Source organism: Equus przewalskii, chromosome 3, assembly GCF_037783145.1.
Source record: "Equus przewalskii isolate Varuska chromosome 3, EquPr2, whole genome shotgun sequence".
Taxonomy (NCBI): Eukaryota; Metazoa; Chordata; class Mammalia; order Perissodactyla; family Equidae; genus Equus; species Equus przewalskii.
This window is the reverse complement of record NC_091833.1, coordinates 10,011,120-10,129,517: the sequence shown is the minus strand read 5'-3', so window position 1 is coordinate 10,129,517 and position 118,398 is coordinate 10,011,120. Positions and strand designations below refer to the sequence as shown.

Genomic DNA, 118,398 nt, shown 5'->3' with positions numbered 1-118,398 from the left:
TCAGGGCCAACTCTAAATCCAAGATGATTTCCTCTCAAGATCCTTAACTAATTACATCTGCAAAGATCCTTCTTTCTTTCTTTCTTTTGCTGGGGAAGATTTGCCCTGAGCTAACATCTATTCCAGTCTTCCTGTATGTTGTATATGGGTCACAGCCACAGCATGGCTGCCAATGAGTGGTGTACGTCCGTGCCTGGGAACCCAACCCAGGCCGCCAAAGGGGAGCATGATGAACTTAACCACTATGCCATGGGCCAGCCCCAAGATCCTTATTTCAAGCAAGGTCAAATTCTGAGATTCTAGGTGGACATGAATTTTGGGGCACACTGTTCAACACACTACACTGTTAAACACCTTTCAGTGCACAGGGCATCCCCCACAACAAAGAATTATATCAAAATATCATAGTGCTAAGGTTGAGAATGCTCGAGAGAGGCATTTCTTCTCTGGGAAGCAAGGAGAATGTGCCTCTGCTAATCTAGACAGCTACAAACAGAAAGGGTCTCAGAGCAGCTTAGAGTCCAGAGGTCACCCACTCCCTCCACTACTCTGGGACCACTTCTCCTGACAGCCTCCAGTATGTCCATGTGGATGCTGCCCCCTGCCTGGCATTTTTGTAGTGCTGTGTATTTTGACTTAAGGATGATACGGTCAGATCCACCCAAAGTATTAACCTTCTTCAATAAGTAAGAAGTGGCTGGCCTCTCCTTCCCCAAAAGGGAAGATGCTCAAAAATCAGATAAAAGAACTCAGGCTCATGGGAAAGTGACTATTCGCACGTTATGGGAAAGGTACCAGCCCTGTGAGGTAGGCCATCATCTGATGGCTGCCGGAGCATTTTCCTCCATTGCTTCAATAAATATTTGTTGAGCACCTGCTGTGTGCTTGGCCCTGGGGATGCAGCAGTGAGCAGCAAGGCCAGCGTACCTGCCCACATGGAGCTTCCAGACTGATGCAAACAATTATAATCCAATGTGTAAGTGCTATAACAGATTCCCAGGTGTAAGGTGCCCAGATTTTGAGGGATCATGGAAGGCTTCCTGGAGCAAATGAGGTTTAAGCTGAGATTAGAAGACTGAGTAGGATTCAAATCCAGGTGAGTCAGACTCATTAGTCCAGGCTCAACCACAACCTTAGCCCCCAAGCAAAGCCTAAGGGAAGAGTGATATTGGGGGAGGAGAGAGCTTGTGCAAAGGCCAAGGGGAGAGCCAGTACATTTGGGGAATTGAAGGAAGGTCAGTCTATGCTTCACCCCTTTAGAAGAGAAAAGCAGGGAAGGCTGTTACTAACATCCACCTTCTGGTTTTCCTCCCTATCCTCTAGGGGCTCCCTTTGACCTCCCTTTCTCACGTGAGTTGTTTGGATGTCTTCTCTTGGCATCCATGTTCAACTCAAGTCCCATCTTCTCAGATTCAGGGGTCTCCATCTAGATCTGATCCCCAGGTCAGGGCAAAAGCCTTTGATCTCATCCCAAAGCAGAGGGGGACATCAGACATGGCCAGATGTCTTTGGTGTCTCATAAAACGTCTAGAAATTGCTTTGTGCTAGCCAAGGTGAGGCAGAGGCTGAAAGCCCTGGGAAAGCGTCAGAGCTGAGGCCTATTCACTGACGAGCCCCCACTTTGAAAATCTGAATCAGAAGCACGTAGCTGGGGGCCTAGGAGCCGTGGTCAGCATTACTCATGTCTCCTGCTCTCTGGATCATAGAGGGGTAAAGGGGCAAAGAGCCTGGGCTCTGAAGCCAGCGACCTGGGTTCAAATCCTGCCCCAGCCACTTACGAATTGTGTGACTTGGAGCAAGTCACCTCATTCCTCATAACTGTAGCGCTGCCCCCTAGAGGTGTGTGTCTGCATGTCTGCAGCTGAGGGGGAGCTCAGCACAGGGCTTGGCACCCAAAAAGGACCCAGATGTTGGGGCCTGTTTCTTTCTCATCTTTAGCCATGAACCCAGGCCCAGCCTCCTCCTTCATCCAGTTTCTAGGGAAGCTCTCTGGCCTGAGATGGAGAAAGCAGGAAGTGGGAAAAGAAAACGGTTCCTCTATGAGGATAGTCACTTATTTTTTAAAGTAAACTTTATTAAAGAATAACATGGAAAAAATGAGTAAAAATCATAAATGTACAACTTAACACAATTTCAAAAGCTGAACACACTTGTGTAACCAGCACACAGTCAAAGAAACGGAATATTTCCAGCACCCCAGAAGCCCCCCACACACTCCTTCACTGTCAGCATCACCTCCAAGGGGAACCACTACCCTGGCTTCTGACGCAGACGTTGGTGTCACCTGTTTTTCTATTTATACAAATGAAATCATGCAGCACATACTGCTTCGTGTCTGGCTTCTTTCACTCACCATCATGTTGACGAGTCATCCACATTGATGTGGGTAATTATAGATCACTCATTACCATGGCTGTACAGTGTTCTATTGTGTTTATCCATCCCTCTGTTGATGAGCTTTGGGGACGTTTCCAGTAAGAGGCTAGTGTAATGAGCACTGCTATGAACATTCTAGTAATGTCTTCTGGTGAACATATGTAGACATTTCTGTTAAGTATAAAGTTAGAGGTGCAATTGTTAGGTCATTGTATGCTCCACTTTAGTAAATACTGCCAAACAGTTTTCCAGAGGGATTATACCAGGTGTTTACTTCTTAAGACAATCAGTGACATGGGGCACTGTGCCCTCCTTCCCCAACAGTCAGTTATTTCTTCACACACATTTATGAAGTCCTGGTCTGTGCCGGGCACTGGATGAGATATTGGAATGCCGAGGTGGAAAGGCCATGGGTTAGTCCCGGCCTTGGTGCCCTCAGATCCATTCCTTCCCCTTCCTTGTGTGTGTGAAGGGGGAGGGGTGGGTTGGGGTTGTGATAAGCTCTTCCTGCTGTGTCTCCCAGGCTCCTGGGTCAACTGGAGGGCACTGGCTGGAGGCCCGGGGGCAGGAGAAAGGAAGAAGCTTTGGTGAGGGGGGGGGGTCCCCTCTGTCTCTGCCTTGGGCAGCGCCTCTGGTTGTGGCTGCATCACTTCCATGGCTCCAGCTCCCACAAGACACACCTGTTGTGGTTCCAGCTTCTGCAGGTGACCCTGGCCCCTGGGCTCCAGTGACATCACCTGCTCCCTTGCCCCTCCACCTGAGGGGTGGCAGTGGCTTCCTACTCTTGGTGGCTGTTTGGCTTCCCCACTCTTCCACCACATGTGTTCCCAATTCCCTGTAATCATGCACTCCTTTGATGCTTAGAATGGTTTCTCTTTTCCAGGTTGGACCCTGACTGATTCTGGCAGAGACCTCCAGGGCCAGAGGGGAGATCTCCAGCCAAAAGGACAAGTCTCATTCACCAAGACTTTTGCACCGGTAGCGTCAGATGAGATGTGTTGGGGGCAGGAGCAGTTGGACATGCTCTAGGTTACCTGGGGTGTCACCAGGAGGACTGCTGCCAAATTGGGATAGTCACTCCCCCCAGCCCAAGGATCAGCATTGGGAGGCCCACTTCAGTGTCCCGCCAGCTGAGGCCGCTCCCTCCAAGGCATCCCTCTGTCTGGTTCTACGGACCAGAGATCTGCAGGCTGGCCCTCAGCATGAACTGCCTGTGGTAGCTGTTTACCTTTGTGGGGAGTAGACCCTGGAGTGGAGAGTGGCATTTTGGATCTCATGGTGTTCTCGGTGCCTTATGCACAGTAGGTAATAATAACAATTCACACGTGAGCATTCACCATGTGTGGGCACAGTTCTCAGCACCTGACGTGTCTTAACACAGTAAGCATTGTTATTATGATCCCATTTTTCAGATGAGGAAACTGAGGCATAGGGATCTGAAATGACTGGGACCCAACTGACGTTTGTTGGTGATGATAGCTTCAATAATTAGTGTAGCAGAGTGCTTAAAAACACTGGCTTTGGAATTCAAAAGACAATGATTTGAATTTGGTTTCTGCCCCTTGCTGGTGTGTGACCTTCCTCAGTTCCCTTCTCTGCAAAGTGAAGATAATGATGCCCACCTGGCCAGGTTCCTGAGAGGATTAAATAATGGGTGAGCATCAAGGTAGTAGAGCTTGCAAGGTTTAAATGTATTTATATATATACATTCACATATACGCACATATATAATATATAATGCAAAATTGTACTTTACTGCACGTATGCTACACTTGTTTTTCAATCATGAACTTATTTATTTATGATTAGCAATGGCCTGAAAACAAGCTATAACCTTCAGATTTAACAAACTAATTAACTTCTTTTATCTGATAAAATAACGTTTATGATGAACGAGCCTATGTTATCCCAGACACTAGTCTCAGATCATAAATTACTCCTTTGGGGATCACATTAATAATCCAAGCCTATGAGGTATATTTTTAATACTGCACTGTTTTTAACTTTTTATTTTGAAATAATCTCAGTTGCAAAATATAATAAAGAATTGCAATACACCCTTTAAGCAGATTTTCTACATTCCTCGAATGTTAACTACGTATGCTTTCTCATCCTCTCTGTCTCTCTCTCTCTATATATATACAACAAAATAGATATTCATCGATATTTCCCTTATCCAAATATTTCTTTTTTCTGAAACATTTGAGAGTACTAGTTGCAGACCTGAGGTACGCCTTTATCTCTGAATATTTCAGTGTGTATTTCCTAAAAGCAAGAACATTTTCTAATAAGATTATAAAAATCAAGACATTAACATTGATTTGACAATTATCTAATACAGAGATCTCATTTAATTTTTGTCAGTTGTCCCCCTAATGTCTTTTATAGTAAAATAAATACATGCATTTTTCTGGTCCAGAATTGCCTTTCGTGATCATGTGTCTTTAGTTTCCTTTGATCTAAAACAGTTCCTTAGTCTTTCTTTGTCTTTCGTGACCTTGACATTTGTGAAGAGTAAAGGCCGGTTATTTTGATCAGTGCTTCTCAGTGTGGGTTTGTCTGATGTTTCCTCATGATTAGATTCGGTTTCTGCATCCTGGGTAGGAATATCACAGAAGTGATATGTCATTCTCAGAGCAACATGTCAGGAAGTATTTGATATCATATGATTTTAACTTTGATCACTTGGTTAAGTGGTGCCTGCCAGATTTCTCTGTCATAAAGTTTCTGTTTTTCTTTGTCTTTCATAAGTATCTTAGGGAGAGATACTTTGTATAAATACACTGTTTCTCATCATACTTTCACCCACCAGTTTTAGCATTCATTGGCGATTCCTGCCTGAATAAACTGTTACTATGACAGCTGCCAAATGGTGATTTTTCTAATTCCATCATTCCTTTTACATTTATCAGTTGGGATGTTACTTTATTTATTTAGATCAGTATGGACTCATGCATTCTTTATCCTTTACTATCACTATTTAATTCAATGCTCAAATTATCCCATATTTGGCCAGCGGGAGCCTCTTCGAGCTGGCTCCTTCATCCTTTTGACGTGTCCCCACAATTTTTCATGTGGTGGCTTACTTTCTGGCCAATTAGATGTTCATCTATATTTCCCTTATCCAAATCAGGAATCAGCCATTTCTCCAAATAGCCCTGGTTCCTTTTAGTAGAGAATTTATACCTCAACTTTTAAAAAGGAGAAAGGAGAAGAAGAAGGAAAGGGAGGAGGAAAAGAAGGAAGAGAAGTGCTGAAGGAGGGGGGAGTTACAAATATTGTAGTATGTGTTTTAAGTGTTACATTTAACAAATCAATGGCTTTACAACAAAAATATGATGCAATTATAATTGTGTTCCCCATAAGATAGTTACACCAAGAGTTTACATTTGAGATTCTTCCTGAATGTGGGCCCAAATCACCCCTCTGCCTCCCCAGCACATTCCATAATAGCCCTGAACTAGTAGTGCTGAAATGGGGAGTGGAGGAAATTCCACAGTGTGATGGTGAATCTCAGAGAGCTCAGCTCTGGCTTCTCTGAACCCTGACCTTGACCTCTACCCCCCAGAGCTGCTTTGCCAATATCTGTTTTATACGTTGGGATTTCACTCAGTTTTATTTGGGAAAGTTTTAGGGCAGTGGGGTGGGGAAGGTGGTTAAGAAGAACCAGACTGTCTGTTTTCAAATGCTGGCTCTGGCAAGTGACTTAACATCTCTGTGCCTCAGTTTCCTCATCTGTAAAATGGGGGTGTATCGCCAGTTGAGGATTTTGGAGGGTGACACTGTTTGATATATGTCAAGCACAGGGAGCAGCAGCTGGCATGTGAGAGTAGTACACATGATGTTGGTAGTTGTCCTGATGTCATGGAGGCTGCTGCCTTTAGAGACATCTTCCCATTCTTGGATTCATCACTTAAACTGAGCCCTCAGGACTCCTCCTGCCCTCAAGGATTAGTACCCACAAACTATGTCTCATGGCCCAAGACTGGAAGATCTCTTCTCTGGCTTGTCTTCACCCCTTGGCACCTGCAGGCACCCGTGCATCAGGCACCAGCATCAGTCACGACCCTTTCCAGTGTGAGTGACAGAATCCCAACTCCTACCAGTTTACACACAACAAAGATCCATTGGCTCCAAGGGTGCTTCCTCAAACTTCAGGTATGGCTGGATCCAGAGACACAATTATGCCACTAGGATACCAAATCCCTCCACCTTTTCTGGACTCAGTTTTCCTCTGTGTTGGCTTTGCTCTGAGGTAGGCACTTCTTATGTGGCAGCAATATGATCAATGGCTCCAGGCTCACATCCTACTGGCTGACCAATTTCAGCAAGGAAAGAGAGCGGGTCTCCCAGTAGCTCCAGCAAAGGTTCTATGTCTGATGCCTATTGGTCTGCGTGGGTCACATGCCATCTCTGAACCAATCCCAGGCTGTGCTACATCTCTCCTATTTGCCCCTTCATAGCCACTCTCCATCATTTCCACCCCACTCTGTGCCTTGGGAGGCTGACCCGTGTCAACTATAAAAGCAGGCTCCTCTGCCTTCTGGGTTTAGGTTGGGCTCAGCAAATGGGAGGCACAGGCAGCAGACTGGAGGGCAGGAAGATGGTACAGTCAGAGTGTGTATTTTCCAGCTCCTTCCCTTTCAGGTTGCCATGGGCTGGCTGTGTGTCTCCACTGAAGGTCCCAGCTCCTGCCAGGATGCCTTCTCCATGCAGCACCATTTCTCCTGAGCAGTAATCACTCCCTCTCTCGCCCCTTCAGGCCAGGGAGTGATGGCTCCCTGCCAGCGCAGGCCCCAGGGTACTGCACCAGCTCTGTTGGTTTCCCGAGATCCTGCCTTAACCTTTGTAAAGAGATGCTTTATTACGCTCTCCTCGGTGACCCAGTTGAGTATGCCACCTATGTCCTGCTGATGCGCATGCTCACCTCTGGAGCACAGGTGAGGTCTGTCCTAATCAACCACAACAGAAGGAACAGACAGTGTGACAAAGATGGGAATGCCAAAATGCTTTGTCAACCTCAAAGCATCAGACCATGTTGGGAGTGTCAGACACTAAGTCAGGGTCCTCTTAGCCTTGGTTTCATCTTCCTTCCTCTGAGTTCCACTGAATGACAGGGTGAGGAAGGGAACTAGATTTGGAGCCCAAACCAGCCACCCCCTTCCCTCTTGTATTTCCTACTAGCTGTGTGACCTGAACAAGTTACTCAGCTTCTCTGAGCCTCCCTTAAATGAAGATACATCACCTGCCTCCCCCAAAGGGTTGCTAGCAGAATTAAATAAAATGATGGCTGTGGGGAGGGATCGCTGACATCTGGAGTTCTACACTCACTGCACTGTGGGGCCTCAGGACTTCGGGGGCACCCTCAGGTGCCCCCTTCCTTCTCTCTTGTGGTTCTATTTGTTTCCATTTTGGCCACAGGAGATCCCAGTCCTCTGTCAGCCAGTGTCCGCATAACCTTGGAGGTAACCTCCGTCCCCCTGTCACCAGCATGCTGTGAGATCGAGTGAGAACATCTGTTTATGGTCTCTCTGTGCCACCCCGCCCGCAGGAGACTGTAAGCTCCTCGAGGGCAGGGATGCCATCTGTTCCGTCCGCTGTTGCATCCCTGTGTCTGGGGGGGACCAGCACAGACCAAGTGCTCAGTAAGTACGTGTTCAGTGAACAGAGCCAAAGAGGAATGAAGAAAGACCAACTGTTGTAGCTATTGTTTTACTCCTACTTGTTAAAAAACAAAATGAAAAATGTAAAAGCAAGGTTACAAAAATTGATGATAACATCACCTACATTATAGGATGGTTGTGAGACTGACACGAGATTGTGTATATAAAGCACCCAGCACAGAACCCAGCCACGAGCAAGTGCCCCACTAACATTGTGTGGATTCATGAGCAAGTACCCACTCAGAGACCAGAGCTTGGCTGAGGGTCCCTCTGCTCCTGCCAGCCTGGCACCAGCTGCTAAGCTAACGTTGGATCCCAAGGAGGGAGACCATTGTCTTGGGGACAAAGGTGTCACAAAAAAGCAAAGAGAGCCTGTAGGCCGGGCTGAGAGGACACTGCACTCAGCTACCGACTTGCCCCTCAGATAAACGGTCTGATCTTTCCAGGCCTCAGTCTTCTCATCTGGAAAATGGGGATATTTGCACCAGTTCCATCCACCTCACAGGTGGTCTTGAGAATCAGATAAAAAAATGGCTATAACTTAAAGCTCTTGGAAAATGAAGGGTTGCTAATGAAGCCCAAGGGATGATGAAAACCTTTCACTATCCCCAACCCCCCCACACCCAAGGGTCCGCAGATCCCCACTCCCACCCCTGGGCTGGCTCCAAGAGAGCTTTGTGCGAAGGCCCAGATTGAAATGGTCCCTTGTTTCTATTGCTTTGGAAAGGAGTCCTCCTCTAGGATTGCTGGAACAGGGCACTCTGCTGGCTCCAGCCCCAGGGGCACCTCACGGGAACCAGAGGAGGCAGCTATCTCCACCCATCCTGCAAAGTGAGTCACCCTGTCAATGTGCCCTTCTGATGTCACAGCCGGTTCTACCAGATCCCCTGGAGCTGGGCCCCGCCCTTGCCACACTGCAACCCGCACCCTCCTCCGTGTCAAAAGCAGGAGACACATGCCAGCCAGAACTACCTAGGCCCCAGAACCTTATTATATTTGAAAGTGTTTCAGCCTATCAGTCTTTGTAAAACAATGATTACTGAATGATATGGAGTAAAAAGAGCAAGTTTTCCCTTTCTCCCTGCCCTCCATCTCAATCTAGACCCCAAAGGAAACCATTATTAACAGCTTGGTGTGGAACATTACAGATTCTGTATAATGCATATTCCATTTTCTTTATTAGGACTTTATTTTTTTAGAGCAGTTTAGGTTCACAACGAAATTGAGGGGAAGGTCCAGAGATTTCCCACATACTTCCAGCTCCTGCAAATGTATAGCCTCCCTTATTATCAACATCTCCCACCAGAGTGGTTCACTCATTACAACCGATGAACCTACACTGACACATCGTATTCACCCAGAGTCCATAGTCTACTCTATGGTTCATTCTTGGTGTTGTATGTTCTATGGGTTTGGACAAAATGTATAATGACATGCATCCATCCTTATGGTATCAAAAAGAGCGTTTTCACTGCCCTAAAACTCCTCCGTGCTCTGCCTATTGGTCTCTCTCTCTGCTCCCACCCCCGGCCACCACTGATCGTCTCACTGACTTCATAGTTTTTCCTTTTCCAGAATGTCATATAGTTGGAATCATACAGTATATAAACTTTTCAGATTGGCTCTTTTTCCCTTAGCAATATTCATTTAAGGTTCTTCCATATCTTTTCATGGCTTCATGGCTCGTTTCTTTTTAGCGCTGAATAATATTCCATTGTCTGGAGGTATCATAATCGATTCACCTGCTGAAGGACATCTTGATTGCTTCCAAGTTTGGGCAATTATGAATAAAGTTGCTATAGACATCCATGTGCAGGTTTTGGTGTGGACGTAAGTTTCCTTTGGATAAATACCAAGGAGTGTGATTTTTGGAGTGTATGGTAAGAGTATGCTTTGTTTTGTAAGAAACTGCCAAACTGCCTTCCAAAGTGGCTGTACCATTTTGCATTCCCCCCAGCAATGAATGAGAGTTTCCTACTGCTCTACATCCTCACCAGCATTTGGTGGTGTCAGTGTTCCGGATTTGGGCCATTCTAATAGGTGTGTAGTGGTATCCCATTGTTGTTTTAATTTGAGCTTCCTTGATGACATGATGTGGAGCATCTTTTCATATGCTTATTTGCCATCTGTCTGCCTTCTTTGGTGAGGTGTCCGCTAAGGTCTTTGTCCCATTTTTTAACTAGGTTGTTTTCTCACTGTTTTATGAGTTTTAAGAGTTCTTTTCATATTTTGGATAACAGTGGTTTATCAGACGTGTCCTTTGCAAATATTTTCTCCCAGTCTATGGCTTTTCTTCTCATTCTTTTGATGTATATTCAATTGTTTAAATTTAATTTAATTTTACAAGTAATGAAAAATTTTACCTTCTTTGGGGAAAAAATGAAACAGAACAAAATCCCCCCATCTGAGTCTGCTCTCACCACAGCCTGTGGGTTATGTCTGTTATTTCTCTTCTTTTCTTTTTTTAAGGTACGCTTTTTGGTAAGGAAGATTGGCCCTGAGCTAACATCTGTCCCAATCTTCCTCTATTTTTGTATGTGGGATGCTGCCACAGCATGGCTTGATGAGTGGCGCATAGGTCCACACCCAGGATCTGAACTGGCGAACCCCAGGCTGCCGAAGTGGAGTGAGTAAACTTAACTACTATGTCACCAGGCCAGCCCAATGTTATTTCTTCTGAGTGCATTTGTCCTCACCTTTCTCCATGTGTTTTTGTTTATACATATTTCTATTTCCATGGGAAACATCTAGCTCTATTTTGTGTGCACATGTTTTACATAAATTCTGGTATAGCATACCTATTATTCCCAGTCACAGCCATGCTGAGTCTTGAAGATCCATGCATGTTAAGACGTACACAGCTACCTCGCTCTAAGCATAGCATTGTCTTCCATTAAGTGAATACCTCACAATTTATTTAGCCTTTTCCTGTTGATGGATCCTTGGGTTGCTCCCATTTTTTTTTCTTTTGTTCTCTTATAAAATTTATTTTCAATAATTTTGACCAAATTCATGCATGTTCCTGGTATTAAAAAATCAAGGTTTATAGCAAAAATCAGCAAGTCATCACACACACGCCTGAGACCTGCTTCTCTGAGAAATGATTTACTACTCTTTCAGCTGTTTCTTCTGGCATTTACTTCCAGATTTCTGAATAAGATGCTTATATGCTATTTCTTGATTTATCAACCTGAGACTCGATCTACTGCCTTCCCATTGTGTTAGATGTGGGTTTGATGTTTTATACCCACCACACCTGCCCACTTTGCTCCATTCTTCCCATACAGTTACGGGACAATTTGGTGAAATCAGTATTCTGTGTTTATGTTATTGTGACTGTAGAAGTATTTTTTTCCTGCCATGCAATGGTTCTCAACTTTAACTGCACCCAGGAAGCTTTAAATAATCCAGAAGCCCAGCCTGCTCCCCAAATCAATTATGTCCAGCTATCTTCAACTTTTTCCTTCTCAACCTTCCATTGAATGTCTTATTTCTGCTCTCACATTTTTAATTTACAAGACTCCTTCTTGTTTTCTGATTGCTTCCTGTAGCAGACACTGTTGGCATTAGCCCTCGGCACTCACCCCTGCCAGCTGCCCGAGGCTGTTTGCTGCAAGGCTCTGTGCTGTGCTGCCCAAGGGCTGTTTTCTTCCAAGTGGCATCCTCAGCCTGAGTGCAGAACCAGCTGGAAGTGATGAAGGTCATTTCCCTTGGAAGCACCTGGTGGGTCCCCGCGCACTGGTCAGGATTCCTCGAAGGTGTGTTCTGTTCTGTCTCCAGGGGTTCTCCAGAAAGATCAAGCTCCAGGTCCCCACAGTAGTAACTGGCTAAAATAACACATCTTTCATTATCTTCCTTCCCTTCCCTGTCTCTCTTCCCTCTTCCTCAACCAGTATTTTCTGGGATTACCTGCCCCAAATCACTTGCACTGGAATCATTGTCTCAGAGTCTACTTGTGGCGACACCCAAACCAAGATGCTCCTTTTTTTTTTTTTTAATAGAATCTTATTCTTGTTTCGTGAATGCAACACCTTGTTATCTGAGGATATTAATTACAGTGAGATCTAACATTTGTTTAAAAAGTTTCACTCTTGCTGGTCCATGGAGACTTACCTTGGCCCATAATACCTACAATTTAATTTTCTGGGGTTTCTCCAGAGACAACTCTCCAGTCTCCCACTGTGATGAGGCTATGTGCCTGGCTGGCAGCATCCTTAGAGCCAAGCAGTAGGGGGGACCAGGGTTCTTCCTAGTCAGCATACAGACTTTCCCATTCCATCCCTAGTTTTAGCATAATGTCTCTCCCTGCCTTCTGCTGTGCCTGGTCTCCCTAGGTCTGGAGATTCCCTGGTTCCATTTTTTCCACAGAATAAACTTCTGCTGAGATCAGGAGGGGGTAGTGGCCTGGATGCAGCAGTTCTGAAAAGGTCTCCTAGGTGGTTATTCCAGGTACAATTGCTAAGTAAAAAATCACCCAAAACTAATCCAAACAAGAACATTCATTTTATTATGTCTCATAGTTTCTGTGGCTGAAGAATTTGGGAAAGGTTCAGCTGGATGCTTCTGGCTTGGGATCTCTCATGACGTTGGAACCAGAAGGTGATTCGAAGCTGGGCTAGCAGGGGGCCAGGCATTATCCATCTCTCCCTCTCTCTCTCCTTAGTCTCAGGTCCACTCCATGGGGTTTTTCCATATGGGCAACTTTGAGCTTCCTCATAACAATGTGGTCTCAGGACAGTCACACTGCTTACACGAAGGCTTAGATTCCAGCACAAGAGTTCCAGCCTCGGAAATACGGCATCACTTCCACTGCATTCAGTTGTGCAAGCCTGCCCTAATTCGAGGGAGGGGACATAGTCTCTATCAACAGGAGGAGTGTCCCCATCACATTGTGGAATACTGCTGTGGCCATGTGTGGAAAATGCAGTCTGCTGCAGAGGTCCCACTGCTTCTCATACAGGGGTCCTAGCTGTGCTTTTGTTGGAGATCCCGCTCCGACTCTGACACATCATTCTGTCTCAATTCCTGGCATTTTGGGGTTTTAGTTCATGAATCGTCCTGCTTCCTGTGAGGCCCTCCTTGCACAGATGTGCAAGCTGGGCAGTACACAATGGAACCACATCTTAAGGGAGACATTCACCTTGTAAACATTGTCACTTTGTCTATCTACTTTGATCATTTTTCAGCAGACGGCAGTAAGGCGGGGGGTGCGGTGAGAAACAGCACTTTGTGTCAATTTCCCACCAGATGGAAGTCAAGTATCTAGCCCCACTTCCTCTTCATAGGAAGAGGCTGGAAGGGCTAGCAGGTAGCTGGCTGCTTGGTGGCACCTCCTTCTGCAGGCATGTTCAGCTCCACTAACTCACCTGCTCTCCATCTCTCAAAATTTTAATACCTCTTATTTACTATTGTCCTCTCTCCTATTACTTTTGGTTCTTTTGTGAGTTTATACCTTTTCGGTTCATTTATTCTGATGTTGGTAGGGCTTTGGGAGGAGGCAGAGGAAAATACACACTCTCAATCTATTATTTTAACTGAAAGCTCCTTGCTTCCAATTTTTTCCCAAATGTAAATCACCGCAATAATGCCTCACTGTGCACAGATGCAAGTGTTAATACCTCTTTGTATAGTTTACTTTTGCAAAAATGGATCATGCTATACATATTGTTGGGCAATTTGCTTTTTTCACTTAATATATTCTGAGCATCTTTCAAAATCAGTTTATACAGATCTTCCTTCTTTATGATAGCTGCTGGATCTTCCATGGTAGGGAAAGGAATTCTATTCCAGAGGAGAAAAAACGAGGGAAAAAGCACCTTTTCATCATTCCTTGTCTGGAGGGGGAGGGATGGCTCCCAGGGGGTCAGGGTGCGGTTGGAGTGTACGTAGTTTTAACTATATCCTTGACTCTATGTACATAATCATGATTGTAGTGTGAACACTTCAGATTCTGCTTTTTTCCCCTTGGCTTTATTGCTAAAAACCAGGATTTCTCAATTTTGGCACTATTGACATTTTGTACCAGAGAATTCTTTGTTTGGGGGCTGTTCAGTGCATTGTAGGATGTTTCACAGCACTCCTGGCCTCTATTCACTAGAGGCCAGCAGTATTTCTCCCCCATTCCCCGGTTCCCCCACACTCCCAAGTCCTGACAAATAAAAACGTCTCCAGACTTTGCTTGATGTCCCCTGGGGCAAAATCACCCCCAGTTGAACACTGATCTGAAGTCCTCTTAGCAACGTGTAACCTAGTTAGCTATTTTTGCTTCCTGTGTTTCTGTTAAAACCAGCTATTTATGATTTTCTAGGAGAGGACACATATTCCCAACATGCCCTTCCCCAGCGTGACCAAACAGGGGGTTCCTTTCTCTCAACTTACTCCCAGATTTCTGGTTTTTTCCATCAAGTTTATTTGCTGGCTTTCTTTTAAACAATTTCAAAAAGCTTTCAAATGTAAGACATATTTATTGTTCAAAATTGGATAATATAGAAAAATACGCAGAAGAAAATGAAAAATTTCCCTTTCGGCCCCCTCCAGATAATCACTGATGACATAGCTTTGGTGATTACACGTGTAGCCTTCCAGTCTTTTTCCTTTGTCTTCTTCTGTGTGGAACGTGTGTTTATACATATACACGTGTGTGTGTATAAAATTTTAAGCAAACTCCCTCTTTTTCATAGGTAACATTGTAACGTCTCTTCTTGCCTTAAGCATCAGAGTCTTTTCCAATGACTCCTTATTTGTGTATCCAGAGGACTCCTCCTTACCGCTCAAGTTCTGACTGTCTATACTGATTATGGCAATTACTTGTCGGTGCCATTTTTGAAATACAGCAAGTGACCTCTGTTCTCTGTCAAAGTATAACTTTAAGAATTTCTAAAGCAATCCTGAGAAAAAAGAACAAAACGGGAGGCATCACAATCCCTGACTTCAAAACATACTACAAAGCTACAGTAATCAAAACAGCATGGTACTGGTACAAAAACAGGTGCACAGATCAATGGAACAGAATTGAAAGCCCAGAAATAAAACCACACATCTATGGACAGCTTATCTTTGACAAAGGAGCTGAGGGCATACAATGGAGAAAAGAAAGTCTTTTCAACAAATGGTGCTGGGAAAACTGGAAAGCCACATGTAAAAGAATGAAAATTGACCATTCTTTTCCACCATTCACCAAAATAAACTCAAAATGGATTAAAGACCTAAAGGTGAGACCTGAAACCATAAGGCTTCTGGAAGAAAACGTAGGCAGTACTCTCTTTGACATCAGTATTAAAAGGATCTTTTTGGACACCATGCCTTCTCAGAGAAGGGAAACAATAGAAAGAATAAACAAATGGGACTTCATCAGATTAAAGAGCTTCTTCAAGGCAAATGAAAACAGGATTGAAACAAAAAAACAACCCACTAACTGGGAAAAAATATTTGCAAGTCATATATCTGACAAAGGCTTAATATCCATAATATATAAAGAACTTTCACAACTCAACAACAAAACATCAAACAACCCAATCAAAAAATGGGCTGGAGACATGAACAGACATTTCTCCAAAGAAGATATACGGATGGCCAATAGGCACATGAAAAGATGCTCATCATCGCTGATCATCAGGGAAATGCAAATCAAAACTACACTAAGATATCAGCTTACACCCGTTAGAATGACAAAAACATCTAAAACTAATAGCAACAAATGTTGGAGAGGTTGCGGAGAAAAAGGAACCCTCATCCACTGCTGGTGGGAATGCAAACTGGTGCAGCCACTATGGAAAACAGTATAGAGATTCCTCAAAAAACTAAAAATAGAACTACCATACGATCCAGCCATCCCACTACTGGGTATTTATCCAAAGAGCTTGAAGTCAGCAATCCCAAAAGTCCTATGCACTCCAATGTTTATTGCAGCACTGTTTACAATAGCCAAGACGTGGAAGCAACCTAAGTGTCCAGCAACAGACGAATGGAGAAAGAAGATGTGGTACATATATACAATGGAATACTACTCAGCTGCAAAACAGAACAAAATCATTCCATTTGCAATAACATGGATGGACCTTGAGAGAATTATGTTAAGTGAAATAAGCCAGCAAGAGAAAGATAATCTGTGTATGACTCCACTCATATGAGGAATTTAAAATTATGGACTAAGAACAGTTTAGTGGATACCAGGGGAAAGGTGGGGTGGGGGGTGGGCACAAAGGGTGAAGTGGTGCACCTACAACATGACTGACAAACATTAATGTACAATTGAAATTTCACAAGATTGTAACCTATCAATAACTCAATTAAAAAAAAGTATAACTTTAAGAACATTAAAATACGACTCGCATAGAAATGGGCATGCACCCAAGATGTATTTAATTTGTTAATGAGGGGACCAGGGTGGTGAAAGATGGTAGCAAAGGAGAAGGAGAAAAGGGATTTTATAACCTGTCTGGAAAGTCATACTAAAATCTGATTGCTAGGTTAGAGACAAAACTGCTTAACATCCTACAGGGAAATAAAACTGTAACCTTTGGGGTTATCTTTTCTACCAGACAAAAATCATTTGCATCTCTACCAAACAAAATTCTATAATTTAGCACACAACTTTATGGAAGCTGGGCCCCAATCAAGAAGAAAGTTCGAGTCAAACAAAGGTAGCTCCCCTAGATAATGAAATAATCTGGGGGTGGTCTGTTAGTGTTGTGCAGATAGAACACACAGTCCTCCTTTTGCCTTATTTCCAAGGTTGGGATAATTTGTCTTTCTATTTCCACTCTTTTCCCTGGTTCCCCAAGCAAATTCCGCACAGTAGTTCTCTAATGGAAAGTGACCATGGTTTCTGTGGTCTCCTTGGCATCTCTCATCTTCTTCCCCTTTACACACATTCTAGGAAGGTAGGACCAGTCCCTGGGGACCTGGGTATTTTCAGTTAGGCACTGTACCTGGCCAGGTTTCCACTTCCATATGATCCTGCTCCTTCCTGCCTGCCTTCTTTCCTTCCTTCCTTCCTTCCATCCTCCTGCCTTCCTTCCATCCTTACTTCCTTCCTTCCATCCTTCCTTCCTGCCTGCCTTTCTCTCTTTCTTTTCTTCTTTTATTTCTTGCTTTCCTTGTTTTAAATATTTAACTGCTTTATTGAGATACAACTCATATACCATAGACTCATTTAAAGTGTACAATTCCATGGTTTTTGGCATATTCACAGAGTTATGCAATCAGTTTTAGAACATTTTTGTCACCCTCGAAAGAAACCCTATACACATTAGCAGTTACTCCCCACTTCCTTTCAGCCCCTGGCAACCAGTAATCTACTTTCTGTCTCTATGTATTGTCTATTCTGGACATTTTCTATAAATGGAATCATTTGACATGTGGGTCTTTTGTATCTGATTTCTTTCACTTAGCATAACATTTTCAAGGTCCATCCACATCGTAGCACTTATCAGTAATTCATTGCTTTTTATTGCTAAATAATATCTCATTGGATATCTGTACTACATTTTTATTAGTTGATGAACATATGAGTTGTTTACACTTTTTGGCTATTATTTAAAATGCTGCTACAAACATTAGTTCAAGTTTTTGTGTGGACATACATCTTCATTTCATCTTCATTTCTCTTGGGTGTATACCTAGGAGTGGAATTTCTGAGTCATATGGTAACTTTATATCTAACCTTTTTAGGAGCTGCCAAGCTGTTTTCCAAAGTGGGTGCACCATTTTACATTCCCACCAGCAGTGTAGGAGGGCTCCAATTTCTCCACATCCTTGTCAATACTTGCTATTATTTGTCTGTTTGATTATAGCCATCCTAGTGGGTGTGAAGTGATATCTCATTGTACTTTCGTCACCTTGCTTCTTAAACTAATCTTGCACAGAAACCAATTTTGCACACCATCAAAGCACTGAGCACACTGGCCTCAAGATTATAAGTCTCTTTTAGGGGGTTGAGTCTGATGGATGAGTGAAGACTGCCCTGCTGAACCATCCCACAGATGGGGGCTCCCCAAGGGGCAGGGCAGCTACACCAAGCCCTGCCTACCTTGGGAAAGCATCCAGAATATGTGATCTCCTGGCCAAAAGTGGATCGTGCTTTTGTGGTAAATAGAGGTGGTAAATGCCCAAGGTTGCTGTGTAACGCAGGGAAGAAGAATGCAGCCTGGCCCTGAGATGGACCCCTTCAAGGAGGTCCCAGGCCTCTGTAAATTGTCATTTGAGTGCTAGCCAGAACAAAATGACCTCCTTTACCACCCTGCCACACTGTCAGAGATTCCATCACATTCCCAGCTAAGTAAATAAGTTGCTGCCTTTTAAAAAATGTGACTACTTCTGGGAGGAGTAGGCATCCTGAAAGAAGTCAATATCTTATTGTGAATTAGCTTATCAGATACCAGCTCACACCCTGAAGAGACAGGACTCAGAGGAAGTGGGAGTTTTGACTCATTGGGAAGGGTTGGGGAGGGAGAATAGGGAGCTCTGATTGAAAAGGGGTAGCTCTGCCCAAGGGGTGACATTCCAGGATGCCAGGATGGGGCCAGAACTGGATAGATGGGGAGAGGAGCCTGTTGGGCAAGTTTTCACCTCCACCCATCAACTGATAAATGATGATCACGATGAGTTTATATATGCCATATGACCTGCTAAGTGCTTTACATATAATTTTTCCACTTTATTTATTCCTTTATTTAATGAACACATGTCGTATTATGTGCCGCCACCTATCTCTCACACTCCACATGCCGCATCTAACTCATCACGAATTCTGTTGGCTCCCTCTGAAAGATGGTTCCTGAATCTCTCCATTTCCCACCACCTTCCCAGCCACGCTCCTCACTCACTGTTTTACTGCAGGTCTCCCCACTGATCTCCCTGCTTCCATATTTGCAATCAGAGCAATCCTTTATAAAACAATGTCTCTTCTGCATTTGAAATGCTGCAGTGTCTTCCTATCTAAGTCCCTATAAAAACCAAAGTCCTTAAAATGGTCTACAAGTTGCCACCTGAACCATCCCCTCTTACGTGGCTGACCATCTGCCTGCTGGTTCAGCCACAGGACTCTTGCTGTTCCTCAGACACACCAGCGTGCTCCTGCTCAGGGCCATTGCAATGACTGCGTGTTCTGCCTAGAACACTCCTCTCCCAGAATCTGCGTGGCTTATGCCCTCACTTCCTTCAACTCCCGCCTTAAATGTCACCTCCTCAGAGAGACCTTTCTTAACACTCTCTCCACCACTTAGAAGAGCTCTGCATGCACCAGATTGCTCCCTGGCAGAAAAGAGGGTTACAAATATAGAAAGGGAGAAGACCAGAATGAATTCTATGGTGTTAGGCTGGAATTAGAGACATGGAGTGAACTCGTGGTTTTCAATATACACAGATATATATAGAAATAAATACAGATGGAAATGGTTGTGTGTGTACATACACATACTCTCTAGCTCGGTCCACTGGAGAAGGCCTGGGGAGCAGCAATAGTCCAATACCAGTGAGCAAACCTTGTGCCCAGATCTTGGCTTCTAAATAGTATTCTTCATGAAAAGGAATCAAGACCCCCTTGAAGAAATGGTTGATTCCAGGCCTGGGGCAGAGAAAGAACAAGATGAGTGTGGAACATTTTTTGTGCCAAAAAATAAAAAAGTCCTCAAAGGATGATGGGACATGTCAAAAAGATACAGAAGCCAGCTTGAGGGGCTCTCACTATCCAAATAAGGGACAGTTTGAACATCAACATAACTCTAATGACAGTAATTGATTATAACCCATTGAATAAAATAGGGAATCCATGAGTGCATACAAATATGAATAAATAAATAGAAAGTTTGATGAGGACCAAAATAATTATACAGTTTTCAAAATACGTCCTTATAAAATACGTATTACTTAAAAAGATAAAAAGAGTAACTTTATAGTGGAGAAATCCACTATAAAGGAGGTATAAAGGAGGTATCCAGATGCTACCTTGATAGTCAAGTGATAGAAGTTAATACCTCAAGTAATGCGACAATTGGAAATTGTATGTCACTTGATAGGATGGAATGAGAAGAACACAGCATTATTTCGGTGATATTTCTGCCGAAGATACATAATCTGAATCAAATCATGAAAGGATATCAGATAACCCCAAATGGAGGAACAGGTTACAAAAGAACTGGCCTATAATCTTGGAAAAGAAACTGAGGAACTGTTCCGAACTGAGAGAGACTGAAGAGACATGACAACTGTAACTATGTGTGGCGACGGACGCTAACCAGACTTAATGTGGTGATCATTTCACAATATATACATATATCAAATTATTGTGTTGTACACCTGAAACTCATATAATGTTATGTGTCAATTATATCTCAATTTAAAAAAAAGGAAACATGACAACTAAATGCCATGTCTGGTTCTAGAGGGGATCCTTTGGCTTTAAGGGACATTACTGGGGCAAATGGCAGAATTAGAATAGGGTCTAAGGCTTACATACAATTTTTGTGGCAGAATGACACAATTCTTGTGCTAATTAGGGCCAGTCTCTGCTTGATTCCACCATGGTTCCAGCAATGCCACTGTGGAGACCTGAGGTTGGCCACCCCAAGATATGTCTCTTTGGCATCAGATTATTTGAGGCTGATTACTTTTGATAAACTGGGACAGGGAAGGAGGCTCTGAGGAATGGAACTTGCTCTTCCTTAGGACACATTTACATTTGTAAAGTAAATCTCTATCTGTAAAAGCTGCCTCCCTCTCTGTACCAGGAAGAAGAAAGGAGATGACCTTCTCTCTAAAAACTCTTAATCAATACCAAAGGCAAGGACTTAAATCTGCATTTTATTGTGCTTCTCTGGTAACCTCCTGTAACTGACTTCCCTCCCCCTCCCAACATTGGCATTTCTTAAGGATTAAGCATCTTTCCTTAGGCTAGGAACTGACTGCCGAGCTCACCGGTGACCGCCCAGCTCCAGACAATCGACTTGCCTCCTGCTACGTCCACCGAGATAGCCGACCACTACCTGCTGTGTCCATCAAGCACTGTGCTGACGGGGCAATCTTGTGACTATTGTGGGAGGGACATTTCAATCACATGTGAAACACCCCGTTTGGGGGTATATAACCACTATGTGCACCCCACTTCTTCGGTGCCCTTTCTTCCTTCGGGAAGAAAGGCCCCGGGCCATGGTTCCTCAATAAAGCTTTGTTTAATTTTCTCTTGCTATTCTGTCTCCTGTGAATTTAATCCGTTCTCCGGCCAGACGAACCCCCATTTGGGGAGAGGAAATGTCCGCCTCCCCTACACCACTGATGTCCAGTGTGCTTGCAACCTGGACTACCTTCTCCTAACCATCTCTCTCACTGTCATCTATGTCTCCTCCTCCACTTTCCCAATGAAGAGACAGGTCCTCACCTTAGGGGTGTGGAATTTTGATCTTCCTGGGCTTGAATTGTGCTTTCTGGGGCTGACAGGTCATCCACGGGAACTTCTGTTGTACTCTGTGCTCTTGTGGGCAGCAGAGCTGGTGGGTCCTCACGTTCGTAGGCCATCACTAGCATCCGAGCTTTCCATGTCATCTTCCAGCCATATGGGAAGACTTCTGCAAGCATCCAGAAATGATGCACTTCCTAAAACAAAAAGTAGAGCTTGCTTGTGAAAAATCTTTTAGTTTAGTTGGGTTTTTTGCTATTGTTTGTTGTGTTTCTTTTATCCTCAGGGTATAGCCATGAGTATCTATTGGGGAGAATAAAAACCTATCAAATCTCAGGCTCAGGGTCTTCTAAAGAGATGCCCCAAGGTGAGGAATGCCCTAAGTGGTGGCTGGGATACAGGAGGAAAAGCCCCACACCAGGAGAAGGATGGAGGTTTCAGGAGGTTCATGGAGGAGTCCTCCATACTCTTTCACTTCCAACAATCACAGCCACTGATCTTTCTGGAGAACAAACTTCCCTGCTTCAAAATAACACCAACTGTGCAGTGACAAGCAAATATCTGGGATGTCTAGTGGTGACGAATTTGAGGGTACCACTAATACTATCGTGTTTTCTTTGTTTTAGGTTTTTTTTTTTTTTTTTTACTACATCTATAATGGAAAGAAATGCTAAATTTTATTTAGAGGTTAGTGAATAAAGATGTAATATGTTTCATCCAAGTTTATGAACCCCCTGAGTACCAGCCGCTGACCCAGATTAAGGATCCCTGGGTTAGCATGTGGTGAGACAGCCCAGAAATCACTGCAGTAAAGGACCTGCAGAAGGTCCCAGCAGGAGATGATGCAGGCTTAAATCAGGGCAAAAGATATGGGCATCACAACAGGAGGATGGAAGTGAGCTGCCAGCTGGAGAGGAAGCCAGCTGGACTTGGTGATGGATGGGACGTGGGAGTGGATGGTGATTCTGGACAATTTGGAAGTGCAGTTTGGCAGGAAGAGGATGAACATTTGCGAAGTACAATGGCCTCGCCAGGGGGTGGGGGTGCCTGCTGTTGTCGAGTTCAGCCCACTCCCCTCTAAATGCCCACCACACCCTTGGGGAAGCACTGCCTACCGTCCAAAATACCCCCTCTACCTTTTTGTCACCTATAACACCAGGATTAAGAATTCATTCCGCAAGACTTCTTGGTCCTGACCCTCCTTGAAATGCAAATCCCTTCTAGATAGCCATTATTTACATTTTAGTCTGAATGAGTTTTTCCATCCTTCCCTGAGCCTATTAGGAGAGTTTGAGTTCACTGAGCTTCTGGGAAGCGGTGGGTGTTGGGGGACGGGAGCTAAAAATGTGCCCCGTTTCCCAGTCAGACAAGGCTGAATAAAAGGGGACACCACTGGAGAACCAGCAGAAAATTTCTGTCACTTCTAGCCTGGGACAGGCTGTGCCACATCCCCTTCTGCCCTCTCTGGGGTACTCTGTGGGTGAGGGCAGAGTGGGTCACACTTTAAGGATAATTAGGAAAAAGTAATCAAGTGATGTCCCTAAGCAAGTTGTTTGTAAGTGTACCCAGGTGGAGTGCAGCTAGGGGGCCCTAATTAACACATTGCATTCACCTGTCCGGAGCCTCAAAGGCACCCAGAGGGAGAGTCCTGCATCCCTGTGGGCTACTTGGATTACAGAGCGAATTTAAGACCCCATTCCCCACCCTCCACCCCTTCCCACGTGGAGAAAAACCCCCATTAACCTATGAGTTGTAGAGTTGTCAACAGCCCGTAGCAATTGGTTATTTTTTTCTGATTATAAAAGTAAAACCAAATGATGCTAAGACCCAAAGGCACTGAATGTATTTCCTTCCGGTTGTTTTTCTATGCATTTGTTACACTCCTGAGAACTTATCTACTAAAATATAGACATACACTTTGGTATCTTGCTTTGAAACAAGGCAAAGCATAATGAAGAACATACGTTTTGATTTCTGCAGAACCATGATTTGTCAACGTTGGGATTTTCTGCACTTTTCCATGTGAAAGCTTAAAACCTGGTATTCTGATGTTTAAATTTTTCTATCCCAGACATATTTCTATGGAAGTTTAGACTAAGAACAATCCTAGAGATGTTGTGAATTCGGAAAATGTTTCCTATTTAAGAAATGAGGAAATGAGACTCAACATTTTCTTTCTTTAATTAAAGCAGACACAACTTGGGTGAGAAGCATGTAGGCATTTTATAAATATATTTCTTTGTAAGATGGGCTCGTTGAAATTGTCCTCTTTTTAAATTAGAGATTCTGCAACTCTTATCTTTGCTTTTAGGAGAAAGTCACAACAGAATTCTTAATGTGGCTTCTTTGTTCATAGAATAATATGAACGTCTTTTATTTTATTCATAATATATTGAGTTTGTAAGGGATAGTACCTTGCTACATATTATTAAGCATCGTCTTGGAATATATCAAATGTATGTGATTCTGTGTGATTCTTTCAGGCTGGAAAATGTAAAAATTCTTCAACTGTCTTACAACAGATATGCTAGTAAATTTTATTATGAAATATGAAAAAAAAAAAAGAACATAGGTTGTACTATATATTCTTATTGCACAGAAAAAGGCCTGGAAGGGTATACAGCAAAATGTGGGAATGTGGAAGGAGAAGAAGGGCACCTTTCCATTTTTCACCTCTCTGACTTCTGAATTTCTTGAAAAATGTCAAGTAACTATATACTACTGTGTGAATTTCCTCTTACTACTGTAACAAATTACCACAAACTTAGTGGCTTAAAACAACAAAAACGTATCTTATAGTTCAAGAGGTCAGAAGTTTGCAGTGGGTCTCATTGGGCTAAAATCAAAGTGTTGACAGGGCTGCATTCCTTCTGGAGGCATGAGGTGAGAACCCTTTTCCTTGCTTTTTCCAGCTCCTAGAGGCTGCCCACATTCTTTGGCTTGTGGCCCCATTCCACCTTTGCAGCCAGCAGTCCCATCATTCTGACCTCTGCTTCCATCAGCACACCTACTTCTCTGAGTTTCCTGCCTCCCTCTTTCACTTACAGGGACTCTTATGATTATAATAAGTCTACCTGGATAATCCAAGATGACCTCCCCATCTTAAAATCCTTAATACATCTGCAAAGTCCCTTGTTCCATGTAAGGTAGCATATTCACAGGATCCAGAGATCAGGAAGTAGGTATCTTTGAGGGCCAGGAGGAGCATTATTCTGCTTTCCACAATTACTTGTGTCACTTTAAAAAAACACATTGAAGAGACAAATTTGGCCCATCTGCAGCAACGTGGATGGACCTTGAGGGTATTATGTTAAGCAAAATAAGCCAGTCAGAGAAAGACGAACTCTATATGACTCCACTCATAGGTGGAAGTTAACATATTGACAAGGAGATCTGATCGGTGGTTACCAGGGAAAAGGGGGGGGTGGGGGGAGGGCACAAAGGGGTAAGTGGTGTACCCACAACATGACTAACAATAATGTACAACTGAAATCTCACAAGGTTGTAATCTATCATAACATTAATAAAAAAAAAAAACACATTGAAGAATCCTTATATAATAAAATTTTTCTCATCACTAAAAATTCCTGATAATCATAATTTTTAATGATGCCTAAAATTTCCCTGTATGGATATACCACAATTTATCTAACTGGTCCCTCAATTGGGGATATTTAGGTTGTTTTACATTTTCATGATTAAAGATGATGATTTTCATAATGAGTATCTTTGGCCCTCTTGGGGAATATATTGAATCAGAAAAGGATTAGGGAAATGAATTTGGTGGTCAGAAAGACCTGAGTTCAAATCTAGATTCTTCCTCAATTATCCATGTCATTGGAGTCTTAGTTAACTAAACTGCAAAAACGGGATCTTTACAACAGCTCCAATCTCATAGGATTTTTTTAAAACAGTTTTCTTGAGACATAATTCACATAGCATACAAGTTAACCATTTAAAGTGCAAATTCAATGGTTTTTAGCCTCAGGGTTTTTGAGGGTTCAATGATATTGACCACACAAATTGTCATTACTATTAACAATTCTTTGATTGTAATTTACAGTATTTTCTTAAGCTAGGTTCTTAGAACCAGCAATATAGGATAAAAACCTGTAAAACTCACAAATGTTTTGGAAATAAGCCTTGTGAAGATAGAAGGTGTCCCTCTGAAGGTTTTAAATTGTTGTTTTGGGGGTTTTGTGTGTGTGCACATGTTTGGATAGAATTTGGTATGAAATTCTTGGGCTATTTGACTCAAGATGCCCTCTTTCATTCTCCCTTGTGTAACCCTGAATTATACTCACCCCCAGACCAACACACACAGAGTAATTAGAAGTTGATTCTAGTTCACTGAACCTCCCTGCCCTGTCACCCACCCCTGCAGAGCCACCAGCCCGTCCCACTCGATATCCAATGAGACTTACTCCTTCAGCAAGGGTTGCATTGGTACTACCTCCAATTGCCCATCTTGATTCACACCAAGCATGCTGCATGGCAGGCTGGCAGGAAGGAGAGGCGGTGGGTCTCTCCAGTTCCATGGGGTACCCAACCTACCTCCTAACAAACCATAAAAACATACCCAATTTAGCCGTGGGAGGACTGACTGCAGGTTTCAGGGCTGAGTTATTGAAGTGTCAGCCAAATCCAGGAGCACGTTGCACCAGAGTGATGTGTGGGTGAATCCTCAGGCATCCTGGCAGGTTGTGGAAGCAGGTTACAGGAGATGGGTGTGGGTTAGGTAGTGAGGGATGGGAGGAAGGTGCAAGGACGGGGGGTGGGGTCAGAGGTGGACCAGGGTGGAGGCGAGGAATGGGGCCCGAGGCAGGGTTGGTCCTAGCAGGTAGACCAGTGGTTTGGAACCATTTTTGGGTCATGGCCTCCTTTGAGAATCTGATGGATGCTGAGGAAAGAATGCACACACACACTGATCGACAAATTTTTCAGTGTCAAGGGTTCCTGAAACCCAGGAAGCTCATCCAAGGCTCAGGATTAAGAACTTCTGGTCCAGAGCCAGACCTGATGGCCTAGCAGTTAAAGTTCCGTGCTGTTACTGCTTCAGCGGCCCAGGTTTACTTCCTGGTCCGGGAACTACACCACTTGTCAGTAGCCATGCTGTGGCAGTGGCTCATATAGAAAAACTAGAAGGACTTACAACTAGGATATACAACCATGCACTGGGCCTCTGGGGAGGAAACAAAAAGGGGGAAGATTGGCAACAGATGTTAGCTCAGGGCAAATCTTTCCCTGCAAAAAAAAAGAACTCTGGTCTAGACTAGTTTACAGAGACTTGTCAGAAAGAAATCCTAAGGCTGCATTAAGAGCTTGAGAATGTTTGTGCCTTCTCGCTTAAAATAGATTTAGGGAGGATTGTGGGTTGGGGAATTAAATTGCAAAGTCTGTTTATCCCATAAACACTTTACTTATTTTCTTCCAGTTTTTATTTTGAAACAATGTTCAAATCTACCAAACAGTTGCCAGCTCGCGTAGTCTTCAGCCACATTCTCCAATTGTTGACATTTCTCCCTAATTGTTCCCCTTTCCCCATGGATGCCTGTGTTCTCAGGAACCCATGTTTTTCTGGAGGACCATTTGAGAGTAAGCTGCAGATATTATACTTCATCTCTAAACACCTAGCAGGTAACTCTTAAGATCAAGAGATTCCCCTGCATAACCAGTTTAATCCTCACACTCACAAAATTTAACGTTAATACAATACTACCATGTAACGTTGTACATCCTATATTCAAGTTTCCCCAGTAGTCCCAATAGCATCCTTTTAGCTGTATTCTTGCTCCTTCCCTGCCTCCTTCCACCCCTCCTTCCTACCTTTTTCATCCAGAATCGAAGCCAGAATTAGGCACTTCCTCATTTAGTCATCTCTCTCAGGCTCCTTTAAGCAAGAACACTACTCCAGACTTTTGTTTTGTTTTCTCGTGACACGGACATTTTTGAAGAGAGCAGGCTAGCTGTTTTGCAGAATGTTCCCCAGTTTGGAATTGTCGGATTGTATTTTCCATGATTAGATTCCAGTTAAGCATTTTTGGCAGATGCCGTGTCCCTTCTTGGTGCCTCATGTCAGAGGGTCTGCTGGCCCCTTATTGGTGATGTTAAGTTTGATTCACGGTTAAAGCAGTGACCTCCAGGCCCCCCCTTTGTGATTTAATAAGTGATCTGTGGGGTAACATTTATTCATTGAAAGCGTCCAACTGAGGCAAATGCTGCGTGAGCCAGTGGTGAGCACCCAACTCTGTCCTTGCTCTCATGCTGTATTTACAGTGCAGGAGGCAGACAATAACCTAGGAAACAAATAAATAATTACAAAACATGCAGTTTTCTTAAGGATGGCAATAGGGTGCGGAGATAGAGAAGTATCAACTCTAATGTTTAAAGTGAACTTAAAGGTAAGACTTGAACAGGAAAAAGGAGTCAGGCATGGGAAAGTGGGGGTGGAGGGAGTGGAGGTGGTCTTGGCTAACCTTGGAGGATGGAAGGAACCAAAAGATGGGTGTGTCACGGTCTCAGGAAGGGAAAAGTGATAGGAGAAAGGCCCTGGATCTGGTAACAACAATATTGAGCACTTAGGATCTGTTAGACACTGTTCTGAGGGTTTCACAGGGTTTACTTTGTCTAATTTTCCCCATAGCCCTGTGAAGTAGGTGCATTACTATTTTTTTCTTGAATTGTTTTATTGAGGCCATAATGGTTTACAACACTGTGCAATTTCAGGTGTACATTCTTACATATCAGTTTCTACCCATCCCAAACATATGTTCCCTTTTACCCCTTTCCTCCACCCCCCAACCCCCTTCCCTCTGGTAACCACTAATTTGTTCTCTTTATCCATGTGTTTGTTTATCTTCCACATTTGAGTGAAGTCATACAGTGTTTGTCTGTCTCTGTCTGGCTTATTTCACTTAACATAATACCCTCAAGGTTCATTCATGTTATTGCAAATGGGATGATTTTGTCCTTTTTTATGGCTGAGTAGTATTCCATTGTGTGTGTGTGTGTGTGTGTGTGTGTGTGTGTATGCCACATCTTCTTTATCCATTCATCCGTTGATGGGCACGTGGGTTGCTTCCATGTCTCGGCTATTGTGAGTGTCCCATTACTATTTTTATGCTGTAAAATCTGCAGCACACAGAGGTTGAGTTATTGGTCCAAGGTCACGCAGCTTGTAAGTAGCAGAGCTGGGAGTCAAACCTGGGTGGATCTGACTCCACAGTCTGTGCTCTTAACTAAATCAAGAAGGAGGAAGCAGGGTCTCATCTAGAAAACAGAACGTGTGAAAGGATTGGAGTCAGAGCAACCTGGGCTGTGTGAGGAAGTTCTGTTGAGAAAGGGATGGGAAAGCAAGACAAAAGAAAGGCCCAGAAGATCAAAGAGAGAAGAGTGTCAGGGCTAGAAGGCAACATATAAAATAGTTTGGTTGGCCACCCCACCCTCAGTTCATGCCCAACCCCAGCCTGTCCCTTCAGGCAGGACTCTCATAACCCTCCTGCTCTCCGTCCTCCGAAACAAAACCAGGGTGTTTACGTGGTCTCAAAGTATCTCCCCACAAATTGCTTACTAATTACAAAGGGAAAAACAGGAACTTTACAGTAAGCAACCTGGCCGACTGGGGGCGGGGCGGGGGGAGGGGAGGGGGAAGGGTTTGTGAAGAGGGCTCTGGATGCAGAGGGCGGGGAAGTCTTGGGGTTGAGGAGTCTCTGGGTGAGAGGACAGGGTCCACTGGAGGAGAGGGGGTGTCTCTGGGAGGGATGGAGAAATCTTGAGGTGCGGAGATTCGGCGTGATAAGAGCGAGTCATCGGAGAGGCGCTTGATGGGAATAGCTTGGGTGACAGGAGGGTCAGAATAGGGTCAGAATGGGAGGTCGGGTGCGTGAATTCCGGATGACTACAGGGTAGCGGGCTTGGGGCAGGGGTCTGCAGGACAGTCCTGAAAGGATACACGTGGGATAAAGCTGTAGAGCAGCAGTCTGTGGGGGCAAGGGGGTAGGCCCTTTGGGGAGCGCGGTCGGCCGGACTGAGGATGGGGAGACTTGCTGGGGGCGCGGGGGGCGGGCGGCCGTGGGCGGGGCCGTGGGCGGGGCCGGCGCCACCCGGTCGGTCCCCCCGCGCTGCAGGGGGCGCTGTGAGCCTGGGCGGCCCCGGGCGGGCGGCGGCCGCTCCTGGTGAGCGCGGCCCCTTTTCCGGGTTTCCTCCTCCTCCTCCTCCTCCTCCTCCTTCTTCGCCGCCGCTGCCGCCGCTGCCCCTTTCCCGGCCGGCGGCTGCCGCTGCTGGTGCCGCCGTCGCCGCCGCCGCCTCGGGCCGCGAGCCGAGCGGAGGCCGCCGCGGAGCGCGAGCGCCGCCCGCCCCGCCGCCCCGCCGGCCGCTCCAGGGCCGGGCCGGCTCGGCCGGCGCCCCCCGCGCCCCCAGCCCGCCCGCCCCCGCGGGCCCGGCCTGGCGCGGCCGCCCGCCGCCGCGCTCCTCCTCCTCCTCCGGCGGCCCGCGGCCCGCCGCCTCCTCCGCCCGCCGCCCCGCGCCCCCAGCCGCGCCACCGCCGCCGCCCTCTGCGCCCCGCGGCGCCCCCCGGTCCCGCCCGCCATGCCCGGCCCGGCCGCGGGCAGCAGGGCCCGGGTCTACGCCGAGGTGAACAGCCTGAGGAGCCGCGAGTACTGGGACTATGAGGCTCACGTCCCGAGCTGGGGGTAAAGCCGCCGCCGCCCCCCGCCCGGCCCCTCGCCCGCCCCCCGCGCAGGCCGCGCTCGCCCCCCGGCCGTGGGTCTCGCCGCCCGCCCCTCCCGGGGACCTGTGCTCCCTTGGGTCTGGGGTGCGAGAGAGGGCCCCCCACCCCCCGCACATGTCCTCATCCCCCCCTTCTCGTCCCTTTCTCCCCGCCTTGCACCCCGTCTCCCCCTTACCCGCAGGAATGCTTTCTTACCGGGGAGAAGGGTAGGGTCCGGGGATCAGAGCCTGGTGGAAGTGAGGGAGCAGCCCTTCCTCCTCACACTTTTGCGTTTCTATTGGGGTGGGAAGTCAGCAGCTGTCCTGTTGAGCTATTAAAATTCTCGGCCTTTTTAGTTTTTTTGAAATGAGGCTGGGTGGGAGGAAATTTTCTAAAGCCGTCCAGATTCTCAGAGCTGGCGCTGTCTGCCTTGAGGGTGTGAAGGATCGTGCTGTGGAGCCCTGGGCAGAGGGGCACCCTCTGAGCCTCCAGGATGGATGCTTTGCTCATCTCTCTAGCTTGGCTCCGAGTGGTGCCTTCCTACCTCATCTCCCCAAGTTAGGAGGGACCAATTAAGTTAGGAGCTGTGTGCAGAGTGAAGGGAGCCAAGTTTATGTTGTGGCTTTCATTTAGGGAATGAGTTGTGTGACGTGTAGACACTTCCAAGTGCCTGATTAATGGAAGCGGCTGGATGGGGTTGTATAGTGGGCACAGGCTTGGTTAATCCCAAGTCCTGGCATTGATGTGTCGTTCTTGCCTTTGACAGTAATCAAGATGATTACCAACTGGTTCGAAAACTTGGTCGGGGGAAGTATAGTGAAGTATTTGAGGCCATTAACATCACCAACAATGAGAGAGTGGTTGTAAAAATTCTCAAGGTGAGTGTTTTATGAGGTGCATTAAAATTTTTTTTCCACAGGTCGGAAGGATATAAACTACCCCAGCTGCACTCTAGAATGAGCAGTACAGGCTCTAATTTTACCTGTCTGATGTCCTCCTCTATTTCTTCCCTTGCTCCATTTTCCTGTGAACTTTCAAGAAAACATGCAGACCTGTTTCAAATCTAGACGTGATAGTTCAGGACCATCCTTGTTTTGAAATGTAATTATGGACTCCCCAAAGAGAAAATTCCAAAGGGGCTCCATTTGTTCCAAAGTACGTAGGTATTCAGAAGAAAGGAAAGCCTTTTCATGAAGATCCCATCAGTCCAGGAGCCCCTTGAGCACTCCGTTTGTTATTCTTGTTGCTCTAAGTTATTCCAGAAAGAAAGTTGGAAAAAATTGGAGCAGCTTCAAGGTTGAGTTTGAAGCCTGAGTGGAGGGAAACACCTCGGTCGATAATCACTTGTTTCTTGTTTGGCGGTCCAAGTTTCGGGTGGGTGGATGTCATCAGCCAGTAGGGCCAGGAAGGTTCATTGTTGCTTATCAGCTAGTAAAAGTGAAATTGGCAGCCGTGGAAGACTACACTTACAATCACGGAAATGGTAATTGGAGCAAAGCAGTCTTAGTGTCTGGTTTAGCAGCCTAAGTTTGATAAGATACACCTTTTGTCATCTCTTGGGTCTTAATGAGCATGAAGAGTTGGCTAAATTCTCCTTCAGATAACTGTGTAGCTTTAATATTGTTTTATAGGGTGTTCTAAAAAGTGATTCTTAGAATCGTTTAATGTGTCCGCATCATTTAGTGAAATATTGAGAAAACCAAAGAGTAATTGATATAAGCAATTTTACATAGACAAGATTTCCGATGTGGCCATTTTGCAGAGGCTCTGATAAGAATGTGGGATTGAAAAGATGTTTTTGTGTCTTAAGGGTAGGATTAGGACAGCTGTGTCCCTGTTTAATATCAGGTGGCATACACTGTCTGAAAATCACGTCTCAGAAAAGTGATCAGCTCTGTTACTCAGTACCATCCTCGCTTAGTGGTGAAGAAGCGGAGTTGAAGTAGAAACTGGCAGTTATTTGTGCTGTTAGAAACACTGGGGGTGAGGAGTGAGGAATTGATACTGGAGATGTGGAATCTGACTACACTCTTCCCTAAATTTGAACTGCACTTAGAAAGTCACATGTTTTTGTTTCTTTACAAGCATAAATATTTAAAGAAATGCTCCCTTCAGAGAAGTCACCTGGGGAAGCCATATAATTTTTTCCCTTATATATAAGCATAAATGTTTTTAACATAAGCTGCTTAAAATCTTTCTGGGCAATAAGCAAGGCATAAATTGAAATTAGGAATAGCCATATTCCACTCCTGTGCATTCAGAAGAATGAGCTGCTGACTCTAAAGCAATTCCAGAAAAATGTCTCAACTTTTGTGCCATGGCAGCATTTTTAGAATAAGTGCAAATTCCCATGGTGTCTTTTTTGAAAGGAACGGCATTCAGGTGTACATATAAGAAGCAACAGGGGCCAGCCCAGTGGCGCAGCGGTTAAGTGCGTGTGTTCTGCTTCTCGGCGGCCCGGGGTTTGCCAGTTTGGATCCTGGGTGTGGACATGGCACCGCTTGGCAAAAGCCATGCTGTGGTAGGCATCCCACATATAAAGTAGAGGAAGATGGGCACGGATGTTAGCTCAGGGCCAGTCTTCCTCAGCAAAAAGAGGAGGATTGGCAGCAGTTAGCTCAGGGCTAATCTTCCTCAAAAAAAACCCCAAAAAACAAAAACAAACAAACAAAAAGAAGTAACAATATGCTCGTTTAGGAAAGCTTGGCATTGCTCTAGTTATCCTGCTAGAGAACTTCATAGGGTCAGTTGCTGGCTGGTTTTTCCTCCGCTCTAAAGATTCGCACCATATGTTTAGGGAACCCAACGTGGAAGCTGAAGATTATTTTTACCAAGGAGAAACCTAGGCATGAAGAAACTTGCCTAACGTCACTATGTTGAAATGACCCTTAGCCAGAACTCCTGTGTCCTATTTCTTCCTAGCTGTGACTGCTCATTTTAGCGTTGGATCTTAACGCTGAGCGCAGAATAAGTTCCAGTGTTCTGGAATAAGGTTTGGGAGGCCCCTTGATGCTCTAGTTAACGAAGTGTTGTTTCTTGTTTCTTTTCGATACAAGTTCTTTTCAGGGTGCAGCCTGAATCACCTTGTTTCCGTTAGTGAAAACCATACTCACTTCTTTCTATTTTTCAAAGCCCTGTGGCATTTCTATGCAGATTTTGTTCCTATCCGAAGGATGGGGTAAGAAACTACTAATGGTATTGTTGTGGTTTTCTCATTGGTCTGACAGGCTGAAGTAAAGTAGGTTAAAAGTATTGTTTTTTTAAAAAAGAACAGGGTCTTTATCCAAAGTTGCCCTCCCCTATTCAGATAAGTTGAAGTTATGGCTAATATCTACTATTGTGGTGTTTGCTAGCTGCTCATAATTTGGAGGAATCTAGAAAAACCTTCCTCTTCATATAGGCCTACTCTGTGTCCGCTGCAGGCAGGAACTTACATGTTATGTGCACATAGTGACCGAGATTGAGGGCACATTCTGCAAGGAAGGGGCTGTCTTCCTTTTCAGTCCATGACATTTCCAGTTAATCCTTTCCAGTATATGGATGGTTGGATGATGAATGACCACAGAGGAATTTTATATCGTTTAATTTGCATCAGTAGATTTTTAATATTTTTTTATTAAAACATACTGGGGCTATTAAGATGTTTTAGGAATTTAGAAATTGGTGAGGAAAATTTTATTGTCTCTCCTGAGGTGAAATTCTGAGGCCACTTAAAACTTTCCAGTCAATAGGGAAGTTATATCTTTTTTGACAGAAATTGTTTTGAGGAGAAAAAGAAGGAGTGGTGAGTGGTAGGGATTAATATAGCAGGGCGGAAAGCCACTTTAGTGCCTGAAGGTTCATCTTTTGATTCTGAAAAATCAGTTTTTCAGTTCCTTTGTAGTACATCTTAGGGAGGTATACACAGAAATAAAAGTATTTGGCCATTTTAGACAACTTTTAGCTTTTGTGAGCACACCTGTGTATGGATTTCAGCACTTCTTGGGGTGTTTGGGATCCTTCAGATTACACTGCTATTTCCTAAATAGAAGTTAGGAGCAATACTGTTTTTTAAAAAAACAAATGTACAGTGTTTTGAACTCATGCTACGGTGACTTGAAAATTCTGATATAAAGCTTCCTGTTGATAGTCTTATTTTATACAGAACTTAGCTATCCATTTTTTCCCCCAAAATTAAGTTTCAAGCCTAAAACAAAGACTGATGGTAATACAGATTTATTTTTTTAAGAATGTTTAGCATGTTTGTTTGTAGATATTTTTTAAATTTTCTGCTGTCAGGACATAGTGTTAAAAGAAGGATGCGATGACTGTTGATTACAGATCCTTGTTAGTTACTTCATAGTGAGCTGGTGACTGTCTAGGTTATATCAAAATGATGTTTTCTTCTGCTACTGATATGGTGCTTTCTCCTTTATTTCCACTTTTTCAAGTGGTAAGTTTTTTACCCTCCATTTAATTTGTTAAGCTACTATACCAAGACATCATCTTCCTGAAGCAAGACATTAGTATTAATTTATGTAAATTTTTTGTGATTTCTAGTTTCCACAAATGTATCATCGTATAAAAATAGTTAAAACAATATTATTAAAAAGTATTACTAACATTAAAAATAATATAAATTTTAAAAATTGTGAACTGGTCAGTGCTGTTTCTAATATTGTGTTTGTGGGCTCAGAGATTGAGAGTGTGGTTAACCTGTGTAAAGCAGAATCGCAGAATATGGGAGCATGGAAACCATTGGAACCCAAAACCTTTTTTTTGTTTTCTGGTGAGGAAGACTGGCCCTGAGCTAACATCTGTTGCCAATCTTCCTCTTTTTGCTTGAGGAAGATTCTTGCTGAGCTAACATCTGTGCCAGTCTTACTCTGTTTTGTATGCAGAAGGCCACCACAGCATGGCTTGATGAGCAGTGTGTAGGTCTGCACCCAGGATCCAAACCCATGAACCCCGGGCTGCCAAAGCAGAGCATGTGAACTTAACCACTTTGCCACTGGGCTGGCCCCCCAAAACCCTTTATTATAGATAAACCAAGACCCAGAGAGAGCATGCAGTTTGCTCAGGGTCACATGGTTAGGGAGTGGAAGCATTAGGTTCTGTCCCTGTCATGGAGTCTTGGTAGATGTGAAAAGCACAGTCAGGACGTTTGCTGGATGTCTGACTTCACGTGCTGAACTGTACTGGAAAGATGGATGAATACTCCCTGGAAGTCAAGTGAAGTTAATTTGTTTCTAATGATTTTTGGAGTTGTTCTTCTGAAAGGAAATACTTGACTTTGGTGGGTTGCTAGTTGAAGTGTGGAACAGATGAGTGCCCAGAGAGCTACAGGGACCCAGACAGGGGTCTCCGGCTTGTATCCACAGCAACATGTTTAATGCATAAGCAAAATGTTACTTTCCTTTCTTGGTTTGAAGCCGCAATAACCAGTGTTTTTATACTTTTTTATCCCCTGGTTCCTCCAGATCTCATCACGATCACTTGCCAGATTTTGGGGTCAACAGTTTTACCCCTTTGATACATTAGAGTGTATTGGAGAGTGAGCCATGTGTGAAAAGACTATCTTGCTAGAGAGTACCCATTTTCATGGGTAGAGCATGGATCCAGATGGTTTTTAGAGCCTGGTTTTAGGATCTGCCACCTCACCATCAGGGGTATAGTGTAAGCAGTACTGTAAATGGAGAGCAGGAGACTTGGGTTCTAGAACTAGCTTCTTCATTTATACCCGCTTGACTCTCTTGTCTTATCTGTAAAATGGGTATACCTTTCTTGTTTAACTCACAGGGTTGTTGGGAGAATCAGATGAGATGTGGATAGATGCTTAGGTAGATAGATGAGAAGTGCTGTAGCAATCTACAAAGTGGTTTTCTTTCCCGATTGTGGCCCTGGACGTAGACTGCCTGGATTCAGATATTAATTCCCACACCTGGAAGCTCTGTGACCTGAGCAGCTGTTTAAACTGTCTGCCTCGGTGCCCTCGTGTAAAGTTGCATTAATAGTACTCATCTCAGTGTACAATTAAATGTGGATTAAATGTGCCTAAAACGGTGCCTGGCACACTTAGCAATAAAATTTGGCTATAATAACTGTATTTGAAATTGGGCCAAGTGAATGCTTCTAGAGGGCAGAACCAATAATAGAAAGGACTGTACCATTCTCTTGATAAGATTCAAAAGGCCTGCTGTATGCCTCACTTTTTTAAAGAAAAACATTTTAAATTATGAGAATAAACAGTTACCTCAAGGAGTTCATAACGTAATTGGAAAAATGAGACTTGAAAGATTAGGAGAAAAGTTACTGTGAAGAGAAAACATTGTTCAGGTAACTGTTTATATTTAGGTCAGTTGCAATAGATTTTAGAGATGCTACCAAGGTAGTAAAATAAATGCCATTGTCCAGGCTGAACTTTTTTCCTTATTCAACCTTCATTCCTGGCACCTGTTATTCACTGTCATTGTTTATTGCAGGTGATGAAGTTAATACCTTAGTGGAGCAATCGTTGCTTTGGTAGTGGAATAAAAGTAATCCCATGGGCCGGCCCCGTGGCCAAGTGGTTAAGTTCGCATGCTCCACTTCGGAGGCCCAGGGTTTCGCTGGTTCGAATCCTGGACGTGGACATGGCACCGCTCATCAAGCCATGCTGATCCCACGTGCCACAACTAGAAGGACCCACAACTAAAAATGCACAACTATGTACTGGGGGGCTTTGGGGAGAAAAAGGGGAAAAAAAAAAAAGTAATCCCGGATTTGAAAATCCTAAGCTGTATTCCTGCCTGTCCTGGATTGATCAGTTCCTTGCGCTTGGAAAGAAATTTCAACGGGACTTTGCCTGTTAATATTTGCTGGGATTTATCGAGGTCATAGTTCTTGTGCCCATGGTAGATGTTAGTTTGCAAATTCAATTGCAATTTACCCCACTGGTTGAAATCATTCTCAGATCTGGCTCTTTAAAAATCAGCTCTAAGCAAATAAATAGGACAGATTACTGACTTTTATCAACTATTGCGTTTCCAAGCCGTTCGTCACTAAATTTGTCTTTTGTTTTAAAATTTTCTAATGTTGGTGAATAGGGAGGAGAAAAAGTACCTTACTCTTGGATTACATTTAACATGTTCTTCTGAATAGCTGGGACTCTTTACCATGTGAGCAGAAACCTGGAAAGATTCTTCCTTCCTCCCTCCCTTCCTCAGAAAATTTTAAATGAGGTTTTTCCCTTAAAAGATTCTCTCCAGGTGTGTGCCAAAATTCGTTTATTATTGAAACTTGATTTAATACTTTAATTTCTTCTTTTAGCTTTTTGTCATTTTACCTACTATATTTTGAGTAAAAAAAAAACAGCTCTTTTTTTGGTTTGGAAAACGTCTAAACTGATTCAGTTAAATCTTTTTAAACAGATATTCTCTGAATTGGAATAAATAAACCTTAGGTGGGACAGACTTCTTAGCATGCAGGATGAAGTGATGAAATCGTCATGGAAATGTATGTGTTTTCTCCACTTTGTGTAACTGGTGGTGAATGAGTGCAGACACTGGGCTAAAGGGTCAGAGCATCCTTATTTCTGTAAAAAATTGTGATCAGTGAGTTTCTTTAAGTTGCCAAGGGTCCTCCCTTACAAATCCTAGTTCTGTTTATAGAATTAAAGTGATCACTTTCACTCTCTGGGAGCTCATTGGTCTTTTAGCTTTTCTAGTATCTCCCAGGTTCAAAGGGATAAGCTTGAGGCTACAGGGAGTTACTTATAGCCTGGTTCCTGTAGGGAATAGGTGCCCATGCTTTGGATGGGGGGGTGTGCTGGGCTGTCAGTCACTTTCCTTTTTTACAGTCTCTTGGTTTTTTGTCAGTATGTGAGGACTCTGGCTGCTGCGTGGCTCCATTGTTCCCCTTCAGAATTGCCCTCCTGTCCCCAATTTCTAGGCTGGGAAGTTGTTGGACAGGTGACCATTGGGCAGCAAAATATGCTTCACTTGCTATGTGTTACCTTTAGATAGAATGAAAGATATCTTAATCTTAACTGGGTTATCCGGGAACGGTGTGCCTGCCTGACCTGTTGCTGAATAACAGGAGAACAGAGCAAGTCTTTGGGGCTCTGTCATAGAAGCGGCTGATTTAATAATGGGTTACCCTCTACTAATGCACTGTCACAGGGTGGGGAGGAGGGTTCTTGGTGTATACAGGCTTCTGGCTGGGGTAGTTTTTTTCCCTGTTACCACTCCCACAGATTTGTCACTTCTTTCCAGTAGTGGATAACAACTCTTGAATTTTCTTAGATTGGCTATACTGGTAGCATTGGCTGAATTTGTAGATAGGATAGCCAGCTTTTATTTTTCTTTTTACTTTTTAACATAATTTCAGACTTGTAGAAAAGTTACAAGAATTCCCTTATGTATCTTTCACCCACATTTCTCAAATGTTAACATTTGCTTTATCCTTTTCTCTTTTATGTATATATACACACACACACGCACACAGAGTTGTCCCTCAGTATCTGAGAGGGTGGGGGTCGGGGGGGATTGGTTCCAGCACCTCCTGCAGATACCAAAATCCTCAGATGCTCAAGTCCTTTACTTGGCCCTCCAGTGGGTTCCACATTTGCGGATTCAGCCAATTGCGGATTGTAAACGTAGTACTATGTAATCCACTGTTATTGGATCCTCAGATGCAGAACCCGCAGATACAGAGGGCCGGCTGTGTGCGTGTGTAGAGTCACGCATCATATAACAGCATTTCTTTCAACGATGGACGCATACATGACATTGGTCCCATAATATTAGTACCGTATAGCCTAGGAGTGTACTAGGCCATATCATCTAGGTTTGTGTAAGTACATTGTGATTTCACACAACAAAATCACCTAACAATGCATTTCTCAGAACATAGTCACTGTCGTTAAGTGACATGTGACTATATGTACATCTATATAATTATATTTATTTTACGTTTCTGAAGTGTTTGAGAGTAAATTGCAGTCATCCCTACTGTAGTGTGTATTTCCCCAAAAAAAGGACTACATAACCTCACAGTGCCGTGATCAAAAATCTGAAATTAACATTGATACACTGCTATTAGGGAATTACAGCCCCCATTCTCATTTGCCGGTTGCCCTTATAATGTTCTTTGTAGCAAAAGAAAATCCCAGGTCATGGGTTACATTCAGTCTTCATACCCTTTTAATCTGGAACAGTTGTTCAGTCTGTGTGTTTCGTGATAGTGACATTTTTGAAGATTACAGGCTACTTGTTTTGTAGTCTGTCCTGCTGAACCAGCTGTTTGGTTTTTTTTTTAAAGATTTTATTTTATTTTTTTCCTTTTTCTCCCCAAAGCCCCTCGGTACATAGTTGTATATTTTTAGTTGTGGCATGTGGCATGCTGCCTCAGCGTGGTTGATGAGCAGTGCCATGTCCTCGCCCAGGATTCGAACCGACGAAACACTGGGCCGTCTGCAGCGGAGTGTGCGAACTTAACCACTCGGCCACGGGGCCAGCCCCGTGAACCAGCTGTTTTTTGATCAAGTTGTACTTCATGTTTGAGTGCATCATCTTCCCAAGGCATTGAGCTCCCTAATTATGAAAAGGGGAATAAGGAGTAAGATTCCTAAGTGGAGATGGGGAAGAGACACAGTAGGCAGATCTGCTCTACTAGGCACCCTGACACAGTGGAGTGGCGTGATTGTGGCAGCTGGCTTGGAGGAGCGCAGCTGGAGTCCAGTCTCTCGACTGTGCACCCTGTTACAGGTGATGCAGGAGCTCTGTGTTTCGTAATCTTCTCCCTCTCTGTTTTGTTGTATGTTCAAAGCTGTAGCTTAGTGACCAACAAAGGACGAAGGTTTCTCTGGCTTATGGCTGTGTTATATCTCCCTCCTTCCACCACCACATACACTCCGGCTTTTTGAGTCTTGTTTCATGGCAAATCCACTGGACTCTGCCTGTACTATTATAAAGTGTCTCAGTGATGGAATACTTCTTTTCCTTAGTTACGTTTCTCCCATAGCCACACTTGGGAAATGAAAGCACAGTGCCCGAGAGAGGCCTGCAGAGTCAAGCTGTCTAGATTTGAATCCTGCCCCAGCTCTTTACTATTAGCTGTGTGACCTGGGCAAATAGCTCAACTTGGCTGAGTCCACTACGTAAGAATTTTGTAAGGATGAAATATGATTTGCTACTAACTAGAAACTTGAAAATAATAAAGCTAACATTTATTGAGTGCTTACTATGTGCCAGTCACTGTTCTAAGTACTTAATGAAACAGAACCGATTGGGCAATGCCTGATTTTCCAGAATGACTTTTGTTCTTCAAAGGCTTTCACCCATTTAAGACAAGAAATAGCATGTGTAATGCTAATGTTTCTGATGAATGTCTAATTTTCCTCACCAGCAGGTTGAAAGGCTAGCAGGTGGCAGAGGTTTCAGTCCCTGCTGCATTGGAGATCAGTTTTCTCCTTTGCTGACCCATCATCTCTTGCTCTAGGAATGGGATCTATTGGGGACTTTTACTGGCTCTGTGCTGATTTCAGATTCTAAATCTTAAGGAAATGGGAGTGGTGACAGGAAATGGGAGCCAGCAGCTGGGAAACAAGTTTGTAACTTGATGTCGGTGAACTGGTCTTCACTTCTGGAAGACAAAATTACATGAACTCGTGGGAAGAGCAGGTGTCGCACCATTTTGTTTCAGTTTTTCCATTTTTGAGTGTGTGATGTACAGCTGTTCAGAGCTATAACATTTTCCATTTGGCAGTTATCTAGTAAGCATTTTATTTTTAAAGTATGACTTGGGTGTTCAGAATTTTTAAGTGCCTTAAATGTAACTACTTAAAGATCTGACACATAAGCTATATGAGCCTGTAAATTATTTATCTTAATCTTAAAAGTTCTTATTCAAAGGCCCATTTTATCTCAACTTTTTTCTCTTGTAATTTAGACATGCTCTTTAACATAACGCTGTGCGAAAGATAGTGCAGTATCTATTTGATTAGCTAACATTGTTTTAAAGTTTTATTTATTAACTTCAAAAGGAGTCTCACTTCTGATTACTCTTGTGTATTTAAGCCAGTGAAGAAAAAGAAGATAAAACGAGAGGTTAAGATTCTGGAGAACCTTCGTGGTGGAACGAATATCATTAAGCTGATTGACACTGTGAAGGACCCTGTGGTAGGTGCCTCATGGGGGGCGGTGGGGAGAGTGTGTGTGTGAGAGAGAGCGAGAGACATACACACAGAATCTAATAATAGTGAGAAACATTATATAGAGGGAATGACTGATTGTCTTCACTACCGAATGGTTTTGAAAACCTGAAAAAATTATGGTGGCCCAATGATAAAATAGCCACTGCTACTTTTCTGGAACCTAAAAGTGTATGTAGAAAAATCCCTGTCTCAGGTTTATCACCTCCTTATTTTGATTCAGCCCACAAACGTTTGCTGAATATCTCCGTTAAGCCCCTTCTTTTCTCCCAGTTTTGAAAGCTCATTACTGCCAGTTAAGCATTCTTTTACCTCAGTTAACTAAGACTGACATTTGAAAATCTGGATTTACAGAAGGAAATATTGACTGTCTCTATGTGGACACCTGACATTGAGCACTGGCAGGTCACAGCCCCACAGACCCCGTGGGGAGGCAGTCTTGCTGTTTCTTGTACTAGTCTTTACTCAGCATCCATCATTAGGGCTCACATTGTAGGTGCAGATACAACTGAAATATTTTTTGTTAAAAATACTTGATTTTTAGCCATTTTAGATGTACTGTTTAATTCTGTTTTCTCTCCCTGGGGAGTAGCTTAACCTCAAGTGTTTATTATTAGCTAAGGTTTTTTTGTACCACTTCCCATCCCATTTCTGTTCTTCGCCTTTCTACTTCAAATATTTCACTGTTCTCTCATGAAAGCTTTTTGTTTAAGAAGTAGATCTTTGCTTCTGTCTGCTAAAGACATCCTCATAATAATGTAGTGGCTACATTATTATGTGTTGAATGCTTGCTGTGTGCCAGGCACTGTTGTGAGTGTTTAACTGTATTACATCATTTAATCCTCCCAACAGTCCAGTGCGGTAGGTACTGTTATTATCCACATTGTCCAGATAAGAAAACTGAAGTCTACGGAGGTTAAATAAGTCGCCCAAGATCACACAGTATTGTTGAACTGAAGAATAAGGAAAGTTTTTCCTTTTGGACCCTGGAAAGACTGAGAAGGAGGATTCTGTGCTAGATTCTATCTAATTGGCATTAAAAATATATCCCAGCCTGATGAGCTCAGATTGATTTTACAGTGACTAACGCTGGACTACGTAACCTTTGAAAGTGGCTTATAGTGTGAGCTAGTAGTAGTATAGTATTATACGAGGAGCATCATTTTGCCTTTTTTTTTTTTAACAACTTAGCGATACCCATCTTACTGTTTTTGTAGTTGTTACTTAAAACATATGTGTGTTTTACATGATTTGTAACACAGGTAAATCGAAGTGGACATAAACCAACAGAAATCCCTCATCCCGTGACTTATAGGGGAACAGGCCTGCTCCCAGCATGTAGAGAGATCTGGTCTTGATAAAACTCTCAGTCTTGGGCGAGTGAGAAGTCCTTTGACCAGGACTGCTGCTCGTTTTGGTAGAGACCTGCATGCATGCATTGTGGCCTGTTTCCTAGGTAGCTTTCACCTGCTTCCTTGAGCAAAACTTCCCAGCCATAAAAATTTCCAAAATGAAAAAAATAAATAAAAATAAATCTTTTTGCTTCTGCAACCCTTTAAGCTCCTGTTTTTCTCCCAATTTTGGAAATGTATTACTGCCAATTAGTGTTATTTTACCTTACTTAAGTAAACCTGACATATGAAAATCTGTATTTACACAAGGAAATATTGAACATTTTGTACTCATTGCATTAAAGATTATAGTCTTTAAAGATACTTGATTACATATTTTTGGGGAACATGTCTACTTTGTGAAGCAAGATACTCTCTAATGGTTTCTAGCCAAGGCAATAATTTCACATTACAGCTTACTGATAATCATAGGTTATTTTCCTTTTGGATCCTGAAGGACCTATGATAGATACCCAAGACCTGTGATGTTCTGTAAAATGCATCTGGCTCATTAAACCAAGATGAAAACATGCCACTCTTTTAGTAGTTGGCAACTGGAACACTGCAGAGTATAAATCTTCACAGAATGTGCCAGGCCCACTGACAGGTTGGTTAGAGAATACATCTCTTTTTGTAAGGGAAGAAAACACTTTATTATGAAAAATGTCAACCATTACAAAAGTAAAGTGAATAGTATAATGAACCTCCCTGTACACATCACCCACCTTTAGCAGTTAATCAGCTTGTGGCCAGCTTTGTTTCATCTATACCCTACCCACTTCCCTGAAAATTCCAGACATAAAATTTTAAGAGGATACTTTCTTAATAGGCTCTCCCTGATGAGTGAATCTCTTTTTCATCTAAGTGAGATTTGGGGGTGGGCCAGTATGACAGAAGTCAGTTACATTTATTGTTTGAATACTTATAAAGCATTAATATTCTCTCTTGCAGTCGAAGACACCAGCTTTGGTATTTGAATATATCAATAATACAGATTTTAAGGTGCGTATATACTTTTTCTTTATGGCATGGGGTCAGAGGGGTATGAGGAGGTGGTGATAAGTACTGTTGATACTCTGGAACACAAGGGGCCAGGAGGGGCCATTGGCGAGAGTAGGACATAAATTGGATTCCTGGTAGCATGTGTACAGGGCGCAGAAAGTGGTCAGGGTTCTTGCTTTTGGTGAAATTACTCATTACCCTTTGCCTTGCTTACTCTGGGAATACTTGCTGGGCTGGGTCTAAGGTAATGCCTCATGGGTCTAAGGTAATGCCTCATCTATAACACTCCTCCATTAGACCACATAATTTTAGATAGATGTTAACTTTGATTTTTGTAGAAATCTTACTTTGCTGACAGAAAGTGATAAAACAGATACAGGGCTCCTGTGAGAAGAAGCAGTACATTGGACTCAAGCTGTCAGATAGTGTGTGTGTTTATGCACCCTGTATACAAAGCAAATGACATGGAAAAGCTAGTTAAGAATCACTGTACTTTAGAAAAGCCCTGTCCTGGGTTATTTACACTTCTTGTATTTATAATGCACATTAATTTAGTCTTTGAAGCGTTCTTCTAAAAGCAAGGTTTTGAGCTAGTTTTTCATGAGTTTGTTTTTATTGTTCGAATACTGCAACCTTAACTGCTGGTAGGGTTTCGGGGCCAGGCATATTGGACATGGTAGAGTGTTATATGAAAACCAATATAAAAACAAAACCGTGGTGTTGATTTTTAGGGGCATTTATAGAACTGTTAGGTGATTATAAGTCTGTCAGTGACTAAAAGGTTTGTGATTTTGTTGTGAGGGAAGATAGGGGCAAAAACAAATAAGCATTTGAAAGATGCTGGCATCAGGAGTGATGCTTTTGGGTGAAAAGAAAAGAAGCTTGTCTTCACGTTTAATTTTTCTTAATCACTCTAAAACGACTCTAAAATAAGGTTAGTGAAAAACAGACAAAAGAGAATATTATGACTTACAAAACAGTAAGCAAGTTTTATATACAGTTTAGCTTTTCCCATATGTAACAAGTTTCCTTGTTAGTGTGAAATCAGTAGTGAACTCTAAAAATTGGGGTGGGTTTTTCATTAGCAAGCATGGCAGTGCTCAGCCGGTGGCGTGCTGTGCTGATAGACAGAGCTGATCGCACTTTGGCTGTGAATCCCCCAGGTTTATCAGGTGTATATGGGTGGGAATGTGTACGGTTCTTAGAGAAATAGGCTTTAACGAAACCAAACATTTTCCCAATGCAAAAGTTTAAAAGCCAGTTTTAATGGGACTTCATAGTGAAATCCCTACGCTTTCAGTGCCTCAGCTTGCTTAATGTGTTTTTACTGATTGTCTAGCCACACCTGTGGAATTTCACCCCAGCATTTTGTGTTTTTAAATTGATGGCCGCTCTGTTGATTTAACAACATGCAGGAGATCAGTTTTTAATTCCCAAGAGAGATCTTACTTCTTATTCTTAGAAGGGCATGTTTTGATGGCATACATTCTCTAGGAGCTTCCTTTAAAGGGATCATGGGAAATTAATGTTTTTTTGAGGCTTGCATATCTGAAAACATCTTTATTTTATCCTCCTGATTGATGTGTTTGTTAGGTATAGAATTCTAGGTTGTAATAATACTAATTTCCTCAGAATTTTGAAGAGATTGTTCCGCTGTTACCAGCATAGCCACTCTGGTTTCATCTTAGGTCATCTGGTTTTGTTTTTGTTTTTTCCTCTGAAAGCTTTTAGGATTTCTCTTCATTCTCAGTCTCTGAAATTTCGCAGTGATGTGCCTTCCTATGGGTCGTGTTCATCTTTTGTTCTGGATACTCACTGGGCTTTTTCAGGCTAGATGCTCATGTCCTTCCATTTCGGAAGAATATTTTTAACATTCTCTGATTTTCTTCCCTTTCTTCTTCGTTTTCACTTTCTAGAACTCATTCCAATGTTGGACTTCATGTCTTAGAGCTCTATTTTCTTCTCTGAACTTTTTAAAATAGTATCCTGTTCTTTCATGTTTTATGTAATATCTTCTATTTTCTCACTGAGAATATGGTTTTTTCCCCATTATGATTTCTTCTTCATGCCTTTTCTCTGTTTTTCTTCCAAAGTCCTTTTTTTGTGTGTTTTGTCTCTGTTACAGTTGTCTGAAATGTCATGGTTTTTGAATGCTCGTATTTTAGAGTAATGAAATACTCATTACTGATTGTCAGCTCCTGTCTCGAGGATACCAGCCTGACTGCGGGCATCTTAGTAGCTTCAAATTCAGGACAGCTATGGCTAGTGTCACGTAGACTTTCACTTAATTCCCCTGTTCTCAATGTGGTGGTTTTAACTCATTTTCCTGTCTTCAGCTCAGTCTCTTTATCCTTTCAGTGATACCTGGGGTTACCAATTCCTGAGCCTTTCTGTAATTCTTCAGTTGGAAGTCGTTTGCTTCTGGACCCCCTCTACTGTTGGCAGAATCTTCAGCTTTTTTGCTCTGCTAAGTCAGCTGGACATCTGTTTTCTAGCTTCAAAATGTTGTCTTCCATTCTCTTAGTTCTTGTGAGCTAATCTCTCCTCCTTTTACTCTATCTTAGAGGCGCTTCGGGAAGAAGCAGGGGTAGGATGTGTTTGATCTGCTGTATTGAAGTGGAGATCCCCTTTGAATGTTCAGGCCATGCCATTTCAGCCAACTTAAAAGATCGTTAAACGTCAGGTAGCAGGTGTATTTTGTGGACGAGCCGATCATGACAGGAAAATCTTTTTTTTTTTTCCAGATAGTATGACGGACCACAAATAGCGTAATCAGTTGGTTTAATGTCCTAGTGTTCTTCAGGTTTTTTATTTTGTACTGTGTCTGTCTTATTAGAGAAATTTGTCTTTGTTTTCATTTTACTATTAAGAGTATTACTAACTAGTTTTAAGGTGTCACCCAGAGAAGGTTTGTCCCTGGTTTAATATCGGGGTGAATCAACAATGATACAGCCTGCAGCCCGTTCTTTTCGGTATTTTTTTATTGATGCAATTGATAATAAATTTTGATCTATACTTTCCTTTTATTGTGGAATCCTTCTAATTTTGGTGCCAAGGTTATACTCCCTCTAGAATAAGTTGGGTAGCTTTTCCTTTCTGCTCTCTGAAAGCTCGGGCACAGTAGGGTCGTCTCGGTGGGCGTCTGGGGCAGGGGAGACTTGGGCTCCACTTGGCTTTTTAAAACACGCTGTGGGTGGAAGGTTCACCCGATTTTCTAGAGTCTCTTGGCATGACAGCTCTTTCTAAGGTTGGCCACTTGCAATTTTATTTGCATAAAGTTGTTAATAGAATTCTCTTAGTACTTAAAAACTTTCATCCGTCGGTAATTTTCTTTTCCTTTACATTTGTGGCATTATTTGTGCCTTTACTTCCTTTTCTCTTTGTTTAAAAAATCAGAGTTAAGACATCTCATTAATAATTTCAAAGAACTAGCATTTGGTTTTATTGCTCAGATGTTGTTTTTGTTAGTTTTTCTGTTTCATTCTGTTTCTGCTTCTATCTTATTTTCTTTCTTCCTTCCTTAATTTGTTTCCTTGAGTTTTCACGGTTGTTCCCCCTAGCTTCTTGAGTTGAAGTCAACTCGTTTGATCTGTTTCTGTCTTTCTTGATTGGCAGTAAGTTGCTTTAAGTCTGCACAACCCCAAATAGCATTTTACTACATTCCATGGTTGTGGAACTCACTTCTATGTGGTTTTCAAATTAGAAGTACAGATTCCTAACTTGTGGATTTGGGTTTTTTCCCACAGACTTTTTACTATGAAAAATTTTAAACCTACTGGCAGTTGGAAAGAGCGGCACAATCCGTACCCTTAGGTTGGTCACCTGGGTTTGTCAGGTGTTAATATTGCCACGTTTGCAGTTATTTCCCTCCCTCCTCCACCCTCCCCTTTTAATCTTTGTCTTTTTGCTGAAATTGTCTTAAAGTAAGCTGCAGGCATCATGATACTTCACTCCTAAATGTGCTAGCACTGAAACTAGGTAAGACGTTTTCCCATGTAACCACAGTGCTGTTAGTACACTTAAGAAATTTAGTATTTGTATAGTAATGCCATCTAATTGACCATACAGAGTCTGTGTTCAAAAGTTTCCCAGTAATTAAAAAATTATACTTTTTTTGTTGATTCCCAATTTGATTGCACTGTGTCCAGGGAACATGATTTGTATAATGTTGATTATCTGAAATTTGTTGATGGTTGCTTTATGACTCTAGTACCTGGTCATTTTTTATATCAAGCTTGGTAATTTGGTTCAGATCTTCTATGACCTTACTCATTTTTTTCCCTTGATATTTCATTTTATGGTAGAGATACTGGTTTGGTCAATTTCTCCTTGAAATTATCAGTTATGCTTCATATATGTCAAAGCAATAATAAAAGATACGCGGTGATACTGAGAACAAAAGGCAAAACTTCCAAAGAAATGAATAGGAAAATCTAGTCTTTAGAAGTTGGAACAAAGCAGTAGTTACAGAAAACCTCCAAACTCAAAAATTGTCTCAAGGAAGCTAAGGGACCATTTTGAGGTAGAAAAAGTTTCTGTTGAGACACGCTTCTCAGTGTTCTATGGCTTTGGAAGTGTCTAGATAAAAATGAATATGCATTTTAAGTAAAAATATATCATTTAGGCTTTTTTTTTTTTTTTGAGGAAGATTAGCCCTGAGCTAACATCTCCTGCCAATCCTCCTTTTGCTGAGGAAGACTGGCCCTGAGCTAACATCTGTGCCCATCTTCCTCGGTTTTATGTGGGATGCCTGCCACAGCATAGCTTGACAAGCGGTGCATAGGTCCATGCCCGGGATCCCAACCAGTGAACCCTGGGCTGCCGAAGCAGAATGTGCAAACTTATCCGCTGCACCACCAGGCTGGCCCCTGGGCATTTTAAGATTGATAAGACGTCTCAAATGGGCTCCATATTGAGAAGGTGGTAGTCCCGTATTGACCTGTGGAGAGTTTCTAAACCACTCACATAGAAATGGGCCTTGACCAGCGGGTATCTTGAGGGCTTGTTAATGCCATTAGGGTTTGATGTGGAGGGGATGAGTTCACAGACTAAATCAATAATGTTTCCTTAATTGGGGAAACAAGGTTTACTTTTTTTTTTTTTGAGGAAGATTAGCCCTGAGCTAACTACTGCAAATCTTCCTCCTTTTGCTGAGGAAGACTGGCCCTGAGCTAACACCCGTGCTCATCTTCCTGTATTTTATACGTGGGACACTACCACAGCATGGCTTGCGAAGCGGTGCTCTGTCCGCACCTGGGATCTGAACTGGCAAACCCTGGGCCGCCAAAGCGGAACATGCGAACTTAACCGCTGTGCCACCAGGCTGGCCCCCAAAGTTTACTTTTATCATAGGTCATTGACATTATTTTGCCATTTCTTTATAAGACGTTTTCAGGTGATTAGTAGTAACTTTAATTTATTTGCTTAATTAATGATTTGTTTTGCTTCCTTAAATTTCTATAAACGTTGACTTTGATTTTATTCTGGATCTTAGGGTTGTGTGTTAATGCCAAAAGTTGTGACTACTACATTGAACACCATTTACTTTCACTTTAAATCCCCCTGGCCCCCACTTTTTCTTCTCCCTACATGGGGACCACTGGGATTTCTGGACGTAGACTGCACTGTGTGTGTTGAGGAGCATGCAAGCTGTCTGTGCAGGGTGGGAGTATGCTGTGTTGGGGACTGCCACATCTGGCTGGGAACCTTCTTGAAGTGTGCAGTCCTCCGAAGTGACAGTCGTTGGGGATGAGGCCTTGTCTGTAGCTGATCGTGATGCAGTTGAACTGCAGCTGGAGTCTGAAGACCTGTCTGTGAACAGCAGGAGCGAGGTCCACTTTTGGCCGTTGCTTTCAGACCAAGGAGGCCCTGAGTCTCCTGACCAAATTGCATTTTTCCCGTTCTCTTGCTCAGCTTTCTGCGGTTTTTAAAAGTCCCAGGAAATTTCCGCCTCGGGCTCTTTGAGTAGTCTTGGAGTAGAACTGATTTCCAGGGAAGTGGCAGCATGTTGAGGCTTTCTAACCAAACCTGGATTGAGGAATAGTTTCTTCCTCAGCACCTCTGTAGGCGGCACGGGCGTGTTTTGTTTTTGATAAGTCACTTACTTTATTAAAGTGTAAGCAGAGCTAACTTCCAGCCAACATTTTGCACTTGGTTGGTTGATGATGTCCTCCACATGGCTGGCCAAGAAGAATGGAGTAAAAGCGTGGCTCTCATGAAGTTTCCCTTTCTGATTTGTCGTGGACTCTTAGCACTTCTGTTTCTCAGAAGACACTTTTGCTTTTGTTCCATTGACTGGTGAACAACGTCGAAGGCGAATGTTTATTGCCTGCCTTCTGTGTGCGGGCAGAGAACCGCCTTTTGTGGGGTGGGGCATGGGAAGCAGAGGCTGTTCTGTCTGAGGACTCAGCACGCGGACCGAGTTGTACGGTGGACCTGTGACATTTGAGGGAGGAAAAATTCAGACATCTTGAATGGCCAGATTGGTGACTGCCACCAGCCACAGCACCCATTTGTCCCCATCATGTGTATGCCACGATACGCAGGGACGCTGGCATGGCACTCTTAGGGTATGGGCAAAGTGAAGCAGCCTCTTGTTCACAACAGAGTGAGAAATTATCTTGGGAACTTCAGGTCTCTACGAGTACCTGAATGAGAAATGTTAATTCTGGGGACACTGCTGCTGTCAGTGTCTTATGAACACCCCAGAGGACAGTAAACGGCATGGGGGTTCAGAGAAAGAAGACCACTCTCAGCTCTGTGGAGCCCAGATGGGGCGGGTTTGACTTTATGGGCTAAGGATGAGGGGCGGAATATTCCAGATTTTGGGAGAGGGAAGAATGGAGGTGGCAAATAGAGGTTTGTTTGGTCAGAGTGCGGTGCTCCTGGGGGCTACAGCGGACCCTGGTGAATCCTGAATTTTAGGCCCAGGTGGTAAAATGTTATGGGTGTAGTTTGGTCTCCTCCTACCCAGAGCGCCTGAGAACTGAGAGTGAACGTCAGCCTGTCGTGCGGGAGTTTATAACGTGTTGGGCCTAAACGTTATATTCAGCCAGGGTCTTCTGTGTTACATAAAACTGAGGTTGGTTGGAGTAGCTAGGAATACTGTTGGCAGTCCAAGGACATTTATTTTTGTGTCTTACACCGTTTACACGGGTGCTTGGTAAAGATAGCACATGACATGAGAGGGAGGCCTTCCATAGATAGAAGTTCAAATAGTACAATAGCCCTTATTTGTTTTCTGGAAATAGAAAATTTCAGCCCTTTGAGGGTTAGAAAATGCTCTTGTCACTTTCATGACCTCTCTGTTGACTTTGAGCTTCAGCCTGGCACACCATGGGAGAGATCTCTTTAACTCTCAAAGGAGGAGCTGATTTGACACCCAGAGAGATGATGGCATCTTTGGCCTGTGTGCGTACATACAGGTTGTCAGTGTGCTGGCTGAGAAGCCTGCCTTGCTGTGCAGAGCCCAGGGGAGAACAAAAAACTTGGATGTTTGGCTGTTATACAGTTGAATTTCTCCTGAGCGGAAGTGGTGGTGTGGGTGCATCTGAGTGGGGTCAGTCCCAGCCAGGGTCAGCCTCCCGTGGTGGAGCAGCTCCAAGGCACCCCAGGTGTACTGGACTGTGTGGTCTCATTCCCTGAAGTATACTAGCTAGCTGCTGCCTGCAGTTGGTGCAATCAGATATTCCTACTAAGCTGGAGGGAGAATTGCTCTTACTTAAAAGGGGAAATTTGGGAAAGAAGCTGTCTTGGTGTTCTTAGAAAATGTTAAATTTGATTCTTGGCAAATTTGTTGTTTTCCTTAAAAAAATTTTTTTGAGCAGGTAGTGTATTTACACAAATCTAAAACATAAAATGGTATGCAGTGAAAGTCTCCTTTATTCCCCTTGCCCCAGCTGTCCATCTCCCATACACATATGCATGAAGCCACTTCTTATGCGTCTCTTTTCTGTCATTCTTGCAGATGTAAACAAATGTGCATGCGTAGTTTTACTTCCTTGCCCCTTTTACACAGACACATCGTATACGCCGTTCCGTGCTCCTTGGAGAGATTCTGTACATTGCTTGAGTCTTTCAATAAAGGGAGAGGCAGAATATGTTGAATAAAGGTGTGCTCATTAACTCTACGGAGAGTGCTGCTGTGACTGATGAGGCTAGAGATTTACTTAGAATTGATTATCAAAAATAATAGTATAGTTTCTGACAAGGGTCGTGATGATTTTTAATGAAGCCAGATGCGTAAATGCTACTCTGCCTCTTAGAAATTGAAGTTTTTTAAAAACTCCCAGTGGCTAGGTCTTTGGATCATCAATAATGAAAACTTTTGTATATGTGTCACTTTGGCCTGGAACCATTTTCAGTACCTATATCTTTTTCTTTTTCAACTTCTCACTCCACCACTCCTTTTTTCTTCCCTGTAAAACATGTTGCTTCTTTAGTTCCCATCAGTTGTTGCCTGTGAAGTGTTCTTTTTTCCTAGCCTGGAGTTGGTGGGAGGGGAGTGGAGGGTGTCGATTTTTTAAGTCTCTGGCCAGCTCCAAATGCTGTAGCATTCATTTTCCTCGTGTTTCTTTCACAAACAGACTGATTGTCCTGCCACTAGTTTACCGCACGGGCTGGTGAGTTGCAGGTTCTGCTCTCTACTCAGAACTCGGTGCTCCAGAGTATTCTGTGGGGTTTGTTTGAAGTGAAGTAAGACAGTGAGGACAGCTGGACAGCTTTGACTTCATTCTGCAATAATGTGATTGTGGCTGTTGAAACTGTGGAGCATTAAACAGGTTTTTAAAAGATCCAGGTTGGCTTAGATGTTTTCTGCCCTGGAATTTCTTATGTTTCTCCTGAGGGCTGAAGTGGCAGACCCTCATCTTGAGTCTTTGACCCCGTTTGTTCCAGATCAGGTGGTAAGAAGTTGTGGGACTCCTTACTGACTTAAGCACTAAGTGTACAGACAATAATGACCAACATTTGGGCTGACAAGATGCAATGAGAGTAAATTAACTTTCTGTTTTCTGAAATCTGTTTCAGCAACTTTACCAGATCCTGACAGACTTTGATATCCGGTTTTATATGTATGAACTACTTAAAGTAAGTGGCATTCGTAAACAGTGAACTTTTTCAGGCTTATTCATTAAAGGAGAAGTTTTTGAGAAGACAAAGAGAATTCAAGCAGAATATTTCTTGATACCCAGAGAATTTAGTGAGATTTTTTTTTTCTTTTAACTTATATTGAGGCCTCTGTCATAGGATCTTTACATAGAAACTTTCCAGTGGATCTGAGAATGATGGCCAAGTCAAGGGTCCCAAGGACATTAAACCAGAGATTAGAACCTTCCTCTTCATAGCTCTGGTTGGCCCTTGGATTTTCTTTTTTCTGTTTAATTAATACTTACTGTTAGTTTTCACTGCATAACAAGTCATCCCAAACTTAGTGACTATTTAAAAGTGATTTATTTCTCATAATTCTGTGGGTTAGCTGGGGTGGTCTTTTGGATGGCCTCATTCACATAATCTGGGATGGCAGCTGGAATGGCTGAGGTCTTGTCCTCCAGGAGGTTAGTCTGGGCTGCCTCCCATGGTGGTCCTGGGGTTCCTAGCAGCAAGAGAAGGCAAACCTCAGTGTGTAAGCACTTTTCAAGCCCCCACTTGTGTCGTGTTTGCTAATGCCCTATTGGCCAGAGCAAGTCATGTGGGCAAGCCTAGAGTCAAAGGATGGAGAAGCGGACTTCCCCTCTTGGTGGGCAGACTGTTGAAGCCACCTTGTGGAGGGATATGCACACAGGGATGGCAGGCATTTGCAGCCATCTTGTTCTTGCCATCTCTCACGATCCACTTCTCATGAGACGCCCTGTCCTCTAGCCTACCCCACTGGCCCTGGTTAGTTAACCTTGACACACAGGGAGGGGTGCTGGGCGGACCCTCTGGGAGACCTACCAGTCCCAGGACTGAAATCTTCAGGCATTACTGATGGATGGAAGAATGATCTGTTTTAGTTTGTCTGGGTAAACACTTAGGTACGGAATTCTAAAAAGGTTTGTAGAATGGCATAGACCAATGGTTCTTAAGTTTTTTAGGGTCATGAATCACTAAGAATCTAATGAAAGCTATGAACTCCCCTCAAAATGGATGTATAAATATACAGTATTACATAAGTTTTGGGGAGGGTGTGGACCTCAATTTAAGTACCTCTGAAAGAATATAGAGGTGACTCAGCTGTTGACATTACTGAAGAAAATTGCCAAAATGGAGTTTTGATGGCATAAAAAGTTGCTTGGGCAAAATACCAAGTTAGATTAAGGCTGAGCTTTAGGGAACGGGAATTTGAAGAACTAGCCTTATGAGATGAATGTGTTTTCTTACAAGAACTTGCATAAACTACTTGTCGTTAGAGCCAAAGTGGTGGATTTAAGGGTTCGCTCTAATGGCTCTTGGGTCTTTCTTTTGTCGATAAGATCAGAAAGATGGAGAAGGTAGAGCTTGGTTTATCCCATACTCTTCCGTGTCCACTCCAAACTAGAATTGGAGGCCTCATGGGGGAGAGCTTTGCAGAGGCGTGTCCTGTGAACTGTCAGGCTAGCCAGTCCCTGGAGGGGCTTCCCAGAGAATCCCGAGCAGTCACCCCAGGAGAGCTGCCATCCAGATCCCACAATTGGTTATTCTTTAAAACGAGGTATTAAGAGTTTGTGGTTAGCTGGCACACCAAAGGTAGGATGTATAACCTAGCACAGTTATCCTTAGATGAGGTAGGCATCCCGATGGTGCGGGTCTCCACGGCTGCGCATGCACATGGCACTCAGTGTTTGATGTCCTCTCTGCTTTCTGGAGGTGGCAGGTAGGTGGTAAGGGCATACTTTGTGCTAATGAGGCATAGAACCGTAGATGAAACTCGAAAAACGTCTTTCATGCTTAATGGTCAGAAACCACCCAATTTTAAAACTGAAATAATTCCCCAAAGAATTTAAGAGCATGTCAGTGTCTCCACAGGGAGTCTGACTAGTGAACTTGGCAAAATAACTAATTCCTTTCCTGTATTTGTTCAGCCTTTGCTTCCATCAGGTATTTTTCACATCCCAGGTATTGGGGTTCTAATTAGTTTATTCCTTTGGGCAAAGACTAGGCAAAATAATAGAATCAGCACTTCCTAACTGTTCTCTTTGTTGGGGGAACGGGGCTAGGGAAGAGGAATATTTAACTCAATTAAAACTGTAGAAGAAACTGAGGCTGAGGGCTGCAGAGCGATTGCTCAGGGCCTCACTGAGGCTATGCGCAGAGTCTTGTCTGATTTGGATTCGGGGAGGTCTGTTCTCAGGAGTCCTGGTTTCAGAAGGCACTGCCACAAAACCACTGTGGAGTCTGGCTACAGCTCTTGGTGTAAAACAAAGAGAAAAATTAAATGGAAGTAGAACTTACATAAATGAAGTGAATAAATCTTAAGTGTACAGTCTTGGATTTTACATAAGTGAAACCTTCACCCAGATACACACAGAACTGTGCTGTCCCATATAGTAGCTGCTGCCTGCAGGTAGCTATTTAAATTAAGTAAAATTAAAAATGCAGTTTCTTAGTCACATTTCAAATACTCAGTGGCCTCATGTGGCTAGTGGCTACCATATTGAGCAGTGCAGATGTAGAACTTTCTGTTGTTGCATAAAGTTCTGGACAGGGTTGGTAGAGAATATTATGAATACCCGAGAAGGCTCTCTTGTGCCCGCTTCTCTTCAGTATTCGCTCCTCTGAAGATTATATTTTCACCTCCATCACCAGAGTTGAGTGTTGGGTATTCTTGACCTTCATATAAAAAGCATCATGCACTGTATACTCTTGCGTCTGAGGAAAGCAAAATTTGCTTATTCCTGAAATGTTGATCTTGGGCTCATTCTCTGGCTTATGTATTCCCTCCCATGTAAAGATGCCTGGTACCGTGCCCTTGCTAGTCTAGTCCACTGCTTCTTAACTAGGTCAGCTTTGTCCCCCAGGGGACATTTGTCAGTGTCTGGAACCATTTTTGGTTGTCACAATTGGAGAGGTACTACTGGTAGAGGCCAGGGATTCTGCTAAACATCCTGTAATGCACAGGACGGCTCCCTACAACAAAGGGTTATCTGGTCCAAAATGCCCACAGTGCTGAGATTGAGAAACCCTAATCTTGTCCCATGGAAAACTCCACCAAGAGCGCTCAGGGCCAAGCACATAGTAGGTGGGTGAGATTCTGGGTTGCTGTCATTATTGTAACTCAAGGAGTATATCATGAGATTCATGTAGGCTTCAAGTGCTTTTTAAGACAAACCAAAGGTCCTAACATTGAAATTTATGAAAATAGTTACTGTGTTAGAAAAGGGAGATTTAGGAGCAAATTTTTATGTTATTTGTTTTTAAAAAAACCCAAATAACTCATAAAACATGAGTGAAAGATTTGAATCAACATTTGTCTAAAGATGATGCAGGCATACCTCATTTTATTGCACTTCGCAGATACTGTGTTTTTTACAAGACCTTCCACCAGCAAAAAGATTACAACTCACTGAAGGCTCAGATGATGGTTGGCATTTTTGGGCAATAAAATGTTTTTAAATTAAGGTATATACATTGGTTTTTTTAGACATATTGCTGTTGCACACTTAATAGACTACAGTAAGTGTAAACGTAACTTTCACATGAACTGGGAAACCAAAAAATTCATATGACTCACTTTATTGCTATATTAACTTTATTGCAGTGGTCTAGAGCCGAATCTGTGGTGTCTCCAAGGTATGCCTCTATAGGCTGGCCAGTAAGCACAGAAAAAGATGCTCACCTTTATCGCTCGTTAGGAAAGTGCAAATCAAAACCACGGTGAGGGACCACTTCAGACCCACTGGAAGGGCTATGATCAAAAAGAGGAACAATCGCAAGTGTTGGCACGGATGTAGAGAAACCGGAACTCTCATACATTGCTGCTGGGAATGTAAAATGGTGCAGCCACTTTGGAAAACAAGCAGATTCTTAAAAAGTTTAATGTAAACTTACATACAACCTAGCGTTTCCACCTTTAGGAATCTACCTGAGAAAAGTGAAAGTATATGTCCTCTCAAAGACTTGTACGTGAATGTTCTTAGCATTATTCGTAATAGCCAAAGAGTGGAAACAACCCAAATGTCTGTCACCTGGATTCATACAGTGGAATACCATTCAGCAAGAAAAAAGCAACGTGGATGAATCTCAGAATCATTATGCTGAGTGAAAGAAGCTAGACAGAGTACTATGTATTATTTCACTTTATAAATGTCCAGAAAAGGCAAATCCATGGCAACAGATAGATCAGTGGTTGGAGGGAGAGAGAAAGGAAAGGGAAAGTAGGAGGAAGATGGGAATGAGAATTGACTGCAGGCAAGCTGAAGGGAAATTCTTGGGATAATGGAAAATTTCTAAAACTGGATTGTGCTAATAGTTGCATAACTCCATAAATTTACTAAAAAATCATTGACTTGTACACTTAAAAATCTTATTTGCATATCAACTATCTTATAGGAAGCAGTTTCCTCCCTAGAGTAATAATATAATTATAATTAAAGACCAGATGGTTCAGGGATTGTTTTTAAGGAAAATACTAATGTTAAAATGCATATTATTCGTGAAAACCTGCATGGAACACTTACCTAAAAGACACTCTGCGTTGAAAGATGTATGTGGATGTCATTCATTGTGTCCACATGGACTTCTGCATGTCCTTTGAACCACTAGGAGAGGTGACTCCAGGGAGGTTCCCAGATCTGGCTTTAAACACATCAAATTAGCCCAACAAATTAATGTGTGATTTCTAAATCCAGGTGGTTGGTAAATTACTACCAGCTACAATTAGGAGAGGAGCTCCTGAAGAAGGGTGTCATTCCCCCTTTTTAAGAAACCTTCATGGTAGCCCTTCATGTACCTTCCTACCAGCTGCCAACGTAGTATGCACAGACAGCAGGGGTGTCTTCTGAAGCATGTTTTTTCTCTTTTGTTACAGACAGTAAGCTGCCCCTTGGGAGACTGTTCAAGTCAAGCTGTCACAACCAAATAAGAATATGCTTGCATTGGGGGGTGGTAGAGGGTTTGCTTACTTTTCTCTGTGCTTTCTTATCTAATAGGCTCTGGATTACTGCCACAGCAAGGGAATCATGCACAGGGATGTGAAACCTCACAATGTCATGATAGATCACCAACAGAAAAAGGTACCATTACAGCCAGGCAGCAACAGGCCTTTCACTGGAAGGCTTAGGGCAGACCAAAATGCTGGCCAGGACCTAGGTGGTTTCTGGAGACCCAGGCTGTTTGCTTTGGCAGACTTGTGATAACTGTTACTTCTCCAGTCTCCAGTGTTGGTTTCTACTTTGCATAAGCAAAGTACTCAAGGAAGGTAGACAGCTGACCCTAACTGTAACCACTTGTTTATTTTGGTCCTGGTTCTCTGGAGGGCCTCACGAAAGAAACTACAGCTGATAGTTTCTACTTCTTTTTTTAACAACCCTCAGACCAATCTGCCTGGCCTTAAAAGTACAGTTGGGTCCCTCCTCCTTTCGGTATCCAATTCTGGTTGTCCCTGATTGGTGAGTAAATGAATCACTAGTATTAGGTTAATGAAAAGCTAGAATAGTGCTTCTGTCCAGGAGTGGGGCATATGTCCCCAAGCCTTTCAGTTATGACTAGAGCTTATAATGAAAGCTGTTAATGATGGGGGAATGTGTCACACATCTAAGTGGTATGGAGGCAGAAAGAAAGCTTGAGCTCTATTGATGTAGAGAGGATGATGAGCCGGGATCATTTAAATTTAAAAAGAGAAAAAGCGAATCAGATTCTGAGTGCTCTGCTCTAGAGATAACCTTTTATGCAGTTGCTGAAAGTGTAGTTTTTTAGCCAGTGCACCTGCTAACATTTTTTTATGTGGCCAAATAATTGTTATCTGATGTGACGTGGCCTTGTTCTAAGGCACAGGCCTCTAAAAACAGTCCTCTCACCTCCTTCGTTTGTGTCCTATTTGCAGCTGCGGCTGATCGACTGGGGCCTGGCGGAGTTCTATCACCCTGCGCAGGAGTACAACGTCCGTGTCGCCTCCAGGTACTTCAAGGGACCAGAGCTCCTCGTGGACTATCAGGTAAAATGGTCAGCACAGCGCCTCTGGGTTCTTTTTACATCTCCTTAGGGCTTTTCCTGGTTTACTGTTTGTGTAGTTAATTTGGATACATTCAAAACCTAGTCTTTATTCCACTCCAAAATGGAGTGGAATTTTTTCCAATTTTTCTCAGCTACTTTTTATTTTGCTTGAATTCTAAAATATCTTATCTCCTCAGATGTATGATTATAGCTTGGACATGTGGAGTTTGGGCTGTATGTTAGCGAGCATGATCTTTCGAAAGGAACCCTTCTTCCATGGACAGGACAACTACGACCAGGTGAGCAGACCCCATCTGACTCATATCCATTTGGGGGCAGATGCGAAGAAAACAACATCCCTTGATAGGGATTCTGTCCTTGAGCCCCTAAATGGCACTCAACATCTGCACTTGAGCTTTTCTTCAGGGTAAAGAATTTCACAAAATTTTGTCTGTGGTTACCAGGTCCCCAGAAAGATACAGACACATAATGCTATCTTGTGCCCAGCTTCTAAAGTGGGTCTGTGAAGAAGTCAGGCACCTCCTTGTCTATTAAACTGGATTCTAGTCATTAGGTTGTGATGCCCCATAATCATCAGTTTCTAGAAGATTATTGTCGTAAGTTCTGTTACCATTTTAAAGGCAGTTTTGAAATGTGCATTCACGTGAACTTGGGTGTCCTTGCCTCTGCTGCCTCTCTGCCCCGGGCCTGGGTCTGTGTCTGGTCCCTGGAGATGTGGTGAGGTGCAGGTGCTCTGAGTCCTTGTACAGCATTCTCACGGGCTGGCAGTGAGCCCCGTGCTCAGTGATTTGGTCAGTTTGTTTTGTGTTTCAGCTTGTTCGCATTGCCAAGGTCCTGGGGACAGATGAGCTATATGGGTACCTGAAGAAGTATCACATAGACCTGGATCCACACTTCAACGATATCCTGGGACAGTAAGTAAGAGAGAGGGAAAGAAAGAGGATTTCACTTACCCACTTCAGGAGGGGGAAGCTGAGCCGAAAGTGCTTTCTCAAGCTCTTTCCCCTTTCTGAGCATGTCAAAGTTGAAAGATCCTTTTTTGCTCTGTTTTTTTTTTTTAACTTATTTTGAGATATTTGGGCATTGCTTACATGTGTCGTCTAATCATTTTTACTTCTCTAAGAGATAACTTGCTTATCAATAGAAAATGGAAGACAAAATCACAGTGTTACAGAAAAAAGCTTTTTGGTACAACATATGCTTATTTTAGTGGAAAATCTTAGAAGATGTGATTCTTTTAATTAGAGATTTATAATTTCTTTATGTTCTGTGTAATGGACTTTGTATAAGGTAGCAAATTTTAAACCATGTTTTCAGATAAACAGTGCAGTAGCGTTGAAATGCATAGGTTGTGTTGACAATTTTCAAACTATTTTATGAGGCTTCATGTTTCTGAGGCTAGCTCTCTAAATATATTTGCTGAACAATAAAAATTACTCAGCTACCTCTGTGCTTCGCCCAGAATTGACTAAAAGCCTGGGCATAAAACATAATCTAGAAGGGTTCCACAAATTCTAAATCAGATGTAGAAGTTTTAATTAAGTTCATGTATCAGGACACTGTTTTGTTTGAGGATGCTGTGATTGTAACTGTGGGGGTGGAGTAGGTACCCAGAAGAGTGAGATTTAACGAGCTTGTTGTCAGTGCAGTATTCTAAGATTTTGTTGCCTTCAGCCCTAGTACGTAAGGAAGGATTCTTGTTGAATTCAATCTCAGAATACTAATGCTTCCCTTTTCTCCTCAGACATTCACGGAAACGCTGGGAAAACTTTATCCATAGTGAGAACAGACACCTTGTCAGCCCTGAGGCCCTAGATCTTCTGGACAAACTTCTGCGATACGACCATCAACAGAGACTGACCGCCAAAGAGGCCATGGAGCACCCATACTTCTGTGAGTCTCGGGGTAATCTATTAAAGGGAAAGCTCTTCTACCCTTTATGCTTGGCACCAGTCAAGAGAATTCTAGGTATTTGCATTGAATTGTCCCTGGACTTTGGCCTCATTAGTTCTAGACTGTTGAGACAGCTTTGCAGATCTGTTTCTTGATCCCCAAAGGTGTTTCCTTGTCCTCCACTGCAGCTCCCTTGAGTCTGGTCCCTTTGACCATTCCCTGTGGCCCTGAGTTTATAGATCACTGGTATCTAAAATTTTTTTTCAAATATATACATTTGTGTAGGAACTAATCAAAGATTTTATTTCCCCTTCAAAAAACAAGTAATTAGGTGAAAGTGATAAGGTAACCATAGTAAATTTTTAAAGAAGAAAATAAGTTAAACGGAATTTGGGGAAAGGAGAGCAGGTATAGAAAGACCTCACTAAACTCCTGTCTGAATTACAGACTCCTTAGGTCTCACTTGGAACTCTGGGTGCATATTCAGTTGCTGCTTATTGTTCTGCGTGCATATAGTTCTCCCCACTGATAAAGTACGTCTCAGACTTTCTTCTTACTGGCGGCAGTGTGAGATGTTTTAGTCCAGTCCCAGAGGAGACTGAGAATAAGGGAGGTTAAGTGACCTGTCTCAGTTCACTCTCTGAATCAAGATGAACACTTGCACCCTGTCTCTTGCTTGACCAATATGCTATCTTTCCTTCTCCTTTTTTCCCCTCTGGAGGTGAACTAAATCTCCCCCGAAGAATGGGTTGCTGTGTGGTGTGGCACCTGCTGGCCCATGAGCGTCAGTAGACAGCAGAGTGAAAAGATCTCACCCTCAGCCTTCCGACCTCACACTAGTGCAGCTCAAGTGTCCCCTTTCCAGTTTCCTGCACAGAAAGCTATTTTCACCCTTTGTGTTAGATTGAATTGAGAACACTCGTGTTTATAACATGTAATTCATGATCTGTCTACTTTTCTGAATGTACATCATACTTCAAAAAAATTTTTTTTAAACTGCTGTTGCTTAAAATTGCTAGGTCTTCTAACGGCTCTTTTTAGTCACCCTTTCCTCTGAAGTGCTTATTATTGCACAAGCTTTGAAGAAATTGGGGCTTGGATGTGATGTTAGTATTCAAGGAAAATAACACATAAGAAAATTAGGAGAAATTCTGAACAGTGGGAAATGAGTGTTTCTGTGCCTCTCTTTTCCATGAATCTCAGTAATTGAACTTGTATTCTGAGGAACTATAAGAGTTGACAGTAAGAGTAATTCCCCCTGGTCATTTTTCAGTGTCTGGTTTTTCTATAACCTTAATTCTGTAATTTCTGTTGCCCTCCTGGCCCTGACTTTCCTGGCGGTCTCTCTCTATCTCACTGTGGAAGAGTTGCGTTTGTTGTGATGCTCATGAGCTCACTCTAACCTTTGCTGATTTGCCTAACCATAAAATCTCCCACATGGCCAGCCCCGATTCCACTGACTTTCCTCCTTTTTCTTGCAGACCCCGTGGTGAAGGAGCAGTCCCAGCCTTGTACAGATAATGCTGTACTTTCCAGTGGTCTCACAGCAGCCCGATGAAGACTGGAAAGCGACGGGTAATGCGGCATTGATGCTTGCCAATAAAACCAACCAACCAAACAGAAATCTTGAAGGAAAACTACAATGTGATAAAAAGAAATTCTAGTCATTCCTTCCAAACGCAAAGAACAGTAAAGACCTAAAAGTCTGTCAAAAAGAAACTCCCCAGTATTAGTCTACAGGGAGCTGCCGTTCTGGCAGCGTGACGATGCACACAGTTCAGGATCTGAGGGGACTCTCCCTTTGGAATGCATGGGGGATGAAAGGCTCGGAGTTGTTGTACATTTCCCTTATTTAACAGGAGACCACTGTTGAATTAACTCGTTCAGTCAACAAGCTCTGAATTTCTGGCTTCCCATCTATTCCTCTGTGGTCTGGGTTTCCTTTGGTGAGATTCAGGCTCAAGTTTTAGCAAAATGTCAGCAGTCTGTACTGACACACCAGCCTCATTTATGAAAAGGAGATATTAAAACGGTGACAGTATTTTTTTTTTTAAGCTCTTATACAAATTCATGTTTTATGTATTTTTTTATGACATGAGCTCTCTAGGAAATGTACCTCAACCCTGCGGTTTTCTTCTGAGTGTGTTCATTTTGGAGCAAACTGTAGTCGCCCTCACAGAGCCCCCTTCGATGTCAGGAGGCCTCACTTTAAACCTGGTGATGCCGTGGACAGGCCCATCAGTCTCATCAAAGTTCTGTGCTAAGTGCATAACTTGAGCTCACTCTAACCTTCGCTGATTTGCCTAAGCATAAAATCTTACTGCTATTTTTTTCATGTAGCTTTTTTTTTTTTGCCGCCTTGTAAGGAAAACCTCACCTTTCTCAGCACATCCCTGTGTGTGCACCTCTTTTAATGCACCTCTCTGAAACAAAGACTTTTTGTTCACAACCATAACTAAAGCTGGAAAGTCAGTCTTCAGGCAAGTCGGGGAGGGAGAAAAATGTCCTATCAGAATTTATTTAGGAAAGACTTACTGTGTGAAAAAAACGTACTTCCCAACCCCTCCCTTTTTGCCTCTTTTTTTATCCCCATGAGAAACAATTTCCTGCTGTAATTAGGGTAATCTGCTTTTTTAAGCTCTGATAGGTAATACATGAATGTGGTGGCAAAGCTGAGTCCCACATGCAGGCACTGGAGTCGTGTGGGCAGGGCCGCCCCATGACCCAAGCAACTGAGGAGAGCAGCATCCAAGGGGCTCGGGGAAGGCAGTGGAGCTCCTGGGCAAGTATCAAAGCTTGGGCTCCATTGTGCTAGCCTTCACATTAACAAAGGGAGCTAGATTTTGTTTAAAAAAAAAAAATAGGGCTGATTTCGTTTTGGGGGACTTGTCACCAGTATGATTTGCAAGCGGTCCCCTCACCCCAGCTGCAAGCCTTGACAGCTGTGGGGACGTCACACACCTAGGCTAGAGCTAGAGGTGTCTGCCATCCCATCACACTTTAGGATTTCTTTATTAACTATTTAATAATGCCATACATTTTTATAAGGTTAGATTGTTTGTTTGAAAACATCTGTTTACATTCCATATTCCAATAAAATCGTATTGGTATTGGTAGCAGGTCCTATCTCTAAATGTAGATTCTATTTTTGTCGTTTGGTTGGTGGAAACTTAAAATGCAAATAAAACTCTTATTGTAGAGTTGAGCTTACAGATTAAAAATTAAGATCCCAAGGCCAAGAAATGCACTGAGTTACTGCCTGCGTTGCACATTCTGTATATTAATGTATACGTGTTCTACCTGAAAATCAAAGACAAGACATGAGCTCTTGGCTGAACCTATGTTGACATGTCAGGCAGCAAAATTCAGTGTTTGGGATTATTAAAAGCCTTCTCATGTGCCCTTCTAGGCAACACCGAACTGTTAGATATTGTCAGGGAGATGTGCCACTGTGTGTCCTTCCTGTCCCCTACCTCTCATCCCCTCCTTTGTCACCCAGCATTTTAAATTTTAAGTTGCCTGTCTGGACCAGGCAGGGGAAGCCTCTTGGAGCGTCTTGGTGAAGCGGTAACCGTTTCTTTCCCTTGGGTCCCCCAGAGGCAATAAAAGCAGTTGGAGGAGAAGAGTCAGGTGCCTTACTTCTGCCTCTCTCTCCTTTGGTCACGATGTAGTAGTGCAAACACAGCCGACCTATCTGTCCTGCGTTCTGCAGCTGCCGCTTTGACACAAGAGTCATTGTCTTTCTGCATACAGTGTACTGTTACGCCACCTATGCTTCTGACCTCTCCTCATGCCTTAGACATACAGCATGACTGAGTTTAAAATGCTCGCTCCTGTCTGAGTCTGGTCTTGACACCCTGCCTCCTGGCTGCTTGACTGTAGGTGGTTCTTTCCCAAACTGAAGTGAGTCTAGTCCAGACCTTTTCTCGTTTACCTAGCTCCAGGACCATTTTGTGTCCAGATGGGCCCAGCTCCCCTGAGACCTTAGAGTATTTACCCTGGTTAGGAGATGGTCTTGGAGAGTTCCAGAAGAGAGATGAGAGAGTATGTGTGAGAGAGAGAGTATGTATGTGTGTACGTATGTATGTATCTAAGAGTGGGAGTCTAGTCTTAGATGAAGCTGTGGTAGATTTTTTCCCCCTTAATATCCTTTTCAGGTAGCATATTATTTCTTTAATTCATCTCAGTAATTTTCATTAGACATTTCGTTTGCTTCAGTACCTTATAACTGGTTAAAAGTGCCTATGGTAAGGACTTGTTATTTCCTAAAGAAAAGCAAAAAACGTGGGGAACAGGGTAGTGTTACACTATCATCTCAGGTACTGCCTGTGTTCAAGAACCTAGACCTGGTGTGGTGAGGACAAAAGGTTCCTGTGCCAAACACAGATCAGTGTGTCATAGTTCATTGGCCGCACGTGAGCATAGCTACCCAGGCTTGCTTAGCCGAGGACCCGCATGGTAAGAGCAGAACCGAGGGAGTGTGGGGAGTTCCGTCTGGTTTGCTGGCAGTTCGCTCTCCCTGGATCATATCACTGGCCTGCTCCTGTCCTCTCCTCTCCCTGTGGAGGGGTCTGGGTGGGAGAAGCCGCAGTGTATAATGCAGACCAGGCATTCCTGGGTCTTCTTACCGGTCAGAGGAGGGCCGATGCCAGTTATGTGAACCGCTTCAACGTGAGCCACTCCACTGGGCTCCTAACATTTTCTAGCATGTTGGTACTCACAAGGCTCAAAGCAAATGTATTTCTTTGCAGAGAAGGAAGTGCTCTCAGACTGATTAGAGGAGATAGAAGAGCTTGTAATCCTTGGGAGCTGGGAGAGGGGCTATTAAAGGGAGAAAGGGAACCAATAAGAAAAACAGGCAAAAGGTAGATCTTGAGGAGGGACCATGACCTCTTGAGGGGAGAAAACTAGGGGACATGAAAACTTGGAATGTGCCCTGAGATGGGCACTGCCCCTGGATTGGTTCCAGTGGGACCGAAAGGTGGTGCTCTCAAGGCAGATGCTGAGGCCCAGAGAGAGCTGACGGGACGGCTGTGGGTCTCAGGCTGCACCTACTCAGGGAAATGACTTAGGTTCTCCCAGGTGCTGCGTTGATGAGGATGGAAGCAGAATTATTTTGGGATGCAAGCGACAGTTGGAAAAATTTTTATATTGAAACGGAGCTGAGAGAGCCCAGTTAACAGTTTCCTTTAATGCCAGTTCAGGTTCAGTGATTCATTTAGTAACCCTTGTTTCTGCATGAGCACCCACGGGAAAAAGCACACTTCCCTCCTGCAAATAAATAGGAGTGGATAATAACTGATCAGAGTCAAGGTCATTGAAATATAACCCCTTTCAAAAGCAAAAGCAAGGTCCACGTGAGCACACAAGAAGCCAAAGTTTGTCAGTGAGCTTAACAAATCTAAGACAGTAATGTCCTGCCTTTAAAAACTAACCCCAGGGTGGGAACAGGAGGGCGGGGAGGTGGCGGGGAAACAGCTGGCTAAGAAGACTGGTAAGAACGTACGTTTTTTGAGCTATATGGATGTGTTAATGAAAACGACCCGAACAAGGTGGTACAGAGGCTGGGGAAAACGATGTGATGGGATATACAGGTGATGCATACCTTTGTGTAGAGTCTCAACAATGTGCTACAAATGTGATGGTTAATCCTGAACTGCATGTATTGGGGATTGTTTAAAAAGAGAAAACTCTCATTGAATCAATAAATTAACAGTTTTTCACTCGCTGGCTTTTCTTGCTGTAAATGGTGACTAAGAGGTTGGGACAGAAATCTTGACACCCAGTGGAAAGCTTGGACAAATCTTCAAGAACCATGGAGCCGACTTTCCTTCTGTTTGCAGAAAAGCAACACTGCCTGGGTTGTGATTTACAAATGACTGCTTCAGACACGATGGGCCACCTCTTTGTATCACTGGGTGACTGATGTGTGGTTTATGTGCTGCTGTCCATGGAAGAAAGAAAAACACCGTGTTAAATCCTGTTTTCTTAAATAAAAATGTTGCTAATCACCAGCCCTGCCAAGTGGGAGACCAGCCACTGCTGTGAGGGCCTTAACCTTGTATTTCCTGTCTCTCGGGGGAGCGGAGGGATGAGCTTCGAACTGTGGGATGTGTGTGTGGTGGATGCAGTCAGTCACCTTGGTGTGACGACTCCTGTAGCAGGAGAGGGGACTAGAGTGGTGTCGTGGGGATTGTTCTGTTTCTTGGTAGTTGATTCTGAATTCCACCATTGCGACACCTGCCTCTCGGATTGACCTGTTGTCTTGCACAACTTTAACCTTTGTGGCAGAGTGTTCTGCATTTTTGAAAATCTCTGCAGCCCCATTTTTTGCAACATAGGCGGGCACCTGCTATCGTTTGGCAGATGGCAGTGTCTTTATTTATTGAGCTCTTTTCTCACTGACTGGTCTCTCTGTGGAGTTGGATGCTTAGAAATCAGTTTCCGAAGTGCTTCAAGGCAAATAGAGCTCTTTCTTTCTTAATTTAAGCACCACGCAGCCTTTCTCAAATGCTAAGCAGTAGACCCCTGCTCCTTTACCCAAAGAGAGTGTTCATGAAATGGTGTTTCTGTGTGAGAGCTTCCCAGGTCCGTAGTCCTTTCTCAGTGCTGTGTTTCTGTTCTGAGACACTGCTGGCATCTCACCACCCACTCACTGTGCTGGACATGGAAGGAGAAACGAGGTTTGCAGGCCGTGCCAGACAGCTGCTTCCAGGGGAGAGTTAAAAATGTTTGAGCTCCCTTTTTGCTCTTTATTAGTGGACTCGGCCCTTTCCCTGTGTAAAGACAGTCATCTGATTCTTAGTCCCAAGATGTTCTCAGTAAATAGGGTTGGGTCTGATGGGGATCTACACTTGACCTGCTGAACTTGTAGCTTGGCTTGCATGGAATGGTCAGGAGGCCTCACTAAATCAGCGTTCTGGACCTGAGAGAAGGGGAGGAGACTTGGTCACAGTGTCCAGAACTTTCCTCTTGCTCTCACAGAAGGCCGTGCCAAACACTGCCTCTGTTAATGGTGATCAGAAGAGGAAGGAAGAGGGTACCGTTTGAAACCTGAAACCATAGAGGCAGTTCTTAGCTAGGTTTTCCGCAAAGTGGCATGGGAAAGTCAAGCTTGCATACTGTCCCCAGCCCTCTTCAAGAGGAGGAGGCCACTTGCGAGTGGAGGCCTGTCCTTCCTCCCGGTCAGATTAATTAACGCCATCTTTCCCCTCCTCCCATCTCTTTCCCCAGGTCTGCTGCGGTTCCTCCCACTTTTCCATAAGCAGAACAAGAACCAAATCAAACGTCTTAACGTGTGTAGAGAGATCACGTTCCGTGAGCAGACACAAAATGGTGGCAGGTTTGGCGAGCACGAACTAGACCAACCGAAGGGCAGCCCACCACCGTTTATCAAACCTCACTTCCGAATGTAAAAGGTTCACACGCCTTTGGCTTCCTGTTGACTTCCTCCTGACCCAGAAAGCATGGGAAATGTGAAGGGTATGCAAAATGGTTGTTGGTTACTGTTGCTCCCCCGCGCCCCTTGATTCGTCCTGCGGCCGCCTGTTTTTCCAGCAGACCACGTTAACTGGCCGGCCACAGACTCCACAGTACGGGAATGGGGGCATATATGGCATGAAGGGCAGTTACATATTATAATTTTAAAAGTATATATTATTGAATAAAAGGTTTTAAAAGAAATGTATGGAGAGTTTTCAGTATGGAAGGGGCCATTAACTGAGACCCGTGGCCACAGAGGACTGAGTGGAATAGAAGAGCATATGTGCCAGGTTGTAGCCAGAGGAAAGCGGGGGAGTCCCAGAGGTGAGGAGGGCTGGTCTGAAGGATGCTCTTTACAGAGATGAGGAGTTGAGAGAGCGAACTAGTCCTGGGGATGGGGTAAACCGCAGAGAGTTTGCGTAGACTCCGTGGGCCAGGAAAGCCCAGCTTTGTCTTGAACACATTCATCTTCCCTTGACCCCTCCTTCCGAAGCAGGTGAGTCACCCAGTGATTTAGGTGGTAAGGAAATGTCACCTCTGATGAACTCAGGAAGATGACTTAGCCCCTTCTTTGCTTTCCCTTTGCTCGTGTCTTCATATTTCATCCCCACCCCCCATCCTCTGCTCGCTCCCCATGGCCCCTTCTGAAAAAGCCTCTTACCTTGGAGGATGGCTGAGTCTGCTGTCCTCGGGCAGGGAAGGGGTCGGGGGTCTCACGTCCAGATCTATAGGCTGCTTCTGCTCGCGCTCTGAAGCTCCCGGGAACTGGAAGGAAAAGTGGCCCACTCAAATGTGAAAGAGGGTGGAGTGGAAGTACTGATCACATTTATTAAGTGGAAACAACTAAACCCGTTTTACAAATTAAGCCTCCCCTGGCCACCTCAGTCCTTCCCTCCCAGAACAGGTGTACCACGTGGAGGTGAAAGCAGCAACAACCTAGTGGCTGCCCAGCCTTGTGTCTGGCTGTGGCCTGTGTCGTCCCACTGCCCGTAGAGAGCAGAAGGACAGGCTGACCCCACCGCTCAGGCGGCTGGGTGAGGTGCCCACTAGTTCTCTACAAAAGAACTTGATCTGCACAACATTCCTTCTCCTTCTCTGCTGCTTGTCCTGAACAGGTGACTATGGGAATCCAGGTGTGGATGCTCACAGTTTTTGAAGCAATTATGGGGGTAAGCAAAGAGGCCCCTCAGGGTCACCACAACGTCACAGTGTACCTTGGACCAGCTTCTGTCGGATCCAAACAGTTCCTCGGGTGTGGGCGCTCAAGGCTGTGCACGCCCTGGACACCAGTGAGTGAGGGCCCACAGGCCCACCACCAGCTGACTTTGTTAGGCCAACCGGACACCAAATGGATGGACTTGGTACTTTCTCACTCCATCACTGGCCTAGTATTCTCAAGTGGTCTCTCTCATGAGGCCCTTTTTGACACAAGGCTCTGCAAATTTCTGTTGGTCTCTCAGCTCTCTGGGACAGCATCTCAATACCGTGTTATAATGAGCACATCCCTGAAGCTCCTGTGGACCTGGTGCTTTGTACGTGCGTGTTTATCTACGCGGTGCGTTATCTCCATGTCGACCAGCTGGCCTTCAAGGGCATTCCCAGACAGGAAGAGTCTCTGGAGCAGACACATGGTCGGCTGGCTTGTGAGTTCTTTAGATGCCATGCAGAATTTGAATGCTAGCTTTGTCCTCCAATTTCCCTTCTCAACCAAAATAATCTTGGTTTTTATGGATGATTATTGTTGGGTGAGAGAGTGTTTGGTTGTGGAAAGAAAGGGAAGGAGGAGTTGTTGCTTAGCTTGTTTTGGTCTTGAGAGAAGGGGACAAGGAACCTGCTAACCCAAGCGCAGTCTAAAGCTCATCCCCAGGGTGCTTGGAAATTCGGAACATCAGTTCACATCTTTCAGTTGTCCTGCTTATGTTTGGGTTGTTTAAAGTAACATTGAATTTTCCTGATTACCAAAGTAATAATATGCTCACGGTAAAAAAATTCATATGTTACGTAACAGTAAGTAATGAAAGCCTACCCCCCCCCAACCACATACACACATGTACAAAAACTCTTTCCTCCCTTGGAGGTAACCACAGTTAAATTTGGCTATATTTTCCAATTTTTTTCTGTACCTTTACTAACATTTTTAAATTACAACTATTATTTTTACAGAAATGTAATCAGACTATAGATTCTTTTGCAACTTCTGTTTTCACTTAGTTGTGAAGTTCTTACTGTGTTAACATGTGTAGATCTACCTCATTGCTTTTCATGGCTGCGTAGTATTCCATTCTGTGGTGTACTGTAGTTGAAGCAATCCCTTATTGATAGACTCTTAGCAGTACTATTACCAGTATTGCTGTAATGAACAAATTTGCACACACATTTTTACACTTTGTATGTTTGTGAGATAAAAATCTTTAAAAAGAACTGTGCCATATGACTTTTTCAGAAAGGGCATTGTTACAATTCAGAGAAAGTAATCTTCCCTTCACTCACTGGTGTAGGTTGGAACCGCGAGGCCTTTAGTCACGGAATTCTTGTGGGACTCTGTCAGGCACTTGGGGCATGTGCTCAGGGTCTGTGAGCTTTCTAGGAGCCTGCAAAAATGTCTGAGACCTGAAAAAAAAGGTTGTGGCTCTAAAAGAAGAATGTTGTAAAATAAAAATTAATAAATGTAGTTAAATGTCTTTCCAGTCCTGTGAACTAATTGTTAAATTCAATATTTACTTTTAAAAATATTTCTCTCATGATAATTAGTGAAGAGTCACAGACAATCACAAAATAATAAAATAATTTCAAAAGCAAATTCTAAAGACCTTTTCAAAAAAGTTACAGGAAAACAGTTGTCTTAAATATGAAAAGTGGCTGCCCTTTAAGCTGTTTGAAATGCTGTGGGAAGCCTTCATAAGTAAGCATGGCAAACGTTTTAAAATATCCCCGACCAGAGGAGGCCGAGTGGTGGAATGGATGAGCAACACTTGGTGGAATATTCTAGAAGCTGTTAAAATGTGCAGCTCAAAGGTGTTGTGCTAAGTGGAGAAGCCAGACTCAAAAAAACTGATACTGAACGATTCCATTTATGTGACGTTCTGGGAAAGGCAAAAGTGTAGAGCTGGAGAAGAGAGCCGCGGTTGTCAGGCGTTCAGGGGAGGGGGAGGGTTAGTACAAAGGGATAGCGTGGGGGAATTTGGGGGGTGATGGAACTGTTCTGGACCCTAAACGTGGCAATGGTTATATGACTTGGTGCTTTTGTCAATACCGTATACCAAAAAAAGTACATTTTACTGTGTGTAAATTTAAAAGTAAATTTTTTATTTTTAAAGATTTTATTATTTCCTTTTTCTCCCCAAAGCCCCCCGGTACATAGTTGTATATTCTTCGTTGTGGGTTCTTCCAGTTGTGGCACGTGGGACGCTGCCTCAGCGTGGTCTGACGAGCAGTGCCATGTCCGCGCCCAGGATTCGAACCAACAAAACACTGGGCTGCCTGCAGCGGAGCGCGCGAACTTAACCACTCGGCCACGGGGCCAGCCCCTAAAAGTAAATTTTTAAATATAACAACGTGGGGGAGCCCAGCAGAGTCCCATTTGAGCTTCGTTCTCAGTTTAAAGGAGCCTGTCTGGCCGCCACCGACTCTTTGACTGGCGTAGTCAGGGCTGACGGTCTTTGGATACAACATGAGCTGGGACTCTGTGGTCCTCCATCGGCCACTGAACGTCCAGTCAGTGGGGGCACGCCTCCTTCGCTCCCACCTAAGGGGAGGTTCTCCAGGCACGACCCCTCACCTTATTGCTCCACCTCCCCATCCCCATCAGCAAGGAGGAGTGGAGAATAAACTCTGCCTTACAGTGTGTGGCGAGGCCCTCGTGTCTCCCGGAGGCCAGGGGCTCTAAGTTTCTGGGCTTGGACTGACGTCAACAGACACTGTCCACCAGGTTTTAGCCTCTGACCAGGGCCTTGTGCACTGAGAAGGATGCTTATAGTTACCGGTGTGTTAAATAATATCTTAGTTATTAAAGTTGTACATTTAAAAATCTAAATGTGTCTTTAAGATCAATTTACAAATGTTCTAACTACAAATTAGTTGGTCTTGTATATAAATATGAACGCTCTTTCTTCATCTTTGATCAATGCTCAATTAATTCAAAACTTAAGGGTTAAAGCATAAATCTAGTTTCCTTAGACATTTCAAAGCCAACCACATATTTAATGTTTGATTTGCACAAACACTTCTAATAGCTAACATGAAAGACCTAAAATGTGATGAAATCTTCCTAAGCTTTCAAACACTAACATATCGAAGTCTAAACTCATAGATTTAATAAATCAAAATCTTTCAAACATTCATTGTTTACAGACAATTAACTTTTCTCGGACATTTTTAAATTAAAATCACAGATCTAATTTCAACTTCCTTTAAGCATTTCAAATTAAGTTCAAAGTATCAGATCCTCTAATACATTGTTATCTTAAATATTTCAAATATCTTAAATAAAATGTCGCTAATCAGAAACTTATTCTCAGTTTGACACAGATTACTGCTATCATGGGTCCGATCTACTTGCCATAATCTGTGTGTTTTGACACTTACCCTCCCAAGGTGACGTATTCTGACCGATTCGCTCACGGTCAGAGGTTCTGGGCTGGACACAAGACTGGTTGCTTCTGTAGATGGTTCTACCCAACTGCAGGTTAACCGTCCCCTTGTAGTAATGGAATTCTCAAGACCGCCACGTGCCTCGCACCTCACACGGTTCCTTTACATCTTCTACAGCTTTTCGTAGCCTGATTGGCATCAGTTGAGCTTCTGCACCCACTACCCAAATTGTAATCACTTTACTGCCTCATTCGATTCTGCTCTCTTTCCATTTATTTCACTGACCTTCTAAAACGGACTCATCTACCCCATCCTAGTTATACAATCCTTGAAGGAAGCAACTCATTAGCAAGATCTTACTTGTGTTTTGTCCTTACCTTCATGTTGAAGGGAAAACAGTCTTGAAGAAATACAGTGTTTAATGCATATTTTTGCGAGAGAGATCTGTAGTTTTAGGTTAATTTAGTCTATATTACCTTAGAGATGAAGGTCAATGTCAGAGGTGACCATTTGGCTCTATTCCCTTCATTCACTCATCCATCCATTCATTCATTGTGTGCCCGCCATGATGGTGGTACTGTGCTAGGTGCGGGGATACAGGCATAGAAGACACAGTCTGCACCTGGAAGGAGCATGACCAGATCAAGTCTACAACAGGAGCAAACCCACGATTTTATGTTCTCCAATCTTTGATCAAATTATCTGTGCTGTAGCCAAGGCCATGACCACGATAAACTTTGAACCCCAACATAAGGAAGAACTGAACACAGTTCATGCAGACACTCACTGAGAACGAGGAGTTAAGAGAAGCAAGCACTTTCATCTCCTCCATCAGCCTGCTCACTGACTGCTGTTCATGGCACTTAAGCCCCCAGTCGCTCCAGGTGTTTCCATTTCCGTTGGGGAGACTGCATGGTTAGTGAGAGAAATGTGCGCCAGAAAATGGGCTAGGTGAGCCCTGATTCTGAGCAGGAGAGGATCTCTATTGGCTGGATGGGTCTGGAGTTGCAGAGGCCAGGAGAGACCGAGCCTGTGCTGGGCAACCCCAAGTCTGTGACTAATTCGTTGATTCAGTACATACTAGCTGCGTACCCATTTTAGGGAGGCCCTTGGTTTGGGCACTGGGAATACATCTATAATCAAGACAGATCAAAGTCTTTGTCCCAGAAGCTCAAAATCAAGTAGAGGGAGACAGACAGTAAACAAATAAATATATAGACTGTAAGTGGTGATACGTGCTATGAAAAAAATAAAGCAGGGTTGGGGGATGAGTAGTTGGGATGTGGGGGAGCTATTTCAGATTGGTTGTCAAAGAAGTCCTTTCTGATAAGGTGGATAGTGGGTTGAATAGTGACACCCCCAAATTCCTGTCCACACAGAACCTTGGGATGTGAATTTATTTGTCAAGAGGGTCATTGTGAATGTAATTAGTTGAAGATCTCAAAATGAGATTATACTGGATTCAGTGTGGGCCCTAAATCCAAGGCCTGGTGTCCTCATAAGAAGAGGAGAGAACACAAACACAGAGAGAAGAAGACCATGTGAAGATGGAGGCAGAGACTGGAGAGATGCTGCCACAAGCTGAGGAATGCCTGGGGTCACCAGAAGCTGGGAGAGGCAAGGAAGGATTCTTCCGCAGAGACTTAGATGGAGCATGACCCTGTCAACATTTTGATTCTAGCCTCCTGCACTGAGAAAACATTTCTATTGTTTGAAGCCACCCAGATTGTGGTGATTTTTACAGCAGCCCTAGGAAGCTAAGATGGGTACCATCTGAGCAGAACTCCAAATGAAGAAGGGAAGGAGGTAGGCCCAGCCTGGGCAGAGGAAAAGGCAAGTGAGGCGAGAGAGATTGGTGCCAGGTCGCACTGGCCGAGGGCGTGTGTGAGGAGAAGGATGTAGGTGAGAAGATCAGAGAGGTTTCCAGGAACGAGATGGAGGAGGCCAGAATAAGGATGTGGGTTTTTTTCTTAGCAAAATGGGCAGTCACGAGAGCAAAGGGCCACTGGCTAATAAGAAGATCCCTCTGACCACCATGTGGAGAATAGACTGTAGGATGGCAAAGATAGAAATAAGAAAGCAAAGAGGAGACTGCCGCAGCCACGGCTTGGGCCAGGGCGGTAGCAATGGAGGTGCTGGCATGATTGGATTGGGGAAGTATTTTGAAGGTAGAGCTGCACTGACGTGGGCTGTGAGAAAAAGGAGGGGCTCAAGGCTGCTTCCTGAGTTTTGTCTGAGCAAAGAATTGAGTTGGCATCTTCTTAGATGGGCAAGACTTGGAACAGAGCAGGTTTAGGCAAGGGATGTGTGTGGGATGTGAGGGGGGTGATATTTTAAGTTCTATTTTGGACATATTAAGATTGGGATGCCCATTATACCTTGGAGGGGAGGAGTCAAGTAGACAGTTGGATATAAGCACATGGAGCTCAGTGGGGCAGTGGGCCTGGAGATAGACTTTGGGGGGAGCACGGGATGGAGGTGGGGCAGGAATCGGCTTATGGCTATCTAAAGCCTGAGATTAGCAGATCTGTGAGGGAGTGGTGGTTGTCAGATGGCACCTGGAGCCCTGCGAAGTAGAGATGTGGGGGAGGGGGAAAGGACAGCAGAGAAGACAAGGAAGGAAGGACTGATAAAAAAGGAGGGAAACCAGAGGGTGTGGTGCCTGGAAGTCAAGGAAAGAACTTGTCCCAAGAAAAAGTAAGCAACAACTCTGGCTGCTGAAAAATCAAGTAAGATGAGGAGTGAGAATTGACCACTGGATTTGTCAACATGGGGGTGCATGTGAGCTCAAGGAGTGGTGGGGGGAGAAACAGATTGAAATGGATTCAAGTAGGGACGGGAGAAAATGAAGTGAAAATAGTAAGACAGTTCTTTTTGAGAAGCTTTGCTGTAAAAGGCAGCAGAGAAATGGGGCTGTAGGGGAAAGAGGTAGGGCCAAGGGAGGGGATTTGTTAGATGGGAGATATTACAGTTGTTTGTAGACTTATGGAAATGACCCCATACAGAGGAAAACTGACGATGCAGGAGAAAGAGGGCATAATTGCAGGAATGACCTCTGTGATGAGCCAAGGGCTGTGGGACCTGGTACACAGGTGCAGGGACTGGCCTTCCATAGAAGCACAGATGGTTCTCCTTGTAATAGGAGGGAGAGCAGAATACCCAGGCACACACATGGAAGGTTCTGTGTTTGGTGGGAGGAAGTTGCAGAGGTCCTCTTACGATTGCTTCTATATTTCTCAGTGAAATAAGAAGCAAAATCGTGCTTAGTGAGTACAAAGTTTCTGTTTAGGGTGATGAAAAAGTTCTGGAAATAGACGTGATGTTGCAAAAAAAAGCAGCCGCAGCAGAAGCAAGGTTGTTAGCTTAAAGTCGTAGGGGAAATGTTGGAGGTTGAGGAGAAAGGAGAAAGCGAGAAGGGAGAGCAAGTGGCCAGGGATATGTAACAAGATTGCCGAGCTGCACTAAGTGTCCACCTGAGGTTCATGGTCATGAATTTAGTGCACGACCAGTCAGCAGGGCTGTGAATTTTTCTCCAGCCGCGTTGAACTGCATGGGGATGAGTACAGAGGAGACACAGCCATATTTTACCAGGGTAGGGGTTTTGCCACGTGTGAGTACCAGTGATGAAGAGGGTAACAAAGTTGTTGAGGATGTATTCAACCCAGCGAGCTAATAATGGACTGTGGAATTTAAGCCAAGGACAAAGGGAAGGAAGTGAGGACATGATGGGGGTGAGGGAGCATAAAAAGTAGGAGGGTAGCAGATTCAAAGTCCCAGTGGTGTTGAATAATTGGAGGACTCTGGACACGGGAGGGAGTGAGCCAGAATGATAGGAGCGGGGGCTTGAGTGGATGCTTGAGAGGCCTGTCCACAAGAGTAGGTAGCTGGGTGGAATGAAGGCCAAGGTCCTCGAAAACAATGATGGATGTTGGCAATGGTGCGGAGAAATTGGAACGCTCACACATTGCTAGTGGGACTATAAAATGGCGCAGTCACTTTGGAAAACAGTTTGATAGTTTCTCAAAATGTTGAACGTAGAATGACCACATTACCCCACAATTCAGTCTTACATACATCCTCAAGAGAAATCAAAACAGATGTCATCACAAAGACTTGTATGTGAACGTTCTAGCAGCGTTCTTCATAGTAGTCAAAAAAGTGGAAACAACCCTTATGTTCATCAACTGATGAATAAACAAAATGCGGTGTATCCACACAATGGAATACTCTTCAGCAATAAAGAGGAATGAAGTACTCATACGTACTACAACGTGGATGGACCTCAAAGACATTATGCTGAGTGAAAGAGGGCACACACAAAAGCCACATATTGTATGATTCCATTAATATGAAATATTCAGAAAAGGCAAATCTGTAGAGACAGAAAGTAGAGTAGAGATTACCTCAGGCTAGGAGTGACAATGGGCACGGGTTTTCTTTTTGGAGTAATGGAAGTGTTCTAAAATTAGATAGTGGTGATGGTAACAACTTGGTAAATACACCAAAAATCATTGTGCAATTAAAATGAGTGAATTTTGTAGTAGGTAAATTGTGTCTCAATAAACCAGTTACACACACATTAGAAATAGTTAATAACGAGAGCACGGTGGAGAGAGACATTGGGCCAGACATTAACTATTCAAGGAATGATCCAGGACATGATCTGAGATGGCTGTTAACGAGGAGGGGTAGTAGATTGCAGAGTCTGATGGTGTGAGTTTCAAAGGAGCTGGACATTTCAGGAAGGAGAGAGAAGCAGTGGTCTGGGAGGAGCAATGAGGATCAAGGAGGTTGCACATGCCACGTGTAAACCCAGTGGTTGAGGAGTACAAAGGAAAAGCCACCTCCACTGGGAATAAGCAGACAAGGTGAAGGAGGGAGCGGCACCGGCAGGAAATAAGGTGAGAAAGTGCTCACTTACGGGAAATGGCAAAGACCAGTCTGGCTGAACGATACAGGAAGGGAGTGATAGGAGAGAAGCAGAGGCGTAGACACTGAGGAAACTCAAGCGTCAGAACCTCTCACTTGCTGGGCCCCTTCCCAGGCCCTGGGAGGGGCCTTAGCAATTTATTCAAGTGGTCCATATGGTATTATAAAATCTGCAAAGGTAAGCAGAAGATTTGGGTCTCATCAAAGCTAAGTCCAAATGGAACTTCCCTCCCATCAGAAATAGAGTCAATAATGCAGGGTGTATAGTTATAAACATATGACACTTTTTTTTAGTGAGACTCATGCAAAGTAGACTTAATCAGAATCCCTGTGTCTGGAGGACACAAACAAGGAGGAGTACTAGAAACAGCAGCACACGTGGGTAAAGTTGCGTGTTTTATGAAGCCTTCTATCAGCCATGATAAAGGAAGACTGAATTATCCTATTTGCTCTATGAAAATGATATTACAAAACTGTGTCTTATAAAGAGGAGATCAAACAGCAGGTGCCACAAAACCCGGAGCCCCACCTGGTGAATTCTGAGGCCTTTAAACGTAGGGTGAGCATTTGGACTGTCCCCAAGGGCAGCAGATTAACAGGACTAGAGAATGCTATAGGCTGTTGACATGGAGGCTGGGAGGAGAGAGGCTGGAGGACACAGGAACCGGAAGCTCATATGCTAGTTAGGAGGCCGTAGCATGACTTCAATACCATAGGTTAGTTTAACCTGTTTTTCATATTCAGTAAGTTGAATCACACAATCTGGCTTATTTTACGTCTGGCTTCTTTTGTTCAACATTATTTCTGTGAGACTCGTGCATGTTATTGAGTGGAGCATTAGTTCATTATTTTCATTGTCATGTAGTATTTCATTGAATAAATATATCACAATTTATCCATCTACTGTTGATGGACATTTGAGTTGTTTCCAGTTTAGGGCTATTAGAAATGATATTGCTAAGGACATTCCTGCAAATGTCTGTTATGAACATAAGCAAGCATTTCTGTTTGGTACCTGGGATTAGAATTTCTCAGTCACAGAGTATACATATGTCTAGATTTAGTAGGCACTGTCAAACAGTTTTATAAAGTGGCTGTACCAATTTATACTCCCATCAAGAAGGCATAAACGTTCCATTTCCTCCACATCCTCTCCATCACTTGGTATTGTCAGTCCTTTTAATTTTAGTCATTCTGGTAGATCTGTAGTAGTGTCTCATTATTTTAATTTGCATTTCCCTGATGACAAGATATAATGAGCACCTTTCCATATGCTTGTTGGTCATTTGGATATTTTCTTTTGCACAGTGCCTGCTACAAGTCTTTTGCCAATTTTTCAAAATTGGGTTTTCTGTCTTTTTCTTATTAACTTGTGGGTGTTCTTTATATATTCTGGATATAAGATTTTTTGTCTGATATACGAATTGCAAATACCTTCTCCCAGATTGTGGTATGCCTTTTCACTCTCTTAATGTTGTCTTTTAATTACCAGACTTATAAAATTATAATGAAGTCCAATTTAACAATTTTTTTATGGTAGTGCATTTTGTGTCATTTAAGAAACATTTGTCTAACTCAAGGTCTTGAAGATAGAATCTAAGTTTCCTTTTTTAATTAAGACCTTATTTTTTGCAGCAGTTTTAGGTTCACAGAAAAACTGAAAGGAAAGTACAGAGATTTCCCATATATTCCCTGCCCCCACACATGCATGGCTTCCCCCACTATCAACATCCTCCACCAGAGTGGTACATTTGTTACAATTGATGAACCTCCAGTGACACATCATAATCACCCAAAGTCCATAGCTTACACTATGGTTCACTCTTGGTGTTGTACATTCTATGGATTTGGACGAATGTATAGTGACATGTACTCATCATTATGGCATCATACAGAATATTTTCATTACCCTAAAAATCCTCTGTGCTCTGTCTATTTATCTCTCCCCTACACCTCAACCCCCTGAAACTATTGATCTTTTTATTGTCTCCATAGTTCCTTTTCCAGAATGTCAATAATTGGAATGGTACAGTATGCAGCCTTTTCAGATGACTTCTTTCACTTAGTAATATGCATTTAAGGTTCCTCCATGTTTTTTCATAGTTTGATCACTCATTTATTTTTAGCACTGAATAATATTCCATTGTGTGGATGTGCCAGTTTATTTATCCATTCATCTACTAAAGGACATCTTGGTTGCTTTCAAATTTTGGCAATTATGAATAAAGCTGCTATAAACATCTGTGTGCAGGTTTTGGTGTGGATGTAAATTTTCAATTCCTTTGGGTAAATACCAAGAAGTGGAATTCCTGGATCCTATAAGAGTATCTTTAGTTTTGTAAGAAATGTCCAAACTGTCTTCCAAAGTGGCCGTTCCATTTTGCATTCCCACCAGCAATGAATACGAGTTCCTGTTGCTGCACATTCTTACCAGCATTTGGTGTTGTCAGTGTTCAGTGGAACAGAATAAAAAATTCTGCAATAGACTCAAGCGCACATGAAAATCTAAGATACAATAATCCTGTGTCTCCCTAGGATATTTTGAAAAATTTAATAACAATCAAAAGATAAATTTTTTTCACTGGCCTAAAGTATACAGAGACCCCAGAAATCATCCCCAAATAACAGTTCCTTACAAAAAGTTCTGACTTTCTACTGTTATAAGATCCATACGTTTTTTTCCCCTATATCTGGAAATTCTGCCTGGATTGTTCACACATGGTGTTGCTCTGAGGATTAAATGATTTAATAAAGGCTAAGACGCTTAGCATAGTGCCTGAAACATAGTATAGTGCCTGACACATAATAAATGTTCCATTGATGTTACTATTACCGGTTGTTATGACGATGGAATTAGCAGCAAACTCCTTTTCTGTCGGCCACAGTACCCAGCACAAGCCTGGGCACAGAGTAAAATATTTAGGTAGACGCTCAGCGAGTGATTGATCTCCAAAATTTGGGATTTCTTCCACACCTGAAATATCATAGCTTATTTTACGTCTTTTAAAAAATGTTTTAGGTATTAATACTTTTTTTTTTTAATCCAGCTGTTGATTCAACTCAATCAACTTTATTTTGCTTAATTTTATTAATTTCTGTTTTTATCTTAATGGTCAGGCTTTCCTGTTTTCTAATAATGCCTTTAAGGTGATGGATTTTCCTCAGAGTATTGCTTTGACTGCATCCCACAAGTTAAGACACGTGGCTGTGTGTTCGCAGGGAGCCCGTTAATAATTAAAGCAATGATGCACATAAGGCGCTTAGCAGTTAGTGCTCAATACTGGCTAGCTGCTTGAACCTTATCCCGTACTCGCCAACAAGCATTGCTTTGGCACTCTCAGGAGACCAGGTAAGACCAGGTAAGACTCAGCCAACCCGCCTAGGCAGCCTTTCTCCATTTCCTTTCCCCTTGTAGCTCCTCCTGGGTCTCAGGGGGCGGGGCCTGGTCCTCACGCCCCCTGACCCCACCCCGCCAGGTTCCCATGACACCACGCAGGTTCCAACCGCACATTCTATAATCCTCCGTCTCCTTCCGCTTTCTCACAGCAACTCCGGGCCGACGATGGGAAAGTAGTCCCTGGGCAACGGAGTAGTTCTCACGAGGAGGCGGAACGAGGGCGGGGCCTCAGGGTGGAAGGCACAGGAAGTCCGTGAGCCCTGTGGGGGTGATTGGGCCCCGCGTTTTCGGGGGGCGGGCTCAAGCGGGCGGAGGGATCCACCTGGGGCGGCGGGCGGCCCGCCGCCTCCATTTAAGGCGGGGAGAGCGGCGTGGCTGGCAGTTGCTGTGGTTTCGGTTCTCGGGTGGGTCGTGTTTTTAGGGAGCTGAGGCTCTCGGACGTAGCGTCCAGCGTCCAAGTTCCGCCGTCGGAGGCTGTCGGTCGGGAGGTCGAGGGAGCAGCGTCCTGCTTCGGGCCAGGGCGGGCCCCCTGCTTTGCCTTCGCCGCTTGGTGCCCATCTGTAGGCCGGCCCGGCGCGGCCGAGGAGAAGGCCGCCGGCGAGATGTTCAAAAACACGTTCCAGAGCGGCTTCCTCTCCATCCTCTACAGCATCGGCAGCAAGCCGCTGCAGATCTGGGACAAAAAGGTCAGGGGTGGGGCCGCCCCCTCCTCGCCCGGGGCTGGGGACGGGGTGGCGGTGGTCGTGACGAGTGGGGGCCCCGGGGAGGCCGGGCGGTGGCTGCGGTGCCCTGTCCCCAGCCTGGCGTGACCGAGGCGTGAGGTGGGGGCGTCGTGCGGGCAGCGGGGGTGCCCGTGGCGTGGGCGTGGCTGGGTGGGAGTGTCCTGCCGCCTCGGTGTAGTTGGGACCGTGGTCCCTCCGCGCAGACTTGACTGGGCCAGTCCATGCCTCTGCGCCTCGGTTTCCCCAGCTCTGCAGTGGGGTTGACAGCGCCGCTCTCATAGCTCGAAGTGCATCGACTGACTTGAGGTTGCTTTGGGGACGCACAGATGAAAGGAGCTGCTGTTCGCCGGTCGCACACACATTCACTGATCTCCTGGCTTGTGCCAGGCGCCGTGCTGGGCGCGGGACACAGAGCCTTTGTTCCGGGCGCCCCGGTCGAGGCGCAGCCGGAACGCAGTCATGTTTGGGGTTCATTCATTCGCTCCCTTCCTGCCACTGGTCCCAAACCAACCGGAATTCCGTGGCTTTTGGCACCTGCTCCCAGCTCACTGTGACGTGGGGTCTGTACTGTGCCTTCAGTGCCTGATTTCTCCATCAGGAAAACTGCAGAATGGTGACAGTCCTGGGTTAAGCTCAGAGCCAAGTGCAAGCCTCCCTATCTTTATCAGCCAGCCACCAGATGATGCTTATCTGACCCCAGGAGAGGATGACCCGTCCGCTTTTTGGACTTGTTGAGTAGAGGGCATGTGTGTCTAGCAGTGTGTGCGTGCGTTGGTCTGCATTTTATTACTTTGATATTTCATTTCTCCTGCAAGTTCCCAGACAGTCAGCTGTCCCCTTTTCTGAAGATGTGAGCATAGGCGCTCCTGCGGAAGACAGGTGATTTAGGGCCACCCTCTTCCAGGGAGAATGGAGAGGGCTTGTGTTGAGTGGTGTTTTTCTAGAGATGGATGTGGAATAATCTAAATAAGCAGTTTATTGGTAATATAGCCAAGAATTTTGGATTTCTTCTCAGAACAACCCCATCTTCCCTTACCCACAGATGAGAGTTTTGGGCCACAGAGAACTTGGGAGAGAACATGGCTGGCCTTGTGCCTGTCACCACTAGGGATTTCCGCACTCTAAAAGCCGCTTTGAGGGCGGTGTGTTCACAGTGTCGTTTTTATAAGATAGTTGAAAAATCTGTAATAGAAAATCTGCAATGAGTTTGGCCTCGTGCGTATGTGAAAACTCTGAGCAGCTCTGCGCTTTCACGATTCTGTCCACAAGCTAGAGCTAAAGCCAAGAGAGTTAAGAGGAGAACAGTCCTTAATTTTTCCCTTCATTACAGAGGTTTTCTCTCCATGGTTTTGTTTGCATTGGAGTAAAACATTGTCAGCTCTGAAATTGCACCTGGACAAAGCAAACCCGGAGGGAGTGTCGCCGGGCGCTGTGTGAGGATGGGGGCTTCCCGGGAGTGTCCCTGGGCACTGTGTGAGGATGGGGGCTTCCTGGCCTGGCTTGACTTAGCTCGGGCTGTCAGAGGCCTGGAGAGAGTGGCCTTGTGTGCCAGTTGAACTCGGAATTCTAACAAAAGTCTCAAGAAAAGCAGCTGAAGTAGAGAATGAGACCTGACCTACGAGGAGAGGTTGTCCGAGCGCGTCGGAGAGCTGCCGATGCTGCAAGAGCAGCAGTGGTCAGGAGGCTCGGCATGCCTGGTAGGGCAAACTTCTCTCAGAGTCACTGTTTTAACCTTTCTGGGCTTGATCTTTTGTAGTGTGTTTTATATTTCAAATGCAGCTTTTTATTAGTCAACATGTTTACACACAGAATATAACAGCAAAGTCACCATGGTGCGCTGTGTCCCTTAACAACGCCACTAGAGGTCGGATGGTACCCTAATGACATAAACACGGGTGGAAACAATGCTGGGTCGACTGGCAGGATCCCATGGAGTAAATTAAACAGACATTTTGACAAAGAAAACCTGTGGAAGAGCTCTCATTTTAAGCAAAATTATCATAATAGTAAAAGGTTAATTATGTTTCTTTTATTTACGTTGAAAAGTGTTTAGCAGTGAATTTTTTTTTCCCCTGGGGCAAGGGAAGGAAAGGGAGGAAAAGAGAAAGTTTGGGCTAGATCCATAGGCTCTGTTGTATGTGTGCCTTTTCTCAGCTCTGTTGCAAAGTCCTCAGAAAGTGTTGGGAATCCAGTCGGGGAAAAAACTGGGAATTGATATACTTATGAAGTTTTATTGAGCAACAGCTAAATGACAGGCATTGCGTAGGTTTGGGGAGATGCAAAGTTAGAGAGGACATTTCCCTGCTCCTGGGGAATAAGGCAAAGTGGTAATAAGGGCGAAGTTTGACGGAGGAAGGACTGTCCGCACTTACCTAGAAATGAACCTGACCTTTGCCCGTGGGTACGTATTGGCTATGGTTCTTATCTCTAGTTATTATTTTGATTTCACAAAACTTTATTATTCACTTCCTAAGTTTATGGAGAGAGGATTTCTGTAATTTATTTTCTGTGAAGAATAACCTTGGAAAAATTAGCTTTGGCTTCTGTTTAGGCTCTGTGTCTCCTTATGACTATGAGGAGTGAGTGCCGTATTCACAATACCAATGAATCTGCAAACTCCAGCTTGGTGAGTGTTTCCGTTTGTAACACCTGCCTTTATCGATGCTCTTTGAGGTTCCCAGCCCCTCCCCCTCCTCTCATCCTGCACATCAAACACCATTTGATGGGGCCCTCCCATTGTTGGTCTCCTCTGTGCTCCTCTGGCGCTCTGTGGCACACCTGTGGCATACCTGTGGCACATGGTATGGCAGTCGCCTATTTCCTGTGCACCTCCCACTAGACTACAAGTTCCTTAAGGGGAAGAGTAGGGTCTTACCTGGAAACCCCAGTGCTCGAGTGTGATCCGACTCCTTGGATTTGTGTCTTGGCTCTGTCGTATGTCCTATGCTGTGTTGCCTTGGGCAAGTACTTTACTCAGTTTTCTCATCTTGTAATAATGCCACCTCTTTCTCATGGTTATGGAAGTTAAATGAAGATGGATATAAAATGCTTAGCAACAGATTACTGCATACAGTATTAAATATGGCAGGGAGCTGAGGAATTTGCTCAAGAGTGAATAAGAATTTTATACCTGAGCCCAGGATTCAGGTGCCTAGGAATAAGAAGTATCGTAAAACTGGACGTCTGGAATTAGAATAATTTAGTCATTGTACCATGGCTTTTCCGGTCCAAAACCCGTAACGTGGCTCTCAGGCCACACGGTTTGTGGTCTAGGGCCTGCTGAACCTGGTTCTCCCACTCTCTGCAGTGACCTCCTGGTGAGCTGAAAGAAGTCCCCTTCTCGCTCACCTGCAGCCTTTTGTACTTGTTGGTCCCTCTGCTGGGACCCACTCTTCCACCTCTTCATTAGTCCTTAGGTCACAGCACAAAGGCACTTTGTCAGGTTAAGTTATTTATATCCACTTATGGAACCTCTTCTTTCTTTTCATCATACTCATCACACTTGAAATTAGCTGCTGCTTCTTTTTTCCTTTTGGATGAGGAAGATTGGCCCTGATCTAACATCTGTTGCCACTCTTCCTCTGTTTTGTATGTGGGATGCTGCCACAGCATGTCTTGATGAGCAGCGTATAGGTCTGCACCTGGGATCCAAACCCTTGAACCCTGGGTCACCAAAGCAGAGCGCTCAAACTTAACTGCTACGCCACTGGGCCGGCCCCCAGATTAGTTTCTTCAGATCTGTCTGTATTCTTGGGCCGGCCCCGTGGCCGAGTGGTTAAGTTTGTGCACTCCACTTCAGCGGCCCAGGGTTTCACCGGCTCGGATCCTAGGCACGGACATGGCACTGCTCATCAAGCCATGCTGAGGTGGCATCCCACATGCCACAACTGGAAGGACCCACAACTAAAAATACACAACTATGTACTGGGGGGCTTTGCGGAGAAAAAGGAAAAATTAAAAAAATCTTTAAAAAAAAAAAAAAAAGATCTGTATTCCTGGCTAGACTGTAAGCTTCCTGATAGAGACCTTCGTAATTTTTCAAACTAGGGGCTTAGGAGAGATGAGGAGTTTCTTATGTTCCCTTAACTTCTGGGACCAGCAAATAATACATTTATTAAAGGACTCTTGTTTCATGTAAATATTACATCTGGTTTGTAAGGAAAATACCAGGAGGTTCTATTCCCGCTTATGGCTGTGTAAAACGTAACTTTCAGTCTTTACTGGTAATCCCTGAAAGTCTGCTAGATGAGAAAGTTCCTTCATACAAGCTTCTCCGTCTCTTTCCTCTCACCTGGTCTTTCTCAGCTGCTGCTGATCCTCCCCTATTCCAAACTAAATCTTAGCCCCAGAGCGTCTGTGCTTGTTGCTGGGTAGTATTAGGTTCGCATTCCCATTCCCTGTTCCTGGGTTTAAAAATGAACAGTCTCTCTCCAGAAGGAAGGTTTCCACAACCTAGCTTTTAATCAGCAAACTTTGTTGGTACATGTTAAACTGATGCAATTTCTAGTAATAGAATTGAGAGCATTTGGACATGAAGCTAATAAAGCTATTTCTTTCCAACTTTCCCTGGGTCAGTCTGACAGTGTTCTTCGTTATTCTGAGTAATAGCTTTTACTATAATTGGGCGAAGGCATGAGTTTTAGTTACACTTGCCCTTTCAAGGCACTGTTTGGAAGACGCTGGTTGGCCGTGCCCATGAGCGTCCTTACTCTGCTAAGGAGTTGTTCAGATGTGCCCGGAGGTGCCCGTCTGCTGTCCCCACGGTCCCTGGTAAGTGTGACCTTGGAGCCGGTGAGGCCCAGGCCTCGAGCAGAGCTATGTCCAGCTCTCCCCACAGAGGGCTCCCTCTGCCTGTTCTCTGACTCAGAGCCCAGCCCCTAGCGGGGCAGAAACTTTCCTGCTGAAATGGACAGCTCTAATGGCTTAATGTAAATTGGAACATGTGTCATTAAGACTAGGACGCCAGATGGCTGAGGGCTCAGCTGTCTGCCAGGATAAGTGGGTGGAGCCAGAAAATGAAAGGTGGGGGTAGAGAATGGATAGACTCGAGTGTTATTTTTAAAGCACTTGAAGAAATAGAGAGCACGGGCCAGCTTCCTCCTGGTCCCAGTAGTATTTTTCCCCTCAGTTTGACCCTCCTCCCTGGGGCTTACACTGAAAAAAAAAATCAGTGTTCTTTATTACTTGCCCCAGCATCCATGGAAAGCCTGGGAGAATGATTGCAAGAAGGGCTTGAAGGCTCCCTTCTTGGTGTCCGCAGAGGCTGAAAACCGTCCTGCTTTGTAATTGCCAGTAGCCTGGGTTCTCAGCTCCCTCCAGCTCCTGGCTTGGTGGAGGGGGGAGGAGGGAGGGAGTTCACGAAATAAAAAATGTAAGATTGGCTTTATTTATTTATTGTGTGGAGAAATGACACTTTGCTAGGCCACACTTTGATAGTGGGACTGTGTCATAAAATTAAAAAGAATTAAGAAGTCAAAAACAATTGGCACTTTATAATTGAGAAGGGAAGTAAAATGAAACCTGCTTCCACCGAGAACAATAAATGCTGACCGTTCATTTTATCTTCATTTCAAAGCCAGGCCTGCCGAGTGCCCTCTGAACTGGAAGGAGCTCAGGAAAGGAAGTCGCTGCTTTGTGAGGCCATGTGTCTTGTTAGAAGTGTTTGTCAGAAGCTGGACTGAGGAGGGGCTACTTCCTGAAAGCCCTTAAAATTTAAGGCCGTGACAGCCAGATTGCCAGGGTGGCTGCGAGGCGTTGCCCCAAATTGTCCCCCTGCCTTTCCCCTTGATCCTGGCATTGGAGCCTAGAGAGAGGTTCAGGGGCTTCTCCCACCCTTTCATGCTCATTTCTCTGGGTCATCGCACCCCCACTCCACTCTTTTCTTCCTGTGAGTTTGTATTTGCAGCTTTTGAGTGTAATAAGGAGAAAAATCATAATTCACTAACAAATCAACTTAATTTGATTTCAGAGCTCTGGCAGCTTGTGATAGGAGAATACTTGTGTTTTTCTTCTTTGAGGACTGAACTTTCTCCTTGAGCAAAGCTCTATTTAGCTTGTCTCACTACCAGCCAGATTAAAACTCGAGAGAGACTGGTAGGCATTCCTTTGAAAAAGCTGCCCTTTTTTCCTGAGTTCTCTAGTTTTATGGGCTACAGTAATTAATTTTGTAAGAATTAAGGTTGTGAGTGTGGTTGATGTGTTGCTGAAAGAAATGTCTTTTTAGAAAGTTATTGAAAGTCCAGCTAAAAGTTAGCTTGCCTCTAGGGCAGAGCGTGAGAATGCACCAAGTCTCTGTTTTGGCTTCCGGTCTCTTGGCTTCTGGGTGCCGTGGAAGGCGTTGTTTCCTCCTGTAAAGACCCGACGAGGTCACGTTTGCTGGAGTGGAGTCGCCTGCTGTACCCTTTGAGCTGGGCAGCAGGTGAGTGTCCTCACGTTTCCTCCTGTGAGGTCTGGCTGGGCCTCTGGAGCTGAGGAGCCTGGCCTCAGAGACTCTGGGGATGTGAGACTTGAGGCCAGGCTTGCTTTCACACAGGCTGCACACCTTGCGGCATGCCACCTTAGAGCGATAGTGGTCCCTGGGCCCTAATTACTTAATCTTCTCAACTTAACCATTGCTTGTTGCATTATGTACCTTTTTAAAAAGAATGAAATGATAGAGAATAATCAATGGTGTGTTACAAAATTAGTGTTTCCATCTGGCTGGAATATTGCCAGCTCTTATCCGTGTGACTACGTCACATTATTTGGAAGTAATTTCTTGCTTAATTCCTCCTTTACCAGCAAGTCGGCGCAATTTTCCGCAGTGGCTGTGGGCTAGCCAATAGAGAGGCGTATTGCCGTGTTGGTTGGGAGCGTTTCTAGGGGGAGTGCGGTGGGCAGTGTTGGCATGTGCTAGCCACACAGACCCGAGCCTTTGTGCTCTTAATCTCCTTTGGAAAGAGGCCCAGAATTCAAAGCAGGAGGGCACTGGATGTTGCCAGCTTTGTTTGAGAAGCACTTCAATGTGACATTTGTGTCTTGAGAACCCAAGAAATGCTACATTGGCAGAGCTCTGCACCCATCCACGCAGCGTTTCGTCTCTGACAATGGGCACCAGGGGATGATTTGTAGGAAAGCATTCTCCGTGCTGGCAGCCTCGCTGGCTTTGTGATACACCCCAGGATCCTCTGGCTTCCTATTATAGTCCACCGTGGATTGTTATCCAGGAATTTTTTCAAAAATCCTCCTTGAATCTATTCATATGTGCCAACTCTTAGGGTGACAAATTCCAGAAGTCAGCAAATATTTGAATGCTTAGTTCATGCCTAACACAGTACTAAGCATTGCAGAAGATGCCAACGATGCTTGATACTTGATCCCTACTCTTAAGCATATACTGTTTTGAGGAGAGAAGACTCAGTTGCGTCTTGCAGAAGAAGATGGGCAGTGATATCAGATGTTACCTGGGGAACACCAGGCACAGCTCGAGTGGATCAAATTCACAGTGACAGAGCTCACAGAGACTGACGTCTAAAAACAGAATGCCGTATTATTAATCATCTTCTTTGAAAAGTACAGTGATCACGCAGACTCGACACCCTTCTCTCCCTGTGCCTTCTCTCCCTGGTGGTTGTCTATGATAGCCCAATGCGGCTGTTTTCACTCTCCCTAGAAAAAGGCCTCATGCTCATCTTTCTGGTGTGCCCTGTTCTAAACCAGGTTGATCTTTTTCGTGTGTTAATACACTCGGCCCTAACAGTCCACCCCTTTGCGTATCTCCGCTCTGTCCGTGTTAGGGGTTTAGCAGTTTAATGCTTGAAGGTCGTGCTTTCCTAAGTATTATGAGAGGAGGAAACTGTGAGTATTGACTCTTCCCCTTCAGGTACTTCTACACGTGCAGCAAACAATGCAAAACAATGTAGGACGAAGTGCTAAATTTTGTAGTCTAGGCTACATGAGCCAGAAAAACACATCAAAGAGAAGAAAGGTCAGTGTGGGCTGAAAATGCTGAAGAAGGCTTCTGTGTGTGGCACAGATGGCGCTTGAATTCCTACTTGAAAAAGTAGAAACTTAGGGAAAAGAAGATAAGCATGAAGCAGGAGGGAACTTTGGGGAGTATGCTCCCCTTTTTTGGTTGCCACCCTCCTTCTCGGTGACATTCAGCATTCGACCTTTCTGGCTGAGAAGGACGTGTGGCAGTGCGGGGCCGGGGAAGCCTGGTCCTTAGCGCGCACTCTTCCTTAGGGTCTGTCCTTGCCTCTTCCCCAGGATCAGTGTCCGCATTTGTAAAGTGGAAACAATACCAACTACCTTGTGATTTTGTTGTTGTTTTTGTTAGGATTAAGTGAGAGAATGTCTATGAATGTTCCTAGCGCATAGTAGGCCCTCAGTAAATGTTAGCTGAATCTGAATTGAGTTGATTTCTTCAGGAAGAAATTAATCCTCATTTACAGATTGCCAGATTCCTTTGCTGACTGATGGTATCCTGTGCAGGGTAATAGCGTGGCTTACTCCCATATAACCGTCAGCTTACTGTCACAAACTTCTATATTATGTCCCTTGGGCTACTGTGGTGGTTTTCTTTAAATGGCCCCATTCAGCCTTCAAAATCTTAACAAAGTTGTTGCCAAATATTTTGATACTAACCAGTTTAATTTTCTTCCTTGTAGGTGCGGAATGGCCACATCAAAAGAATCACCGATAACGACATCCAGTCCCTAGTGCTAGAGATTGAAGGAACCAATGTCAGGTGGGTCGCCACTCTGCTCTCTCAGGTGTCATGCCCCAGGGCGGCTGCTTCCCAGAGGTTGACAGCGCAGACTGCAGTCAGACCGCCTGGGTGAATGACTGCTGCTCCTTAGAGCTGACCTCGGGCAGGTCACTCAACTCCCCAGGCCTGAGTTTCCTCATCTGTAAAACGGGGATAATGACAGTGCGTCTTCCTTGTAGGGTTATTGTGAAGATTAAACAAGTGAGTGTGTGTGAAACACTTCAAACCTGCTTAGCAGAGTAAGCGCTCTGTAAGTGTTCGCTGTTGTCATGAGTGTGTAACCAAGGTGTGTGTGTTGGACGCGTGTTGCACGAATCATCCAGTGCGTGGCCAGCGTGGTGTTCAGTGCTGCATGGGCCTTAGTTTTCTAGCCTTTGATGGTCCTCTTGGACCGGAAGCGCATCTTCTCCCCCTGGAAGAGCTACCACAGACGCACTGTCTGCCGCTGTTGCTCAGATCTGTTACTGTTGGCGTCCAGTCCCGTGCTAAGCCTTTGTTGCAGCGCCCAGCATTTTTAAAGCATCGGCTGACTGAGGTCGGGGGATCACTGGATGACATATCTGGATCTTTTAGATCTGCCTTCCACTTGGTCCTCTTGGACCGGGTGTGGTTGCTGTGCTACCACAAAGGCAAAGATAAGTAGTGTGTCTCTTGGCATTTCCTCTCTCTCCAGCACCACGTACATCACGTGTCCTGCAGACCCAAAGAAGACGTTGGGGATTAAACTTCCCTTCCTCGTCATGATTATCAAAAACCTGAAGAAATATTTTACCTTTGAAGTACAGGTATGTATGTGCACGTGAATGTGTACACTCTGGGCTCCACCAGAGAGGCGTCCTGTCACTGTACAGGGAAAATGGGGCCCGAGGAAAGTATCTTCTTCCTTTTGTTTGTATTTTTTTCTGCCTCTGCTGTACACTTGATGCAGCCCTTACTGTTATAACATAAATTGGTATTAGTGATCAAAATTTAATGCCAAATTTTTAAAGAAGCAGTGATCATCTAGAAAATCTACTCAATAGCTACAGGATTTCACAACTTGAGGAGTAGAGTAGTGCCCATATGGGGAGTTATTATTGGTCTCTTATTCTAGTATTTTAGATTTTTCAAAGGGATGAATGTTTATGAAATCATTCTATGGCCTGAGGGCCTCATGGATGTGTCATATGTCATCGGCAGCTGGTGTTGTCTTGGCAACAGATGAGATAAACTTGCTCCTTCCGGGCCATCTGCATCCACTGTGACCTGTATCTGGTCTGTTTCTCCTCCCTTGGGTCCCAGCCTTGGGAAACAGGCTGTGGAGTTCAGGTCCTTGTCTTAGCAAGGTTGTTTGTTTCTTCCAGGATGGGGTTAGCGTGGCTCTTCTCTGTATTTCATAGGTGCTAGATGACAAGAATGTGCGTCGGCGGTTTCGGGCAAGTAACTACCAGAGCACCACGCGGGTGAAACCCTTCATCTGTACTATGCCCATGCGGCTGGACGACGGCTGGAACCAGATCCAGTTCAACCTGTCAGACTTTACTCGGCGGGCGTATGGCACAAATTACATTGAGACCCTGAGAGTGCAGGTACCGGCTCCTTTCCAGATGGAGCCCCAAATGGGAGAGCGGGGTGTGCTCTGTATGTTACTGGCTTGTGGCCCATGTGACAGAACAGTGTGGGTTTCTGGCTAAAGTTCCCAAGTTACTGTCTTTGACCTCGGAGAGGTCCAGGACATATTCAGGAGTCTGCTCAGATATAGTGGGAGAATACAGCCAGCAAAATCTCCCTCTCCTTGCCAGAAGCTACTCCTAAGGCAAGCTGGGGAGATGCCAAAGAGATGAAGCCTTGACAGCATCTTGAGAGGGGCTCTAGAGAATCAGGAAAGGAGGGACAATCCTATTTTACCTCTTAAAATAAATCTCGCGTCCACAGATCCACGCAAACTGTCGCATCCGACGGGTGTACTTCTCAGACAGACTCTACTCAGAAGACGAACTGCCAGCAGAGTTCAAACTGTATCTCCCAGTTCAGAACAAGGCAAAGGTAGGCTGGTCCGCAGAGGAGGGCGGGACGGCGGGCTGGCGAAGCTCTGTCCCTGGAAGTGCTGTGTGCTAAGAGTTTGGCTGTAGAGCCTCTCTCTGCTGACGTGGAGTCTGGAACCCCTGTGCATCGTAAGAGCTTAGTCCTCGTCTCCATCAGCACTGAATCAGGGAGGAGCCTGGGAAATGTTCTCCTGCTGCCGTCTCCACCTCCACAAGGTGATCCTGCCCTCCTGGGGGGAGCCTGCTGCTTCCTGCTCACAGGCCTTCCGTGAAGAGTATCTTCCATCTGAACCTCTTTATCAGCCCCAAATCACCGCCAGCTGACTGGTGCCCTCTGACAGTGTGGGCGCTTACACGCCTGCCTGCTGCTGACGCAGCTGCGTTCCCTCCCAGCCCAGCCTCCCCTCGAGTGTCACCAGCGTTAGGGGTGTCAGTGGCACTGACCATCTATTTTCTAATAACATAAACTGATGCCTCTTTTCTGTTTTTTTCTTTCCTTTCTGCAGCAATAACTGGAATGCAACTCAAGGGATAGACCCCGGACATGACTCTTAGTTTAAAAAGGAAACTATCTGGAGGACAATGCAAAACAAATATTTATGTTAGTTCTCTGTCTGTGCTTCTTTTATCTATTCCCTGACGTCCCTTGTCATGGGCACCGGTGACCAGGCCGTAACGCCGTAGTTGCGTTGTGAGTACAGTGAGGGGTCAGCCGTCCTTTGACAGGCGAACACGGGAGCCGCTCCTGCTGTCTGCCCTCGTCTGTGGGGAGAGGCAGTCGCCACGGACTTCAGAGTTCAAGATGTCCCCAAAGGCGGTTTCAGACCAATCTTCCTTCCTATGGTCTGTTGTTTGTTTTATATATTATCTAAATATATGTATATGCTGTGTAATACTCATAATCTGCAAATTAATAAAATGTTTTATTCTGGGTTTGTAAATTTGTTCTTAGTTTGTGTCTTTTTTAACTGTGGCTTTTCTCTTTCCTTTGTGACGTGAAATGGAACTCTTTCCAAAGAGCATCGCATACAGGCAGGCTGTGCGGTAGCCTGCATGGGCCTGAGAGAGCAAGGCATCGATACAGACTGATCTGGAACAACTTCCAGGATAAACCCCACGGAAAAAACATGAATAGTGTCGGGCCAGCGGAATCGTCTTTCTAGGGGGTGGATTCCAAGTTGAGGCGAAGATAAAATGGCGTAGAGTTCAGGTTGCCCTTAAACCCCTCAGGGAGGCGGCATTTTGGAGCCCCACCGTCTCCTTCGTAGCAGTCAGCACGTCTCGAGTCCCTCAGCACTGGAACAGATCACCATTTTCCTATTTGAGCTCCAGATGAGGTACTTGCCTTGAATTTAGGGACTTATAGGAAAAACGTTGCTTTAAACACTAGAATAACATGAGAGAACTGAAACCCTACGTCACTTTTCCCACTCAGGCTTATTCTGGGACCCACGCTTGGTTAGTGGAATAAACCTGGCACAAATAGTTAATAGTTAATTTACAAAAGTTAAAACCTTATATGATGCAGCTCTACCGTATGTAACGTTTCTGGGGGAAAGCAATTTTGGGGGTAGAGAAGAGCATATGTAGACCCACCCAGATGATCTTGAAAGCTACGGAAGAACTGTACAGTGCGTCTGGAGAGGATGGTTATTGTGCCATTTGTATCCTTTTTTTGTGCTATAAAAATTTTTTTGAAAGGTAATATTTATGTAATAAAAATTTCACAGTTAAAAAGAACAAAAGGCCATTCAAGACGCTGCTCTCCCCAGGCCCGCCCTCTGGCCTTGGTTTTGTTCTGCAGGGATGAGGCGGGGATGGGGACACCGGCCATTTTGATTTAGGTAGAGCTGGGTTCATCATCACCGTGGCTGCCTTCTGAGAAGTTCAATGGCGGGAATCGCTGCGCCCCCGCAGCCTCGTCCTCCAGAGTGTGCCCTGGGTGAGCGTGACCGAATCCCAGGAGAGAGGGCTGCGGGAAGTGGAGAGCGGCGGGGAAGCCGCGCCGCTGCTACCTTACACACCTGTCACTGAGTTTTCTGCTCACAGTTGTCGAGGGCCTGACTCAGGTGGGCTCAGTGGAGATGACTTCCCCTTTCTCTTCCTGCTAACAAGCAGACCGGAGTCGTCTGTCCCGCGGGTGCTGCCCGTCTCCTTTGAGTCACCGGTCGTTCTGCATTGCAGAGCACCCGTCAGCCCAGGTGACAGCCTGCCCTTCCAGAGTCAACCCTGGTCAAATGTGTTTGCTGCTCCATCTTTAAACCTGTCGGCATTCCTGTTGTCAGACTGCCTGCGCCCGTCTCCAGAGCTTTCTGGGCTACAGTAGGAATCCTCAGAATTGGGTGGGGCGGGGCGGTCAGGGACTTCAACAGAGCTCCTTGTCTCTGGCCACTGTAGAGTGAAATCTTCCCTCCAATCTGGAGTCTACTGTGGGATGAAAGATGCTTTTGTAGAGGCGAGAGTCCCGGTTCACTTTTCATCTCTCCTCGGTGCCAGGACAGCAGTGAAGTGCTCCTGGAAGTCCAGAGGAACGCAGTCATGCACTTTCCTCCACACAGAGCCCCTTTCACCCCGAGGCTCTTGCCAGACTATGTATGGGGATTACCTCACCACCCTCTTTGGGGTGGAAGGCGGCAGCAGCTGACTTTCCAGATGCTTCACATATCCATCCGAGAGGAAGTGAGGGGGCGCGGAGGGTGATGGGAGGTATTATCTCAGCTGGACCCAGGCCAGGGTGAATTGTGGCACCGATGACCGCATGGCCCCTTGCCCTCAGCTTTCTGGCTCACCAGGAAGATGGTGACAACTAGCTGTGAGGCCGAGGGAAGGAGGAAGGAAAGGACAGGCTGATGGGCTGGAGGCCTCCATGGAGTGGGGCTGGAGTGACCTTACACTGTGAAAACGAGCAGGCAGAGTTGCATCGTCCGGTGTGTTTTAGAAGGAACTGACTTCCAGGTAAGAGGGTCTTAGGTAATCGGCATGCGCTCGAGGGGACAGGAGTGCAACCACTCCCAACAGGGCTCATCTTGGGGGAGAGTGGATCCACTACAGCGTAAATTTGCCGCTGGCCCATTGGCTGCTTTCCCTGCCGCCAGGCCAACAAGTCTGACCAGGCCATTACAGCCCCTCCTGGGGCATTTCTGAAAAGTAGGCAAGTCTGCCAGAGAACCACCTGCAAGCTGACTGCCCTGGCACCTCAGCAGCTTTAGCCCAAAGCCTCAGTGTTGGGGAATCCGCTGAAAAAGACCCCGGGGCTCTTCTCTGAGCCCGCCCTTCCCCCATTTTACTGATGAGGACACAGTGACCCAGAAAGACACGGGCTAGCCCCTCTGCAAGTGGCCGGGTGGAACAAGGAACCGGGTAAAGATGGGAGTCATATGCCCCCCGCCCCTGTCCTCCTTTGTCTTGGCATCCGCCTGCCTCTTGTGCCTTGTCGAAGCAGGCATTGCGGGTCAGACGACGTCTGCCTGGGTGGCTGGGCCAGGCCAGACTCAGCTCTCCTCTGTGGTGAGGGCTAGCCTGTTCCTCACTTCTCTCCTGGACCTGAGGCTGGGGGTAAAGAGATGTGGGGCATAGTTTCTGTTTAACTAATGGATCATACAAGTAACATATGCTCATGGGATTCAAACTGTAAAAGGATATAAAGTAAGATAGAAGTCCCGTTCCCATTCCTGAACGGCAGTATTTGCATGGGCCAGGAACAGTTTTAACTACTCTACATGTATTTGTTTTACTGAATTATCGCAATACTGAAACAAGAACTATTATTCTCATTTTAGAGATAGGAAAACCAAAACACACAGATTGATGTGCCTGAGCTCACACGGTGATACCTCTGGTGGTGGAACCAGGTTTCAAACTCACAGTTTAACCCCTGTGCTAGGCTTGTAAATTACTCGACTTCTTGGATCTGCTATTTCCTCCTCAGCAAAATTAGCCTGATGATAAAATACATGAAACTGACCTCAGAGCTGGGCTGGAAGAGATGTCCGTGAACAATAGATTAGATCAATTGTCTTAGCTTCACACGAGGAAATACTACACAGCAATGAAAAGGGACAGATTATAATGAGCTGCAACAGCAGACGGGAACCACACATGCATAACACAGTGAAAACAGCGAGGCACAACGGATTCAGGACAATTCCGTTTTGTACAATTTTTAAATAGGCAAAACAATACATTGTTCTAGGATGCATTATAAACGACAATCTACAACGACAGGCAGGGCACTAAGTATCTCAAAACTCAGGAGAATGGTTTAGCTAGAGGTAAGGGAGTAGGGGTGGGGACACAGTGATGGGAGAGACCCTTCAGGGGGATCCAAGGACCACCGCTGCTCTATTTCCTAACTTGGGCAGTGTTGACATGTGGACGTTTGCTTCATTACTATTTGAATTACACACACAGTTGAATATATTCTTCTGATTATATTTCCCAATTAAAACAAAAAAGTGGAATTTAGATTACTTAGCACTGGCCTATTAAAATGCAGGCTCTTGGGGCTCAGCTCATTAAAATGCAGATTCTCTCTCAGGAGATATAAATCCAGCCAGAAATCTGCATGTTAACACCTTCCCCTGGTGATTTTTCCTGTTTCTGTCACTTGAAAAGCTGCTCCAAGCTGCAGAGAGCAAGAGTGGATGTGATACAAACCTCTGAGTGGAGAGAGGCCAGGGGCTGGAAGGAAAGAAGGCACAAAGCAGCCCCCCAGGCCCATTTTCAGAGCAACCTCCCCCTGCCCCCAAAACCCTCCAGCTCCCTTTATACAAAATGCTAGTATGTAATTTACATCTCTATACATTTTCCATAACCCGAGACGTGGAGTCCTGTAATGCAAACCACGAGGGCCTCCGGGCTGTGACAGACGCTCCAAATTGTAAATTCATGAGACACTGAACATCTGGAGGGAGCACGAGCCCTGGAAAAATCGTGCCTCTTGGTATCCATGGTGTCTGAGGCAAAGCAAAACACTGTGCGAAGGGTGGGATGTGGAAACGCACTGGACAGAGCCCCTTATGAGAGGAGCGTGAAATGTCACCGAGAGCCTCTGCCGCGCCACTGCATCAGGGTCATAAATATTAATCAGGGCCTTCATGAGCTCTCATCACTGGGGTTTCCTCCAACTCTTTCCTCCATAAAGTCTTAATCCTCCTGGTATTTGGGAGTGGATACAGTAAAATCAGGAAATACAGTAGAATCAGTCCACACACAGTCTCCCAAAGCCACCTCCCCTCCTCCAAGGCTGCCCGTACGTCCACTTGAACCCTACAGCTTCCTTCCAAGCCCGGCACCTCTCTTCCTGGTACTGGAAACTGACCTAAGCCGACACGTCAGATTCTTGGTGACCATCAGGATCTTCCGACTCCCCGGGGTAGGGAAAGGCTGTGGTTCTCTCTCCGTGGAAGCTGGCTACCAGGGCAGGTGCTGTGAAGGCAAATCTCAGACCACAAGGACAAACTGAGCAGTGAGCCTGCAAAAGAGATTCGAGCCAGCTGTTCCTAAAGCTTGGCGAAGTGTCTGTTCGCCCTCCGGATGTGCTTCCATGGGGAACGTGAGGATGTGTGGACAGTAGTATTGTACTGAGAAAGCGGGGTCGCATGTGGACGCTCTGCTGAGGGTGTGCGGGTGGGGAGGCATGAACTGCAGGTCCCATAGGAGTTCCAGGTCTTAGATGGCTGGGCTTGCCAAATTCTTCTGCCCCATTTTAATGGGGACAGAGGTACCTGTATAATGTTTCTGGCCAGTCCTGTGTTTTGGACTTGACTCAATTCACCAATGAAAAGGTATTTCTGGGGCCGGCCCCGTGGCCAAGTGGTTAAGTTTGCACACTCTGCTTCAGTGGCCCAGGGTTTCGCTGGTTCGGATCCTGGGCACAGACCTAGCACCACTCATCAGGCCATGCTGAGGCGGCATCCCACATGGCACAACCAGAGGCACTCACAACTAGAATATGCAACTATGTACGGGACGGGGGTGGGTGGGGGGGCGGGTGGAGGGGGGGATTTGGGAAGAAGAATTAAAAAAAAAAAGATTGGCAACAGTTGTTAGCTCAGGTGCCAATCTTTAAAAAAAAAAAAAGAAAAGAAAAGGTATTTCTGATATCCGCTTACTAATTATAGGGAGTAGAGATTCATTCCCAGAGGTTGCGCTCACGTGCTGGCCCATGGGTGGGAGAGAGGAGATGCTCTACCCTCTAAGGTCCTGACCAGCCCCTTCCCCCAGGGAATCCTACAACCTCCGATAAGAGAGATGATGAAGCTGGGGCTTCCTCAGGCAGCTGAGCCCCAGAGGGGCCACTGGCCTTCCCAAGTTGGATTTGGGCGTTAGCTTTGTCCCCGCAGTGCCCTGCTTGCCTGGAGAAGCTGTTGAGGCCTGAAGGGGGCTTCAAGGCACCAGCCATTCCCCAGAAAGCTTGCCTGGTGTGGGGGACCATGGTGGCTTCCACCCTTCCCTTCCCTTGGGGGCTCCATGGGCCTCAGAGGCACCAGCTTTCCTGCCTCATCTGTGACACCGCACAAGAGAAAAACTTCTCTTTCTTCTTCTACTCACATTCATAATACTTCTGACACTGAATGTGTGGGTTTTTTCCACACCAACCAATTCTCCAACACCAGTTGGGTGTCCTACAGTTCAGGTCAGTTCTGACACTATCTATCTGGAGTTAGCAGCAGATCCCACAGGCTCAGTCCCACGGACTGCCCCTTCCCGCACCTCAGACAGCAGTCACAAGGACCGGGGCCCCAGGTTACCCACACTTCGTTCGACTAGGCTACAAATTGGGGATTCCCACTACCCCTCCTCAAGTTCGACAATTTGCTATAATGGCTCACCAAACTCAGGGAGACACGTTTCCAACTTATCATATGAAAAGGGTCATGATAAAGGATACAGGTGAACAGCCAGATGCACAAGTACAGAAGGCAAGGTCCGGAAGGGCCCTGAGTGCGGGAGCGTCTGTCCCAGTGGAGCGGGGGTGCGCGCCACCCTCCCAGCACGTGGACGTGTTCGCCAGTCCGGAAGTTCTCCAAACCCCACACGTTCGGGATTTTTATGGAGGCTTCCTCTCGTACGTAGGCACGATGGATGATGAACTCAATCTCCAGCCTCTCTCTCCTCCCCAGAGGATGAGGGGTGGGGCTGAAAGTTCCAAGCTTCTGATCAAGGCTCGGTCTTTGTAATGAGCAGTCCCCATCCAGGAGCCTTCCAGGAACCCACCAAGAGTCACTTCATTAGAGCAAAAGACACTCACCACCCAGAAAGTTCCAAGGGATCTAGGAGCTCTCTGTCAGAATTGGGGTCAAAGACCAAATACTAGAATGAGAGATGCTCTGCACCTTTAGCGCTCAGGAAATTACAAAGGTTTTAGGAGCTCTGGCCAGGAGCTGGGGACAAAGACTAAAATGTATATTTCTTCTTTTTCGCGTGTGTGTGAGGAAGACTGGTCCTGAGCTAACGCTTGTTGCCAATCTTCCTCTTTCTTTTTTCTCCCCAAAGCCCCAGTACATAGTTGTATATCGTAGTTGTAGATCCTTCTAGTTCTATATGGGACACTGCCACAGCATGGCTTGATAAGCCTTGTGTAGGTCCACGCCCAGGCTCCGAACCGGCAAACCCTGGGCCACCGAAGCGGAGCACGTGACCTTAACCACTACGCCACAGGGCCAGCCCCTATATTTCTTCTCCTATCACAGTATCACGCCATAGCTGGGAACTCAGGGCTGTGCACAACCTCCTGGATAGGGAGAAGGGAACCAGGCTGCAATTTTCTAGGTTTGCAGACCTTTAAAAAACAAAGTAGATTTAAAATTTATGCTAATATGGTAACCACTAGCCACCTTTGGCTATTTAAGTTAAATTTTAATTAATTTAAATTAAATTAAAAATTTAGTTTTTCTCCTGTACTGGCCGCATTTCAAGGGCTCTATAGCTGCATGTGGCTAATGGCTACAATACCGGGCAGTGCAGATATGGGAAATCTCGATTGGACAATGCTGTTTTAAATGCTTACATTAAACAAAATAAGACTTCATCGCCACTACCTAAAAAAATGTTCAATGTAGTATAATCATGTCCTTCCAGATGGATCTGAGCTGGGTCCTTAAATGTCCATGTGCTTAGGAGTCTGCCAGGGATTTTGTTAAAATGCGAGTTCTGAATCAGCAGGTCTGGGGTAGGGCCCCAGCTTCTGCGTTTCCAATGAGCTCACAGGTCATGGTGACGCTGATGGTCCATGCACCACACTTTGAACAGCAAGGGATTATAGGGTTAATGAAAAACACCCAGGGTGCATTTCAGGTGATGAGCCTCGGCGATGGGACACAAGTTCAAAATTGCACGATAAGCGATGAGCATCATCTTCTTTCGGCTGGATCCCTCAGCCACCGTGTAACCTCCTTCACACGTGATGTCTTGAGTATACATTTCAGGCCTGTTGTAATATGAGGCCTCGCCCAACGGCCCACTCGCCAGAGTGATAGGCCCTGGCGTCAGGGACAGCTTCACTCTCCCCTCCTCCATCAGGGCCCCCTGAGGCCAGAACGCCCTAACTCCCTGGGGATCAAGGGGACCTGCTGTGACAGCTGCCGGGGACAACTCTGCTCCAAACGGTGAACCGGAGGCCTCCTCCCAGCCTCCCTTTTATATCTTCTCTTTTTTCAAATGTCAAAATAGAAAAGTACAAAGTACCCATATTCCCACCACCCCAAATTACCATTGTCACAATTTTTCACCTCTCGCTTCCAATGTTTCCCCTAGTTCTCACGCCTGGCGTAGTGCTGGCCCCGCAACATGCGTTAACTACAGAATGTGGTGGAGGCAACCCGGGGCCAGTGCCGAGCCGAAGCCTTAAGGAAGCCTTGGAGCTTCTGCTTTTTACCTGTTGGGAGCTCAGCCAAGGTGGAAGGATTGGGGGAAAAGAAAACGAAGGTTATTTTAAGCCAGGAATTTTTAGAGTAGTTCCCAGGGTAGCAACAGATGACCAGAACCTAAGTGACACAGGACATGGTTCATAGAAGCCCCGCCCGCCCTTTCAGCAGCTCCCCCTTCCCTGTGCTCCTCAGACCTCGGCGCTCTTAGGCAGGGGCAGGAAAGGATAAATTAACGCAGAGGAGAAAGCAGGTAGTATGAACATATATCTCGTCTCGGCTCCAAAAAGTATATGAGGTGGTTTAGCAAAAATGCATGTGATGTAAGATTTTCTTAAAGGTTAAAAGGATGAGGCGGAAGGGAATCGGCTAAGGGTGAGGGGTAGAGTGCTGCCTGCAGATGATGCTCTGTGTCGACACGCCAGCTCTCGTGTCTGCTTAGCCCGGGGTGGCCTGAAAATGTGGCCTTGAGTACCCTTGTTGCCAAGACCTGGAGGGAGAAAGCAAGACGGATGAGGCTGCCCCAGGAGAGGGACGGGACGACAGGGACGAGGGGTGGGCTGCAGAGCGAGGAGGAGCCAGCAGGTGGGAGCCGGGGGGTGAGATGCACTCAGAGGGCAGAATGGTGCCTTGGGGCCACATTCCAGCTCCAGCTCCAGCTCCAGTCCAGAGGAGCCGTCCAGAGGGAAGGGCAGCAGCTCTGAAGGTACCGAGCTCCCCGTTCCTGGAAAAACGTGCTTAGAGGCTGGCGTTCCTGCCACAGAGTCCGCCTTGGGGCTCTGAAGTCTCTGGGGCCCTCTGCAGCCCGGTCGCTCCTTCCTCATCCTTTGGCCTGCGCTGGCCCTGGGTGAGGGGGTCACCGTTCAGAGGCAGGCTGGGCCAGGTCAGTTCAACTCCTGGGGCCAAGAGAGCCCCCCATGTCCTCCCACTGAGGGTGGCCTCTGCACCCAGGTTTGTCCCCATGAGAGATATTGTTAGGGATGGTGTGTGGTCAGGCAGAAGGTGCAGTTTCCCGCCTTTGAGTTTGTTAGGGGGAGGGAGAAGATGGGGGAGGGCTCTGTGGAGGAGGCCTCTGAGGGGCTGGAGGCGTGGGCACCGGGTTGTCAGGGGAAAGGCAAGCAGGCCAGGGGGGAACAGTAGGAGCAAAGGCCCGGCAGGGGGACCTCCAGCTTCCTGACCCAGTAAGAGCATGCAGGCCCTTCGCATCCGACTTCGGAGCAGCATCCTCAGGCTGGGAGGGAGGCCCGGTTCTGGCCGCACGTGGGCCGGGCTGGGGTGCTGGGCTGGGGGAGGCTGCCACCCTTCGGCTCCCCACTTTCATCTCCTACTCGCTGGGAAGAGGGTTTCTTTCCAGGGGGAAGGCCGCCCTGGGCACAGGAGCTGGGCTGGCTCCTCACCCATGCCCACGGCCCTGGCCTCCCGCTCTGTGGGTTCGGGCCTGCTGCAGGGCCGTGGGTGGGGGCTCTGTGGTTCCGCTCCCCACCCTTAATCCCCTGCAGCTGTTGCCCTCCCCAGGAAGGACAGTTGTGTTGGAGGGAAGGGAAATAGTTATTCTGAGTTGGTCACTGGCTTCTGACCAGGAGATATGGGTGGCCGTGTTGGGGCCTGGCAATGGGGTGGGCGGGATGGACTAGTGCTGGGCCTGCCTGGGAGGGCAGCCGTGTGGGCTGTGATGGGGCTGCTGGGGAGGAGGACGTGGTCCTCACCCAGATGGAGGCTGTAGAGTGAAGGGCCAGGGAAGAAATGGGCCCGAGATGGGGGATGCGGAAAACGGAGCCAGTGTCCTGAGTGCAGTCAGGACTGGCTGGAGGGGGTGTGGCAGGCAGACCCAGCCTCCTCAGATTGGCCCCCGTGCCACTGGCAACAGAGGAGAGGAAAAGGAGGTCCCTGTGACGGAGACTGGGGGCTGCAGGGGAGGGGGAGTCTCTCAGTGAATGTCGCCTGTTAGGGACCAGGCTGGCTGGGCAGCCTGTGGTCACGGTGCCCCCTCCTCCAGGCAGGCCCTCCTCAGCGCCTCCCTCCTGGCAGAAAGCAAGTTTGGTGGAGGCCACACCCTCTGGTGGCCTCTGCCCTTCCTGCCCATGGGGTCATTGTAGGGGAATGACATGAATGGATGTGACCACCCTGGGCCTGGAAAAGCCAAATGGCCAGTGGTTAAGCCCTTCCTTTAGGGCTTGCCAACATGGGCTTGAAGCCCGGCTCTCCTGCCACCAGCCCTGTGAACTCAGGGCAGACAATTAACCTCCCTGAGCCTTCCCATTTCACAGAAATGGGGATTACAGCAGCGACACGCACTCACAGGGCTGAGGAGAGGTTCACTGAGAGAAGGAATGGACCACACTTGGGGCAGGACCCTGCACTCTGAGAATGTCGTCATGGCGATGGTTGTTGTCCTGTTTCATTATCCTCATGGGCATCATCACAGCTGGCCTCCTGCTTGGGTCCCGGTGGGGCATCTGCCTGCATTGAGGGTGCCAGGAGGGGTTTCCTGGAGAGGAGAGGAGAGGAAAGGAGAAAGGAAGAAAGGAAGAAGTCTTCACCAGGGAGGAAGACAGAGGCTCCCAGAAACGCGAGGCGGAGAGAGGAGCCTCCTGGACTGTGCGTCCATTTTCTCCCCTGCCGCATCCCCAGCTCCTAGGAGGGCGCCCGGCACAGGTTTGGTGCTCAGAGCCAATTTTTTAGATGAAAGAATGAATGAATTTTTGAGTGAATCCTTGGCTCCCTGGGGTGTGGACCTGCCCAGGGCCCCTGGCTGAAGATGATGGCATGGTGAATTCCTGGGCTGGTCAGTGACCCGGGACGCGGCCAGCAGAGCCCTCTGTCTGGGATTGGAACAGGGAAAGACAGAGACAAGGGTGGTCAGCAGCAGGGGTTCAGGAAGCAGAAGAGAGAAACGGCCCGACAGAGCAGGGGCGCAGGCAGCCCTTCCAACAGAGCCGCCACTGTGGGAAGACAGTGGTCCCTCCTTGCTCTCCCAGGCGCCCTCCCTCTGCCCAGCTACCTTAAGTGGCCGGAGGAGGGAGGCGAGGGAGTGAGAGAGGGAGGAGGGGAGTGCTCCCTGGGGCTCGCCCCCCCCCCCCCCCAGAGACCCTCCACCTTTAGGAGCTCATTCGCCTTCATTCACAGGCCCCTCACTGAGCCCCTGCTGTGTACTGACCATAGTGCTGGGAGCTGGGGCTGAACCATGACCCTACAGGGTGCCTTTTATGGTGGGCATGAGTCCACAGAGGGCCTCACACCCCCGGCTTCGTGGGGGCAGGAGGAGAGGGGGCACTTCCCAGAGGAAGCCGTTCTACTCTCTGCACTGAGAGCTGAGGGATGCGGACAGGTTGGAGAGGGAAAAGAAAGGGGAAACGGCTTTCCAGGCAGGAGGAACAGCCTGGGCAAAGGCCCGGAGGCTGGAGAGAGCCTGGCCAGCTTGGGGAACTGTAAGAAGGTCCATGGGGCTGGATCGTGGGGTGGGGGCGGGAGGTGGTACCAAATGGGGTGAGATGGGGTTCTGGATGGGGTCTCCGCTCCGGGGTCAGAGACTGCCTGGGCCAGAGCATCCAACAGAGCGCTGCGAGGGACAGCTGCGCTTGAGTGACTTGTCCTCATTACCAGAGCCAAGTGCCAGGCTCGGGGCCTGACAGAGCTGGGCAACATCCTCAGCTCTGCTGCTGGCTGGCTGTGTGACCTCAGGCAGCTCACTGCTTCTCCTGGGGACATTTCTTCGTCTGTACAGTAAAGGGGCTGGCTTGCTGTTCCCTAAGGCCTCATCCATGGCTCGGAGGGGCCTGGGAGCACTGTGGGCCGGTGGGGTATGGGGTGGCAGGATGGAGTGGGCAGGAAGCCCCTTTCTAGGGACCAGTGCCGCCCAGCAGGGGCTGCCAGCATCACGTCAGGGCCTTGGGTCAGGCTCGGAAGAGATGGATTCCACATGGCTCCTGGCCTGGGTGGCTTTGCTCTTCCCTGAGGAGACCCTCCCCGTCCACAGAGGGGACCTGGGCACCCTGGCCCTCTGCCTGCTGCCGGGCCCTGGGCTACCTGGTTTTCGAGGGCGACTGATTCACGGCTCTGGCAGCCCCTCGCTCAGCCTTTCCCTCCAGCTGGGGGCCGAGGGGGACAAAGGCTTTCTCTGGAGTCCCTCTGACCGCTAGCTTCCTGCCAGCCCCAGGCCTTTGCACAGGGGTGAGGGTCATATTGATACCTGAGACTTTCCTGTACGTTCTCACCTGTGCGCCTGGCACATGCACCGTCAGGGCAGGCGTCACTGCCCCACTTTATGCGGCAGGGGAGGGGGCGCTAAGGTTCCAGAGGGAGGAGGAGCCCTGCCTGATGGCAGTCAGACTTGCAGGGGTGAGGTGTCGGGACGTGGGGGAGCCTCTCCCCATTCTCACAGGGAAGGAGCTCTGCCTTGGGACGGGCATTGGGCCCCGTCCAACCTACAAGGAAGGGATCCGGCCGTTGGAACTTCAGCTGGAACTGAAGGGCATCCTCGGGGACGGTCCTAGGGGCTGAGCCCTTCTCTCCTTGGGGTCCTGCCAGGCAGGGGGCGTGGCGTGTAGGTGGCTGTCACCAGGGAGGGAGGGAGCACATGGGTTAAAGGCGTGGCCCGGGGGTCAGGCAGGTTTGAATCTGCACTTGATCTTAGCCAAAAGGCCCAGAAGCGATGCAGCTTTGAATCTGAATTCCAGTTCCACCTCTTTCTCATTGTGTAGCTTGAGAAAGATCTCTCAGTTCTGGATGGAGGACGATTGTGCCTCCCTCTCGGGGGTAGGAGAAAGGGAAAGCTAAGTGAAACGATCTATTCGTTCACTCAGAGAAACAGCCGTTGGGCCCTGGGACAGGAGATAAATGAAAGATGAGAATGTAAGTTCCCTCATGGAACTGACATTATAGCTGGGAAGAGTGACAAACAACCACAGACACACCAAATGACATGGAAGGTGGGAAGGTGGGATGAGGGAAAAGCAGAGCGGGGGGCGGTGGGGGGGCCAGAGTGGGCTCCTTTGAGAAAACAGGCAGTGCCGACTCATAGGGAATAACATTCTAGGCAGAAGGAACGGCATGGCGAAACCTGTGATTCAAGAAGCAGTGGAAGCAGAGTGAGTGATGCGGGTAGAGCAGGTGCAAACGCAGACAGTGAGGTGGGGGGACTGCCCCTCCTCTGTGAAAGGTCAGGGCCTGTGTGGACACAGAACACTGCCAGTCTAACCCCACTTCTACATGTTCCAGTTTGAGTGTATCCTTTCTCCTTTGCTGCCATCACATGGCCTCTGCCTCAGGTCCTCGGCCCAGAGGCCTCCCCTACCATGACCTGTGACCCCCCACCCGTGGCAGAGCTCCCTCCCTCCCCCCGTGGCCTGCCACAGCCTCCTACTTGGGGAGGGCTCTGTGTCTGCTCTGGCCAGGCTGTGGGAGCGTCACAAAGGCTCCTTTCACCAGAGGGCATTGTAGGGGGCCTGGGAGGGGACGTGGTGCCCTCCTGCCTCTGGGCATAAAGACCCCCTTTCTCTTCTGCTGCACCAGCTCTCTCGACCGGCGGGCGGAAGGCTGGGTCCGGGGACATTCTTGTCCTTCCTTTTTAGAGTCTGGGCGAGACCAGACCAGGCCAGACAATGGTGGCGATTTACAGTCTGCTGGGCCGCGGGGCCACCTGCCGGGGTGCCACTGAGCAGTGGGGAGCGCCTTGGCCCAGGGAGCCCTGCCAGCAGAGAGCCTGATGCGCTGGGGCTGGGGGCGCCTATGTAGGATCCCACAGTGGGAGCCCCGTCTCATCAGCCACAAAGGGAAGGAGTTCAGCTCATAATTTTAGAGACCCCCAGCTCTGCTGTTCTGAGGTTCTTCATCTGCTGGCCTCCTCTTGTCTGTTAAGGGTTCCGCCAGGCTAGTCTCTACCTGGATGTCTTATTCCGACCCGTGTCAGGACCGCCCCCTGCAGCTTCCACATGCTGTGCTGGACAGGGACCCTCTGCCTTTGGAGGGAGACAGCAAGGAAATGAGGGCCCAAAAGAGACCACAGGGTCTGGGAGAGCCTGGTGTGAGGGGCAGCTCCCAGTCAGGAAGTGACACGGAAGCTGAGCTGGGGGGCGGCACATGGACCTCCAGGCGGAACGGCAGCAAGTAGAAAGGCCCAGAGGAGGGACGAGGGTGTGGCAGAGATGTGGCGGGAGTGGGTGAAGGTGCTTGGTGAGGTAGGGAGGGCCAGTAAGTCTTGCACCTGAGAAGACCCTTCATCAGAAAGCAGTGGGCCCTCACCAGGGGTCTGGTGTGAGCCGGCAGAAGGAGGGGACTATAGGGGGAGAGAGAAGCCAGCAGACGGGTCAAGAAGCAGAGGAGGCAAGAGCAGAACCAGTGGGGCCCTGGGGTGGTGAGGAGGCAGATGGCCCGGCCACTGACGGGACCCAGGGTTGAGTAAGTGGGACTAAGTTAGGAGGGTGCCCTGGGTTCTGGCCTGGGCAACAGAACTGAGGGAGCCCCATCGGGCTGGGAGCACCAGGAGAAGGGGCAGGCTAGGAGCTGGTGGAACAGCTTGGGGAGAGCCCACAGGACAGCTGGATATGTGGCAGGGAGCGCTGGAGAGCCAGCCTGGAGAGGGACAGGGAAGAGGGCAGCGGGGGCTGGAGCGGGGAGGGAGAGGGAGATGCGAGAGAAAGAGAGAAAGAGGGAGAGGACACACAGAGGAGAGAGACCTAGAGAGAGAGGGGGAGACACAACGAGAGAGAACAGGAGAGAAGGAGAAATGATCAGAGGAAGACAGAGAGAGAGAGGAGAAAGAGCGCACATGATGGGGAGAACGCAGGAGTGGGAGATGGGGAGAATGAGGGACGGGGAAAAAGAGAAGACCAGAAGGATCTAGGCCAGAGCCACTGGGAGGAGAGGGCAGAGCGAGTGAGAAGCCAGAGGACTTCTCCCCAGTCCTGCTAGCCTTGACCTCCCACTGCCCTTGCTCCATGCCCACACCCCTGATGGCCTCGCTGGCCAGGGAAGTGGGGCAGGGGCACACTGGGTGCTGGTCTGCTCGCCAGCTCACAGAGGAGGAGGTGGGGATGGTTCAGTGGACATGCGCAGAACCTCTTGATTAAACAGCGGAACAGGCCCACGAGGGACGTGGCCCCTTCATTGGACCCCCGGCCTTCCAGAGGCAGAGGACTGGCCACCTTCCTCAGCAGGGACTGCACCATGTTATGGAGAGGACCCCATCTGGAGGAAGGCGGTTTTCCACCTGTCTGCCTCAGTTTCCCTCTATGAGGCAGAGTTGTGGTTAGGGGCCTGGGTTCAGTGACGGGGCAGGGGCTCTGGAGCCGAAGCTGGGCTGGTGAAGTCCTGTGTATCCACATCCAGGTGGGCTGTGGGACCTTCTCTCCATCCCCAGTCTCGTTCCAGGAAAAGGCAGCGGGGGAGAGGGGTGGAGGGCAGGAGTCGGCTGAGTGTTTCCAGGGAAAAACTGATCCTTCCATGGAACAGGCAGCCAGCACCGCCTCCCCCCACTTCACCCCTCCACACCCCATCCCACCTCCTCCCATTCCTTCCTCCCTGCCTTTCTGGCAGAAGGAGCCCAGCAGCTGGAAAAACGATGCTCAGCTCCCAACTCCTACCCTGAGCACCGCGGAGCCCTGGGCAGCCCTGCAGAGGGGGCAGGGGTGTGTGTGTGTGTGTGTGTGACTACCATCACCTGTGGCCATGGGGGTGGGAGAGGCAGGGTCCATCCACAGGGAAAGAAGTGAGCCTGGGGCAACCACCCAGAGCCTCAGTTTTGTCATCTGGAATATGGGCATGACCCTTGCCCCGCTTCCCTCATCGGGTTGATGTGAGGGTCACTGAAGCCAAGGTGGGAAGGGTGGGAGCATGTCCCTGAGTCCCCTGGGTACGGGTGGCCCTCAGCCAAACCCTCGAAGCAGGTGCTGTCCCGTCCTCGTTTCCAGACGAGAAGACTGAGGCTCAGAGATGTGAATGGTCCACAGCTGGCAAGCGGTTGACCTGCGACTGGTACCCAGGTCTGGCTGACTGCAGAGTTACTGACAAGGCCCCAAGGTGCCTCCTCACCACACAGGGATGGGGAGGGAGCCAGCACCTCTTTCTGCCTCCAGGGCTCTGAGGCTTGGTGTCCCAGCCTCTAGGGAGCTGCCTGTCCCCTGCTTGTAAGACCTGAGGCCCTTCCCAACTCAGGGACCTTCTGCAGGTTGTCCCAGCCCAAAGAATCCCCACAGGCCACCTGGTCTAACTCCTCGTCATTCATTGGAGGAGCCTGAGGCCCAGGGGCCTAGTGCACAAAGTTGCAAAGCACAGGGCAGAGCCGGGATTCCAGCTTCCTGCCTGACTGTCCAGGCTTGGGCTGTTTTTCTTTCTTCCTTCCTCCAAACTCGAACCAGTTCCTGGAGCGGCTATCACCACAGGCACACTCCCCTTCCTCCCTCTCTTCCTCCTGGCCCAAACCCCACCACACTTTCCCTGCCCTCCCCAGACGGGAGGCTCAGCCAGGCAGGGATGCTGAGTGAAGCTTCTGGACACCTCCCACCCCCACCCCATTCCTGGGCGTGGAGCCTCCCCCAGCAGACTGCTCGAAGGGACCCAGCCCTTCCCCAGACCCCATCTCTGCACCCTGACCCCCTCATCCCGTGTGTAAACACCATGGCCTTTTGGCTGGATGACCGAGGCCCCTGAGACCAGCCTTGTTTGGTCAGCCTGGAGACCACCCCGCCACCAGCAAGGGACAGGAAACAGCAAGAACTCCCCTCCCCAATATGACCTTTTTCCTGAGTCCAATTCACCACCCCTTTCTCCAGAGGCCTGTTAACCCTTTTTTCTCCTCCCTGCATAATGATACACCACACAAATTAGGATTTGTATTGTGGGGTTGGGGTGCCGTAAGAAGAAGCAAGGACTTGAATTCATTGTGTTTATTCACTTGGGTTACGGAGTTAATAAAGCTGAATTCCAGAATTGGTTCTGTCACTTACTTGTGACATTGAGCAAGCACACTGTCTCTTGGAACCTGTTTCTTCATTTGTAAAATGGGTACTTATTCATTCATTCACATCCACCCATTCATCCTCCCATTCATCCATTTCTACCCGTTCATCCATCCATTCATCCATTACCCCATCCATCCACCCATCCATCCATTTACCCATCCATGCACTCATCAATTCACCCAACCATCCATCCATCCATCCATGCATCCAACCATACATTCACCCATCCATGCATCCGTCCATCCAACCACCCACTCACCTACCCATCCATCCATCCATGCATCCACCCACCCATGCATCCATCCATCCATGCATGCATCTATGCATCTATCCATCCATCCACCCATGCACCCATCCATGCCTGGATCCATCCATCCACCCATGCATCCACCCACCCATGCATCCATCCATGCATGCGTCTATCCATCCATCCATTGGTATGTACTAGGTGCCAGGCCCTGGCACAGGTCCTAGGGGCTTAAATAGGTTCATGAAGTACAGATTTGTTATCTTAGTCCCTATTTCCATGATTAACCATATTTCTGGATTTTAGAGACCTTGACTTCAAATGAGCACAGTGAGCAGGAAAAGACAAAGCTTAGGCCAATATACACATTCACCTAGTAGCATGCGGCCTCTCAACAGAGGTCGCCCGCCCAAGCCCATAACAGAGGAGCAGTGCCACACTAAGGGCATCAGAGGACTGCTGGGACACTGCCGCCACCACCTGGCACAGGCCATCATGAGCCAGCAAGGCCACCACAACCCAGGCAGGCCAATCTCACCACCAGAGCAGATCTGACTACTTTTGTGGAGATATGGTTGTAAAACGGGTGACCTAAAAAAACTGCTTTTAGAAAGGCTGTTCTGAAGCTTCTAATATTTAGGGTTCTGCACAAACCATCTTCTGCTATGCAAATCCTAAAGCTGTCATCAGGGAGGGGAGTGGAGCTGAGGGGCCCCTTGAGGGGGCTGGGCCAGTCTGGGAAGGCTTCCAGGAGGAAGAGGAATTTGAGGAGCTGCTTGCCAGTCTAGAGGTGATGACTTGTATAGGGATGATGCCCAAAGCAGAGAGAGGAGTGGAAGGTGGATAGGGCCAGGAAGAGGTCCAGAACATTCTTTGCACAGAGGCCTATGGCCCTCCCAGAGCCTGCTTGACCTACAGCCAGGCTGACCAACACGACCAAGAGGAGGGAGGGGTGGGACACAGCTAGAAGATGAGGCCCAGGGCCATAGACACCAGGCCTGCCAGGAAGGCACTGCGGCAGGGGTGACCCCCACAAACCTGGGCTCAGGCGTGGAGTCAGCCAGTACTGGTCCTGATGCTGTGCCCTCCTTGGGCTCGGCTTAGTCTGTCTGATGCTAAGTGCTCTTTGGTGCCCAGTTCTGAGCTCTGTGATGGGGTGGGGGCACTGGACGCTCCCTGTGGCAGATGCCGTTCATGTCCGCCCAGATCCCCCAGGCCGGTGTCCCGTCCCTCAGCTGCTGGGCTGTGGGCTACTCTCAGCTCAACTTCCTCCAGACGCTGCCCTTGGCTGGTGGCACCGCCTCACCTGGAGACACCGGGAAGTCCTGAGGAATGACTGACTGACACAGGCATAGGGCAACCGGGGCCCCTGCCTCTGGAGTCAAGACTTCTTGGGTGCCATTCATGCTGCGGTGCTCCCCGTGGGATCAGGCTGAGGCGAGATTTCTCCTGAAACCACATCTCGTTCAGCTTCTTCTGCTGCCCTGTTCTGCTTCCCTCGCTTTTATGCGGATTGAGGCTGTCAATAAACCACTTGTACAAGAATTCCCACCCCAGGCTCTGCTCCCAGGGAGTCTGACCTAAGACACCCATGAAATTGACCTGGTGGTCTCTCCTGTAGAATGATACCAGGGCTGGGTGCAGGGTGTGGATCAGTCTTGGGGGACACAGGAAAGCCTCTCAGAAGAGGTAAGATTTGAATCACGGCCTCGAATGAAGGTTGAGTAGAATTGCTGAGCTGAACAGTGTCTGCTGCATTTGATAAATCTTGCCTGATTTAACAGCTCAGAACGAGGGATGGACATAAGATGCCAAAAGAGGAACACAAGCAGAGGCCCTGAAGCAGGAAAAGGCAGTGTTATGTTCAAAGGGCCTGGGGCTGCAGGGGAGGGCATGGAAGGGAAGGAGGAGATGAGACCAGAAAGGAAGTTGGGGCCAGAGCAGAGGGTTGCTGTCACTATGCTATAAGCACACGTCACTCACCACCGCACAGCAGTCATGGTTGATGGGCTGTCATATTCTTTCCTCCTGAGCCCAGATAGAGGCTCAGAATCCTCATCCTCGCCAGGCAGCCTCTATCAATCTGTTGAATCCTCAAGTGAGTTGACACCCACTTACTGTCCGTGCCCCGGGGCAAGCCCAGGCTGGGCCAATGTGTGGGCCATCGTGCACACAAGTGCAAAGGCGAGTACAGTAGGGGCCTCCCAGGGAAGCAGCCATTGTGGCCCATAAATAGGTTAGGCGGTCAGGAAACGGGAAATCCTGACAACACAATGAGGCCTGGGGCGCAGGAGTTTCCTCCGGGCTAAGGGCTGGACCGAGGAGCTTCTTGGGCCAAAAGCCTTGCTGAAGCAAGACTCGCTGACTGCTAGCCTCAGACACCGGCTCTTCCCACAGTCCTCCGGGACTCAGGGCCCAGCCTCACCTGACCCGGCCCAGCTAGGGCAGCTCAGGACAGGCCAGGCCAGCCCGGGACAGGCAATGGAACCACGAGGGGACAGCGATGACGGGCTCCGCTCCCAGCTGAGCCTGGCACCAGGCAGTGGGGGGTGGCTACTGGGGCAGCCAGACCAGGGGCCATGCCAGGGGGCTCCCCCAGGATTGGGGGGACTTCTGCCAGGCCCTCCGACCCCAGGAGCCTGCACACCGCTGACATTTGCATCATGGGCCTGTCCCTGCCTTGGGCACCCCAAGAGCCTAGCAAACACCACGCTGGCCCTACCAGGACCCCAAGGATGAAGAAAAATACAGTGCCTCATCAGAGAACCAGGCAGCCTGTAAAACCACGCTCCAGAAGAATTTTATTAAGAAAGGCAAGCAACAACACATAATGTCCTATAGGATCCCAATTTTGTTAAAATACACACAAACAAAAATCTGTGTGTGCCCACACACTCACAGAAGAGACAGGAAGGAGAGGCAACAAACTGTCAAAGTGGTAGGGTTTGGGGGATTTTTATTTCTCCTTTGTTCTTTTCTGTACATTCTAATTTTCCTACAATACACTTGGTAATGGTAAAACAAAACAAAACACCCCAATCCTGCAATACGTGTTTTCTTTTAAGTATAACATTTACAAAGAGTTCTTAAAGAAGTGGGGAAATGTTGCTAATCTGATAGTCCGGGGAAAACAGGATACAACATTGTATACATTGTATGTAAAGGACAAGACCCTCAGGGTGGGAGGGGATGGGAAGGAAGCACGCTGGGTGTCAGGGCTGATGGCTCTGGCAGGAGCGCCACTGCAGTCCCATCCACCTACAGAATGAGAGTCCCCACACCCTTGTGGACACTGGGCATGCCCGGTCTTTGACATTTCTGGCATCCAGAGTGTGGAAGATGGACTCTCATTGTAATTTGATCCAATGGCTGGAAGATAGAGTCTCGAAATTTGCACATCCCTGATCGTTGAGCCTCTTTCCTTAAAAAAACGTTTTATTATGAAAGTTTTCAACATACGGAAAAGTAGGAAGAATTTTACAATGAACACCCATTCACCCACCACGTAGGTTCTGCAGACATTTTACCAGACTTGGCTTAGCACACATCCATCTATCCATCCATCCATCCGTCCTTAGTTTTGGATACATTTCAAAGTAAGTGACAGACATCAGTACACTTCATCCCCAAACCCTCAAGCACACATGGCACGAACTAGAGTTCAACATCTGTTTACGGTTCTTCCCCTCCCCTATGTGAAATTTACATATGGTGATGCAAAATCTTAAGTGTATTATTTGGTTGGTTGTGACAAAAGCATACACTTTTGTAACCCAGATCTCTATCATGATATAGAACACGACCCCCAGAAAACCCTTTTGTCCCTACCTAGTCAATCTCTGCTCCGACCCCCTAGAGGCAATCTCTATTGTTATGTTTTCATCATAGATTAGTTTTGTCTACTCTGGAACTTTCTATAAACGGAATCATACAGTTTGTACTTGTTTGTGGCTGGCTTCTTTCATTCAGCATTACATCTATGAGATTCATCTCTGTAATTGCAATAGTTAACTACTTCTTATTGTTGAATAGTGTTGCATTGTACAGATATACATTGTATGGATATACAAATAGTGTTCCATTGTACGGATATACAAATGGTGCTCCTTTGTAAGTAATATACATTCTCTTGTTCACGATACCTGGGCTGCTTAAATTATTACTTATTATGAATAAAGCTGCTACGAACATTCCTATGCAAATCTTTTTGTGAACACATGCTTTCATTTCTCTTGGATAAATACCTAGGAATGCAATTAAGCTAGTCTCTTTTTGTGTTTGAATTTTTCTTTTGCCTAGTTTCTGGTCTTTTTCTTATTGATTTGCAGGAGCACTTTCAGGGTTAGCGATGGACCTTAGGGATGCAAAAAAATTGAAGACAGTCCCTGCCTTCAAGTTGCTCATAGACTAGGAGGGTAGACAGACATGGACAGAACTGGGATGTGATATGGTGGCTCCTAGGCATTCATTTGTTCCTTCGTTAACTCCGATCACGTCACTCCTTTGCTCAGAACACTCCCATGGCTCCACCTCAATAAGGGCAAGAGCCAATGAGACCCAACACGATCTCACATGATCTGGTTCCCTTAGCCTCCGACCTCACCTCCTACCTGTCTCCCGGGTTCAACCTGCTTCAGCAGCTCTGGCTCCTGGCTGTGCCATTAACCCTCCCAGCATGACCCCGCCTCAGGGCCTTTGTCCTTGAGATTCTCTCTCCCTGGAACATTCTTCCCCATCCTGGATTTCCACACGGTTTGCTTCCCATATTAGTTTCCTAGGGCAGCCATAACAAATTGCCACAAATTTGGTAACCTAACAACAGAAATTCATTCTCTAACAGTTCTGCAAAAACGCTTTTCCCAAATAAGGTTGCATTCACAGCTTCTGGGGACCAGGACGTGGACTTATGTTTTTGGGGCCGCCATTCAACCTACTACACTCCCCAATCTCCTTCTGGCCTTTGCTGAAATGTTGCCTTCTTAGAAAGACTTTCCATGGACACACTATTTAAAAGTTTGTGTGCACAGACAGACACACACACCATTCCATTTTTCCCTATCCTTCTTCCTTTCTCGATTTTTCTCTCTCGTACTTACTCTAGGGTATACCATAGGTAGTTTACTGATTCATTGATGTTTATTGTCTGTTCCCCTATTAGAATGCAACCTCCATGAAGGTAGATTTTTGTCTGTGTTGCTCTCTGCTGTATTCCTACTGCACAAAACAGTGCTGGGAACATGGAGGATGCTCAGTAAATAACTGTTCAAAGAAAGAATGGTCATATATATATATATATATATATATATTTTTTTAAAGATTTTATTTTTCCTTTTTCTCCCCAAAGCCCCCTGGTACATAGTTGTATATTTTTCGTTGTGGGTCCTTCTAGTTGTGGCATGTGGGATGACGCCTCAGCACGGCCTGATGAGCAGTGCCACGTCCCAGCCCACGATCCGAACCAGCGAAAACCTGGGCCGCCCCTGCCGAAGTGGAGTGCGTGAACTCAACCACTCGACCACGGGGCTGGCCCTGAAAGAATGGTCATGTTGAAGGCCAAGCTCTGCTCTAACTAGAATGGTACGAACGGTAGGAGTTCAGGAGCAGGGAGTAAGTCATTCTGTCTGGAGTCTTATCCAGGCAGGCTTCACAAAGAGGGTAGATTTGAGCCAGGCCAGGTGGGAACGGGAGGTGGAACCAAGACCCAGAGCAGGACTGTGAAAGGGCGTGGAGAGGAAGGAGGGAAGAGGGAAAGCACAGTGCACATGAGGCAGGAGCCTCTCCAGCTTGTGTCCCCCACCTTTGCTACCCTGGTCCCCATGAGGGGGAGAAGACCCCATGTCTGGGCCTCTCCCACTGGCAGACCTATATGGGTGATGCTCCCCAGAATGTGTGGGCAAGGGAAGCCCCATCATTACTCTCAGTGACCACAATGTCAAAGTACCTTGGTGCACTGGGCAGCACTCCATTGGTTGCAAGCAACAGAAGCCCGACTCCAACTGGCTTAAGCTAAAAAGGGCACTTATTGGCTGGGGTATCTGAACAGACCCGAGGTAGATGTCACTTTAGGTATGACAGCATCCAGGGCTCAAAGTGTCAGCAGTAACGTCTCCACTTCCCTGGTGGCTTTGCCCTGCAGTGGCTCTCAGGAAGCAGCCCCCCACCCCAACATACACACCTTGAGATGGCAAGACAGTGCCCAGCAGCTCCAGACCCACGAGCCCATCAGGAAAAGAGGTCCACCTTCCCAGGAGCAGCAGCGAGTCTAGAGACGCGCTTTGATGGGGCTACTTGGATCATGTGATGTCTCTGAACCAATCACAACGGCCAGCAGGATGGACTTTGCTGATTGGCCAGGCCTAAAATCATGTGACCAGCCCTGTATCTGAGGGGCGGGGTCAACTGCACCCCAACCACAGTGACTGAGGGTCGCGACAGGCTGATTCCCCCGAGGGAAATCCAGGTGCTGGTAGAAGGCAGGGTGGGTCCTGAAAGGCACAAGGCCTGTGGCTAAAGTGACATGAGCTGCTGGGACAGAGGTTTCCCTGCACCCGTTGCGACTCCTCTGCTGTTACTGACTCAAGAAGACAATGGGGAGACACGATTATAGGGTGTAGCAGATGCTGTCAGTGCCTTGGCCTTCACCGGCCGACTTCCAGCTGCCAGCTCCTGCGTTTCTTCCCCGGAGAACCTCCTCTCCCTGCCCGCGCACACAGCACGGCTCCCGCAGCAGCCCTCCGCCTCTTGCGCGGGCAGTCGGCTGTGCTACCCCAGCTCCTGGCCTCTCAGGTGGGCTGACTCACGTGCGTGTTCTCCGCCGTCCCCCACCGTTCTCCAGTGCGACTGGCTGGGTCACACGCCCTTGACTTCCTGTCTGCCCATATCACTTTCCCCCTCCTGCACCCCCAGCAAAAACTACAGGACTTTCCCTGGAATCCTTGTCTCCGGGGCGGCTCCTGGGGGATGCCAAACTAAGATACAGCTGCATCAATCAACTTTCAGAAGTAAATCATTGGCAAACTCCTACTCAGATGCAACACACCTCTGTGTGACTTGGAGCCCCAAAGGGTTCCAAGCCTGTTTGAGAAAAATCTTTTTGGCTGCCTCTGTGGAAGGTAGCATGGAGAGAAGACCAGACAGGAGAGTCTTATACGGGGCCTGAGCAGGGCTCTGTGTGGAGGTGGCTGCTGTGGCCCTGAAGGAAGGGCAAAGGGACCTCATTCTCCACACAGAGGACCAGGGACACTGGAAGGGCACAGTAGTAGATGGAAGTATTTGCTCATGTCCTGGGATGGCCAGGAGTGTGGAGAACGGGGACTCTGACACACTGTTGGTGGCAGTATGAATTGGCGCCACTTCTGTGGGAGCAGTTTGATGACTTAAAAAAGGCATACATCCTTTGATCCAGGAATTCACATCTAGGAATTTATCCCACAGATCAGCGTACTGGCACATGGATGTCAGGAAAGAGCATATTGCCTGAATACGAGACAATCTTCTATTTCCCAAAGAGATCAAAAACAAAAAGGAAACCACATCACACCTGTTAGGACGGCTACTATCAAAACCCAGAAAACAACCAGTGTTGGCAAGGACGTGGAGAAATTGGAACCCTTGTGCACTGCTGGTGGAAATGTAGAATGGTGCTGCCACCTTGGAAACATTGTGGGGCTTCCTCAAAACGTTAAAAATAGAGTTACTATAGGACCCAGC

General features: G+C 46.2%; 2 protein-coding genes and 1 long non-coding RNA gene across 8 annotated transcripts; 2 read left to right on the top strand and 1 right to left on the bottom strand.

The window, feature by feature from the left end:
• Positions 1–17,107: 17,107 nt before the first annotated feature.
• Positions 17,108–30,673, bottom strand: LOC103557846 (uncharacterized). The gene is made up of 4 exons (XR_011537941.1): positions 30,356–30,673; positions 27,259–27,728; positions 21,415–21,629; positions 17,108–19,605 (listed from the first exon to the last, which is right to left on the bottom strand). It is a non-coding gene; the product is annotated as an uncharacterized lncRNA (long non-coding RNA).
• Positions 29,450–68,407, top strand: CSNK2A2 (casein kinase 2 alpha 2). Of its 5 annotated transcripts, none has more exons than XM_070612006.1 (12): positions 29,450–30,063; positions 30,906–31,017; positions 41,176–41,277; positions 43,652–43,702; positions 52,730–52,789; positions 57,808–57,891; positions 58,701–58,811; positions 59,008–59,109; positions 59,645–59,745; positions 60,576–60,724; positions 62,206–62,299; positions 67,958–68,407. In XM_070612006.1, the coding sequence occupies exons 1-11, from the start codon at positions 29,465–29,467 to the stop codon at positions 62,280–62,282; spliced, it is 1,548 nt and encodes a 515-aa protein (XP_070468107.1). In that variant the 5' UTR covers positions 29,450–29,464; the 3' UTR covers positions 62,283–62,299; positions 67,958–68,407. The 5 variants fall into 5 exon arrangements, with proteins under 5 accessions (XP_070468107.1, XP_070468106.1, XP_070468110.1 ...); XM_070612008.1 differs by having other exon boundaries at positions 29,934–30,122; XM_070612005.1 differs by lacking the exon at positions 67,958–68,407 and having other exon boundaries at positions 62,206–66,447.
• Positions 68,408–76,964: 8,557 nt separating this feature from the next.
• On the top strand, positions 76,965–93,558 carry CFAP20 (cilia and flagella associated protein 20). 2 transcript variants are annotated; one of them, XM_008530561.2, is made up of 6 exons: positions 76,965–81,808; positions 90,493–90,572; positions 91,267–91,378; positions 91,973–92,161; positions 92,508–92,618; positions 93,124–93,558. In XM_008530561.2, exons 1-6 carry the CDS (start codon positions 81,725–81,727, stop codon positions 93,127–93,129), a joined length of 582 nt encoding a protein of 193 aa, XP_008528783.1. In that variant the 5' UTR covers positions 76,965–81,724; the 3' UTR covers positions 93,130–93,558. The 2 variants fall into 2 exon arrangements, with proteins under 2 accessions (XP_008528783.1, XP_070468117.1); XM_070612016.1 differs by lacking the exon at positions 76,965–81,808 and adding an exon at positions 86,525–86,614.
• The last annotated feature ends 24,840 nt before the right edge of the window (positions 93,559–118,398 follow it).

Bases quoted from the DNA above. Each gene is read 5' to 3' on its own strand.
- CSNK2A2 (XM_070612006.1), top strand. From the start codon at position 29,465: ATGGGGAGACTTGCTGGGGGCGCGGGGGGCGGGCGGCCGTGGGCGGGG. The intron at 52,790-57,807 runs GTAAGTGGCATT...CTTATCTAATAG, and splicing joins ATATGTATGAACTACTTAAA to GCTCTGGATTACTGCCACAG. The intron at 58,812-59,007 runs GTAAAATGGTCA...TTATCTCCTCAG, and splicing joins AGCTCCTCGTGGACTATCAG to ATGTATGATTATAGCTTGGA.
- CFAP20 (XM_008530561.2), top strand. From the start codon at position 81,725: ATGTTCAAAAACACGTTCCAGAGCGGCTTCCTCTCCATCCTCTACAGC. The intron at 90,573-91,266 runs GTGGGTCGCCAC...CTCTCTCTCCAG, and splicing joins ATTGAAGGAACCAATGTCAG to CACCACGTACATCACGTGTC. The intron at 92,162-92,507 runs GTACCGGCTCCT...TCGCGTCCACAG, and splicing joins TTGAGACCCTGAGAGTGCAG to ATCCACGCAAACTGTCGCAT.